The following is a 104955-nucleotide window of genomic DNA, read 5'->3' as shown; positions in this document are numbered from 1 at the left end:
GCTGCACAGCGGTACAGCCTCAGCATCTCCACCTCATTACATTGGCATGCTCCAAGGATGTGGCCTCCAGCAGTGCCGTAGCAAGGCGGGGGCAAGTGGGGCGACCGCCCTGGGTGCCGAAGCAAAGGGGACGCCAAGAGGCACTGCCCAGTTGGGGCGGGCGCAGGACGGAGCCGTGAGGGACTTATCTGGGGAGATGGGGATGGGGAAAGGGTGGCTTCTGCCGCTGCGTACACTCCTGGCAAGCATGGGGGGTGCCCCCCTGACCTGTGCAGGGGGCTAGGGCGGGCTGTCACTGCAGGGCTTGCCCTAGGCATCAAACTTTGGTGCTTCAGCACTGGTCTCTAGGGTGGATCTACCTAAGCCACGTTCTGGCTTCCAGATCTCCGTGAGTCTCCCCAGCCTGGGCAGCCCCTCCACCCAGCCTAGCTCCCCCCCCCCCGCCACCCCCTGGCCACTCAATTTTCCTTCCTTCCTCCTCTTTCTCCCTGCCATGCATTTAATTAGCTCATAGAGCACACTGTTATGTATGCATGTGTCATGGGGTTGTAATTCCTGGGTTCATCCTGTGCCTCAGGGTACCTGCTGGTTGTTGCTGGGGGCTGTAGGGGCCAGAAAGAAATATTTATTCCCCTTAAAGGCAGAACCTGGCATCTGATGCAGTGGTTAGTTCTTGGTTTGGGGCCTTCCTTTGAAGCCTCAGAGAGCAGCTGGCTATTTCCAAGCTGAAACATGAAGGAAAAGGGGGGGGGGGTAGTAGCAAGATGACACCAAGTGATTCCAGGTGGGAAAGACCCAGGTGGACTGCGAGGAACTACAGAAGGATCCTGCATGATTGAGTGACTGGGCAACGAAATGGCAGATAAAAATCCAGCATTGATAAGTGTAAAGTGATGCAAATGGGCAAAAATAACCCATGCTTTACCTATTATGGGCTCTACATGAGCTGGTACCACACAGGAAAGAGATCTGGGAGTAATTGTGGACAGCTGGCTAAAAAATACCAGCTCGATGGCTAAAGAAGAGAATTGTAAATGAAACAAAGTCTCAGGTTTCCCCTTTATAAATCCATGGTGCCCCCACACACTGAAGACTGTGCCCAGGTCTGGTTCCCGCATCTCAAGGAGTGAGGGGCACGGCCTCTGAATCAGGGCTTCCTAGACCTTAGATGCTGGAGGCTGCAAGTGAGAAACCATGGATAGCCCTGGTCAGACATAGTTTACTCTCCCTTCCAGCATGTGCTGTCTGCCATGGTGTGACACAAGAGACTGGGCAAGACAGACCTGTGGTGTGACCCAGTATATAGCACTTCTGTTCTTAATTCAGTGTGGAGGAGATGGCTTGGTGCTGTAAAGGAAGAAGCTGGTTGCTGGGATCCAGGACTCACAGGTTTCATCAATAGATCACTAGTTCCTGGATCTCCTGGAAGTTTCATCCTAGCAGCTTGGCTAAAATGCTAGGGGTCCCCAGCATCAAAAGCCTATGTTTCCTCTCTGCAGCTACATCCCCATGGGTTTGCTCCCCTCAGAGTAGTTTGTGCCATGTGTGCAGCCAGGCAGGGTCTGTTGCCTCCTTATGAGCTCACAAGGACCCTCCCATTCTGACCTCATGATGATGTCACTCCCTGACTACCTCCTAGGGCCCAGGGTCCCTCAGGTGGGCAGTTGCCAAGAAAGAGGTGGAGGAGGGAGGTTGCTATATCTTCTGCTCCACCAACCTGGCAACTTACTAGTATGGATTTTCTCATTGAATTCATCCTGGTTATACTGGGAACTCAAGTAGCCTTTTGGCTTTTGGATTTGCAGGTAGGTGTGGGGGGAGGGACAGAGGGGAGGAGGCTTCTGGGCTTTGCTGGTTGGCTCCTCCTCTCCTTTCTGCTCCATGTGTCAGGATGTTCTTAACCCTCTTTTAGAGGCAGGGGAAACACCCTGGATCTGGGTCAATTAAGGCAGTTTCCTTGAGCGTTCCCTGGGATAACTGTTCCCCTGGCATGGTTTAGTACCTGCCTCGGTGTTGGGGCTTAAAGCCCACTTTATGGAAATGGGAGGCTCCTCCCTAGCTTGTGTCTGTGGCCGTATGACTGAGGGCAGGTGAAACTTGGGGGCATCTTAACACCAAGTCTCTGGACTCGGGCCTCCAGGTAGGATGTCCACCAAAAGACTTTGGAAATATCTGAAGCCCCTGGCGGGGGTGGAGGATGTTTGCCAGTTGTAGGCCACTTATGGTTTGGACTGACTCATGAATTTAGACTTGATTCAGCTGATTTGCCTTGGAACATGAAACATTTCTTTAAAAAAACCCTGAAGTAAACAAAACAAAAACTGTTTTTAGAGGTGTTGGGTGTTGGCTGCAACTGAGGCCGGGGATGGTGACAGGGCTGTGCTAATGCTCCTGCTGGGACGACAGCCACAGGCTTCTGGCTAAAGGGTCTTGTCCCTCTGCTCAGGGTCCCCGTGGGGATGGTGGGACCTGCCAGGCGGGCACCAGTTCTCCGGCTCTGTGGGGTCCAGGGAGGTGCTCTCTAACCCGCTGCTCTCTGTGTGTGTGCAGAGCATTCATCGGAGGCCGAGGCAGATACTGGGAAGAGCCAAGCTGGGAGGTGAGTAGCCTCGGGCCCTGGCCTGGGTCAGCGGCAGGAGAGAGCATGGCCCCCTGCCTCCTCCCAGCCCATGGGAGCCACGGAGGAGCAGCCGGGGCCCCACTCACAGGCTGGGGGTACCGGCTGGGGAGGGGCAGAGTCTCCCCAGGCCCACACCAGCTCCTTCCTCTCTCCCTTACAGCAGCTTGGGGACATGTGGAGGAGACACCGCCACCCCAGTGCACACAGTAAGCACTGCCCCATGCCCCTGCAGCCTCCCGGGGCCTGAGAGACCCCTTTCTGCCAGGGATGGGGCTGGCTCAGGAAAGAGAGGAGGGGAGGGGGCAATGCAGCCATATGAGATGCCCTCCTCTTTGTCCTGCAGCTGCCCCATGCCTGGGCACAGGCTCAACCTCGAGCGCACACTGCAGCTGGTGGAGAGGAGGCTCATGCACGTGACCTGGCACCTGATGAGAGATCTGAACCCGTAAGAGCTGAGTGGGGAAGGTGCAGGGTATTTCTGAGGGGGCCTGGGGCCTGTTCCCAGAGGGGACCTGGAAGCCATGTTTTCTGCAATCTTTGGGAGGACACGGCCCTGCCCCACGTCCCCCAGGGTCTGGACCATGTGGGGTGGGGTGGAGGGGACATGCTTTGCCCCCCATCTCATCTCTGCCCCCATCTCCTCTCTGCCACAGGCCCAGACCTACATGTCCTGCACCATCCTGGATCTCCGAGGAGCCTGAGGAAATGGAGGACCCTGACGCTGCCTTCATGCAACCTCCCAGCCGTGCTGCCATGGGGGATGCCTTCACGGGGCCGTTGCTGTTGCCCTCCCTAAGGGAGACGTTTGTGCTTTTGGAGGAAGATGGCGTGGCTCTCCCCAGCCCAGCCTGGCACCCCCCTAAGTCCCTATCAAGACAGGCAAATGGGTGTCAGAGTCAGCCCATGCCTGTGCCAGTGCTGGAGCCGGTGGTTTCCCAACATCTGGACTTCCACATCTGGTGCCTGGACCTGCAGCGCCAGCTGGGCCTCCCCAACCCGGATGCCAAGTCACTGGCCCACCTGATCCCCCGAGTGCCGCTCCGGTGCCCCCGTCCCACGTACGCCGAGAGACACCAGCTCTGGAAGAGCATCTCCCGTACCCCTCAGGATTCCCGCACAGCCCTGCGGGTCTTTCACCCGCTGCCCACCCTGCCTGAGGAGCCGCCACAGTGGGAGGAGGCAGAGGCCGTGAAGACAGAGGAGCCTGGATCTGACCCACAGGATAAGGCCGCACATCCTCCGGGATTGGACACCCAGGAGCCCTGTGTCTGCCTCCCCAAGCCCTTGCCCTGCCAGGCCCCAAGGCTCATGATCCTCCCTGAGGCTGCCCTGAGCCAGCCCGCGCCCCATGCTGACACCAGTCTGCAGCCTTCTTTCCAGCAGGGGAGCCCAGAGACACAGCCTCCACTGGCCCATGGGTCCCAGGGGATGGATCTGTGTTTGAAAGAGACTCCCTCAGCCACCCAGGCCCATCCTTGGGGGAAGCCTTGCAGCGCGGCTGAGCCAGGGAAGGGCCCAGAGCACCGCCACCACCCCCTGAACTCCTACAGACCACTGGGGTGCACCAGCCTGCAGGGGAAGCTGCACCTCCTGGCCCCAGAGCCTGCGGGCAAGCAGGATCCTGCAGACACCACTGTGTTGCCAGGGGAAGCCAGCACCAAGGTCCCAGACCCATCTGAGGATGTTTGTGCTTCTCAGGAGCTGTTGGAGCGGCACCTCATGGGGAAGCAGCCGCAGGAGGTGACTGAAGAGCCGGGCCCGGCCTCTTGCCGAATGCCCCCAGGGGCAGAGACTGACACAGGAAAGGACTTGTCCCACCCGTGGGGCACCACCAATGAAGGTGCAACAACCAGCATCAGATGCCTCCTTCCCACCCCGGTGAGAGGCCGCCATGGAGGAAGGGAGCGGTGGAGCCTGGAGCAGCCCAGGAAAGGCACCCAGCTGCCCCCTGCCTGGCACCCCAGAGGGCAGAGGGGGGCACCCAGTGCGCAGCCAGTGGCAGCTGGGAGCCGAGAGCTGCATCAGGCTGGTGGGCAGGCACCTGACCTCCACTACATCTGTGGCCTGGAAGGAAAGCCAGCCCGTGCGGTCTGGCCAGGAGACTCTGGGCAGCTTGGTGCCCGCTGCAGCCTGAAGGAGCTTCAGGGGCCGCTGCAGAAGATCACAAAGGTCATGGCAAGAAGCCCCAAGGCCTCAACAAGCTCCATGGATGGTGCAGGAAGGGGCCTCCAGCACAGCAGCCTTGAGACCAGCTGGGAACGGGATCAACTGGTCTCCCAGCTGCCCCCAGGCTCAGAGATATCCCTGGGGACCGATGTCCCATTATCCCAGACCTTCATGCCTGCGTGGAGGCACAGACCAGCCTCAGTGCTGCCCCACAAGCCAATCCACAAGCCTGGTGGGGAAAGCAGGATGGGACCCAGTCAGGGGAGACACCCTGACTCCAGCCAGCCCCAGCACGGAAAAGCAACCCGTGCTAGCAGCTCGAGGGCTGTGGCAAGAAAAAGCCTAGCCGGCACCCCTGGAGACACCAAAAGGCTCCCCAGGGAGAGGGGATGGGGTGCAGGGCCAGGCCCTTGGCCATGGAAGGAGGGAGGGACCAAGAAGTGCCCTGTGGGGGCAGCCAGGCCTGGACCCAGGCCAGACCATGTAGAGCCCCCTGACCTGGCGCAACTCCTGGGCTCCATCCTGACCTCTCCCAGCGCTCATGACCTGCAGCTCCAGTTTGTTGCTGACCCGCTGAAGAAGCAGTGCCCCCAGGGTGCCAGTGCCATTTGCCCCCACCAGGCCCCTGTGCGAGCTGCCTTCTCCACCCAGGTGGATGTCCAGGCTCAAGACCAGGTCAGCGCCCACCAGATGAGCCTGAGCCACAGGCTAGATGCCCCCAGCGGGCCAGCTCAGGAGGGGCCGCCCACAGGGGGCTCCCGGGGGACATGGAAGGGGGTGAAGGGTCAGGCGAAGGCAGGGACATCTGAGCAGGGGGTGGACGATGCCACAAAAGTCTGGCTCCGCACATCCCAAGCCCCGGATGGGGTCTTTCAAATGTGTGGCAAGAAGCAGCAGAGGAAGCCAGGTGGCTCTTTGGGCCCTGGCGACTTCCAGGGACCCCTTGAAGAGCCTCAGCACTCATCTCCAGGGGACCCCTTGCGTCCTTCCAATCTGGACCAGAAGCCCCTGGAGAGAGGGAGCCAGAGGCAGGACAGGAGGCTGAGGAGAGCTTCCTGTGAACGGCCCCAAACTGTCTGTGTCAGCACCAGCACCGTAGACTTCCCCCAGCAGATGGATGGAGCCACTTCTCTCCTGGCCACCAAAGAAAAGAAACCCCAGACCAGGACCCCATCGGTGCCCAGAGAAAAGGTCCCTTTGGGCCACCGCTTCCTGAGGGGCCTCCAGCGCACCTTCTCCAAGCTGTGCCTCACCATGAGGGCCCGGCTGTCCCAGGATCCACGGAACAAGGTCCCCAACATCAGGCTCACAAAGCCTCCCTTGCGCCATCAGGCCTCCAAGGTGGCGCCCCATTGGCACCTCCCAGTCCCCACCTGCCTGCTGGGAGGGACACCCAGGAATCCACCTTCTCCCTGGGCTCGGGCAGGTGCTCACCCTCCTGGTCTACTTCTAGGACACTGTTGTCTCTTCCCATCTGCATTACAAATGGGCACCCACAGACTCCCCACAGTTGGCATTGGGAAACGGTGGTATACTTCCCATCCCACTCTGCAATTCCATCATCTCCAGGTCCTTCCCTTGGGAACAGCACAGAGAGAGAGAGTGCATTTGGCATCTGCCTTTCACCCTTTTCAACATGGGGACTTCCTACAACACCTTCGTGGCTACAAGTTCCAGACCTCCAGCATGACAGGGCTCCAGCACTGTGCCCTGACCTGTTGGCAGTGGATTGATAACAATGTGTCCTTCCATATATTTTGGATGTGATATTTTTCTCTGTCTCTCTTAGTAAAGGTTGTTCTTGATGAATGTGCTCCAGGTGTTTTTCTTGCCCCTGTTTCCCCATGGATGAGGACAGACAGGGGATTCCCTGCTTTCGTGGGTGCTGATTTCTGTGAAATCATGAAGGGTGCAGAGAAAGGGAAGAGGTGCCGAGCCATGAGAGCCTGAAGTCAGTCAGACGGCAGGTTCTAGACGAAATAAGATCGAAAGAGGCTTGTGCTCTGTCTGTCTGTCTGTATATATATTTGGAAAGCTTATGCTCTCTGTGCATATTTGTCTTATTTAATTAGTTTATAAAGGTGCAACTCTACCTTGCTTTATTACTGAAGGAATCAATGGGCCATTGTTCTTCACTTCACAGGTGTGAGGTGCTAACGTTTCTCTCTCCTTAATGCTCCTGACTGATGAAGCTAACCTTTCTTAGGGGGAAATTTGTTCTCTGCAACTTCAATTTCTTCCCCTATTTCACAGCTCTTTAGCCATTTCGAAGATCAGAGGACCTCTTTCTTCAAGAGTGAGTGACCCAGGAAATGCCACACTCTGTGTATCAGAACTGGACTAATGTATCTCTTCTAGATTTATGGAAAGCTTTTTCACCATCTCCTGCCATCGCGGATCTGGGGTGAAAATAACAGTGCTGGGGGGACAGGCGGGGGGCGGGGGGGACAGGGGCGAGTTGTGTGTGTGTGTAGGTCTACTCTAGCAAGAAGGGGCTGATAAGGGCCTGTCCTTCACCTGGTAACATCAATATCCCTGTATTTGAAGTAGCACGGGGGGATTTTCAATGCCCCGATATCTGCTGCTGAAAGTGCTTTAGCTGAAGGGACACAAGGGGGTGCTGGACCACCACATGAAATACTGAGTCAATGGAATAGGCAGATAACTGTTAAGGGGCAGGGATTTCCATGGGGGATATCTTCTGTTGGACTGCCTGCATGGTTGGGATTGATTTAGACCAGCTTTAGGTTCAAGGCATTCATTCTTCAGGAAAGTAATGGGCAAGTATTTGCAGGATTCATTTGTTTGAAGAGGGAGGAGAGAGACTTGAATTGAGAGCACATTTGATACTTATGCTAATTACCGCCAACAAGTAGCTAATTTACTGTGAAACGATGGGAAATTCTAAAATATTGTAATTAACTGAATCTCAGTTGGTGCCAGGTAAGTGTAAATGGGATGATATTTAGGAGAGCAGGGTAGGGAGTGTGAAGAGGATAACAAGGTGATCGCAGGTAGCCAGCATGGATTCACCAAGGGCAAATCATGCTTGACCAATGTGATTCCTTCCATGATAAGGTGACAGGCTCTGGATGTGGGGAGAGTCATAGATGTGATAGACCTTGACTTTAGCAAGGCTTTTGGACCCTGTGGTCCCCTCTATACATTACAGGTACCACACAGTTAACTGTTTAATTACCCATTTATCTTAAAACCTGCAGCATATTTTCATCTCTAGCTAAAAACCTTCACTCATGGGTGTTCAGATGAACTCAGGTGTAGAAATAATTGACAGTGAAGTATTGGAGGCACTGCCAAAACACGCAAGAAGGCTAGCTTTTGTTTTGTGAATCTGAATGAGATGCACATTTAATTACAGTGATTACAAGACTAGTGACACTATATTTTTTGACTCTTGCCTAGCTTGTTGTGTTTTTTAACCTTTATATATAATATAGCAAATAAATATACATCCCACTAGTTTTATGCGTTTTTGCTTTGATCTTAGAGTGAATACTGTAGCGCTGGCCCCTAGCATATTAGTAAAGCTTCTAGTTTCTCTTTAACTGGGGAAAATGTGCACTGTGGTCATGGGGGGAACTAGGATTTAGGAAAAGTGGGGAGCACAGCCACACAGAGCATAGTCATACAGAGCACAACACATTTTTTTCCATTTAAAGAGAAACTAGATGCTGCACTAATATGCTAAGGAGCCTGCGCTATAATATTTCATTTAAGATCAAAGTAAAAGGATATAATTCCTGGAATGTGCACTAGATTACATGTGATTTTAGCAATAATAATTTGTTGGATTATATATAAAGTTTAAAAGAAACTGGATGAAAAATAGTCAAAATAGCACAAAGATCTTGCATCGTTAGTTCTGTAGTCATTATCGTTAAATGTACGCAGCTAATTTCAGTTTCATAACACAAAATCTAGCCACCTTAAGCATCTTGATGTGCCTCCAATACTTCACTGTCAGTCATTTCTACACCTGGGTTCATACAAGCACATGTGAAGGAAGGCTTTAAGCTAGAGCTAGAAAAACATTGTGTAGTGCTGCTACAGGTTACCAGCTGGGGCATGTCTCTATTGGGGTTTTGCAGCTCATGCTAAAGCCTGCACTGCTGTGGTTTTGTCCCTGTGAGCCAGTCCAACCTCCACCCATGTTGCAATCGCCTTTCTTGACAAGCCCTGAATTCCTTTACTATCTATAGCTTTCCTGTCATCTCGAACCCTTGCCTGGGTGAGAGGTACCCACACATGGCAGAGAGAATCTGAGATGACGTGAGTGGCAGGGGACAGGGGTCGGGGGTGCTATTATTCGCACAATGACCTTCATGTACAGAGAAACCAGCTTGGAACTTATCATATCTTCTTGCAAACACCATGCCCTGGGATATAACATGCACCTTTATTTTGAAAGGCAGAAGGAAGGGAAAATAACAGCTCTTTCTTTGTAATAATTGGACACATCTACATGTCAAAGCAATACATTCCAGCACAGGTTGAACCAGTCTTTATTGCATCTGGACACACCATTTGAACATGCACTGGGGACTGCAGCACGTTGAGCCAGGCTGAAGCTACCCCTGCTGGCATGGCTTCTCCAAGGGCTGCTCCAATCTAGTCCAGTGTGTTGTGGAGGGGCTGGCTGGGGCACAAGGGTGCTACAGTGTGGGGCTAGCCAGCCATATTGAAACCCCAAACTCATGCCCCAGCTAGCCCTATCGGCATCTACATGTGGGTTGCTGTGGAGTGAAAAACTTCACCGTAAGATAGTATTTGTATTTACAAATGCTATCCTGCTGTGGAGTTAATTAGTTTACTCCTTCCTAATAGCACTGCACTTGTAGACATTGAGAAGTTTAGTGCAGAGCTAATTAGGCAACTGCAATAATGTGTACATTGGCAGAGCCTTGTCACCATCCCCACCTGTGGCTGCAGCCAATACCCAATGCCTTTGAGGGAGGTTTAAGAGCACCCTGACACATGGAGCAGGACAAAGGAGATGGAGGAAACCAGCAAACCACAGGAATCTATGGTAGAAAGAATCATAATTCTCTAGACCTTTTGCAAATGCAGGCATTCGTATGTGTGTATTTAATACTAGTGGATCCAGCCCTTTGAACCCCTAAGTACAACAGGGGACGTGGAGGAAGGAGATGGAGAGAGTCTAGAAGCTACAACAACGAGACATGCAGCAGTACACTGCAGGTAAGTACCAAGGGGCCCTTTGGGCATCAGAAGGGGGTGGGGGCACCAAAGGCACCATTCGGAGGGCTCAAGTGCCTTTGTACTAAAGCCTGGAGCATGGGGACCAAGCAGGAAGTCCTCGCACTACCGCTTGCAGATAATAACTTCGATTAAGTGGGGCTAATGGAAACCTGGTGGGACCCTACCCATGGCTGGGCGGTACACATTGAGGGCTACAGGTTGTACAGAAGGGACAGAGGAGGGAGGAAAGGGGGAGGGGTTGCTCTCTATGTAAAGGAGCATTATACATCTACCCTAATCAAAATGGGATCAGAGGAGGAGAAAGTTGATTCATAGATTCATAGATTCATAGATGTTAGGGTCGGAAGGGACCTCAATAGATCATCCTGCATAGGCAGGAAAGAGTGCTGGGTCTAGATGACCCCAGCTAGATGCCTATCTAACCTCCTCTTGAAGACCCCCAGGGTAGGGGAGAGCACCACATCCCTTGGGAGCCCGTTCCAGACCTTGGCCACTCGAACTGTGAAGAAGTTCTTCCTAATGTCCAGGCATTATGGGTTAGGATACATGGAGATACATGGAGATTGTGGGGAAAGGGACTTGGTGGGAGGTGGGGGCCTACTACAGACCACCACATCAAGAGGAAAAAGATAGACTTGCAATTCCTGAGGCATCTTTCAGAAACCGTACGGTCTAGGGACATGGTGTCATGGGGGACCTAAACTACCCCGACATGCTGGGAGGAGCAGTCAGCCAAATCCAACCGTTCGCATAGGTTGTTAACCTGCATGCAGGACCTTCACCTAATGCAGGAGGTATACAGTCCCACTAGCAGAAATGCCTTACTGGACTTCGTGTTGGCTACAGGGGATGACCTGGTAGGGGAACTGCAGATTCGTGGTCACCTTGGGGACAGTGACCACCAATCAAACGAATTCACCATCTGGCACAGGGTGGGTAAGATAACTAGTAGGGTGGAAGTGCTTGATTTTAGGAAGGCTAACTTCAGTGTGCTCAGGAGTGTAGTCAATGATGCACTGCAGGATAGGAGCACTGGAAGATGGGAGTCCAGGAAGGGTGGTCGTTCCTAAATAAAGGAGGCGATCCTTCAAGCGCAGAGGGAGATGATCCCAGTATGAGGGAAAAGGGGGAAAGGAGCCAAAAAACTTCCTTGGCACAACAGGGAAATCCAGGGGAGCCTGAAGGCAAAAAAGAAGGCATATAGGTGGTAGAAACAGGGGGAAGCTACCAAGGAGGAGTATACCTACTTGGCCCGCACTTGCAGGGAAGCAGTTAGAAAAGCTAAAGCAACTACAAAGCTGAGGCTGGCAACACAAAATAAATACAACAAAAAGTCTTTTTTTTAGGTATGTAGGGAGTAAAAGGAAGATGCAGGGCAGTATAGGACCCCTTCTGAGCAAAAAGGAGCAATTAGTGACAGGGAGCGGGGACAAGGCTGAGCTATTCAATGAGTTTTTTGCTTCGGTGTTCCTGAACAGGGGTCAAGATAAGTCTCCTAATGGGCTCTTAGACGGACATCAGAGGGACACCAGCCCAACAACTATCGATGCTGACTTATAGTTTCACAGTTTCATAGTTGGCAGGGTCGGAAGGGACCTGAGCAGATCATCAAGTCCGACCCCCTGCCGTGGCAGGAAAGAGCGCTGGGGTCAGACGACCCCGGCAAGGTGTTCATCCAGCCTTCTCTTGAAGACCCGCAGGGTAGGAGTCAGCACCGCTTCTCTTGGAAGTTGGTTCCAGATCCTAGCCGCCCTGACAGTGAAGCAGCGCCTCCTGATGTCTAGTCCGAATCTACCCTCTGCCAGCTTGTGACCGCTATTTCTAGTCATGCCCGGTAGTGCTTGGGGAACAGCGACTCCCCCAGCACCTGCTGGTCCCCTCTGACTAGTTTGTAAACGGCCACTAGATCCCCCTCAGCCTTCTCTTGTGGCGGCTGAACAGGTTCAGGTCCTGTAGCTTCTCCTCGTAGGGCCTGCCCTGCTGCCCGCTGATCATGCGGGTGGCTTCCTCTGGACCCTCTCCATGCTGTCCACATCCCTCCTGAAGTGAGGCGCCCAGGACTGGACGCAGTACTCCAGCTGGGGCCTGACCAGTGCCGCATAGAGGGGGAGGATCACCTCCTTGGACCTGCTCAAGATGCATCTGTGGATGCATGACAAGGTGTGGTTGGCCTTCCTGACTGTGTCCCCACACTGTCGGCCCATGTTCATTTTGGCATCAATAATGACTCCCAGATCCTTTTCTGCCTCTGCACTGATGAGGAGGGAGTTCCCCAGCCTGTAGGTATGCTGCTGGTTCTTCGTTCCCAGGTGCAGCACCTTGCACTTGTCAGTGTTGAAACCCATCCTGTTCTCAGCCGCCCACCCCTATAACCTGTCTAGGTCCAATTGCAGTCTATTCCCCCCTTCTAGCGTGCCCACTTCTTAGTGTCATCGGCAAATTTGAACAGGGTGCTTTTTACCCCCTCATCCAAGTTGCTGATGAAGATGTTGAACAGTGCGGGCCCAAGGACCGAGCCCTGGGGGACCCCACTGCCCACATCTCACCAGGTTGAATAGGACCCGTCCACCACCTCTCTGGGTGTGGCCCCCCAGCCAGTTAGTGACCCATCTGACTGTGTAGGTGTCAATGCCACAGTCCCCTAATTTTTTAACGGGCCCTGCAGGACAGGAAGGTGGGCCCTGCACAGCCCCACGCAGCCTGTTATGTCCCCTGGCCGTGGGGGCTCAGCAGCGCAGGCTGCTTTTCTCCGAGCCATGGGGGCTTGGAGAAACCGGAAGTGCCACAGTGGGCACTTCCGGTTTCACTTCATCTTACAAGCCGGCATGCCGGTTAGTGGAGCATGCCAGATTGTAAGATGCCGGTTAACAGAGCTTTTACTGTAGATGGGTCGGTATCGACCTGGAAGGATGTGGGCAGTGGGTCCCCCAGGGCTTGGTCCTTGGACATGTACTCTTCAATATCTTCATCAGTGACTTGGATGTGGGTGTGAAGTGTACTCTGTCCAAGTTTGTGGTTGATGCTAAATTGTGGGGTGAAGTTCACACCCCGGAGGGTAGGGAACGATTGCAGGCAGACCTGGACAAGTTAGAAAAGTGAGCGGTACACAACAGGATGCAGTACAACAAGGACAAGTGCAGAGCGCAGCACCTAGGCCATAAAAATATCCAGCACACCTCCTGGCTGGGAAGTGACCCTCTCAGCAGCACAGAAGCAGGAAGGGATCTCGGAGTCCTAGTGCAGTCCAAGATGAACATGAGTTGTCAGTGTGACGAAATCACCAGCAAAGCTAACTGCACTTTATCATGCATCAGCAGATACATGACAAATAGATCCAAGGAGGTGATACTCCCCCTCTATGCGGCATTGGTCAGACCACAATACTGAGTATTGCATCCAGTTCTGGGTGCTGTGCTTTAAGAAGGATGTGGATAACCTCGAGAGGGTCCAGAGGAGGGCCACTTGCATGGTTAGGGGCTTACAGGACAAGCCCTACGAGGAGAGACTGAGGGACCTGGACCCCTTCAGCCTCTGCAAGAGAAGGCTGAGGGGTGATCTTGTGGCCGCCTACAAATTCATTAGTGGGACACAGCAAGGGATGGGAGGTGCTCTTTTTATCAGGGCGCCTCTTGGGGTAATAAGAAACAACGATCACAAACTGACAGAGCAGATTTAGGCTAGATATCAGGAAACACTTCTTCACAGTAAGGGTGGCCAGAATCTGGAATGAGCTCCTAAAGGAGGTGGTGCTGTCCCCGACCTTGGGGGTCTTTAGGAGAAGGCTAGATAGGCATCTGGCCCCAGCACTCGCTCCTGTCTATGCAGGCGGTCGGACTCGATGATCTGTTGAGGTCCCTTCCAACCCCAGCATCTATGAATCTATGAACCTTTCTTGGTTCTTCGAAGCCATCTGTGAATCAGCCAAATGCAGCAGGGCAACAGGTATTCCCATGGTGTGTGTATTTCATCTGGGTGGATCCGGTCCTTCAAACCTTTCTTGGTTCTCCCAAGCCATCTGTGGGGCAGTGAAATGCAGCAGGGCAACAGGAGGGACAGGTGTGGGGGGGCAGGGGGAGGGGATGCTGGCATGAAATGACCAGGAGCTGGGGGCCAAGATGGGGCTGGAGCAGCTGCCAGTGGGGCCCCAGCGCCAAAAGGGACATGAATCACCCAGAGCCATCCAGCTATTTCAGTGTCTTCACATAAGCCCCCTCTGCTCGCTTTCCTTCCAGACTCCCTCCTGACTACATGTGGCTCGGACAGAGTCCTTTCAGAGGGGCTGAGTGCGGGGGTCCCAGCTCCCCGGAGTGGGCCTGAGATTTGCCGTGGGCCTCGGGACAGAGGGGAACTTTCCCAGTACGGTAAGACTCTCCCATTCTGATTATTCGCCCCTGCAGACACAGTGAGACAGCAGGCAGCCCAGGGGAACGAAACACACAGGGAGAAGTTAGGATATCCCCTCCCCCAGCCCTATATACAGCTTAAGCTTGATCCCCGTGTGAAGGCCTTTAATTCAAAGCGCTGTTGCTTCTTTTTTCAGTCTAAGGCTCTGGGAGCATTGCCAGTGAAAGGTTTCATGGCTTTTATCCATGGGCAGTGGATGGGTGTTTGAGGCTGGCATGAGCTATGGGAACAGTGGGACACTGGTACTTCTGTTGGGCGGTTTCTGTCCTTCTCTTACAGCTCTACAAAGCTCCTTATTTGATGAAGAAATTGCTTGCTTGGAAACCCCCCCCACCACCCTGCACATTAACAAAGCACTTTGGCAATGTGATTGCAGGCTGTGGACAGAAGCATAGCCTCTGGGGGGCCGTGAGATCCCTTTTAAAGGTGCTGCAGGGTGCTATGCCTTGTTAGGGGGTGGATCCTCCATAGCATTCAGCAGAGAAACCCAGAGATTTGTCATAGGAATCCATGGCGTCTGGTGGTAGGGAATGGCCCAGATTCCAGGACTGGAGTCTCCTGTGCCTGGCACTGTCTAGAGACCCTCTGCCGCAGTGAGTTTAAGATTAAAGCAAAAATAAATATAACCATTGGAATGTGCATTCATTTCCTAGCTTTACACACACACACACACACACACACACACACACACACACACACACGTGTGTGTGTGTGCACGCATATGTATGTATGTATGTATGTATGTTAAAAACAACAAGAAGCTAGGCAAAAATAGTCAGAAGCTATTGCGTCCCTTACACACACACCATACAGGCATAAACCAGGCGCACACATACTCAGGCAGGCATTAAGTAAATACTCACTCACTCACTCACTCACTCACTCACTCACTCACTCACATACACATCTACACACACATCACAGTATAAAGTAGATACAAACACACACATATGCACACTTACACACACAGAGGCAGGCAGAAATAAACCCAGGGTGCTTATGCACATGTATACCCCTCCACCCCCAGGAATCTGGGTCACAGACTCTCACACTCCCACACACAGAGGCAAAAACCAGGTACGCACACACTCAGGTGGACATAAACTAGGCGCACATGTGCACACATGCATGCACATTCACAGGCATTCATGAACCGCACACAAACATACAGGCATAGAGGCATAAACCAGGCATACACACACATACATATTCAGGCAGGCATCAACCAGACACAAACACATGCACACACACACACACATGAGAACACACACACACATGCACACATACACACACAAGCATAAACTAGACAAACACACACAGACATACACAGAGGCAGGCAGAAATAAAGCCCAGGCACATGTACGCATGCACACACACACACACACACACACACACACACACACACACACACACACCCTGGGGACAGGCATCCTACATCAGGTGTCAGCTCCTACAACAAGGTTGCCATGATTGGACTAAGTTTGGGCTAACAGACACCATGAGTAAAACCAGATTAGCTTTATTCCCTTGCAGCCAGGTGATTGGAGTGGCCAAAAGGCAGCTGCAAGGTTACACAAATCCAGTCTCCCTCCAGTTTGTGTATCTTCATACATACACAATCCAATCAGAAGATAATGCACCGTTAGTTATATCAGTGCATTCCCTAAACCCTTCCACTCAGCATTATGAATGGACCTCGCAAGTCATCTTGTCCAGCCCCCTGCTCAAGACAAAGTCCTCCCTGATGAAAGCCATCCCAACCAAGGGGTTGGCCAACCTCCTTGTGACACTTCCAGGGATGGAGACTCTACAACTTCTCTAGGCAGCCTGTGCCGGTGCACGACCAGCCTCATAGTCAGAAAGACCCTCCTCATCTCCGACATAAATTTCCCCTGTTGAAGCTTGAGGCTGTTTCTCTTAGTCCTGTCCTGTCCAGCCACAGAGAAAAGCCCATCTCCATCCTCTCCATAATCACCTTTCAGGAAGTTGAGGATGCTACCAAAAATCTCCTCAGTCTTCTCTTCTCCAGACAAAATGACCCCAGTTCTTTGAGCCTTTCCTTAATCGAAGTCATACTTCCCAGGCTTCTGATCATTTGTGATGCTCTCCACTGGACTCTTTCCAATCTGTTCTTGAAGTATGGGGCCCAAAGCTGGACACAGGACTCTGTAGAAAGAAAAAAAACAGGCTTATTATAGCTATTTGACATGAGTAGCATACTCCCAGAATCCTCTGGATGAACCCTAGATTGGCTCAGATAGCTGCTGTGCAGTTTTGCACTTAGACCTGGAAATTTAGCAGAACAAAAAGATAGTAAAAACACTGTTGTTTCTGTTTCAATTGTTCAGCCTTGTTTTGAACCCAGAGGGCAAGACAATATGTGCAAAACAAAGGAAGAGGAGTGTGAAGAAGAGAGAAATATATGAAAGGTTTACAAAATTGGGCAAAAGATGAAAGTAGAAAAGAATGAGTAAAAAATGTACAGTGAGAAAATGAGAAATGTGCTTTGAGAAGTGTCAAAAAAGCTATTGCTTATAGACCCGTATATGAGATTAGCTGACCCACTTCTCATTCATTTCCTGAAGCATTTTGAAAAAGGGCACACGTTTTAGCAATGTGAACAGAGAAAGTAAAGAGCTGAGGGGGTTGCAGGATCTCGGTCTTGTCAGGGACCATTTCCATTCTGCAAGAAGGTTTGCCTTAAACTCTCCTTGTGTAAAGACAGTAGAAAATGAATAACGGTGCAAGACCTTCCATCAAATCAGTTTTTCTAGCGCATACAGGAAAAGACATTTAAGTAAACCAGGGTGATGATTTGGGTTAACATACAGCTGTGTTGTTCCAGTGTCCTCTGTCCACCATCTTTACTCTCGTTGCTTCTGATAGGAATGGCAAATGAGGAAGGGTTTATACTCTAATAACAGGTAGTTGCACTGGTTAAAAGAAAACATGATCCAGCAGTCTGTCACATTAAATAATAAGGGAATTGATTAAAATAGGAAATTGCATATCAAGTGCAAAATATTTCTCCCCTGCCCCTCTTGTGGTTTAATAATTGAGAAAAGTATTTATTTTCTAAATGACCTTGTTAGGGACAGTTGCATGTGAATTTCTCCTAAATTTCTTTCGTGTTAATATGGTGTGTCAGTCTTTTTGAATTGAGAGAAACTCAATTTTTAACAATTTTAAAAGCAGGAAAAATGCATTTAAATGATACTGTGGAGGAGGAGGAAATGTCAGACCTTCCTGTGGGGTGAGATGCATCTCATCTTTATTTTAATGTGTACTTAGAATTCTAGCAGATGTTATTTCTGTAATGCTACGAAGTTTGTTAACCAAGGCAATGATGGGAAGATCATGTAAAACCTGATCTAGAAGGGATATGAAAAGAAGCGACAACATGGAAGGAGATTGCACAAGACAGAAAGGGATGGACTCCTAGGGCATTTATACACGTGCTTCAGGAGTGTGTAGTGAGGGAGCGCTTTAATTAGAGCAGCTCCAAGAGCTACTCTAATTAAAGTGCCTGGAGTGTGATGTGTATCACCATCCCCACACTGAAAAATGGTGGCGGGGGGCTTTAACTAAAGCTCATTGAACAAGCTTTAGTTAAAGCACCTCTGCTGCCATTTTTCAGCATGGGGACAGTGATACACATGACACTGGAGTCTGCTGGTGCACAGTAATTACTGTACTTCAGCAGACCCAATTAATTGAGTTTGCTCCGATGCACTGTAATTACCGCACTTTGGAGCAGCCTCCCTGCAAGTGTGTAGGATGGGACCTCCAGAGATCATCTTGGCCAGCCACCTGCCGGGCACAAGATCACCTCTGTCCAAACCACCCTAAGCAAATCCTTGTCTGAGTTCTTAGCCAAACTACACAGTCAAACATAACACAACCACAAGCCATAATACTCTATCCTGCCACAGCTAAAGCAGGGGGAATAGCAGCCAATGTCCTGCTGCTGTAAAGGTTGTTAATATAAGCTCAAGAGATCTGAGGAGGAGGGCCATGTCCTCCACTACCGAGGAAGGCAAAAAACCCACACAGTACATACCATAGATTCATAGATTGCAGAGTCGGAAGGGACCACAATGGATCATCGTGTCCGATCCCCTGCCCCTGGCAGGAAAGAGGGCCGAGGTCAGATGACCCAGGGCAGGTGACTATCTAGCCTCCTCTTGAAGACCTCCAAGCTAGGTGATAGCACCACCTCTCTTGGGAGCCCACTCCAGATCCTGGCCACCATTACTGTGAAAAATTTCTTCCTAATATCTAACCTAAATCCACTCTCAACTAGTTTACACCTGTTATTCCTAGACACTCCCTGGGGCGCCCTAGTAAACAGCGCTTCCCCTCTTCCCCATTGACCTCCCCTAATAAATTTATAGGTGGCCACAAGATCTCCCCTCAGCTGTCTCTTGTGAAGGCTGAAGAGATTCAGCTCTCTCAACCTCTGCCTGTAGGGTCTATCATGAAGGCCACTAATCATGCGAGTGGCCCTCCTCTAGACCCTCTTGATATTCCCCACGTCCCTCTTGAAGTGCGGCACCCAAAACTGGACACAGTACTCCTACTGCGACCTGACCAGTGCCGCATGGAGGGGGAGCATCACCTCCTTTGGTCTATTAGTCATGCACCTGCTAATGCATGGCAAGGTGCGATTGGCCTTGTTGATGGCCTCGTTACACTGCCGGCTCATGTTCATCTTGGAGTCAATTATGATTTCAAGATCCCTCTTTGCCTCTGAGCTGCTGAGAAGGACACTCCCTAACCTATAGGTGTGCTGAGGGTTCCTCCTTCCCAGGAACCTTAATTTATCTTTATTAAATTGCATCCTATTTCTCTCTGCCCATTGATCCAACCTGTCCAGGTCGGCCTGAATCTGCTCCCTGCCCTCCGGTGTACTAACTTTGCCCCATAACTTGGTATCATCAGCGAACTTGGAGAGGGTGCTCTCCATGCCCTCGTCCAAATCGCTGATGAAGATATTAAATAATATCGGTCCAAGGACCGAACCCTGCGGGACCCACTGCCCACCTCCATCCAGGCCAAGAAGGAGCCATCCACCACCACTCTCTGGGTGCGGTCCCTAAGCTAATTGGCCACCCACCTGACTGTGTAGGCATCCACTCCACAGTCTGCTAGCTTCTCAATGAGGATAGGGTGCAACGCTGTGTCAAAGGCCTTCCTAAAGTCCAGGAAGATGACATCAGCCTCTGCTCCCGCGTCCAGGCAGTGTGTGACCTGGTCATAGAAGGCTACAAGGTTTGCCAGACAGGATCTACCTGTGACATACCCGTGCTGGTTTCCCCTCAGCATCATTTCCCCTGCTGGGCCTGCACAAATGTGTTCTTTGATTATTTTCTCTAGCATTTTCCCAGGAATAGAGGTAAGACTGACTGGTCTAAAGCTATCCAGCTCATCCCTTCTCCCTTTCTTGAAAACGGGCACCACGTTGGCCCTTCTCCAGTCCTCAGGGACCTGGCCGGAGCACCACGAGTGCTCGAACAGCTGTGCCAGCGGCTCAGCTATTACACTGGCCAGTTATTTCTGCAGCCAAACTGACCATGGGGTAAAATTATTTCCTGGCCTCAAATATGGTGATCAATGTGACCATGAGTGGAGGGGCAAGACCCTCTAGCCAGGAACATCCAAGCTTAATTCCCAGCAAGAGCATTGACACACCCCAGTCAAAATCCTTAGGCTTGGCTGCAGCCAACACCCAGTGCCACTGAGGAAGGCTTTAAAAAACCTTGTAAAACATGTAGCAGTGGCTGCAGGATTGTTTCCCTTCTCTGTGTGACAAGTAGCAAAGCCCAGAAGCATGGGAAATACCCACAGTAGAACATAGGCATACCTGTGTCCAGCTCATCCCACACCAATGGCTTTCCAACCTCTTTTTGGAAACTTTTAATGATGGAGGGCAGCCACTTGGTCCCAGGCCAGAAGCCCCTGCTAGGGCTTCCCACTGGGGGGACAGGGCTGGGTGGGCCCTGCTGTTACAGGAGTCCACCAGGGCTTCTCATGAGTCCTACTGCCCCTGGCTCCTGTCATTTTTGATGGGAACCAAGGGCAGATAAATATAAAGTTTCTAAATTTTTTTATGGGCCCCGTGGGCCGGCTAGAATGGCCTCATGGGCCAGATTCGGCCCACGGCCATATTTTGCCTACCCCATATTAAGTGAAAGTAGCTAAAAGTATCCAAGGGTACTGAAAGAGTTGGCTGATGTGATTGCAGAGCCACTAGCCATTATCTTTGAATACTCATGGTGATTGAGGGAGGTCCTGGACAATTGGAAAATGGCAAATATAGTTCCCATCTTATAAGAAAGGGATCCTCACCAGAAGGGCCAGTCAGCTTCACCTCAGTCCCTGGAAAAATCATGGAGTAGGTCCTCAAAGAATCCATTTCTAAGCATTTAGAGGAGAAGGTGATTAGGAATAGTCAGCATGGATTCACCAAGGACAAGTCATGCCTGACCAACCTGATTTGACTTCTGTGATGAGATAACTGGCTGTATGGATGCAGGGAAAGTAGTGGACATACTATACCTTGACTTTAGCAAGGCTTTTGATACCGTCTCCCACAGTATTCTTGCAAGCAACCTGAGGAATTATAGGTTTGATGAATGGACTGTAAGGTAAATGGAAAGCTGGCTGGATTGTCAAGCTAGTAGTAGTTAGCAGTCAATGGCTCAATGTCTAGCTGGCATCTGGTATCAAGTGGAGTGCTGCAGGTGTTGGTCCTGGGTCTGGTTTTGTTCAATATTTTTATTAATGATCTGGAAGATGGGATGGAGTGCATACTCAGCAAGTTTGCAGATGACACTAAGCTTGGGGGTGTAGTCGGTACAGTGGAGGTAGGGCTAGGATTGGACCTGTGTCACCAGAATGACCTAGACAAATGGGAAGATTGGACCGAAAGAAATCTCATGAGTTTCAACAAGGACAAGTGCAAAGTCTTGCACTTGGGACAGAAGAATCCCATGCACTGCTACAGCCTGGGGAGTGACTGATTAAGCAGCAGCTCTGCAGAGAAGGTCTTGGGGGTGACTGTGGACAGTAAACTGGATATGAGTCAGCAGTGTGGCCTTGTTGCCAATAAGGCTAACAATATACTGGGCTGCATTGGTAGGAGTGGTGCTAGCAGACCGAGGGAAGTAATTATTCCTTTCTGTTTTGCACTGATGAGGCCACACCTGGTGTAGTGCATCCAGTTTTGAGCTGCCCCACTGCAGAAAGGATGTGGACAAGTTGGAGAGAGTCCAGTGGAGGGCAATGAAAACGTTTCAGGGCCTGGGACAAATGACTTCTGGGGAGAGGCTGAGGGAACTGGACTTATTTAATTGGGAGAAGAGAAGACAGGGGGGATTTAATAGCAGCCTTGAACTGCCTGAAGGGGGTTTCCAAAGAGGATGGAGCTAGACTCTTCTCAGTGGTGGCAGATGACGGAACAAGGAGCAATGGTCTCAAGTTGGAGCAAGGGAGGTTTAAGTTGGATATTGGGAAAAACTTTCTCACTAGGAGGGTGGTGAAGCACTACAGCAAGTTACCTAGAGTTGTGGTGGAGTCTCCATCCTTGGAGATTTTTAAGGCCCAGCTCGACAAAGCCCTGGTTGGGATGATCTAGCTGAGGCTGGTCCTGCTTTGAGCTGGGGGTTGGACTAGATGTGACCTCCTGAGGTCCCTTCCAACCCTAATTTTCTGTGATTCTATGATTGTAAATCTCAGCAGTTACACCAATATTTAAGACCCTTTCTTAACTCGAGTCCTGAGTGAGGGGGTGTTTGCTAGAGAATTTGCCTGGAAACTCCCTCACCTTCCTTCAGTGTGCGCTTGGTGAAAGGAAGCAAAGAAAAGGAAACCTTTTGGGACCAAGGTTCCAAACAGACCAGCTTACAGAGGAGTTTGCTAGCGAAGGTCTTCTTGGAAAGGGGCAGGAAGATGTAGGTGGTGGATTACGAGAAAATCCTAGTTTTCTATGATTTTGTGCTTTGTGCAGCTCTGACAGTGGCTGTATTCCTTTTTCTCTTTGGCATTTGGAGAAAATGGAGTGCAAGGGGCATGTTTTCATGGCAGTGCTGTCAAGTATAGTTGGACAAAGTGTAGACATGCCCTTAGTATAAAATAGTCCACCAGTTGTATCATTAGGAAATGGCTTAATTGGCAACATCTTAATTTTATTGTATATTTAGTGTGTGCTATTCACAGAATGCAAAACTGAGACGCTATACAGAATACATTTGTTTTCCCTAAAGGTACTTTGAAACAGTGATCCACTTGCTTTGTAGGCTGAACCAAGTTCTTGTGTAAGTGCTTGCAGCTTCATTGGCCTATCATTGTATGTCTTAAATTTGAAAAGTGTCACAGTTCAACTGTGGTGTATACTTACTTTACACACAGACAGACAGTATTAGAAAAATAAAGGAATTTCAGCTAAATATTACAATAAGATAGTGGGTTTTTCTTGCACAAAATCAGCAATGCACTATTAAATATGTTGAAACAGAAACCATATAATCTCTTTGATAGTCTCTACATATTATTCCATATCCAGATTATGGGCTTTACTTTACTGTCAAAAGATAGCATTGTTGTTTGTTATTATACTATAGTGATATGCAAAACAGTTCTAGGGAACTTCCTAGGTGCAACAGATGCATAGTTCCTACCTTCAAGACCAAGGAGTGAATTATATTTGTGTACCACATGTGAACACATGTGGACCATCACCATGCTACTCATCAGGCTGCAAGACCAAAAGATTGAGGACTACTGATGTAGACCTCAAGGCAGTCTTGCTTCAGGAAGTCTAATTGTTATTGTAGGTTTATTATAATGTGCTATGATCTTGCCACCTTCCAAAGACTAGGAAAACGAAGGCCACCTTATTGCTAAGAAGAGACCCCACAGTAGGATATCTCAGAAGTACAGGTGATGCTCAGCACATATATTGTCCCTGTTCAGAGATGTTTTGGGACGTGGGCAAAAAAAGATTGGGAGGCCCCTGGTGGGGATCCTCTAACTTCTTTTTTTCTTTTTTTTCTTTTTTTTTATTGACAATTAATTTGTGTTTCAAGCCAAATTAGCCAAATCAATTCCAAATACTTGACAATGAGTCCGTCAAGAAGCGTAAATGGCTCTACTATCAGCAAACATCCTCCACGCCCACCTGGAGCTTCAGATGTTTCCAAATCATTTGGCAGGCATCCTACATGCAGGCCCAAGCCCAGAGATTTGAGGTTCAAATGCCCCCAAGTTTCACCTGCCCTAAGGCCACAGGAGGAAGCCAGGGAGGAGTCCCTCATTTCCATAAAGTGGGCATAAAGTCAAGATCTTACCACTCGAGCAGCAAGTGGGAGGTTTACCTTACCTCCGTGGATACTACCCCATGCCAGAAAAGTGGTTACCCCAGGTGCAACTAGGAAAACCACCCTGATGGTCATGGGGTTTTTTTGTTTTTTGGGTTGTTTTTTTTTGGGGGGGGGGGGAATAATTATATATGTATGTGTATATATGTACATGTGTATATATATGTGTGTGTATATAAGAGAAAAAACCATAACCCATTACAATATCTGAACCCATACAAAGGACCACTGGCCACCTGAAATGGTTACAGTATCTGTGCTCACATGCCACACACACACACAAATGCTGAACCAGGCAACCCATTCCCTTCATTCCCACCCTGCTTGCGGGGTCACAGACTCAGTTCACCTGTTGTCCCTGTCACTGTTGCTCCAGGTCCCACTGGAGGACTCGCTGCTGCTGTCACTATCCTCAGTTCCGTTTGTCTCTTCCTCTTCCTCGCTATCACAGCCCACTTCCCTGCTAGGGGGGAGTTGGAGGATCCTGTGCCAAGTGTCTGTGTGCCAGATGGCTTTGGCCATGTCCTCTCCATCCTCTACTACTGATTTCTGGTAGTAGGTCTGGAGTTTTCTCGGAGCCATTTTCTCACAGTCTACCACCTTTACATCCATGTGACTGTACATCAGGGGCTTCCTGCTTTCCACAGGGGATCCTGATGCAGGATGCCAACTGGTTGAAATGGCTGACAGGCTTTCCTGGTGCTTGCCGAGGTGCCCCTACAGCGCTGCTTCTCTGGTCAGCTGGCTGACACCAGATACTGCTTTGCAGAGCTATTTCACCCTGTTCCATACCTCCTTAGCACAGGTGCAGAGCCAGAGGAGGCTGGTTAGCTAGATGACTCCAGTCACCGCTTTGCAGAGCTGCTTCACTCTTTTCCATACCTCCTTGGCACAGGTGCAAAGCCAGAGGAGGTGGTCAATTGTGTCGGTGGCCCCATGGCAGCTGGGTCTCCCCAAGTGTGCCCCTTCTGTCTCTGGGCCCTTACCAGGAGAGCTTGGTGAGCTATGAGCCAGTTCAGGTCCTTGGGATTTTTGCACAAACCCTTGTGGTCGATGCGCTCCCACACGGCCTGGTACGTGTCACTGGGGAGCAGGTCCATGGGTGATGTAGTGTCCCTTAGTCTCACCATCTCCTGGATCTTTTTGTGGTTTCTTATGGTCACTAGGCCTGCGTTCTGCAGGCCGTACAAGCTGCGGCACTGGTTCAGGGTCTCGTAGAACCACGGTGTGCCCATGATCCACGGTCTACGGTTGGTCGGGGTGAGTACCCCCCGGGGTCTCAGGATGTGCCCTGCAAAGTAACTCATGAGGCAAGCGGTTTTGGATTCTGCGTCCATCACCAGCTTGCAGATCAGGATCGTATACTTGGCCCATAAGAACAGGAGGATATCTGGCATGCCCCTGCCCTCGGCCCTCTTATCACCTGGAAGACCTTGTACAAGGACCTTTTCCCATCTGGAGCTGTAGAAGATGCATACGGCCCTCTGGATTCTGTAGGCGACACGCTTGGAAGGGGGGAAGACCAGTGCGGTGTACAGAAGCACTGATAACAACACCACCTTCGCAAGCGCGATGTGCCCCCCATGGAGAGGGAGCACATGTGCCACAGCCCCAGTCTCTGCTTTACCTTTGCCTCTGTCTTCTCCCACACTGTCCTGCTGCTCAGCTCTGGGTCAAAATCTATCCTGAGGATCCCTTGCAGGGAACAGAGACCCCCAGGGACTCCAGGTCTCTGAGCTCACCCACGGCCAGGCAGGTGCTCTTGCTCGCATTGAGCTTGGCCCCTGCCACCACCTCATATACCTGGGTGTGTGCCAGGGCTCTCTCTACTGACCCCCTGTTTCAGCACAGGATGTTCAAATCGTCCATGCAGACCAGGATCTTTGTCGCTCGGTTGCTGCTGCCTGGGGTGTGGACTTCGTGGATCCCTGGGTCCTGCCTCAGACACTGGGCCAGGGGCTCGATGGCGCAGATCAACAGGATCAGGGAGAGTAGACAGCCCTGCCAGACTCCCAGCTCCACCGTGATCCAGGCGCTCGGAAACCATTGATCTGCACTTCATGTCTCACTTCCATGTAGAGGGTCCTAATCCATCTGACGAAAGTCGAGGGGACTCCCTCCGCTCCAGCATCTGGAACAGGAACTGATGGGACACTCTGCCGTGGGCCTTCTCCAGGTCCAGGTTTAGGACGGCGATGCTCTGCCTTCTCTCCCTCTCTAGTTGGAGCGTGTCTCTCAGTTGTACCAGGGCTCCGTGGATCTGTCTCCCAGGGGCCCCGCACAACTGGTCCTTGTGTATGACTGCACCTAGGATGTATTTAAATTGCTTGGCCAAGACTTTGGCCAGCAGCTTATAGTCAAAGTTCAGGAGGGTGATTGGCCTCCAGTTCTTCAACTCCTCCCTCAGTCCCTTTTTGTACAGGAGGGTCATAAGGCCCTGCTGGATCCCCACTTCCAGCTGGTCCTCCTGCAGGCACTCTTGAAAGAGCTCCAGCAGGTCTGGGCCCACCAGGTCCCAGAAGGTCAGGTAAAAACCCTTGGGCAGGCCGTCCGACCCAGAGTCTTACCATACTTGAAACTCCAGAGGCTCCTCTCGAGCTTCTCCGGTGTCCAGTCCTCCTCTAGCTGCCACTGCTCATCCTCCCTGAGGGTCCAGGTGAGACTTTGCAGGCACAGCTGCACGGCCTCTGGGTCTACCGGCTTCTCAGCATAGAGCTCCCGGTAGAAGGCAGCCACTGTAGCCAGTATGCCATCCTTCGACTGGTGCTCCACCCCCCCTCAGTCTTTCAGGCATGTCATGATCTCCTCCTTGGTCTTCTTCAGCCTGGAGAAGTAAGTAGACCACTCCTCCCCCTCCTCCACCCAGGGTGCCCTGGCCTGGAAGATCTTTTTCCTGGCCTCCTCCTGGTACTAGGCACTGAGTTGGGCCTTCACCTCCCGAATGGCCTCCCTTACATCCCATCCCACCTCTGCCTGCCTGTGCAAGTCCTGTAACTTATGGATCAGGTGCTTGTGCCACTTCCGGTGCCTGCCACTTGCCTGCTCGCTGGAAAAAGCCCCAGGTCCTTTCATGCTGGCCCACCATTAGGTCTGGTTCTGGTATAGGTCCCGAACAGTCCTCCAGCCTGTTTAGTGCTCTCTGTAGCTGAGCCTGGTCCGCTCGACTTCCAGGAGGCTGGTGTTCAGCTTCCACATTTGTCTGCCTCTTTCCAGCTGCCCCCCCCCGCCCCCCGGTCGGCCCAGAGGGTGAGGAGGGAGTAGTCTGAGAAACATCTGGGTGTACAGTGGGCCTGCTCTGTCTTCCACCCCATGGGCAGGAAGACAAAGTCAATTCTGGATTTGGTGCTGCCTGAGGGGGTCCACTCGGGTGAGTGTCCCCTGGGGACCTGGGCCTCTTTGGCTGTGTCCACCAGGATGTGATCGCAGACAAGTTGCTTTATCTGCCTCGAGGATCTGTGCATGCTCATCCCGCTGCCCGTGCTTACCCTGTCCTCCTTGCTGATGGTGATGCAGTTGAAATCTCCCCGAAGCATCACTGGGCAGCCAGTGGGCATTGTGATGGTCACTTTTTCCAGAAACGGGCCCCGGGCTTCTCTATCGGCCAGCTCATACACTGCCAGCAGCTCAGAACAGTTCCTCGTGTCTCCAGGGTGGCTTGTAGCAGCCTGCCTGCAACAGTCTCTTTGTGCTGCAGGGGGCACGTGGTGTCTCCTTTCAGGAGGATTGCAACACCAGCAGCTTTGTTATGGCCTGATCCAGAGCATGTGGCCAGCGTTTAGCATTTAGCTAGTAAAGCCCTACTTCTTTGGCTGGACAGTCCACGTCCAGTCCATGTTTTCCTTGCACCATGAGCACCTCCTGGTGGGAAATGCACTGAGACAACAAGCCTCCTTGACACAAGCCTGCAAGTGCAAATGTGAACCGGGCAGGTTCCTGGGTATGGCCACAGGGCCAGGCTAGTCTGGCAGAGCCCAGGAGCCTCGGGCAGGGTTGTGAGCAGCACAGACGGCAGTGGGGGCATGTCCCTTAGTGGCCTCACTGCCCCGCCATGTGACTCTTTTCCCTGCGCTGGTTCCCTGCTCCCCTCCTTGCCCAGGAGGGATGTGCAGTCACAGGGACTCCAGGCTCTTTCCTCAGGTGTGAGGAGCAGAGTCCCCATGTCTCGGGGGAGGGAGGCTGGATCCCACACCAGGCACTATGCTCACGTCCTCCAAGATGCATGGATGTGCCAGTTGTCGCCCGCGACCTGCTGCTCTGTGCTGCTCCCTGCTCTCGCACGCAGGTGCCAGGGGTAGAAAGACTTTGCCAGGCGAGAGCCTGCCCTGCCCCGGCGCCTCAAGTATGGAGCCCACACAGCCGAGGCGCCACACTTTCCCCAGGAGGAGGCCAATAGCGATGGTCTTGGTGGCACAGCCAGCTTGGTTCTGTGCAGGAGCTGGAACAGGAGGAGCCTGAGGGGCAGAGGCACCAGTCTCATAGTTTGAACCCCAACTGAACTGACCGGGGTCACAATTAGTATGGTTTGGTTAGTGCTCATTCATGAGACTACCTATATCCTGGGCAAAGCTGGGCAGAGGTGTGTCTTGGGAGAAAACTCCCTGGATTCTGTTGTCTAGCCGCATAGGAACCAGGCAACACGGGTAAAGGATTTACTGCAGTTTATTTGCTCAAGCAAATGACCATAAGCCAGCAAAGAGGCAAAATGGCCCCGACTAAAGGGTGGGGTGTTCTTCTATACTTTTACAACAAGACAAGACTACAGGGTTAACAAATAAGCAATACTTGTGGCGGTGCTTCACAAATTTTCATAGCGGCATATTTCTGTTAAGCTGAACTGGCACTTTTTTAAAAGCAAAAGTTAAGCAGCAGTTACATTATGATACGTTAGCAAAAACTGCACAGCAACAGACATTTCTTGAGGATCGCTGTACTTTAGAACAATGGCTTCTTTGTCTTTTGTGAACTATTTTGTTTCAGGGTAATAGCTTCTTTGCTCATCACAGTCCCTCCTTTGTTCCAAACTTCCAGAGGGAGTTTTGGAACACATTTTTAAGTATTCAAATTCCCGTGGGGTTAGGTTTTGATGATTGTTGCTGGATATTTGTACAAACTGACCATACATTTTTACTTGTCTTTGCATAAACTGTTGTCCTAAAGAGCATAAACACTGAAAACAGCACAACAGGCAGACTACAGTTACAACAATTCCAATTATATTTAATACAAAGGGTCTAAGCCATCCCGTAAGGGAAGGGAACCAATCAGTAAGCCAGCTAAGAGACATATCTTTGGGGATTTTAGCTATATCTTCGGCTTTTTGGATATGGACAGCTGCATCATTGAGGTGTGTTTGAACTATGGTAAAAGAGCTGTTAATCCATACACAACATTCTGGTCCGATGACTGCACATGCACCTCCTTGGGTGGTGTGGAGGAAATCAAGGGCTATGCGATTTTGGATTACCATTTGTCGGAGTTCTTCTTGGGTGTCAGCCAAGGCCATGACGGCCTTCGAGAGTTCCTTGTGACCTTCACTGAATTCGTGAGCCATGACCTCTATTACTGCTTGGAGGTGTAAAGTATATCTTCCAAGACACACAGTGCCTACTCCTGGGAGCATACCTGCAAGGGAACACCCAAGTAATACTCCTTTGGTAAGTGGAGTTGTTTGATATTTGTTTACATTATCACAGCTTTCTTGCAAATCCCTCTTGTTTCGCCACCTGCCCCGTGAAAGGTGCGTGGCGAAGGTCATAGAGGGTTTTAGCATCGCCAGATAGCAGATACCTTTTCCTTTGGCAGGGATTTTATGGTAGGCGTGGGAGCCACAGACCCAGTGTTGTCCCTTTAAAGCAGCGAGGTTTGAATACTTAGGAGGTATTCGGCCACCGTTTCCCAGTCCTAGCACTCCTCGCTCAGCTTTTGATTTAAAGGAAGGATTTGCAGTTCCATTGAAGAAGCATTGTCCCCGGGAGGTATCAGTGTACAAACAATACCACAAGGTATTATTTAAAGAGGAGATGGGGGTGCAGATAGGATTAGTGCCCTTGGTTAAATTTTTTCCACTGTAGAAATCATTGTAAGAGCTGCAATAGGTAGGGGTTGCTGTATTATTATTACGCCAGTCTCCTCCAATTGAACTAGTAAAATAGTGGTGACATATGCTGGTGCCTAAGTTGTTGCAGTTTGATACCGAGCAGTTTACATAAAAACACCAATCTCCAATGACAGGCTTTACTAAAAGGAACTCCTGCTGACTTTGGTCCCAAGCCCAGTTATTAGAGGGGTTTAAAAGTAACTTGATGGGGCCCAAAGGGATGGGAGTCATGGGAATTCCTCCTTGGGTATGGAGAGGAAAATAACTGCACACCCAACAGTTACTTTGGTTTTCTGTTTTAGCGGCTCTCTCAATGTACTGGAGGTACATATTGTTATCAGAGATATGGGCAACAGTAGGTTTAAGAGTAGCCTTAGCCTGAGGAGACTCTGCAAATTGTTTGAAAACTGGGTGGCTAGGCTTTACACAATATTCTACTCCATAAGTAAATACTCGGACTTTTGCTGAACTACAGCAATGTGAGGGAGGATACCAGTGGGCAATGTTGACTTTTCTGTCTGTTTCAGAGAGTTCGATTGAATCGCTTATCCAGACAGGAAAACCTTGGGTGCCAGGATTAGCACATCTGCAGCAACTGGCAGCCATAGCCGACCCCTGTAAAGGACTCATTTCCCCAGCAAAGAGAAAGATTAGAAAGAACATAGTTATAAAAGCCATATCATAACAAAAAAATCAGCACAAACAGTATAAACAACCCTGCAGCTCCAGTAACTGGTCTTCCGGGGCATGTTACAGTCCCAAAGTGCTCCGTTTCGGCTGGTCCGAAAGAGTCTAAAGGATGCTGTACTTGGAGTTCGGTGTTCTTTGGGCTGGACAGGACCCCAAAAGGGTGACAGTTCATTAGTAGATTTTGGTTAGTTTGAGTTTTATATTATCTAATGGGCTGCAGGTCCAGGAGGTGTTTGTTTTTATTTTTTTGTCTGCTTCTGGCCTACCCTTGTCGCGGTCAGGTGGGCGTGTGGTGCTCCTGCGAAGTCCGCAGTAGTCTTCTTCTGACTTCCCCTTTTCCAGGTTGGGGAAGCTTGCATTGGAGCCGATCCTGAGCTCTGGTGAAACTTCTCTCTTCTTCGTATGAGAATCCAGTTGTCTTTTTCTGCTACCTTTACGGCAGTGTGGGAGGCGAGGAGGACTTGATACGGTCCTTGCCACCTTGGTTCAAGGGGAGACCGTTTCCAAGTTTTTACGTACACCCAGTCTCCAGGCTGGATGCGATGTGCAGGAACATCGGCAGTTAAGGGTTGGCTTAAAGCAGCATACCTATGGAGAAATTTTAACTGAGACTGTAGAGATAAAATATAAGAGGTGAGTTCTTCATTGCCTAAAAGAGAGGAGGTGTGAGCTGGTAGTAAGGGGGAATGTTGGGGAACAGGGTGTCCAAACAGCAGCTCATAAGGGCTGAGCTTTAGTTTTCCCCTGGGGGTGGTTCTGATGGACATAAGAGCTAGTGGGAGAGCCTTAGTCCATTTTAACCCGCTCTCAGCACATAGCTTTCCAATCTTTTGTTTCAGGGTCTGATTCATTCTCTCTACTTGTCCAGAGCTTTCTGGGTGCCAAGGGTTATGGAATTTCCATTCTATTCCTAGGCAGCTGGCCAGTGTTTTATTTATGTCAGCAGCAAAATGTGATCCTTGATCACTTTCAATGGTACGTGGTGGACCAAACCTGGGTACAATTTTGTTAAGGAGTATTTTTACTACTTGTTGCACTGTGGCTCTTCTGGTGGGGAAGGCTTCTACCCACCCCGTGAGTTGATCCACGATTACTAGGAGGTTTTTGTACCCATTGTCTTTAGGCATATCAGCAAAATCTATTTGTACTTTCAAAGGGAGTATAAGCCTAAGGGTGGGCTCCAGGGGTCCTGATTTTTTCCCTTTGATATTAAACTTTTGCATATACTGCAGTGTTCTAAAAGCCGTTTTGCTTCCTGGTAGACTCCTGGTGCATAGTACAGCCTATTAGTGGTAGCAGCAAGTTTTTCACAACCCAAATGTTTGCTTTGATTGAGTTGTTGTAGATAAGGTCTAAGGGCTACTTTAGGCAGCACTATCCTTCCGTTTGGCAATCGCCATATTCCATCTTCTTCACAGGTGGCTCCTGCCGCTTTCCATCTTTGTTGTTCTAAAGGCAGTGCAGACTCGTACATTTTGGGCTCTAGCAATATTCCCAAATATGCCTTTGACTGAGGAATTTGAGTTTGGAAGGCTAGGGCAGATAGCGGCTGTAGGGCTGCTTCCTGGGCTGCTGCATCAGCAAAGGCTTTGCCTTTTGAGACTTGATCTCCCTTTTTGGTGTGGGCTGGACAATGCATTACAGCTATGGCCTTTGGTGACATTATAGCATGTAGGAGATCATGGACTTGTTTGGCATTTGCTATTTTAGTTCCAGAGGCTATCATAAATCCTCTTTGTTTCCACAATTGTCCAGTGGCATGACAGATTCCGAAGGCATACTTAGAATCAGTCCAAATATTTACAGAGCGGCCTGATGCTAATTGACAAGCTCGTGTAAGGGCAGTAAGTTCGGCCACCTGTGCGCTCAACTGCCCAGGCAGTGGTTCAGCTTCAAGTACTTCAAACAGAGTTACCACCACATAACCTGTTTTTCTAACCCCATTAACTATTTTTGAAGAGCCATCTACATAAAAAATTAAGTCAGGGTTGTCTAAGGGTAAGTCACTGAGAACTGCCCTGGGTTTGTCTGAAAATGCTGCAACTTGAAGGCAATCATGGGAGTCTGGCTCACCGTCGTTGGGTAGAGGTAATAGGGTAGCCAGATTCAGGGTATTGCATGTTTCTATGACCAGGTTTGTGGCCATTAAGAGTGTGGTTTCATATTTGTTCATTCTTTGATGAGAAAAATGTTGAGTATTTTTCTGGAGGAGGAGGAGGGCCACCGCATGTGGGGCCTTTAGGATAAGGGGGTATCCGAGGACTAATTCCTGGGCTTTCTCAACTATTGTTGCAGCTGCTGCCACTGCGCGAAGGCATCCCACTCCCCCCTTTGCCACTGGATCCAATTGTGCAGAGAAGTAAGCTACTGGGCGTTGGGTGGTGCCTAAGGGTTGGGTAAGTACCCCAGAGGCTACTCCTAGTCGCTCATGGACAAAAAGCGTGAAAGGTTTTCGATAATCTGGTAGCCCTAGGGCAGGAGCAGAGGCTAGAGCTGTTCTTATATTGCTGAAGCTGCAGGCGGCTTCATGATCCCAAAAGACTGGCTCTTCTGCATTTTTTGTGGTAAGCTGCACAAGTGGCTTAGTTAACTCTCCGAAGGCTGGGATCCAATAGCGACAGAACCCTACCATTCCCAGCAGACCTCTAACCTGACACTTTGTTATAGGTTTAGGGATATTTAGAATGGCTTGGATTCTGTCATCACTAAGGCGTCATTGGCCTGGCTCTAAGACGTGTCCTAAGTATTTAACAGTGGATTTACAGAACTGAAGCTTGCTTGGTGACACCTTGTGACCCTTGGCGGCTAGCGCAGTAAGCAAGACGATGGTGTCCTGGTAGATGCCTCTGATGAGGTAGAGCATAAGAGAAAATCATCCACGTATATTAAGAGGGATGAGGAGTTAGGAAAGGTAACATCTTGCAAATCTTTGTGAAGAATCTGAGAAAAAATGCTGGGAGATTCTACATATCCCTGGGGCAACCTTGTCCAGGTCAGTTGAGAAGAACCCCAGGTGAAGGCAAAAAGATATTGGGATTCAGGGTGGATGGGGATGCTGAAGAAAGCTGAACAGAGGTCTACTACTGTATAAACAGCAGTGTCAGGGGGTATTGCAGTTAAGATAGTATTGGGGTTAGAAACAACAGGATGTCAAGGAATGACATACTTATTAATTTGTCTGAGGTCTTGAACAAAACGCTAAATGGGCTTCCCGTCTGGACCAGGCTTAGGCTTTTTTACTGGAAGTATGGGAGTGTTACAAGGGGACTGACAGGGAATTAAAATTCCTTGTTTAAAAAAATCTTCAATTAAAGGCTTAAGTCCCTCAATTGCCTCTGTTCTTAAAGGGTATTGGGGTACTCTAGGTGGTTCGACATTGGTACGAATTAGAATTTTGACAGGATCTGCAGATTTTAACACTCCCACGGAGCTGGAGGTGAGGCCCCAAAGTTCTGGGGTACCTTTTCTTTTAGAACAAGGGGAAGAGACTGCAAGCTCGAGTTCTCCGTAACTGCAAGCGCTGTAGCTAGCATAGGGATCTGGGAGGACGGAAACATTAGGGTAATTCCGTTGGGTGAGCAGTGTATGGTGGCTTGTAGCTTGCAAAGAAGATCCCGTCCAAGAAGGTTTACAGGACCAGTTGCTAGAAGAAAAGAGTGTTCTGCTGAAAGGGGGCAAACTTTGATGTTTGTGGGTTGAGAAAGTGAGCAACGGAAGGGTCTACCTTCGATTCCCATAACTGTGACTTGTCTTCCACTTGGTGAAAGATGTCCTTTGGAAATACTGGAAAAAGTTGCCCCTGTGTCTAGCAGGCACTTGTAGACGTGTCCTCCTATTTCTAGGGGTATCAGAGGGTTTTGAGCGCTGCAGTTTAGGGTGACTTCTTTGGGTTGGACAGAGCATAGTTGCAAAAGGTGGCATGTAGAATCTCCCTCATCACGTCAGACGTCAAATTGGTTTTGAGCAAAATCTGGGGTAACAGTAGCGAACGGAGGGTTCTTAAACTTTCTGTTTTCAGGGTTATCACTTGGGGACCTTTTTGGTCTTAGTTTACACTCTCTCTTCCAGTGTCCTTCCTGTTTACAGTAATGGCATACATTGGGCCCATATGGTTGGTGGGTGCAGCCCGGTGGTCTAGGCGCAAAGGGCCTCGGGGCATATTGTTTCCATAGGGATTTGACGGCTGAATTACTGCTGCCAACATGAGAATGTTGGATTGGTCTTCCCTTTGTTTTTCTTTTTTCTTCTCTTCCATTAAAGGTTTTAGTAGCAATGGCCAAGATTTCGGCCATGGATTTGCCCTCAACACCCTCGGTGTTATGTTGGAATTTCTTTCTAATATCTTCACTAGCCTGACTTATGAATACAAGTCTTAACACAGGCAAAGTGGCAGGTGACTCGGGGTCCATGTTTCCATGTTGGCACATAGTTTTACAGAGTCTTTCAAAGTAGTCTGAAGGGTGTTCTTCTGGACCCTGAACAACACCTGTCACCTTGGACCAATTTGCAGTTTTATCTCCTGCCTTTTTTAGTCCTTCTAAGATACTTTCCTTTAGCATTTGTATTGCATTTTTCCCTTCTTCCTTGTTGTAATTCCAATTTGGATCTTGCCTAAGTACACCATTAAGCAAGGGGTGGTTTTGATCGGCTAGAAATTGGTCAGCATGGCGCAACACTTGGGTTCTCTCATCTGAGGTTAAGAGGCTTTCGAGAAGTTGCATGTTGTCTGACCACGAGGGAGGATGGGTCATGAAGATAGTTTTAAAATGCCTTAGGACTATTTCTGGATCGTCTCTAAGTCTGGGAGTATTTTCTTGCCAATTTAAGAGGTCAGTGGTGGTGAACGGAGTATGTGTCCAGTGACTGATAACTTGGCCATTATCACCAGGTACTGGGTACTCTCAGGGGAGCCAGAAGGCTAGAGTTAGGTACTCATTGTCGGGTATTATTACCTATGGGAGTTAAATCAGTGGTCGGGGAGGTTGAGTCTGGAGAGGGATGCCTTGATCCATCTACAGGCTCAGGACTTGGGCGGTCGCCGGGAGGCAGTCAGGGTGACACCTCCCCATGATTTCCCGAGTTCCCTGCTGGCACAGGAATGAACAGATCAGGTGGGATTAATGGTGGGGGAGGGCCGGGAGGTTGGGACATAGGCCTATAGTCATCTTCTGAATAAGAGGGCGGAGTGGAGGGTTTGGAACATTGTAGAGGAGCTAAAAGCGGGGAGGTAATAAGGGACATTCTTTTAAATCGTTTGGTAGCGGCATTGTCCCACAGAAACCAATAGTCCATCTGACCGGGCCGGAGGTTCGCCAAGATTTTTCGCAAGGCAGTTAAATGAGTCGGGTCAAATGATCCGTTTTCTTGCCATCGTCTTCCTGAATCCAGCTGGGACGTATACGATGTCCAGTTAGTTAAACAAAGGTAAAGGCTTCCTGCAGTTTATTTGCTCGAGCAAAGACAATAAGCCAACAAGGAGGCAAAATGGCCCCGACTAAAAGGCGGGGTGTTCTTTTATGCCTTTTTGTAAAGAGTAAGGCATCAGCGGTAAACAACATTTCCATATAAGGTAACACCAAACCCACATCTGCGCATTTTCCACTAAACCTGGTACTTTTCCACAAGCGGCGGTTACAAAAGTAGGTCAGCAAAAACTGCAATGCAATAAGCTGTCCTTGAACTCTTGAACCTTTGAACTCCCCGAGTACGTGACTGCTCCACTTTAGGGTGATGGCTTCCTTGCCCATCACAGGGAGATGCTTAATGATCTGGGAGCTCTGAATGTGCTTGTTTGCCTTTCTCTGAGGTGTCAGCCTTTGGAAGTGTTTGCCTGGCACATGCTCATGCTCCTTAGGTGCCAGAAAACCCCACGGTTTCCAGCTGGAGGGCCTTGCTCTTCCTCTCAGGGTCAAACCAATCATGACACCTGAGGTCAAGCAGGGGCTCTCTCCCCAGGTCTGACTGCCCTGGTGCAGGGGCCGTTCCAGGGATCCTGAGTGTCTGTGGAACAGCTGCTTGGCTGTGGCAGCAGGGGTAGGGCAGTGACAGGGCTCTTGTCTCTCCTCCTTCCACCTCTGGCACATTGCATAGCAGGGGTGTTGCTTAATTGTAAATAAGCCCAGTTGGGTACACAAGCAGTAAGCAAAGCGCTCTTAAGTATTTAAAAGCAAATATTGTTCAAAGCACTGTAGAAGAGAGGATGACAAACAAACAACTAAGCATCCCTGTGTGATATCTAGAAGCTGACGTTAGTTGTTGAACATTGACCTTTGTGACCCTTCTTTTGGTCTCAGAATCAGGACTGAAAATATTACAACATCAAGACACTTTACAGGCTAAAAATCAAAAATAAAAATAAAGAGAGCAAATGACAATTCTATAGCAGAAAAAAGAGCTGCACAATTACCTCTGACAAAGTCAGTGGCTGCAACGTACCAAGATATGCATACAATGAACAAATACAACTCCTATAAATACAAGGCTGATGGGTCCAATCTGTATGGAGAGAGAAGGCAGGTCATAGGTTGTAAATATATAAAGTACTTAAGAGAACTAGTTGTCATAGACAAGTCTCTCTATAAGCAATTTCACATTTTATTAAATAAGAGCTACTATGAGCAGGTCCATCATGTTTATTTTGAACAGAGAAACAGTTTAAACACTAAGAGTCCCTATTCTTCCTGCAGAACTGAGTGTCAGTTCTAAAGGCAACAACTGGGCAAACTTTATGGAAATGGGAGACTCGTCCCCAGCTTGTTCCTGAGCCCATATGACTGAGGGGAAGCAAACCTCGGGGGACTCCAAACCTCAAGCCTCTAGGCTTGGGCCTGCACATAGGATGTCTGCCAAAAGATTTGGAAGTATTTGAAGCCCCAGGCTGGGGTGGAGGATACTTGCCGGTAGCTGGGCCACATATGGTTCTTGGGCGATTCAACGGATTTGGACCCGATCTGGCTAATTTGACCCGAGACATGAACAATTTTCCTTAAAAAAAAAAAAAAAAAAAAAAAACCAACCAAAAAATGACAACAACAAAAACACCAAAGAGTGTATACTTACCTGTCAAGGGAAATACTCTGACCAAGGTAACACAATTAATATGGCACTATGTAGTGGAGGGGGCACCCTTGTCTGCTTGAGGACAGGACTCCCTACAAGAGCCTCATAGTTAGCTTCCCACTGGCCAGCTTCCAGTAGGAGAATCTCAACTACATGCCAACTTCATGGAAATGGGAGATTCCTCCCTAGCTTGCTCCTGTGGCCATGTGGCTGAAGGCAGGCAAAACCTGAGGGCATCTGAACCCCAAGCCTCCAGGTTTGGGCCTGCATGCAAGGTGTCTGCCAAAAGATGTGGAAATATCTGAAGCCCCAGGCTGAAAAATCTTGGGTGGAGAATACTTGCCAGTAGTAGGGCCACATCTGGATCTTTAACAAATTCAAAGGATTTGGAATCAACTTGGCTGATCTGACTAATTTGACCTGGGACATGAAAAATTTCCTTAAAAACCCCCCCAAACAAAACAGAAAAAGGAAAATACACTAGAGAGGTGTGGCAGAAAGTCTGTGCATTCCTTTTGGTGGTGACAGGTGTCAGGACCCTGACCAGAGAAGCAGTCCTCTATGGGCACTGGACCAAATAACAAAGGGCCCTAATAGCTCACTTTGACCAGTTCATTTCCTGCTTCAGGCATGCCCTGTGGAAAGCCAGGAACCTGCTCAGGAAATTCTGTGACCACGTAGGTGGCTTAAAAATGGCTTCGTGTGGTGAAGGAGGCACCCTTGTCTGCTTGCAGGCAGGACTTCCTCATAGTTAGCTTCCCACTGGCCAGCTTCCACTGGGAGGATCTCAGCTACATACCAACTTTATGGAAATGGGAGACTCCTCCCTCACTTTCCCCTGTGGCTGTATGGCTGAGGACATGCAAAACTTGGGGGCATCTGAACTCCAAACCTCTGGGCTTGGGCCTGCATATAGGATGCCTGCCAAAGGATTTGGAAGTATCTGAAGCCCCAAGCTGAAAATCTGGGTTGGAGGATACCTGCCGGTAGTAGGGCCACATGAAGCTTTTGAATGCTTGAAAGGATTCCAAACTGATCTGGCTAATTTGACCGGGGACATGAACAATTTTCCTTATTTAAAAAAAAGTTGTATTAAAGTGGGGCCCGAGTGAAATATACTGGTGCTACAAAGAGACAGAAGAGGATGATAGGAAACAAACAGCAGACCTTATGTGGTGGAGAGAGGACTGGCATAGACTTTTTAGAGGCAAGCCCTCTGAAAAGACAGTGGGTGAAAGCACTGGAGTGGTGATGGGTGTGCGGGTGTGAACCGTGTAACAGGACTAAAATAGTTTAACTGCCAAAGTATGCTTTGGTTTGCCAAGCGAACCACAGTGGTCACTTGACAGTTTGTTAGAGGTGTAAGTGTATGCAAAAAAACTCCCCCCCCCAAAAATAAAAACCTAGCTATCAAAGGAAAAGAGAAAGGAAAAAGAAAAGCTAGGCATCCAGAGGCCCCCAATTAGCCCAGGCCCCGCTGGCCCATGCATTAATCCACCTATGTAGAATGGAGCCTTTTGAGCGCACACAGAAAAAAAAAAAAAAAAAGTATATGGCAAGCATAACTATGCAAGATCTAACAGAAACCACCTCTGCATGAATAGCAAAAACTGTGCTTACAAATCTACATAAGCTCTGATTAGGTGTATAAAACATTAACAGGATGTATAGCCCATGGTCTGGCAAGGGACCCCAGCCCATAAAGGAGGAGGAGGAGGAAAAAATTCACCCAAACAACAACTCCCATGATTCAGTAACAATTTCTGAATCAAAAGTTTTCATACACACACACAGAAATTAAAGCTTTACACTGAACCAGTGACAAAAAGAAAAGAAGCCAAGAATTCCAATTCTCAATCTTTCATCCTAACAACCGAACTCCAGAAAGGAAAAATAAGATGTCACCCTGCTTAAGTCATTATTGACAAGATAAGTAAGTGTCAGCCCGAATTCCTGCACCATCAGAAACTTTTACAAGCACCTCTTTTCCCACCTAAAGAAAAAAAAAGATTCTTACCACAACACCTGCATTTTTTATTGCAAGTGGAAGTCCTAGAAGGCCAGTTCCAATGTTTCCTTTGAGGAGATGTGCAAGTGTTTGTACAAATCTGAAATTTAAAAAAAGGGTAAAAGTCAGAGTGTAGGCACTGAACAACAGCAGACTGTTGAAAAAAATTTAGCTTAACAAAACGTGAAGATAACTTCATGCTTTAACAATTTCAAGATAAGTCTTGGAAAAATAAAGGCCTGACAGAGGAACAACTACGTTTTGAAACTATACTGTTTTTTGCCTATTCTGTTTTAGAATCAATGCCTCCCTAAGTAGTTGTCGAGCAACCATGAATGTACAAAGAGATACTTGAGAAAAAAAAATTTAGAATTTTTTTTTTTCAGGATTCATGTTAATTGAATATTATTTTTCAGGTCTACTGTGTTGTCCAGTATAACCGACATTGTCTTCCAAGAACTTTGATTTGTCCTTAAAAAAAGACTTACCATATTTCAGAGTGTATGAGCTGAGGTTTGGAGCCAAAATATTTACTGGGGTGCACCGATAGAGATTTTGGGGGCTGATACCAATAGTCAATATTTATGGAGGTGTATCGACTGATACCGATCCGATTTCTGATACAGCTGCCTTCAGCTGGTAAGTCTGTTGTGGTAGAAGGGGAGGGAAGGGGCATGGGGGGGGTGCAGATCAACGCCCCCCCCACCCCCCCAGGTGAGGGAGGGAGGAGGCAGGGGCAGGCACTGCCCAGGCTGAGTGGGGGCATTGGACAGAGACACAGCTTGGGGGGAGAGGGCGGTTTCCACCGCTGCTTGCACCCTGGGAGTGTGGGGGAGTGTGTGCCCCCAGATCTGCGTCGTGTGGGCGGGTTGGAGCCAGCGTTGCATGGCTCTTCTTGGCCAGGCTCAGGGTAGGCACAAGCGGCGTTGGAGGAGCAGCAGCCACCCCAAATTTCACTGCAGCTCTGCTCCAAGTGCCATCACTGCCCCTAGCCGCCTGGCACAATCTCGACTCTTCCAAGCGCATGGGTGGAGGTGGGACATGAAGTCAGGCTGCGCCTGGCAGTGTGGGGCTGGGAGCGGAGCTGCAGTGAAATTTGTGGTGGCTGCCGCCCCATCCAGCACCACCGGCCCCTGCTCCAAGCCCAGACCCCACTGAGAAGAGCTGCTCAGCGCTGACTCCAGCCTGCCCCCTGTTCCATGTAGAGCCAGGGGACACTGCCCCTGCCCCCCCGCCATCCCAGGGTGCAAGCAGTGGTGGGAGCTGCCCCCCCACCCCCCCAGGCCAGGCCAGGCCAGGCCACCATCCCGTGCCCACCCCAGCTGCCCCTCCCTCCCTCGCCCCAGGGGCATTGATCTGCCCCATCACTCCCCTTCCCTCCCCCCTCCCCTGCCGACTGACCAGCTGGAGGCAGCTCTCCATGATGCCGGCGTTGCACTGTGATGCACACAACATGGGTATTTAATCAGCCACGTTATCAACCCCATTAGGCCGATATCCTATACAGCAAATTTTCTTTATATCGGTACTGATCTGATATTGGACTGATGTATCGGTGCACCTCTAATATTTACCTTTACATTTCCACCTCATCTTAAACACTGTATCAATACTTTTGACTCCCACCCCAGTGCTGCCCCAGCCTGGAGCCAACCCGATCCAACCTTCTTCACCTACCGACAGCGTCCCTGTTGCTGGAGGCCATGGGGCCCAGGCCCAGCCCGAGCACAGCCTGCAGGCCTTGCCGCCACCATGGAGACACTGCTCAGCTGGGCGTCAAGCCCAGCCCTGTCCCCTGCGAGCAGCGCTGTTGGGGCCATGCCAGCCGAGCCCTGAGCCTGGGCCAGTCCCCTGGGAGTGGTGCCAGGCTCGGTGCTCGGCTGGCGCAGCCATATCCCCGGTGAACGGCACTGTGCTTAGCACTTGTCTGGTACAGCCCAGGTAGCACCACTTGCAGGGGATGGGGCTGCACTAGCCGAGCAGCAAGCCCAACCCTGTCCCCTGAGAATGGCACTACAGCATGTGTTCACTCCCCGGGTGCCCGGCCCACAGTGAGGGCACACAGGGTCCACCACATATTTCTGATCCAAAAAGTTAGGTAGACATATACACCAGATCTATGAAACTCCCAACTTTTTGGATCAGAAAAATGGGGTCAACTTATACACCGTGTCAACCAGTACATTATGAAATATGGTGCTTGTTTTCTGAACAACTCAAAACAGTTTATGCATAGTGAAATAATTCCAGATATCTATTTCATCACTACTGCACTGTCACATTCTGAAAAAAAGGAGGGCCTGCTGAAATCAGGCCTGTATCGGGGGCTGGTCTCCAAAAACACCTGTAATGAGAAGCACTATAAAATATACGCACAACTGTTTTTTGTGCTCTCCAGTATGCACTATTATATATAGTGTCTATAAGAGTATAGCGTGTATATATTTAAAATAGTATTGTATGCATAAATATACACACACACACACACATTATAAATACATATAACATCATAATAAGTATGTAGTATACATAAAGTGTGTGTATACATATATAAACAAACACTATAATGTGGTATAATATACATATATTATAGATTATTACATATATAAATTACAGTTCACAGGAAGAGAAAAAAAAAGGATTAAAAGTAAGGGATTACATTTCCAAAAAACAACTTAGAAGTATTGTGTTTTAAGGAGATGAAATTTAGAACAGTACATACGTAATGCCCTCTTGATTATCAAGTTGGTAATGCTTCTCAACCGGCAACAATTCATTTTCATGCTCTTCCTCCGAGATGCTGTCTGAATTCTGTTCTTCAATTAATGTCTTCATTACTTCCATGTCTGTGTAACACATTAATAAAACAGTTTGGTTTTATAAACAAGTTTAGGAATATTATGTAAATCAACATGTTTAAAAAAACAAAAAACAAAAAACTGGGTTTGACCTATTTGAAATGTCATGAACTTTACCTGCAAAGTCACTAAGAGCAATTTGCTATAGTATTCACATATATACTTACACCGTATACTTTAAAAAAAAAAATAAAATAAAAAAAATATTGTTCATCCTCCTCACATTCAGCCTGTTTTGTGATCAGAGGTACAGAACTGGTTTTGTTCATTACCTTTAATAAGATTAAATTCATCAACACCATTTTCATTGTGGTTTACATCTTAATGATGCAAACATCCTCAAGACTACTTATTTTACATGCTAATACAGCATATTGGAACGTGATCTGACATACTATAGTTACACAATGGCTTGTTCATCTACATCAGATTCACCCTAATGGCATCGTAAGTAATCATGTAATAAGAGTAATTTAGAGCTCTTACCCATGGCCTTCTGCAGCCCCCATAGCCAACCCATGCTTAGGGTGCTTTCAAAATGGAAAGGTGGGACACATGCCCACCTATTCCCACTTCCCCACTTGCCAGTGGCACGGCCAGACCAGAGACAAACAGAGCCCACAGGAGGTGAGGGACACTGCAGGCTGCCTGCTGTGGGGTCGGGACTCCCTGCCCTGCTGCCCTCTCCCTGGGACCCCACACACCGCCATGGCAAGACCCGCCCGCCTGCCCAACAGTATAGGGAGGGGGTGGGGGGGCACAACTGTGAGCCACCACTGCCCCCGCTACTGCCATTCCCCCAAACAGCCCCTTGCAAACTGAAACTCTGCCAGTCCGCAAGGGGGAACTTGCTGTTTCCTGCATTTTCCCCACAGTAAATGGAAACCCGGATCCCTGCACGATACTGGAGTCTGGGACAAATGCCATCCCGGAGTCATTTAGCCTGGGACTGGGAATTAATAGTCACATTTCAGGACTGTCCTGAAGGCTGAGGCCAACCAGGTCGGAGCCAGAGCTGGAGCCCCAAGGGGGCAACATAGGTGACCTGAGGCTGAGAGGGCCAAAGACTGCACCCAGAGGGACAACAGGGACAGACAGACACTGAGAGGGCTGGAGTATGCACCCAGAGGGGGCAACAGGGGCAGGATGAGGCTGAGGGGGCTGAAGCCTGATCCCAGAGGGGACAACAAAACCTCATGGGCCCCTTGAGTACCCCCATGACCTCCTTTCCTCCCCTATCAGCCACATCCAGTCTTACAGTCTAAAACTAGAATAAAAAAAAACAAGCAACAGCTTTAACTCAAAGTCCCCTCACTAGATCATCATACCAGTACCGGACCATCTTCCCACTTTCCAGCTCTCCCAGCCCTGGGAGTACGTGCCATGGCCTGCAGCTCCCTCTCCCCACCAGTCTAAGCAGGCAGAAGCTCCTATTCCTGCAAGGTTCAGAAACCCAGGCTTATAGCCCCTGGGCTTCTCTCGCTCCCAACAAGCTGCAGGTGTGTCCTCTCATCTTAATGGGCAGCTTACTGCACCTAGGTTGCAATTGCTCCTTTTCCCCCCTGGAGCTAACTCCAGTTCAACTGTCTGGGGCTCTTTCTGCTGCAGTCTCTCTCTCAAAGTAGCAGGAACTCTAGGCTCCCTGTTATTCCTCTCTAGCAGGCAGCTTCACCTGAGGTTCATCATATCAGCCCAGGGGAAGGGCCTTCTGAGCCTGGTGTTCAAATACTTCCAGCATCTCCTTCAAGGGACTCTACACCCAGCCTAAAGGAAGCCTGTCTGAGCTGTTATAACTAGATCAATTAAAGTATCTTCCTGCTTTGTGAAGGCCTCCCCTTCCCTGTTAGAAATGCCAGAGCAACTACCTCTGGCAAGCAAAAACTCATTTCAATCCTGTGTGCCTGCCATGCTGTGATAAAGGGATCCCCTATGAATAAGGCAGAAGATTGTGGAAATACTCTTTAATCCCTAGTATTAGAAAAAAGTCTTCAAATCTCTTTTTGCAACTGGGAACATTTCAATTTGCACTAAATATAGCTGCACTTTCTATCCCTGCCCATAAAGTGTATGATATGCTAATTAAGCTGAATCTTCTCAGTAATATTCTCTCACCTACATGTTGCTGCTGCTTGGCCTCTGCAGACATTTCCTAACATCTGTCCTAGAGCTGGCATGAGCATTTCTACCCTTAACCTTCCAACGGTCAGCTCAGCCTCTTGGGACCAATTGTAAAATTGCTGGTCTCGTCATCTTGGACAATCTTCTACTGCCACTAGTGCATATCAGAGAGTATAGTCTCATGGGGTAGAAGTGGAAAAAAGAACTTTTCTTTAACCCACACCCAGTGCTAAAAGTTTGTGTAGTACCTGAACTATAGGTTCCAGTGTAAGGTTTAACATTTTAACTCATTCAGCACTGGGTCATCAGCAACCGAGTTAAAAGGCTCAGGCTATAAAAACATTGACATTTTACCCGTGACTAAACTTGCCTGTCCTTCAGTCACAGGGACTAGCCAAGGGGATGAGAGCCTCCAGTCCCCCTGGATGTGATTGATCTGGCCCCAGTCCTGTGTCTAACCCCCTCCCCATGTTCCTGCTTCCCCAGAGCTGGTCGAGAGTGGGCCGGAGACAAGCCTGCGTGGCCTCGCGCTGCCTCCTGACCTTGCAACTCCTGGCACTGCAGCCACTGCCAGCCCCAGCAAGCTGCTGCATCAAGGGCTTCCTTCCTCTTAAGGACCAGGGGGCAGGAAACCTTCCTCAAGCCAAGAGCCTCTGGAAACCACAGCTAGGGCTGCACGGGAGGCTCTTAGGGAGGGAGGCAGGCTGCTGCTATGCCACAGAGCTTGCCCGTGTCTGTACCAGCCCTGCCACTGGTTCAGTGATAGACTCCAGCCACAAGCATCCTTGCTTCTCCCATAGCTCCCGGCCTTTCACAGCCACAACCACCAGTATGGCCACAACCGCAACTTCCTCTCGACCCAAGACAAATGGCAGTATATACTGTTGCAAAAGCCCTCTGGGCATACAGGTCCCTTCCCTCTGTTCTTTTCAGATGTCCCAGCTCAGCATGCTCAACCCCTGGCCCATGGGTCGCATCTGGCCAACGGAGCCATGTTATAAGCCAGAGGCCCAAAAATTTGGCAGCAGGGAAGTGATGGCCATTGACATAGACACCACTCCCCTGCTGCCAAAAGCAGAACATGCTCAGTAAAGAAAACCACCGATGACATTGTTAAAACACAACCAACATGGAACACGAATATAAAACACGTCACTGACATGGGGTAAGCATACTGATAGGAACCTACCCCTTCTTTTTTTGTTATTCTTTTTCTAATCTTTATCAAGGCCAAAACCGTTCCGAATTTTATCAGGTAACACCCAACAGTCAAGTGCCAAAATCTGTCTGAGCAGAGCTCAATTGTCAAGACTGTGGCCCTGCCACCAGGGAAGCATCTTCCCTCCTACACCCAGGGATCTGGGGCTTTAGAGACACCTTGTCATGACTTCTCGTTAAGAGTCCTGGGATCTTCCAAAAATGTATATGCAGATGAGACACAAGACAACTTGGTCTGACTCCATCTCATGAAGGGCAGGGCCACACTTGTCATATGCAACAGCCTAAGAGAGGGCAAAAGATAGATTCTGGGTGAACTGTTTGGGGCTCTGTTTGCCAGGCATTTAAGGCTGGGGAAGAAACAAGAATCAGTACAATGGAAAGAAAGGTGCAGCTCAGCTGTGGGAATGAAGAGGAAGTCAAAATGTATACTCACCTTGCCTTCAAAGAGAGTCAGCACTGGGGGGGGAGGGGGCTGAGTACAACGAAGAGTAAGCACAGGACAGCTATCACGTGTTTTGTGACTATGTATAGATGTGTGATAGCTGTTCTGTGATTATTGTCTGTTTTGTGTGGCACTTGCATTCCCTCTCCATGGGTGGCATGTTGTGTTTGTGACAGTAGTGTTGTTATTGGTGCTTCTGTATGCTGTATTAGTCTTCACCACTTCTGCGTGTGTTGACTGCAGGATCCAGAGATCTATGCACACCTTCTTCTGGGGCTCCAGATGGGAAAAGTTTGCCTGGAAGATGCTGTACAAGGACAAAAGGGCCAGGGGCGTGGGCATGTCAGAGATCCTCCTGTTCCTATGGGCCACGTACATGAGCACAATCTGTAAGCTGGCGACGGAGGTAGACAATAAAACCACGTGTCTCATGAGGTATTTTGCAGGGCACATCCTGAGACACTGGGGGGATCTTCACCCCGACTAACCATAGGCCATGGATCACGGACCCGCCCTGGTTCTACAAGACTTTGAACCAGCGCTGCAACATGTACGGTGTGCAGAACACGGGCCCATCGACCATGAAAAGCCACAGGAAGATCCAAGAGACGGAGAGACAAAGGGACATCACATTGCCCGTGGACCTGCTCCCGGACGACTCATGCCAAGCTGTGTGGGAGCGCATCCACCGCAAGGAGCTGCGCAAAGATCACAGGGACCTAAATTGGCTCACAGCTCACCGAGCTCTCCCAGTGAGGGCCCGGAGACAGAAAGGGACAGTTGGGGAGACCCAGCTGTCGATGGCCCAACTACCATGGGGCCACCAAGCACCTCCTGTGGCTCTACCTGCGCCAAGGAAGTATGGAAGAGGGTACAGCAGTTATGTGAAGCAGTGACCGGCGTCAGCTGGCTAAGCAGCGAGGCCACGCTGTATGGACACCATACACCAGGGGAGCCTATCGCTCTGGTTCGACCAGTTTGCATCCTGTGTCAGGAGCGCCTTGTGGAAGGCCAGGAACCTGCTTCTGTATGGACAAACGGAAGCAGAAGTAGTGGGCTGCGTGAAGATGGCGCTAAGTGACATCCAGACCTACTACCAGAAATTGGTAGCAGAGGACAGAGAGGACGCAGCAAATGCCATCTGGCACAGGGACACATGGCACAGGACCATACAACCCCCACCAAGTGAAGAAGGGAGCGAAAGCAGCGGAGAAGAGGAATAGACAAGTGGAACGGAGGACAGTGACAATGGCGGCAGCAGCAGCAGCAGGTCCTCCAGCAGAAGCTGGAGCGACAACAAGAGAGAGACCCTTTGAGCTGAGTACCTGACCCTGGAAGCGGTGTGAGGATGGATACGAAGGGAGGGCTGGTAGGAGGGACCAGAAAGGACTGAGTTTGTAGCTTGTGTGTGTTGCACGCATTTGCAGATATTGTAACAGGTACGGGTGGCTAGCGGGCCTTTGTACGGGTGCGCAGGTGCAGTTTTCTGTAATGGGATCGGTTTAACCTTTTTGGCATGTAATAGGTTAGAGAGTAGATATATATAACCATATATAGAGAGATAAATATATTTTTACAAAAAAAAAAAAAATCTCCTGTGATTATTACCCATGGTGTTCAGTCTTCCATAGCGCTAGCTCTTTTTGAAATCTGCAGTTAGGCTTTGCCTTTTTTTCCCTAGCAGGTAGAAGGCAGAAAATGCTCCTTCCACCTCTGTCTCTTTGTCAGACCACTGCTTCCAAACCATCCAGTGCTAGCATGGGAGAACAGGTACAGAAAGGCAGGGGACTGTAGAAGCTGAGTGCAAGCTTCTTGGAAAACAAGACCCAATGCAGTTACAAGGAGCATTATGTGGTTTGGAAAACCCTGAGACTTGTACCCACACCTATACATGTACACAGCACCCTGGACAGCCCCTAGAGGCCCACAACAGCCCATGTTCCTGCCTCTCCAGCATCAATTGAGAATGGGCCAGAGCTGAGCTCATGGGACACTGCACTGCCGCCGGAAGCCACCAAGAAAAAGAAGCAGCAGGTGCTTTTCTCCAAGGTGCAGATGCTGGAGCAGCGCTTCTGGCAGCAATGGTACTTGTTGTTGTGCCAACAAGTCTGTCTCCTTTGAGGGGAGCAAAGGGTGGTGGGAACAGGGTGGAAGGATGGGAATTCAGCCAGTGGAGCTGGGGCAGGCAGGCTGAGGCACTCGCAGGGACATGGCTTCAGCAAAGTTATTCATCTTCTAATTTGCCCTTGGGTTTTCTCAGCCTGGCTTTCGCATTGTCAGCTCCATCACTGCAGTCATTGTGAAGGTATCCTGTCGGAGCTGTCAGTGTCCCGAGTCAGTCGGCACGCCGACAAGTACCGCTGCTGCCAGAACTGCTGCTCCAGCTCCAGTGTCTGTGCCTTGGAAAATAGCACACCCTGCTTCTTCTTCTTGGTGGCACCCAGGCTTGCTCAGTCGACATACTCAGCATCAAGGTGCCTTAAGGTATCTATACATCCCTTAAGGTGCCTCAACTATTCACACCTAAATTTGATATCTGCTTTATGCAGGTATCAAATTTAGGTGTGATTGGCCTAAAATTTGCCATTTTAAAGACATATTAAGGGAAATGTGTAGACCCGAACCCTTAACGCGCCTTAAAAAATGGTGATTTTAGGCTAATCATGCCTAAAAGGGGCACGTGTAGACGTGCCCCCAGAATCATAGAAAAGTGGAGCTGAAATGGACCTCTGAAGGTGATCAGATGCTTGTAAACATGTAAGAGGTATAGATTTCCCTAAATTGAAACAGTGGGTTTTTAATTGGTGGGTTTTTAATTGTGTCATTAAAAAACCCACCATTTCAATTTAGGGACTTCTATGACATCAAGTGATGTCACAATACATCACAGCTCCCCATCAGCTCTTCTGCCTCCCCTGCCTGCTCCCACCCCCTGCCACAGGCTCCATCAGAAAAAAAAACAGTGAGGGGCCTGATCTTTTTTTTCCCCCAGAGCCTACCTGCTTCTCCCAGGCTGGGTGCTAGCAGATGGGTGCTGCCTCAGGGGCACCACTGCCATGGAGGGAAGGTCAGGGGGTCCCCCACAGCTCAAGGGCTACTTGGCCCACTGGGAGCTAGCCCCCTGGCCGCTGGAGAGGCAGGTAGGCTCCAGCACCTTGTGCACCACCCCAGCCACCTGGGACTTTCCAGGAATGGACTGGCTTGTCCCGGGGGCAGTGCGGCAAGGCAGTAGGAGGGGAGCTGGGTGTGCTGGTGTAGCATGAACTGAGCTAATGTAGCTAATGTTAACAGAAAGTGTAATAATAGTAAAATATAACCATGTTAGTCTTGTCCTGTAAGCAACTTGAAAACTCCGTTTTGTATCCTTCTGCTTGACATAAGTGAATGAACTCTGCATAGCCTTTATGTATGACTGTGTGTAAAAGGGTGAATGGTGAGAGAATGGCACAGAGATGGGAGAAGAAGATTTACCTGTTAATGTAAACAACAAGGCACCAAATGCAAGTTACCAGTCAGTAAACTAATTAATGAATGGCTGAAGAATCCCTTTGAAGCTCAAGGGCACAAAGAAAATAACAGAAGAAGAAATTCTGCCAGATGGGCAACAAGAATACTCCAAGGCTAAGATAAGCTGAAGACATAAGAAGAACAACCACAAAAAGAGAAGCTGGGTATGGAAAAACCCCAAAGTACTGAAACAAAGGATGCCAATCCCCATAAAAGAACACTTTGAAAATGCCAAGTTGGGTGAGTCTCTTTGTCTACTGCTGTTCCATCAGAGCACAGATGCATCTGTTCACCCCGCTCCAGCTGTTATCTTTAAATCTGCTATCTTCAAATCAACATCATCTACTCAATAATCCTAGGTTGGCCACCCTGGGCTGATATTGAGCAACTATTGCTGGTAATTATATCTAGTTTATGTGTAGATGAAATGGTTGTTTTGTGTATGTGTATGTCTGTGTGTAATGATGTATATGATGATTTGTGTGTGTTTGTACGAATAGTGTGCCTGAACCTCTATGTCTAACTCATGTTATCAATAAATGTGGCACCTTGCCTTATCCCCTTTATAAAGTCTCACTTGTGATTTAAACAATTAGCAATTTGTGTAACACTGGCAGTGGGAGAAGGTAGCAGGGACAATGCATGGGCCACTAGAAGCCCGCCAAGCCCGAGCTTCCTGCACCCCATTGCACTTTATTATGTAGCAAACTAAAATACCTCCAGTGGGTTTTACCTTGCTACGTAACAAAGTAATTTAAAGCGAAATACACTGGCAAAGGTGTACATCATCATGAAATTAAAGAGGAAGACCTTGCCAAATGTGTAAACAACAACGCCATTAAAGCGATGCAAAAGGGCAATTAAGCCACTTTAAACACCAGTTTTGTCACATGTACAAGCACCCATCTAGTCCAACTCCCTGCCTGAAGCAGGATCTGCCCTATCCAAAGCATCCCAAGCAAATCCTTGTCTAACCGATTAATAAAATTACACAGGCCACCCTGTCACACAACCACAAGGCAATCTAATCTGCCACAAGTAAAGTAAGTGGACAACAGTAGTCAATGTCCTGCTGCTGCATGTGTTGTTAAAATACATTCAAGAGATCCAAGGAAGAAAAGGGCACGGCTGAGAAGGTTGAAGGAATCTGACAGTTCATGGAGTGTGACGGCTGAGTACTAGTTCTAAGGATTTGGATAAGAAAAACTCAGAAGAGATTTTGGCAAGAGGTATTTCAGTGGAGTACAAAGAGACTTAACATGACAAAAGCAATGATTTCAAAATAATCCACCCAAATAATCCCAAATTATAGTGACCACAAAAGAAAAAACCCAGCAGGAAGCCAAGCAATTTAAAGCCACTCTTACAGCTTCTAGCATTGCAAAGTACATTCAAAGTGAGAAGTCCCCCACAGTGCTCCCATTAAGAATAAATTCAGAACACTTCTATCCTCCTTGTCATTTACATGAGTCTGTTTCCCTTGCAACCAACAGCACTGCATACGAGCACATAATTCCTGATGCTACTAGGTACTTATGCAAATGCAAGGAAAAGATAAAGGAAGGGAATCAAGGATGATGACTCAAAAAAGTAAGTCCACTGCCTGCACTGCTGCTCTGTCTGCACACTTTAGATTGAGACAGACTGTGGGTACATACTGTCCTCAGGCACAGACCATTAGTAAAAGACAGCAGAAGCATGTAGTTTTTCAGAGGGAGGAAAGGGGCATTTCTGATGGAGGAAGTGTGAAATAATGCTGCTTCATGGCCAACAGGAATATCACATTCCCCTAAAGAATAAACTCTTGGACTAGACAACAGGCTGAATGATGATCTAGGGAGAACAAGGCCTGTGTGGTACACCCCTCTCCTCCCTCCCATTCCACAACTTTTATATCAAAGCAATACAGGTTTGAATAGATTTTGATGGAAGTACAATCAAAGTTTCCATTTCCCCCGGTCATCAATGCTTCATCATCCACATGCAAAGAAACTGCAACTGATCCTTTGTCCCTGTAGCAGGTCAATGACATTTTCTTAGCAAAAAAAGGTTAAAAAAAAAAAAGGTTTGCCCTGGCTCAGGAAACCATGTGTGATCTATTTAATCATCCAAATTAAACATACATCAGTAACAGTTCCACTTCTACAGCTTCACAGTCACCAACAAACAGCTCAACCTTAGGTGTTGATGGAGCCCCTTGCCTGTAGAGGTACTGAGCTTATGCATATATCAGCTTGTATTGCAGGAATGTCCAGAAGCTCTAATCTGTGATCAGGACCCCATCGTGCTAATCACCAAACACATCAGATAAAGAGACAGCTCCTGCTCCAAACAGCTAACAATTTAATTAGAGAATGAGACACATTTGGGCACAAATAAAGCACCAGGTAAGAGATGGTTATGAATAACATAGTAAGCAGGACACACAATACAGCAGCTGCCTTGTCTTTGACAAATGTGGATGAAGACAGGTGAGTTTTAAGGAGCAAGCTGGATAAGCAAAATGTAGCTGCTCCAAGGACTTTTCTTTAAGGAAGCTTTGATGTCATTTTTTTTTCTGAGGGACACAAGGAAAGTGCTAGTAGAGAAAAAAATGACTGAAGGACAATCATCTTTTTTCTGCTGTTCCCCCATCAGGACAACTGAGTGACATAACAGCTCAATCAAAGTCGGGGGACAGACTAACATCTCAAAGCAACATCTTAAGCTCATCTGCTTAGTTGTCTGTCATTCCATTTTGCAATTACCTTTCAGTATTATTCTATCTAACAAGCTATGATAATACAGGTACAACTGCCACAGCTTCAGAATATTCCTCAGGCTGTTCTACCCTTAATCTATACACAAGTCCAGTTCACCCAAAAGAAAAAAGGCAAAAAGTAGCACCACCAATATTCCCAGAGGTAATTTTACCTTCCCAACTCCAGAGCTACTATCACAAGCTTGTCTGATCCTGTGACCTCCTTCTACCTTTCTGTCACATACTACCCAGCCTCAAGACACAGTATCCTCAGTCTCTTTTCGTTCAGAATACTGTGCCCCATTTGGTTCACATGAACTTGGGCACAAGCTCTTTGGCTACACAGTGGCAAAAATCAGAGCTGGACCTGTAATTTTTACCACTGTATCTCTACTGATGGCAGCACTGGTAGAAGCAAGATGTAAGTAGAACATGGTATGTGACTTAATGGTTTTCTATCAACTGTGTTTTCTGGTCCTACTTTGCCAAAGCATTTATGTTACTCTAGTTATTATAAATGTATATATAATATACATGACCTGAGCACATGACTAGTAACATATCAACTTATCAGTTTCCCTTTAAAAAAGCAGGCCAGGTCTACCTAAAGAAGCCTATCCAATTTCCTCTACAGAGTTGGAAGAACCTGACAAGATAGACAGGAAATTTCAGGGGGATGATTTCCTATGAAACAATTTCTGAAAAATCTCATTTTGGGAACAATAACAGTGTTTCCAGAATGACAAATGCTTCCCAGTGCCAGCTACTGAATGAAACCAACATGATTTTTGCCTATTTTGTTTCTGTCTACAGACATAGCCTCGGACACCCTGCTATAATCTCAGAAGTTGAATCCCTACCAAAGGCAGAGTTCTCAACACTTCCAGGCAGCAACTTCATATAACGTAAAAAAAATAAAACAGATATTTTGGAAATTAAGAAGAAATTTGTGTCATGCAAATAAAGATTAGTTGAATGAACTTGAATCAGAACTCAGAATTCCTAATTCAGATTATAAACCCAAAACTCTTATTCAAAGGAAATCGTTTGATTCTTGCATACGTGTCTGCTTTGAATAGACCAGAGGTTCCCAAACATTTTCTTATTGCATACCCACTTCCAGATTTACCAGCTGCCCACATAACCCCACCAGCATACTTTTTATCTCTTATATTAACCCCTTAAATACCAATTATTATAATAAAATTTAAATCTGCCATTATAAAATTTCTCCCACGTAACCCCCAGAGATGTCTTGAATACCCGAGGGGGGTACATGTACCACAATTTGGGAACCCCTGGAATAGACCGTTGCAAAACTGAAGCCTTGAAAATGAAGAGAGCTAGTTAGTTTTGGGACTACTGAAATCACTGTGTACTTAAGTGCTGCTTATAGTACTGCTGTATTAGCTACCCTAAAACAACTTCCCACAATCATGAATGCTTTCACAATTCTTCTTCTTCACTGTTGCTTCTTCACCCTTTCCGGTGAAGTTAAATGTAGTGCAAATATTAAAGCAGATGGCAATGTTTAGTGTGCACTTAGTTACAATGTAAGCCAGCAGTGCTCACACTTTTAGCTCTGCAGGCCAGGTGAATAGTATGGAGCGCCCCCGCCTGATACTCAGGGGCATCCCATTCAACTGGTTAGCCAAATTAACCAGCAGTACAAGACAGACTTGTCACACCTGCTTATAAAGATTATAAAGGCAAGGTAACCTTGGCTACATACAAGCCAAATCTAGATTTTACCAAAAATACTCCTGAAAACATACAATAGTTACATAATTAAAATATTGTTAATTACTTGACTATTATAGTCAGCTAAGGCAGAGGTTGTCAACCAGGGGTAGGCATACCCCTGGGGATACTTGGACTGGTCTTAGGGGTATGCACAGGCGGGTGGAGATGGAACATAGCTACCTCCCAGAAGCAGGGGCCAGGGCAGGCTGAGGGCAGCAGCACCCCGCTGCAGGGCAGGGAAGCTCAGCTCACATGCAGCAGCCACCGCTGCCACACACCAGCTCGGTGAGCTTCCCTGCCCCGCAGAGGGGCACCACTGCCCTCATCCCAGCCTGGTGAGCTTCCCCACCCTGCCCTGGCCCTACTCCTGGGTGGTGGTGGTGCACCATCCGCACATCCCTGCTTCGTGTCTGGCTGCATGCTATCCCTCCCCCTCAACTCCCCCCGCCCCAACCGCCTGCTCGGTGTTTAGCCATGCACTACCTTGCCCCATCCCACTTACTGCCTGGGCTTGGCATCTGGCTGCCAGAGGTACTTATACTAAAAAAGGTTGAAAATCCCTGATCTAAGGAATCTAACTTTCTTCTGCTCTTCTCTGTAAAGGTTTACTGGAGAAACCCTTATCCAGCTGGCTACAATTAAACACAGTAGAACCTGTTCTTCCACATCACATGAACTGCATGAAATTCATCTGAACTTTTGCCTTTAGAAGGAAAAGGCTTATTGACAATGGAAGCAATGCAGTAGAATTTCAGCTTAACTGTGCCAAGTTACTGACAATTTTTACACAGAAAGATTGCATGTAAAAGCATAGACACAAATATGTATGTAATCCTTTAAACCCACATAGGAAGATGCAATTTAGCCTGACACATCACAAATTATGACATATTCTGCAACGTATCTAGCATATGGTAACTTGGACATTTAATGAAATCCCCACTGCACATCTAAGTAAAGTGGAAACAGTGTCCTACTATATGCACATAAGGCTTCTTAAATGCTTCAAATGATAATACACTTATGACACAAAAGAAATAAGCGTTAATAGAGGGAAACTATCAATAATGCTTAAACTGCCTCATATCTAAAAAGTGAGATCTGGAGACCGACTGTAATGAACTTTGAGATAAAGTTCCCTGATCTAAAGCCCATGACAGGGAAGACCTTCTTCACAGTTAGAGTGACCAAGGTCTGGAATGGGCTCCCAAGGGAGGTGGTGCTCTCCCCTACCCTGGGCATCTTCAAGAGGAGGTTAGATAGGCATCTAGCTGGGGTCATCTAGACCCAGCACTCTTTCCTGGCTATGCAGGGGGTCGGACTCGATGATCTGTTGAGGTCCCTTCCGACCCTAATATCTATGAGTCTATGAATCTATGACAGTCAGCTCAAATTTCCAGTCTGAAGTTAGAAAATACTTAGACAGTGCAGAATTCCTATTGCAAAAGGGCCTGGAAGAGAATGAAATGGAGATTTGAAGAACTGGGAAAGCAGAAGATTGATTCAAATAGTGTACTACAACAGCAAAGAAGAGGAAGGATAGGTTTTAGGTTTCTGACTAAAGAGTCTTGCTCCACTGCTCAGGGTCAGACAGATGCCATAGCCAGTCAGGTAGGAATTTCACTCCATGGTCAGATTGGTATGGACTGTGGGGGGTTTGCCTTCCTCTGTACAGGGGATGTGGCCGTTTACCCGGGATCTCTTCAGCATATATTGACAACATTTCACAGAAGCAGGACACTGGCTGCTGTGGTTCCCCTGCTTTGCCTATGGCAGGTAGGGCATTAGGTCTGTGCTGTGTTAGGGCTGACAGTCATCTTATGTAGAGTTTAGATTAGGGGTTGTGTGGGATGGTCCTGTCTCAGGTAAGGGGCTGAACCAGATAACCTCAGGAGATCTCTTCTTGCCCTACTCCTCTATGAAAAAAAAGAAACCATCTGAAAAGAGATGTTCTCCTTCTGGCTAAGCTGCTAAATTGAAGCTCAGGGAAGAACATTACATTTTCCAATATAATGCCAAGCCACCATCAGTCTCTCTGGGTAGGGCAGGATATAAATCTAGAGAATAAATAGAGAGGTCAGTCAACCTGGGGACGTTTGAGGAGCGACTGCGTGGTAGCTGCAGGGCGTGGGCTCAGGCTTCATGCAGACATGGTAGACTGAATCGTACAACCCCGCTGTAGGGAAGCACTTGGCCAGCGCTGGGGTGCAGGGCAGCCTTTTATTCTGGGAATACAGAGAGTCCGCGTTATCCCCCATTCTCCCCAAAACAGCTCTGGCTCGTGGGTTGTGCGGCTGCGCCGAGCTGCCCCCCACCTCCTGTTGTTTTTGGAGATTTTTTTCTATTCCAGGTTAAGTTAGCCCGATCAAATCCAAATCTGTTTGAATCGTTCAAGAACCATATGCGGCCCTGCGACCGGCAACCATCCCCCACCCCGGCCTGGGGTTTCACATACTTCCAAGTCCTTTGGCAGGCATCCTACGTGCAGGCCCAAGCCCAGAGACCTGGGGGTCCGATGCCCCCAAATTTCGCTCGCCTCAGCTATATGGCCGCAGGAACGAGCGAGGGAGGGGGTCTCCCATTTCCATCAAGTCAGCGTGTGGCCAAGACCCTCCCGCTGGAAGCCGGCCACAATGCCCAAAGTCTCTGGGGATGAGCAGCTCATCCTGGGGACGGACCCGGGGGTGCAGCTGTCTTGGGGCATCCTGCGGAGCAAGGGGGCCTTCATGAAGGAGGCTGGAAGGAGCACAGCCCCTGCCACAGCTGCCCCCTCCAGGCATCCACGCACCTGTCCCTGCCGCACCAAACCCCACTGCTGCCACGGGAATGCCACTGCACATGTGCAGCCCCTCGCCGGGCACCAGAGCTGCACCAGCCGCCTCTCTGCGCGTGCGCCATCAGCAGAGGGGCGGGGAAAAGGGAGTAGGGCATGGCAAGGCGTTCGGCGGCAGGAATTATTCCGGCTGGCCGGGATAGGGTAAGGGTAGGGAAAGAAAAGAAGAAGAGAGAGAGAGGAGGGAAAGAAAAAGCGTCGGGAAGTAGGGAAAGAAAATGCGTCAGGAATCAGGGAATAGGGAAAGGTGAAAACGGAAAGTGGGGAAAACAGTAATACTGAAACAAAAGTGATTTGTGTACGCTATAAATAAAGAGGTGTGGAAAATGCGTTAAAGGCAAATAAAAAGAAGGAAAATACCAGACCACAGGGAAAGATTGTGTAAAATATGAGGATGTATTATAAATGTTGAAAGTGTCCCAAGAACCTGCATGAGAAAAAGCAAAATGTATTGTCATGGATTGAATTGATGATTATGTATAAAGAGGATCTGGTGAGCCAATTGTGAAGAAATTGTGATGGAGAAAGAAAATGGGAAGTTCCCACGATTGTGTCATGTATTATTGATTCACGTATGATATTGTTTATTGTGAGATATTAACAAAAGGAGGCGGTGTGGAGAGAGAACTAGCTACTTTATATTTTCTTAACAAAAACCAAAAATCAGTAGAGGGGCGGGGAAGCCTCCGGGAAGGACTCACTGCGCATGTGCGAATTGGCGGGGCGGGGCCAGAGGCAGGACAGTCGGAGCGCGGGTGGCGCCGGGGAAAGGTCGGGGTCTCGGCGGGGGGGGGGCACCGCGGGGAGTGGCCCGGGGGCTCCTGGACCAACCCCGGTCCCGCCTGTGCGGAGAGCGGGTCGGGGTCGGGGCTGGGCAGACCCCGGGGCAGGGACGGGGTCGGGGGGGGCCGAGCAGAGCGGGGAGGTGGGACCCGCACCAGCAGCGGCCCCGCCCGTGGGGGGTCGGCCGGGAGCAGGGGCGGGGCCGGTGTCGGTGCCCCGGTGCGAGCCGCGCCGCCTCCTCCCCTGCAGCCCCGGCGGCGCCGTGCGCGGGGCGGGGCGGGGCGGGGCGGGGCCCCCGGCGGGGCTGAGTGTGTCCCGGCGGAGGACACGCGGCGGCGCCGGAGCCCCGGGCACCCGCGGGCCTTCCCTGCGGCCGGGAGCAGCCCGGGGCGATGGCGGAGCAGCGCCGGGGCCGTGTGCCGGCAGGAGCGCGCGGGGCGGGACGAGTCCGTGGCGCGGCCCAGACCCGTGTCCTGGAGACGCGGGTGCCGTAGGAGCAGCCGGCCCAGCGCGGCGGGGCGCGGGGGCAGGAGGTGAGGCAGCCCGTGCTGCCCCGTCTGTGCGCCCGCGGCCCCGCACACCCAGCGCCGGCACCGGCACGAGCTCCCCGCGCCAGAGCCCTGGCGCTGCACGTCCAGGGCTGCGCTGCCGGGCGGTCGGCACCCGCCTGCGGGAGCTGTGCCCAGGCCGCAGCCGGTGGAGCTGGACTAGGTCCTGGCCGTCCTGCCCCAGGAGATGAGTGGGGACGTGGCGTGGAGACCTGCACCGAGGCGGTGGCCCTGTCAGACGGGCCTCGGCTGGGGCAGCTGCGGGCAGGGAAGCTTCTTGTCCGACAATGTCGTTCTCTTCCCTACCCGCAGGTGCAGAGACCATGAGCAGAGCTCATCAGCCGCCTCCCGAAGAAAGGCCTGCAAACCTGGAGCTGCCCAGGACTCCCCCAGGGAGGCTGGGGGAGAGCATGGAGGTGAGCAGGGCACCGGCTCCAGCGGGGCTGGGAGTGCAGCAGAGGCCACACCCAGGAGGAGCCAGGGTCACTGTCAAGAGTTTGGGGAACAACCCACCCAGCCAGCCTTCTCCAGAGCTCGCTCCCCAGTGGCGATAGGGGTGCCGGCGGGGGAGTCTAGGCCACAGTTGTGGAGCAAGGCGCCGTGGCTGTAAAGGTGTTGCCCAAAAGGATGGAGCACAGTGGCACCATATAGGGGATGCACATGTACCTCCTGAGAGTGCTGGTGCACCCCCTGTCAGGCCGTGCTCCTGTTGAGGTGATGGGCAGGAGGGTAGGCGGGAGCACCAGTGCTTTCCCCCTGCAATGTGATGGGCCGTGGGGGGAGCCTCTCCCCCAGTCGCTCACTGGTGTCGGGGAGGGGGGTGGGGGGGGCACTTGCCCCACCTCTTTACTCAAGAGGCACCAGTCGCCCATGGTGGAGCGCATAAAATATGGTGAGCCAGGCCAGAGCTAGCACGTGGACTCCTACGTCAATGGCTGCACCCACATCCCATGTCAGTGAAGATTGCGGGATTTTGCATCCCGGCGTGTCATCCTGTCCCATCCTGCACGTAGCTGATACCCAGAAGGATTCTGGAGAAGGTGGTGGGGGCTGAAGGCAGCCGGAGCAGGAGATGCTGATGGGGTAATGCTTGTGTTTGCAGCTCCGGGAGGCCTTTGAGGACGTGGCTGTGTATTTCGCGTGGGAGGAGTGGGAGCTGTTGGAAGATGCAGACAAGGGGCTTTACTGTGACCAGATGCTGAGGAACTTTCAAGCCCTCGTTTCCCTGGGTAAAACTTCATCCTGCTTCTCCCTATTGCCATGTCAGCTATGTCACTTACTGTCTTATCTGATCAGAACTGATCTGGCTAATTTGATATGGAAGATGAAAAAATATTTAAAAAAAGATGTGCAGGGCTGAGGGACTTGGCTTCTATGAGGTCACGTTGCTTTTCTAGCACTTTCTTTTCCCTCCATTTCCCCCAAAGGACATCTTAGGGAAAGGCTCCAAGGCTATATGTAGTTCAGCAAGGACCATGTCAACCATTCCTACATTATGGGCTTTCACGTACTGAAAAGGCGTCTCCTTCTGCCTTGTGCTGTCCATATCTCGGACACCCAGGACGTTTGTTTGAAAACCTGCAGGATTTGCCCACCTGCATGCTCGTCTGCGCTGTTGGCAGTATCCTTCCACCGCATGTGATGATTCCTTTCATTGCCACTGCAGTTCATATAAAATCTTCCCTTCCTCTGCCCTGTTGGTGAATGATCCTCTCTCCTACAAAGAGTGTCATGGTCGGCCATCTGTCCTGGATTCTGTTCGCTGCCACCTGGCCTCGCATTATACCTTCCCACTAAAGAAACTCACTCCTGTTCCTTTCCCTGCAATGGTACTAATAACACAGATGCTACCCAACTGTGTGTGTCCAGTGTCCTTTCATTTCTGTGCCTTGTCAATAGTGAAAGCTTCATCTTTGTGGTGGCTAGCACATCACTGCATCTCCACCCCCGTCCCTGGGAACTCTTGTTGGTCTTGCACTCTTTTTATCACTTAGAGTTGTTAGTGCTTGGTTTCCTGTGATCATCCCCCCACCACCTAGGTGACAAAAGCAATCGCCTATCACATGCTTTTAACCGTAGAGCCTTCTTATTCATCCTAAAGGTCCACCCTTGTCTCTGTTATGAGGCCCCAGTAGTATGCATGAGTTCGTTGGATCCATTCCCCGTATCCCAGTTGGTTATTCTGCAACCAGGACCGAACCACAAACTCTCTTTAACTGCTGCCCCAAACAGGATATCAAGGCCCCACACCCGACTTAATCAGCTGCATCCAGCGAGGACAGGAGGAGCTCTGGGTCTGTGGTGATGAGGAACATGGGAAAATTTCAAGCTCTGCGGACCTGTGGCTAGGTGAGTTGTGGCTGTCCCATCCCCTGAATCCCCTTTCAGAAATGCTCCATGTCCACAGTGACAGGGCCTGAAACCTGCAGACCTGTCCTGCTCTGCCCTTCCAGGGTGCTGACCTCAAATAGTTTATGCTGTAGTGTGTGCAGGCAGGTGGCTTTCCCTTGCCCTGAAATTCCAGACTGTGAAGACGAGCAGTCATTCACTTCTACCCCCCTCTAACTACAGAATGGCTTTATGGGGGAGTGCGATTCACGAGCTTTCGTGTTGCAGGGGGAAGTGAATCCCCCAATGCTTGTGCCATTGTGTTTCATCTCTGGACCGTGAGTGTCACAGAACCTGGGATTCAGCACAAAGTCCACATGAAGGTTAATGCCAAAGCCTTTGTCCCAGTGCAGATTCTGGTGATGTGCAAGCCTCCTGTGCTTCATCAGCAGAGGAAAGCCCCATGGGCTCTGTCACGGCGGGGTCCTTCAGGAGGGCTGTGATCTCCCTGAGGTCCCTCTCACCGTGTCAAGTCCGGCCCAAGGGCACCCTCTTATTCTCGCCTGCCACGTCTTTGATGTTCAGTAAGTTCGGGAGGCTGCCTTACACCTCCTTGGGCACAGCTGATTAGGACCTCTGTCCCTGTGTGTTCCTGGACCCCCTGGGGGTCTCCCGGTATGATGGGTGCTCCCCAGGCACCCTAGCCTTATGGGCTATGCGTGGCTCCTACCAACCCCTAATACCACGCCCCAAGCCTCGCTGATGGGATAGACGTTGTCCTGTCACAAATCAGCTTGCCCACTCTCCCGGGCCTCCTCTGTAATCTAGCCCACTCCTGGGCCTCCCCTGTAGTCTAGCCCACTCTGGGCTCTCTAATACACAGCCCCTCACTGGGACTCTTGTCGAGCCCACTCTGGGCCTTCTCTAAAAGTGTTGTCCCGCTCAGGGACCCTCTAGCGGGTCTCCGGTCCTTTAGGCCAACCGCACGGCTACCCTCTCTGATCCCGGCTCACCGCACTGCTAGCCCCCTTTGCTGGGGACCACTGTAGCACCTTGCCTATCTGAGGGCTGTTGCCGCACTAGCCTACAGCCGGGCTCGTTACGCCCATCTTGGGCTTCTCAATAGTCCCCCTTTGGGACCTTACATGCCCGCGCCGGGCTTCTCAATAATATTGTCCCCTCTCTGGGGCTCGCTGTGCCCCTGCTGAGCTTCCTAATAATATGGCCCCCTCTCTCTGGGGCTTGCTGTGCCCCTACTGGGCTTCCTAATAATGTGGCCCCCTCTCTGGGGTTTGTTGTGCCCACGCTGGGGCGTCTCAAAGCTGCTCCTCTCTGGGGCTGGGGTCTGCGTACCCCGCACACAACCCGGGGTCTATGTTCCCCGCCCGCAACCCACTGGTTGCGCTTCTCACTGCAAGCTGCGCCTTCACTGGCACCGGGGTTCCCATACCACTGGGGTTCCCCCTGAGAAACCTGCGCCCTCACTGGCGCTAGGGTCCCACCCTCTGTAGGTCCCTATGAGAGCACTGCACTCCCGTGGGGCCCCTTTATGAGGCCCTTTATGAGGCCTCCTCCAACCCCTATAGCCTCACCCAAACCACCGGTGTAATAGCAAAGCAAAACATACTGCAAGCCTCCTGGCTACAACTCAACACACGCCCTATGGCTATAACAACATTGCTCCATGTCACAGCGGTACTTGCTGTTAGGCTTCTCTCCGCATCCTAACTGCAGGAGCTCCTGCCCCTCTGGCTGCTGGCAGGGAACTGCCAGCCTGTCCTCAGCCCTGGGCTTTATGAGGGCCAGGCCCTGCCTCCTACAGGCAGCTGACTCACATTAGTTGCCCTGGCAACCCACAGCTGTGGTTATGTTCTGCCAGGGCTCTCTCTCCCTGGCAGTTTCTACTCCCTAGGAGCAGGCACTGAGGTGCCCTGCGACAGGCTCGTTCCCTGCCCCAGAACTTTCCCTGGAAGCAGATAGTGTTGCACTTACAAACCGGATTTTTAACCTAGTGCTTTAAAAATTGACACAACACTTCGTTAATGAATACCAGAAAGATTTGCTTTACTAGCTACTAACAGGTTACAAAACCAAATGACAAAGGTTCTTTCCCAATATCAAATAAATGAGCTGTATTACCACACAGTCTTCGTATTAGAGCCAGTGATGCTACTCATGCAGGCCTAAAGCTAGTTCAAGTCTTCAGCCTTCTCAAAGCATGGATCCATTGCCTTAGTCCAGCTGGGAGCAGGTTACAGTTTCCCTTTTCCCCCTGGAGAAGATGCCCACCATCTGCCGGCACTTTGCCCTTGTTATACTTGTTCAGTTGTATAGCTTCAAAGCATTTTTTCTAGATAGTTGTTTAATCAAAGTTTGAACAAAGCAGGCAAGGACAGAATTAACATATTACAATTATATCGTGTGTGTGTGTGTGTGTGTGTGTGTGTGTGTGTGTGAAATTTGCAAGATTTGATCAGTTTTGGAATGGGATGGGTATTGATTGAATGAGATGCCTTCAGGGAGTTGATTACAGAATACTATCTTTCGATAGTTATTTTAACAGTGGAGCTGCATCAAATGATTTATGAGAGATGCTTGACAGCCATTAAATGCCTGTTTTGAGAGAGGTGTTTTGATTTACAAGCTTCCTTGGCTGTATGGGATACCTCTTACTGGACCAAAGCAGGTTTATTAAAATGTAAATGGAGATAAGAAGAAGAATAAATAGGTTTGAATTTCAGGAAAGTGCCCTGGTTTAGCATGATAAACATTTAGAAACTGACTGCCTGTTTAGAGAAATATACCCTAATTAATAAATGCATATGCAATGCAGTGAGGATCAAAGGCCCCTAGGGACAATAAGCATGAGTTAATTTGGGGTTAGATACAGTCAGTGAGTAGCCTGACTTAGCATAATAAACATTGGGTACATTAGGAATGTAACACAGGAGATGTGATCAATTTGGGATTGTTTTTTTTTTTTTTTTTTTTTTTCACATGGTCCCAGCCATGATATTGCATTTTTATACAAAAGGTATTGTTTTAGCAGTTTAATAATTTAAATGGCCAAGCTTTTACAGTTATCAGGTAGGACACACAACCCTGCTCCTTCCAAAAGTGAGAGCCACAGCTCTTAAATCCTCCCCTCCCAAAGCAGGCTTTGAAAGTAGGAGGGATGAACCATATGGGCTTTTTCTACCAAGTAGTAGCAGCTCGCGTAATGTAAGGCCATATTCCCCACACATCTTTGACTGCTGTTGAGCCCCCAAAATCCATTGTGAGACTGTTCATCCTACTACCAGATGAGAAGGTGGCTTTGACCTCCACTGAGCAGGGAACATTAGCCTGCCACAGGGGCTCATCCCTCCCTCAAGCCCAGCACTTGGGGTTGGGCAGGAAGACCTTGTTCTTCTAAGGAAAGCAGGTGCCCAGGTCCAGTCATGCTTAGAAGCCTGTTGCAGCAGATGGAATAGCAGTGGCAGGAACTAACTTGGCGTTCCTCTTCCCCACGCAGGAGGTGCCTGGCTGCTGAGCAGAGCAGAGGAAGGGCCTGCAACTCTGGAGTCACCCGGGATTACCCCAGGGAGTTTGGGCAAGACGGAGTCCGTGAGACTCGAGGAGAAACGATGGCTCCAGAGCCAGGGGAAGTCCCAAAAGCAGGAGGAGAATGTAGCAGTGACCCAGATGCGATCTCTCCTTGGGGGTGAGAGTGAAGAAGGAACAGAAGCCAGACGGAGCCCTGGGCGCAGGGAAGGATTTGTGGAGCTGAAGAGCCATGAAGCCAAGTTCCTCTGGAGAGAGACCCCGAATCTAAGGCGAGCCAGCAGGAAGGGCCTCAGAGGGCAGCAGGAGCTTCCCACCACGCCCAGGGGCAGAGGCCGCCCCTGCCCTGAGTTCTGGAAAAGCTTTAGGTTCCTCTCACTCCTGGCTCTGCACAAGATAAGCTACACTGGGGCAAAGCGCCACCTATGCGTCAGGTGTGGGAAGGGCTTCACGTGTGGCTTCGCCCAAGCTGCTCATTGCCAGATCAATTCTGGAGAGCTCCCGCACCACTTAACCAGATTTGGGAGGAGCTTTGTGTGCCTCTCAGAAGTAAGAAAGCACCAAGATGTGCACAGGGGAAACTGTCAGTACCGTTGTGTCACGTGTGGCAAGACCTTCACTCATTTCTTCTCCCTAGCTCAGCACTGGCACATTCACGCGAGGGATAAACAGCATCGGTATCCTGAGTGTGGGAGGCGTTTCATACGTTCCACCAACCGAGCCAAACACCAGCGCATCCGCACAGGGCAGAAGACACATCACTGCTGTGTGTGTGGGAAGAGCTTCACCCAGTCTTCCCACTTGTCCAAACACCAGTGCCTCCTTGCAGGGAAGAAACCACACCAGTGCTCTGTGTGTGGAAAGAGTGTCTGTGAATTCTCCCACCTGACCAAACACCAGCACATCCACACAGGGGAGAAGCCACATCAATGCTCTCAGTGTGGGAAGAGCTTTACCCGCTCCTCCAGCCTAGCTTACCATCAGCGCATCCACACAGGGGAGAAGCCACATCAATGCTCTCAGTGTGGGAAGAGCTTTACCCACTCCTCCAGCCTAGCCTACCATCGGCGCATCCACACAGGGGAGAAGCCACATCAGTGCTGTCAGTGTGGGAAGAGCTTTACCCGCTCCTCCAACCTAGACTACCATCAGCGCATCCACACAGGGGAGAAGCCACATCAATGCTCTCAGTGTGGGAAGAGCTTTACCCACTCCTACAGCCTAGCCTCCCATCAGCGCATCCACACAGGGGAGAAGCCATATCAGTGCTCTGTGTGTGAGAAGAGCTTTACCCGCTCCTCCGGCTTGGCCGTGCACCGGCGCATACACACAGGGGAGAAGCCACATCAGTGCCTTGACTGTGGGAAGAGATTCAGTGAATCCTCCAGGCTGACCAAACACCAGCGCATCCACACAGGGGAAAAGCCACATCAGTGCTCTCAGTGTGGGAAGAGCTTTACCCACTCCTCCAGCCTGGCTAACCACCAGCGCATCCACACAGGGGAGAAGCCATATCAGTGCTTTGACTGTGGAAAGAGATTCAGTGAGTCCTCCAGGCTGATCAAACACCAGCGCATCCACACAGGGGAAAAGCCACATCAGTGCTCTGAGTGTGGGAAGAGATTCCGTGAATTATTCAATCTGACTATACACCAGCGCATCCACACAGGGGAGAAGCCACATCTATGCTCTGTGTGTGGGAAGAGCTTTACCCACTCCTCCAGCCTGGTCATGCACCAGCGCATCCACACAGGGGAGAAGCCACATCAGTGCTCTGTGTGTGGGAAGAGCTTTACCCACTCCTCTAGCCTGGCTAACCACCAGCGCATCCACACAGGGGAGAAGCCATATCAGTGCTTTGACTGTGGGAAGAGATTCAGTGAGTCCTCCAGCCTGACCAAACACAAGCGTATCCACACAGGGGAAAAGCCACATCAGTGCTCTGAATGCGGGAAGAGCTTTGCCACTTCCAACAACCTGACCATACACCGGCGCGTCCACACAGGAGAAAAGCCATATCACTGCTCTGACTGTGGGAAGAGCTTCCCCTGTTCCTCCAACCTAGCCACACACCGGCGCATCCACACAGGGGAGAAGCCACATCACTGCTCTGACTGTGGGAAGAGCTTCACCTGTTCCTCCAACCTAGCCACACACCAACGCATCCACACGGGAGAAGCCACAAAAGTGCTCCGGGTGTGGGAAGAGTTTCCGTGAATTCTCCCACTTGACCAAACACCAGCGCATCCACACGGGGGAGAAGCCGCATAAATGCTCTGAATGTGGGAAGAGCTTCACCCAGTCCTCACACCTGGCTGTACACCAGTGCATCCACAAACAAGAGAAGCCATGTTAATGTTCTGAATGTGGAAAAAGATTCAGCAATTCCTTTAGCCTGACCAAACAGGACTGCATCCCCACAGGGGAGAAGCCACATAAGTGCTCTAAGTGTGGCAAGAGCTTCACCCAGTCTTACCACCTTGCCATACATCAACTCATCCACACAGGGGAGAAGCCACATAAGTGCGCTGAATGTGGGAAGAGCTTCACCCAGTCCTCCCACCTGGCCTTACACCAGCGCATCCACACAGGGGCGAAGCCACATCATTGCTCTGAGCGTGGGAAAAAATTCAGTGATTTCTCCAGACTGAGCAAACAAGTGCATCTACATACGGGAGAAGCCAAATCAGTGGTCTGAATGTGGGAAGAGGTTTACCTGTTCCTCCAACCTGGCCATACTCTGGCGCATCCACAGAGAGGAGAAGCCACATCAGTGATCTGTGTGGGGGAAGAGCTTCATCCACACCTTCAGCCTGGCATTCCACCAGCGCATCCTCACAGGCTAAAAGCTACATTATTGCTTTGTGTGTGGGAAGAGCTTTGCCATATTCTCCCACCAATCTGTCAGGTTTTGCTTCTCAGCCTCCCTCCAGAGTTATGCATGCCTTGGTACATGTCACTCCCCTGCCCTCCTGCCCTTAGCTGCACTCTCTCTAATCCAGTCTCTGATCAGAAAGCTGTCGTACTGAACATGGTATCCCTGTGGCTGGGCTCTGTGTCCTCTCCTCAACTGAGATGTGAATTGAGAAGAGCCCAGAAGCCTTTCCAGGGCAGATCTCTCTGAGTTCCCAGCCTTTTCCCTTTGCCAAGGGTTCACCACTGTCCAGGGCTTGTTGCAACACCTCAATAAAAAGAGTTGGTTACACTGAAGGCCTCACTCCTATGTACTGCTGTGCAGCAAGGGCACTGCTCTTTTGAAGGAGCCTGTGGCCAGGGGGTAATAGAGTGCCTTTTCTTGGGGAAATGGGGGCAGGGGGAAGGAGGTGCAGGCTGTGGCAGTTCCTGTGTCCTGTGCAAGGTCACAGTAAGTGTTAGACCCTGACTCCATGCGGCGCCCAACGACTAGGGAGACGACGGTCCAGTTACGTGTGGATCCTGTTACTCATTAGCCAGAGCAGGCAGGGAGCAAACACCAGCACACATTGCTTGCAGCTGCTTTATTCAGAATGGAGACCGCTTCGGACAGGGGCCTTATGCCATTAGAGACAGGGTCCTGCTCCAAACAAAAGGTTTTTCTTAGTTATAGACTGGTTTATACTCATTAACATTCACTCCTCCTTTGTTCCGCCTCCTGTTCCTCAGAAAATGGTTGACACAGTAAAAATGGTTACTTAGCATAAGTAAATGGCTGGTCTAACTTGCATCCTGCCTTGTAGTCAGGAGCTCTGCTAGGCCACAGGTCATGCCTTGTATTCAGCTGCAAATCCAGTGCTCTCTAATAATCCAAATTATTGTCACCCTAACAGTAAGTATGAGGACATTGTCTTGGTGAAATGCAGCATGTTATCATGTCTGGGGAATATTCCCTGGTTGGTAGAATCACAATAGACCATGTCTCATGCATAGGAACTTGCTTTGGCTTCACTTGTTCTTCTCCAGACAAAATCCAAGGACCCAGAGACACCCTGGGTGTAACACCCTGGGATGCTAGTCCAGCTGTGGCACCACTGCTGTCCTGCTGTCCCTGCCAAATAGCCTTATGTTAGAGCAGAGAGACAGGTCCTGCTGGCATGCTGGGTCAGCTGGAAAAGCTAACTGGGATATCTGCTTGGTTTGAAGGCACACCCCTCAGCTCCTACTCATCTGATGAGCCACCCAGAGCTCAAACTGCCTCTGTCTCCTCCCTAGAGAGAGAGACAGGGTAGGGTAGACACAATGTAGGTGAGAGAGTGGAGGAGCAGGGCCGGACCCATAACCAGGGGAGTGTTGTATGGAGGACAGAGATGAACTATTTTCCGAGGCCGCAGGGGACAGGCTAAGGTGTGCTGATTGGAATCAGGGCATCACTTGTCTGTGTGGGAAACCTTGAGGGCTTGAACAAATGGGTTCCTTGAATACACAGGTGGTCACACCATCCCACCACCACTGTCCTGCATGGCCTGATGATGTATGAATGAAGTTGCAACTGTTTTTGGCCAGGATCTGAGTGTTCTCAAAGTCCCGGGCTGAAGAAAAGGGTGGGGATTCTCACCTGCTCGCAGGAGTACCATATTATCTTGCATGCAACATACCCCACCCCTTTTTTTATTTTTGGCAAGCAAGAATATAAAAGAAAAAGATTTCTCCAGGGTCACAGCTAACTGTGGTAAAGAATAAGTCCTCCTGGGAATGTAGAATTGGGGTCCACACTTGCCACATGCTCTCTCTGCCTCACTCTGACTGTCTGCTAGGATGTCACACTCTGGACTTTCCAGGACGACTCATCACACCAGGCTAATCACACCACCTGGCAAGAGCTGTAGCAAGACTGTTAGCTCTTGGCTGAAGCAGTCCTCTCCAGGAGCAGTGCTTTCCCCAGTCTTGGTGTCTCTAAGGGAGGCTTAAAGCTCCTTGACATGGCACAGAAAGCAGGGGGCTGGTGGGGTAGAATATCCTTTCCTTCAGATTTCAGGACAATTCCCATATTTTTGACCGATACCAGGAATAAACTTTCCTGGAATCCCCTTCTAACAGCTTCCTTCTTTGCTTGCTTCTACCAGGCCTTTATGCTGTGCCCAGAGCGGTGGGGCAGGAGGATGGGTGGATGCAGGGGTGGACCTGCAGACTGACTGTTACGTTATGGAGGGGATAAATGGAACAACCAAATGATCCTGCCTTGCTTCACCTCCTCTGCGCTGGCAGGGGGGTCAGGATCCTGGGACGGGGAGTGAGTGGCTGGTAGACCGGTGCGAATAGGCAGCTATTCAATTCAGCTTTAGATCTGGCCACTTCAGATGCCAGGGATCTGATCCGGAGCTCTGGATTGGTTTGCGGCTTTGATTCAGCCGAAGAGGCTCTGAAGCTTTGGAGCTGATTTGGAGATCTGTCCATAGGGTATAACGGGAATTCAATGAAATATCTATAACTTTGTTGGGTTTTGTCTGATTTGGATGAAACTTGCAGGGATGTTAGTCTTTGCTGAGAGCATGAAGCCTGCCAAGTTTCAAGAAGATGGGTACCTGGGTTTGGGGGGAACTGCATCCCAAATTCTTGAAAGCAAAACATATGTCACGTGTATGTATTACACCACAGGGGGGTGAAAACTGCAGGGATGGTGGCCCCTGGTGAGGCCATGAAGCCTGTCAAGTCTCAAAGAGATAGGTGTAGGGACTTGGGGGGAACTGCGCCTCCAGCTGCTGACAGGCAAAACTCGTGACATAGATGACCCTGTGTGTGTTGAGGCACAGCGGGCTGAAAGCTGCGGGATGAGAACAGAGACAATCTGCATGTGCATGTGCGTGGCTCTGTCCTGGCTCTTCCCGGCCTTCCCTGAGTGAATGGTCACGCTGCCAGGGAGGAGCCACAGCTCCTAGCATGTCCAAGCTCCCAGTTGCAGCCAAACAGCAGCATAGGGAGGGGGTCCAGGGTGTGACTGAAGACAAGAGTAGGTGCCTTCTTAGTGCAGCTGGCAGTGCATCAGTTTCATAATCTGAAGGTCCTCAGTTTGAGCCTCAGAGAAGGCAGCTCTTTTGCCCTGCTCCCAAAGATCCCTCCCAGGCACCATTTCCGACTGCTCACATCCTCACCCCCAGGACGGACAGCCCTTGGACTGTGCTCCAAAAATCAGGCGCTGCCCCATCCTGTGCCATTCTCTCCCCTCGACGTGCCCTGCAGCGCTCCCCAGCCACTGTCCCGCCCTACCCACGGGTGGTTTGTTCTCTGCTGCAGCCTTTGATCTCATACATGAAAGCCATATACTGTGAGTAGTATATCGATTCATAGATGTTAGGGTTGGAAGGGACCTCCATAGTTCGAGTCCAACCCCCTGCATTGGCAAGAAAGCGTGCTGGGTTCAGATGACCCCAGCCAGATGCCTATCTAACCTCCTCTTGAAGACCCCCAGGGTAGGGGAGAGTACCACCTCCCTTGGGAGCCCATTCCAGACCTTGGCCACTCTAACTGTGAAGAAGTTCTTCCTAATGTCCAGTCTAAATCTGCTCTCTGCAGCTTATGGCCATTATTTCTTGTAACCCCCAGGGACACCTTGGTGAGTAGAGCCTCACCAATTCCCTTCTGTGCCCCCCATGATGAACTTCTAGGCAGCCACAAGGTCGCCTCTCAACCTTCTCTTGTGGAGGCTGAAGAAGTCCAGGTGCCCTAATCTCTCCTCGTAGGGCTTGGCTTGCAAGCCATTAAGGGCCAGTCATATGGTTCTCTGGACTCTCTCCAGGTTATCCACATCCCTCTTGAAGTACAGCACCCAAAACTGCATGCAGTACTTCAACTGTGGTCTGACCAGTGCCCAATAGAGGGGAAGTATCACCTCCTTGGTTCTGTTTGTCATGCATCTGCAAATGCATGATAAAGTGTAGTTAGCTTTGCTGATGACTGCCGACTCATGTTCATCTTGGAGTCCACTAGGACTCCAAGATCCCTTTCCGCTTCCGTGCTGCCGAGCAGGTAATTTCCTAGGCAGTAGGTATGCTGGACATTTTTCTCCTTGAACATTTCTCCTTGTTGAATTGCATTCTGTTGTTTTCTGCCCATTTGTCCAACCTGTCCAGGTCTGCCTGTAGCTGTTCCCTGCCCTCCGGTGTGTGCACTTCTCCCCACAGTTTTGTATCATCCGCAGAGTTGGACAGAGTACACTTCACTCCCTCGTCCAAGTCACTGATGAAAACATTGAAGAGTATCGGTCCTAGGACCGAGCCCTGCGGGACCACACTGCTGTTACCAGATTTGCCCATTACTTTGGGGTGTGCTCATTTATTAGTGATATGTTTCTAGGGTCTTGGTAATTCTGTCAATGTGCTGCTTGTGTTACTATATGGAGGTGTATCTCTCCCTTATGCAAGCCCTCACCCCCAATGGAGCTATCTTGCAGGACGCAGTCTCAATGGGGCTGGGTTCCTCCAGTCACCAAATCAGTCATACACACAAACACACACAAATTAACGTGACACGTCCGACCTGGCCGGGTTGATCAGCATGGACAGGCTGACACTCTCATATGCCAAGAATCAGTTCATCACAGCAGCAATAAACTGCAGTCAGACACAAGCACACAGGTAAACAGAACCCCTCTGAATCCGGCTGGGTGTCCAGCTGACACCCTCATGGGCCAGCATTCAGTTCATAAGGGCACATCTGAGTCAAACTGGGTCAATCAGCCTGTACAAGCTGATCCCCTTATGTGTTTCAAACTCAGCACGTCCCAATCTTTGGCCTCTTGATGAGCAGACCCCACAGTACTTTTGGGCTTCACAGGGATCTTTAGCTTAGGTAAAAGAAGCTTTGCTGCAGAGCACGTGAGGAAGGAGAAGTAGAGAAGGAAAAATGTACCCAGTTACTACCAGTTTGACTATAAAAGTTATTTATTGCTAAGCATATGAAATATATAATGGTACTAGTAGTAATAGACATGCAAAAGAAAAACAAACACAAACAATTACAGTCCTACCCTGGTTTCACTAAGTATTTGGGGAAACTTAGCTCAAGCTTAACTAATACCGTTCAGGTTCAGAAGTTTATGCCTAGAGAGAAAAGAGAGAGAGAGAGAGCACTGGGATCTCACCAGTCCGAGGTACTTGGGCTGCAAAGCTGACAGGCACAGTCCTTGAAGGGAGATGATCTGTTCTTCCAGCGTCCTGAGAACAACAGGGGATGATGTCAGCACAGGAGTTTTTTTTCTTTTTTTCCTTTTCCTTTTCTTTTCTTCTGAAGCACCCACACTTTTTACAGATTTTTATACCCTCAGTTCATCTGCTTCAAAGCATCCTCAATTGTGTAAATCATTGTCTTTTCTCTTGACAAGGGGTTATCTGGTTTGGAACATCTCAAGAAACTGATTGATAATCAGGAAACACTTAAGATTGGGAAGTAACCAAATACTTGGGAGCCAGCTTGAAATTCCTATGGATAGCAGATATACTGATGGGATCTCTCATGGTTTTTTCAGAAACAATAGACAGCATGCGGCATCAGGATTTTGGATTTTTACTGTTGTGAACAAGCCTCAGCTTAGCATGACTTTTCCAGATCTTACTATAGACTTTTAACAGACTTAAAGCAATTATTGGGGTGTTCATAACCTTTTGTGGAGAGGACTCCCACCAGTCATCTCGGGAAAAGTATGACAACACCTGTGATTAGGGCTCCAACGGGCTGGACGCTGTGATGAACCCTTTACCATTGTTGAACTGTTGCCCATACACCCTCTGACTCGGTCTCTTGCCTCAGCATTCCCTAACCCGGCAATCCAAAAATCCAGTTGGTGTAATATAAGGTATCATTTTGGAACCAAGAGTTCTAGTTTTTTGTATGTCTTTTTGTTCTCAGACCAACACAGCTACCAAGTACACCCTTGACTCTGTAAACACATATATGTAGGGGTTTTTGTAAAGATAAAACCAAAGAGATTTAATGGTCACTAGAAATGTTAAAAAAAACAAACCCTTTCAGGAGAAGGGGTAACAAAATAAGCTTGTAAATATTGTAAAAGTGTTTGATGGAAATAAAGACTGAATTTAAAAATATATATTCTCACAGCTTTTGTATGGGGTGGGGGTGGTGGAGATGTTATAAAGATAAACCAGACCACAAAAAAAAAGATGACCAAAAGATGACCAGTATGTTGAGAGCTCTGCATATTTTAAGACTAAAGGAGTTCTCTTTTACCAAAAGGCCTGTTGTGAAGATAAAGCCAATAAGGGTTAATGGTCCCTAGAAATTATTAAAATCCCTTTTTAGGAGAAGGTTTAACATAATAAACCAGTAAATATTGTAAAGGTTTTTGCTGGAAATAAAAGCAGATTAAAATATATATTCTTACAGGGGCTTTTATGCTATAGGAGGGGCTATGCATTTTCCAAGAACCGGGGGTGTGTTGTAAAGATAAACCAGACCACAAAAAAGCTAACCTGTGTGTCCAGATCTCTACATATTTTAAGACTAAAAGGGTGGAGTTATCTTTTAATTGTGACTGTTTTAGCACAGTTATAATGTAGAGCACTTTGAAACATCATGATTACTACCGGAGCAAAAGGGTAAATTTTACTCAGAGAGGAGGTAGTCTGTGTAACTCGGACAGCAGTCATGGCCTGTATCGTAAGGGGGAGTCCTGGTAAACGCAGAGGTAAGGATGGGTGGCGAACCAGCAAGTGGATCACAGGGCAAAAAGTAAGGGCCTGGTTAAAGAGGAGCATGGGGAAGACTAAACACTGGTTGAGAAAAAATAAGAGATCCCCTAGTAATGGCACTTTAGAAGGCCCCTCAAGCGCTTCCCCTCTTCCCAGGCCTGACCCTTCACCAGGACCCATGGAGCCAGAGAGAGGAGATGGTGGCTATGATTTAGGAAGCCCTTTAGAGGGCCCCTCAAATGTTCCCAGGCCTCCTAGGCCTGCCTCACAACCAAGATCTGAAGGGTCAGAGAGTTGGGATAATGAATCTGGTGTAGAAGACCATTTAGGGGACCCCTCAAGCACCCCCTTGTCTCCTGAGTCAGCAGAGGATGTTTTACCAGTCGTACATATGGTGCGGGTGAGAAGGCAAGAGTGGTCTGTAACCAGGTTTGGGGGGACGAGGTACACTGAGGAGTTCCGTTTTGTGACTCTGGAGCGTGTGCCATTACACGTGCCACATGAAGCCATAAGCTGAGGGGTGGAAGAAATTGTAGCAGAACTCCGCCAGAGATTCACAGGCAATGACTATGCCCAGTTACGTATTCCGGCAGATAACATGGCAAACTGTTTATACTCTTGATCTATTAATTTAAACCAGATGACCCCAGAGCTGTTTTTAGAGTGGTTCAGTAACCTGTTTGTCCCAGGGATGCAGGATTGGGCAAGGGGGAAGCCTCGTCCAGAGGCAGACCTCAGATGAAAGTGAAAGAAGAAAAAAACCTACCTATTGCAGGGGTCCAGAGAAGCGAGGAGGTATGCCAGGGAAAACCGCCTGAGTGGCTTATCAGCCGTGCCCATCTCCAGCTGGAGCCGGGTGACATCACAGAGAGATGTCACCTGGTGAAGATAAAAATTGGCCCCGAGAGCACGGGAAGGAGGACGCCGAGTGCTGGTGGAGCAGCAGGGAATTGCCGGGTGGAGCACATCCAGCCACTGTGGCCAGCAGCGGCGACAGTAGGAGCTGTGGGAGATCCCTGCACTGGGGAAGGCCAGCAGGGATCAAGGGCCTATTGTGAGGCTGGCAGCAGCGGTGGCAGCAGGAACTGCAGGAGATCCCCGTGCTGGGGAAGACCGGCAGGAATCAGGAGGAGCCAGCAGGGAGGCTGGCAGTGGTGATGGCAAGAGCCGGCGAGGGAGCTCCTGCCGGAGGCGGCAGGTGCAGTGACCCCAGGGAGGAGGCGGATCCCAGAGGGAATTTGAGAAGCCCCAGCTGGGGTGAAGGCACAAGTCCTGACCCAGGAGACACATTAGTTTAGGGACATTAGGGGTGAAGGGAGCACGGGACTCTCCCTGCAGTCACTCCTCTTCTCTTTTTTTCTCCTTTTTGTCTCATTCCTCTTGTAGTCTTGTCTTTAATTCCTTTTTCTTTCACGCTGGGTTGTTCCAGAAAACCACACAGCATGTGGTTTTCTGGTGGCGAGTGTTCTGTTCATGTTTTTCTTTCTTAGTCAGATCTATTTTAGTTCCCTGCCTAGAGCAGTTTAGCCTAGCACACCACACCAGGCTCGAGGAATTAGAGACCCCATTTGGAGACAAAAGACCACGTGAGAATGCGGTGACAACCGATAGCATCCGTCGTAGATCACTCAGGGCATTGAGAGGGACAACCCTGGAGACAGCATCACCAGACCCTCTGGGTCTGGTCAGAGCCCAAGGCGTCCATCCGTGAGAAAGGACACATGGGAACTGAGGAAGACCTCAACAGGGGCTAGCCACAAAAGATCCTGAAGCTTGTGTCATAGGTTGGCATATGGCCAGAGTGTAGAGGAGGTTGGAGCCCTGTGAACATCTGCCAGGACACGTTACAACTCAGTCAGGCTACAACTGTCGAGCTTCAGATAAGGAAATGGAGGCGCTGCTGGCTGCGCTAAGACAGTGATGTAAAACAGAGCCCCCAGACCCTGCGAGCCCCAGGCACAAGGAGGGGACACAGCGCAGGAAGGGAGCGGTGGGAGCTCGTGGCACGGGGATCCAGGCGCCGGGATCCAGGTGTCAATGCCGCTGCACTGCTCCCGCTGCCTCTGTCTGGCCCAGCTGGGGTTGCCTCATGCCAGGAGAGATTTCCCTCCTGGTCCATGAGGCTGTTGTGCCAGGATCCGACACTTTTGCCCCCACCCGTGTCCAGCTGCTGCTCAGAGACAGAAGTTGCCTGGTTGCATGCTCCACATGGGCCTCCTGGGGACAGAAACTTCTGTGGGCGCCCCATTCACTCCTGGGTCTGGCAGGCAACTCATGGCTTGAGGCAAGACAGCCCTGACGTGGGCACATCCACTGCGTGTCCCTTCCTCTTCTGCCCTCCCACCTTCTCTACACCTCCTCAAACAGTGCTGCTAGGGCCTGTTTGTCTTTGCACCCCACTCTGCACCGCACTGCTGCAGCCCCTCCATCCCCACCCACACCTCCACCCCACCAGGAAACCCTTCTGTCCCCTCTCTGCTCCAGCACCGCAGGGGGCCGAGGGACAGAGACTGCCCCGGCTGTGAGAGCCTGCCAGGGGGAGGGGGACTGGGACACTTCCCAGCATGTCCCAGCCTGATGGCAGCACAGCACAGGGCCACTGAGTTGTGAATGAAGGCAGAGCAAGTCCAAGCCTGAGAGAAAGTAGCTCTTTTGCACCTTCCCAGGCACCACCTCTGGCTGCAGAGTTCCTCTGCCCTCTTGGCCAGGGCCCGCACACCCCCCTGGCACCTCTGCTCCCAACATGGGGTGCTGCCCTGTCCTTTGCCGACCTCTGCCCTCCACATGCCCAGCCCTGTCCCACCCTGCCCATGGGCTGTCACATGCCTGCTGCACCATGTGACCTTGTACATGCCCAGATACCTTACTCGGTAGAGCATACAACTTTTAGTCTCACAGTTGTTGGTTTGAGCCCCATGTTGGGTGTGTTTGGTTTTCTTTTCCTATTCACCATGCTTTTGTTACTGTACCTATTTGCGGCAGTGGTCTAGCAGAGAGATCCCTTCCCTGGGCTGCCCCGCTCTGCAGCAAGATATGTCTGAGCCCCAGGACATCTCTTTCTTGCTGTTCATGTGGCTCAGGCCGGGCTGTGCAGCTGCAGGCGTGGGTTGAGACACTTCGGGACCCATGGGGAGCAGCAGCAGGGCTCAGGACTTGCCTCCAGGCGCTGGTATCAGCGGGCCTTGTGGGTGAGGGCTGAGGGCCCATGGAGCAGGAGGTGGTGCCCAGGGCAGGGCTTTAGGAGCAGGCAAAAGAGCTGCTCTCTATGAGACTTGAAATCAGGACCTTCACATTAGGAGACTGAGACACTGCTAAGCAGATGACGGCAAGCAGCTCCCCCCCCACTCCCCGAGGCCGGGCACAAGGCAGGAAGCGCTGGCGGCGGGGGCACAGGCAGGGAATGGTGGGGGGTCTTGCCAGGACACTCTGGGCACCGGGATCCATGTCTCATTGCCACTGCGAGCCTTCCCCAAACCCTCACCTCTGTCCTTCCGGGCTGGAGTTGCCTAATGCCAGGAAAGATTTCCCTTGAAATCCCTGGGGCTCCTGTGGCGGGATCAGAAATTTTTGTCCCCGCTGGGGCCCAGCTGCTGCTCACAGACAGAAGTCGCTTGGCCCCGCGCTCCATAGGGCCCTCCTGGAGACAGAGACCGGGCCAGAAACCTGGGGACAGAAACTTCTGTGCGGGCCGCCTTCACTCCTGGGTCTCCGCAGGCAGCCCATGGCTTGGGGCGAGACAGCCCCGACCCGGGCACTTCCACTGCGTCTCCCTTCCTCTCCTGCTCTTGCCCCTTCTCCGCTCCTCCCAAACAGTGCTGCTAGGGCCCATTTGTCTTTGTGAAGGAGGACATTTTTTAAAGGACTTCCATGACTGTTTTCCCCTGTATTTGTTCCAAATCCACTTGTTCAACTGAGGTTTGAATTTAGACTGTGGGATTCAAAGCCCATAGTGTAAACCATGACCTGATACAACCAAACCGGGGAAGAGAAGAAAGAGCTGTAGGCATTTACGGAGGAGCAGAAGATGTGCTGCTGGGACAGAAATGGGCCCGGGAGAGGAGGGGAAAAGAAAACTGTTCTCTCCTGTTGTGTGCCTGGAACTGGTGGCCTTCCTGCAGCTCCAGCCCTTGCCTCCCCAGCGGGCACACACCGGCAGTGCCCCTCGTCCCCACCTCTGTATTGTAAGGCCCTGCATGGGCCGGGCGGGGGATGGAGGCCTGCACTTCCCATGTCCGTGCCTCTTCCCTCCTCCACCTGGTTCCCAATGCACTGCAGGGCCTGGGGGATCCTGGTCTCCCCTGTGCTGGAGGAGCTGGGTCCCCCGGGTGAAGCTGGGACCCCGAGCGCTCCACTGCCTTTTTCCTCAAGCTCCAGGACCCTTGTGGGAGCTCATCTGCAAAGATTTTCCTGTGCCGGGCCAGGGCTGTTTTCTGTTCCCTGGAACTGGTTCTTTTTACCCTGAAGAACTACAAAAATTGAACCCCAAACAGGACAGAGTTTACAGGGTTGAAAAAGTTCTAGCAACGAAAGGAAAGGGGAGAAAGAAGCAGTTGCTGGTGAAATGGTTGGGGTGGCTGGCCAAATTTAACAGCTGGGTGGAAGCCTCCCAAGTTTGTGACATATAGGGGTACCTCAGTCAGAAGGCCGAGATGTATGACGGTGGCTTTTACATTGCTTTGCCCAACAGCGCTTGCGCCAGGATTTTTCTGAAGAACACCAGCTCAAACTTTACCATACAGCTGGTTAAACCTCTGGATCTGCTGGGCAACTGGGAGATAGGCTTAGCAGAAATACAATACCCGCACAGCTGGAACAGCATCAGCAAAGACACCCCTTTCAAAATCAGTTCTGGGACTAAAAAATGGGAGTACCTCCTGTCTCTGGGGTATTATACAACCATCAAAGAGTTCCTGGATCGTATGAACAATACAATTACCATCCACCCTACTCCACCTGAATTAGTTATGCTCTATGATCAGGTGAGCAGAAATATTAGACTGAAAGCCAGTGATAACTCCTATGCTTTTTCTACCAGTGGTGAACTAGCGTATATTATGGGGTTGCTACCAGGGTGCACTGCTAAAAAAAAACCCTTTACAGCTGATATTACTGGTGGGTTCAGTTCTCTGTATGTCTGCATGGACATTGTGGAACATCATCTTGTCGAGGAGTTTTTGGTTTCTTTGCTATGCTGCGTCCCTTTCTGTGGGAACAAGTTTGTCACCATCACATGTGACAACCTGCATTATGTCCCCATTAGTCAGCACCACATCAACACAATCAGCATTGAAATAAGGACAGATCTGAACAAACACGTCTCATTTCACTTTGGGACGTGATCGTTAAGCTTCACCTACGCCCCCGGAAGACTTTGAGATTTTAAAATAAGTAAAAGCACGACGGTGATGCTAAAAAACTACGGGGACCCTAACTTGTACAGAAATTATTATAAAGCCCAGGCCGGGTATGGTCTTTCAGGATATCAGGGGGTACCCATGATGTACAGGGCTGGTGTGGGAGGCATAGTTCACAGCCTCTTTAGAAAAGCTGTTCCACTTTTGAGAAGGGGTCTGGAAATTGCTAAGCCCCACACTAAAAATGCAGTGGAAAACAGAGCCAAAGATGTGATCAGTCACATCTCCTGAGCTGTCCTGGATAAGGTGGTCAACCCAGCAAAGCAGGAGGGGTCCAGCCTCATGTATATTCAAAGAAAGAGCCTTAAAAGAGAGAGACACACCAGACTTCGGACATGCAGGACCTCCTGAACCCCTTAAAAAGAAGACGGTAAGTTGACGGGGCTGCCAGACATGAAAAACCAAGAAGCAGCCTGGGAGAAAGAAGGGGCACTCTCCTGTAGGAAAGAAAAAAAATATATTTTAACCGCCATGGCCTTTGTTCACTGTGGGTCTGAAGAATGTGCCAAATCTGAACTCGATGTGTTTCAAATAGCCCCTACGCAGACCTGCATTGAGAAAAGCCTATATGTTGAGATCCCCCCACTTTCAGCTATTACTGAGTCCAGTCCCCTTGACTTTTTCATAGCTGGGAATGGCGAAGATTACATGGATTTGAACAACTCGCTGCTGTACTTTTGCTGCAAGATTGTAAAAGGCAATGGAACTGATCTTGATGCCGGGGCAGTGGTGGGTCTGGTGAATTATCCGCTAGCCTCTGTCTTCAGTCAGCTGGATGTCACTCTGGGAGATCGTCTCATAAGCCAGAGCAACAACTGTTACCCCTACCGAGCCTTCATCGAATCGGTTCTCAACTACAGCAATGACACCCTCGCCACCCAATTTTCTGCCGGGCTGTTTTACAAAGATACACCTAGGCATCATGAAACGGTCATGCGGGATGGCGATAATCATGGGTTTCAGAGGTGGGAAAACCTGACAGACCGGAGACAAAGAGACAGAGCTGCTTGGTCATCTCCATAGCAATTTGTTTTTTCAAGAAAAACTGTTGCTGAATGGCGTGGATGTGAAAATTAAACTGACATGCAGCAAAGATGCTTTCTGCTTGATGGGCATTGCAGCGGATGGCCCATGTAAACTAAAAATCACATCTGCCTCACTTTTTGTGAAAAAAGTGAAGGTAGCCTTGGGTGTCTGACTGGCCCACGCAGAGGCCTTGCTTAAGGCCAATGTTAAATACCGCAATTGCCCAAACCCATCGTCATCGGGTTTGTGGATAACGATTCCTTTAGCAGGAATTATGCTAAGAACCCCTTTAACTTTAAACATTACAATATTAATTTTGTGCCCCCTCTACGTCAATGAAGAACAAACCCTGACAAAGCCCCTACAACCAGATTTTGCAAACGGTAACTGCGTGAAAGAATACATGCAGCTGGTACAGACAGCCGGTAAACATACAAAAGACCGGACCCTGATAATCAACCATAAGAAGTTTGCTCTGGGGTACACCTTATTTGCCTTTCATCTGTCTCCTGACCAGGAATGTGCTGATCATTGTTGTGGAAACACACGCAGCATACTTTTGGGTCGGGTCAGCAGAAGCTTTTACTCAAATGAAACTACAGCTGTAGGGGGGACCCCAAAGTGACATGGATTTCCCAAGCACTTGGAAGGGGTTCCCCCCAAGTGCAAAATCAGGAGGCTTATATACTTTTTAACAGTCGCTACAACTCACGTGATCATATAGTGGAGTTTGCTAGAAAAAGCAGCTACAAACACTAGCATATTACTGCTTTGCTGTTATCAGGATGGGAATTATGGGGGAGACAAGGTTAGTTCACAACACGAGAACTAACACTTCTTTCTTGCACTTGGAAATCAGAGTTGTACATACTTTTTTTCTGCTATCTTCAAGGCCACGGTGAGCGAAGCAGCTGCAGAGGAGTTATCATCTTATAACTCGTATGATCAAAGTTTAAGGCATTTCTTTTTTTTCTGATTCCACATCATTATTTGCTGATTAAAACCGGGAACCTGAGAGCAGAAATACGCTTTGCTGCAGCTTTGCCCATGATAACATGATCATGTATGGGGTCTTTGACAACGTCATAGAAATAAATCAGAGGAGAAAGGTTCTGTTTGACTACATGTGAACATGGACATCAAACAGCTCGCCAGGGTATTATCCTCAGATCCTTGTGCCAAAGGAACTTTCTTAGATGTTTTCTCCTGCGATTGGCTTCCTAAGACTCGACTGTCTAGAAGGCCCCTGAGCTTGGTGGTCAACACGCACTCACATCATCAACCTGGAGAGCACTGGTTGGCTGTTTACCTGGAGGATCGGAACCACGGGGAATTTTTAGACTTGTACGGGCACCCCCCAAACAGTGCTCTCTTTCCTCAAAGCATTAAGTGGTTTCTAAACAAGAAGGCTACCAACACTGCTTTTCAGACAAGACCCCCAGTCTGTCGCCTGCGGATACCATTGTGTGTTTTTCCTACACCACCATAGCAAGGGGCTATCGTTTGAACAGATTTTAAAATTGTATTATTCCAACAATTTAGCACAAAATGATAGGGTGGTGGGTGATGCATTTTGTAAAAAGTAAATATAACAATTTCCATGTAGCTGGGCCTGTTCAAAACATGTTTCAACATGCCCAGACATGTATTTCTTGCTGACTTTCACGAATGCTTTGTCTAAATAAAACACTCAGCTGATACTGTGTAAATAAATCTGTTGTTGTTTAAATGTGTAAGCGTGTTTTCAATGAAAAAATCCTCTGTAGACAAAAACTTTATATCAGTATAGAATAGTTTAATTCAAAGCATAAAACTTTACAGGGAGAGCCAATGGCTTTTAGAGACAGTTTTTCGCTTCTTAGGCAGTGCTGTTCGTGTTTCTTGGTCTGTTCCAGATGACCACGATTCACGGCATTGCCCATAACAGAAGATGGTATGTTCAGCTCGGTCATGGCTTTCATAAAGATGTCCCAGCCTTTAGGCAGATGTTTAGTAGTCCCAGCATGAATCTGAAGGGTTCCCCAGACCAAGTCAAGCATATTAGAAACCTTGACGAGCATCCCTTTGTAGACGAAACCCCCTTGATCACCCCAAGAAGAAATATCCTTGTGCTGGCTCCACTTACTGAGCAATACTTTAGCATTTTTCCTGTATCGGGCATGCACATTATCCAATACTTCTTGAACGATGGTGTTGGGGTTCGTGGGGGTTTCTAAGGGGTTTCCAGCTTCTAGAGGGGTCTGTTCTGGCAGAAACATGGTAATTTCCCTGGGTCCAGATCACCCTGCTTTATGTAGGTCAGGTATTTCTCAAGCACAGCGGCATACAGCTTAGCCTTATCATATTCTGCTAAGCCCGGCCTTTGGAGAATATCCCTCATTTCTGCATCCAATAAGCAGGTTGCCTCGATTCTGATATTTTCCTGAGGCGGTTGGAGAGCCCTTAATTATTCCAGCTCATGTTTGGGCACCAGGTACATTTTTTCTTCGTGCTCCATCACCAGCTAGCCAAAAGCCCCGTAGAGGGAGCAAAACTTAACAGAGGTCTGATAAATCCCCCAGACTGTTTCACCAGCTGTTTCTTTTTTTTAAGAGGCAATCTTTTGTTACTTAGGTTTTTTATGATCCCGCATCTCTTTTTCAGCATGGGAATTTGATGCAGTGTCAAAGGGATGTTTCTTTTTAAGGTGTTCAGAGCAATTTCTGAAATGGCTGCTACTAAATCATCAGAGGCCGAGCAGAGTATAGCTTTTCTCTGCTGTGGGGAGGATTGAAGAAGCAGTTTTAAGAGAGGCAAATTTCTTTTTACGCGGTTAGACACATTCCCTTTCCACCGTCTCGAGAGCTAAGAAGAGGCTGCCACTACATCATCTCTTTTTATTCCCACCTGCTGTTTTTATAAAAGTGTAAGCAGCCGGTTGGTTGGGAAAAGCCCTGGTTCTTAATCTAAAAGCATCCGGGGTAGAAGCATTTAAGTCAACCACCACGTACCTGTAAGGTGTTTTAGTGGCATCCTCAAAAGCTTCTAGAAAGAACTGGGCCTTACCTGGGTACATCTGCCACGCCAGAGACACTATCTGCAGCTTATCCTTGGGGTTTTTAAACAAAATCATGAATTTTGTGTTAAGGGCAACGGTGTAGCTCCTTTTCCCTTGACAGAAAACGTTTTGAACTATATACATAATGCTACGATTCTGATGGTGCACGTACTTGGTAAAGGTTTTCTCCATTTCGCCACTGTTACAGGCAGAGTCCATCAAATCATCTACCACAACCATATTTATGTTATTAGGAGGAAACAAACAGTCATCATGAGACTGTCTGGTAGACCCTCCACAAACTTGATAAAAGGGTATTTACAAAGCAGTTCTTTATACAAAGGCTGCCAACAGCTATGGCAGCACACCATATCCTCAGGCACAACAGACAACATTCGATCAGCATGATCCAAAAGGTTTTTTATAAAGTAACTTTTACCACAGTTGCTAGGGCCTGATGAAATCACAGAAAAGGGGTGCTTCCCTTGCATATCCATCTTTAACAACCATAGGGGAGGCTGTTAAAGTTTTCTGTGAGGACCCTTTTGTCATAAACGACTTTCTGCATTTTTCTCAAGTTTTTGGCTTCTATCATCCACTTGCTTTTGTTCCTGACGATAGAGCGCTGTTGTATCACGATTGTTTTACGGGTGTCCCCAGTGGGGTTTGCCCCATAATCTAGAACAAGATCTCTCAAGGTTTCAAAGTTGACTTTTTCACTGTTGGCCACATTCAGGGTAATCCCTTTCACCTTCAAGCAAACCTTTCCCCCGGACATCTTGTACCCATAGGTTTTCGGATCGGCCGACACAAGCTCTGTGATGTGTTCATCTGCTGGGATTTCACTGGTGAGCTCACCTAAATAATCGCCGAGTGGGGGGTTCCAGTCTCCCTCGCAGCCCAGCAATATCACAGAATCTGTGCCGTGGTACAGACACCGGTCTTGCAAGCTGTCTAACAGCTCGTACAACTCTAAGCATGCATAAGCGCTGGTGAAACAGGCTGTAAAGATGTTTGTGTTACCAGAGACCGTGTAACACTCTTTGGCGTGTTTCTAAGACACGCAGGCTGCCTCATCATCAATAAAGTTGTAAGATGAAATGTCATAGGTGGGAGAAAAGAGGTAGCTAAAGAGTCCTTCGGGGTCTCTCGTGATGCTGGTGTTGGGCAAGTTGGTTCTCTGACCGAATTTACCCCACAAAGAATTTAGAAACAATTTTGCTATTTGGCGCTTTGCAGGGCTGGGTTTGATATGCCCTGGGCATAAGGTCACGCCTTCTTTTTGCAAGAAATTCTTGTTTTCTTGGTCGGTACACCAGGCGGGGTAGCCCGAGGCTTCCTGCTTCTGTCGGAGGTGTATTTTTATGTACCGTGAAAAAAGGGTGCTAGACTTCTCAGCAAAATGCCAGACTGCATAGATTTGAGCTACTCTGTCCCCCTTGGTGATAGCTTTTTTCAATTCTGGTGTGCAGCACGTGCCCAGGAGGGCCCTCTCTTCAGCAGTGTGGTCACACTTTTGCTGTCTTGTTTCCGTGCAGAGGCCACACAGTGTGAACATAAGTTTCCCGTTCACCCTAGTGGGTAGCATGGAATAAAAAGGCTCCATGGTGGGTACAGTTTCACCCTGGCTCTTCCAAAATAGCTTGACAGGGGTTAAAAATTGTCATGAATGATTTCAGGGTGTACTGTTGGGTACTTCTTCATTTTGTTTATAAAGGGGTAAAGACTGGTAAAATCGTAATAGTGTATTTGTGTCTTGCTACATAGTGGGGCAGCCAGGGAAAGGGATTGTGGGGAAGAACTTGATTTGGCTTCTCTTGGTCTTCTCCCGATAAAATACAAGGCCCCAGAGACATCCTGGGTGTGACACCCTGGGATCCTACTCCAGCTCTGGCAGCACCACCTCTCCCTGCCCCTGCCAAATAGCCTGTGTGAGAGCAGAGAGGCAGGTCCCTCTGGGCCACTGAGCTAGCTGGAAAGGCAGACTGGGAGAGCTGCTGGGTTTGAGGGCACAACTGTCAGCCCCTGCCCATCTGCCCAGGAGCCCCCCAGAGCTCAAGCTGCCTCTGTCTTCTCACTAGGGAGAGCAACATGACCCAGGACAGGGTAGACACAGGTGGGTGTGAGGACACATTAGATTCTCATGTCCGCTTTCTACTTCTGGTTCAGGGAAGATTCCTGCCTCTCTTTTCCAGTGCCAAATGCCCTCCATGGACCTCAGCATCCCTCTGCAGCGGGTTCGGAGGCTGGATCCCCTGTGGGGAGTGACACTTCTAAAGGTTTCCTAAAAGAGACACCTGACTGGGGGGCGCGTGGCTCCAACATGAGTTTATACAGCCACTAGTTGTGGGGGATTTGGGCAGAGCTCTGCCTGTCTTCTGCTCAGGTTCTTTCCTAGCGCTCCTGGTTTTAGTGCTTGGTGCACGGAGCCGGGTGGGAATCCCACCTCCGGCTCCCTTCTGCTACATGAGTCAGGGGGTTTCATGTTTTTAAGCCTTCCTCTGAGACGTTGGGTATGTGGGTATTGAGCTGTGCTGAGCCTTTCTGGAAAGGCTGTGAGAGGCCTCTACATAAGGATAGTAGTAGTCATTATGACTGTTGCTAGAACTGCTACTTACTATGCTACTTATTATTATGATTGGTAGTATTAGTATTTATCACAATACAATAGAAATAATCCTCTTGCTATAATAATTGTTCTAATGAAAATAGCAATGCTAGCTGTAATGTTATGACTATTACTATTATTGCTATTCATATATAATAATATAATAAAAGGCTCAGTCAGTCTGTGTTTCTCTCTGTCCATAATGCTCTAGGCCAACTACACATGAAGCATGGAGAGTGCGGGTGGTGAGCCCACCCTCCATCAAGCATGGAGAGCCTGCTCTGCCCAGGCTGCACGGGCCCAAGTATGCCCCGCTGCCTGCAATGTTTGTCGGTGGGAAACATGCCCTGGCAAAGTGGCGGGGCATGGTGGCAGTGGCCCTCTGCCAGCCAGCCCAGATGCCTCACAGAATGGCTGGCAGGAAGGGAAGCAGGGACAGAGAGGAAAGGTGAGGTGAGGCAGGCAGCCCTGGGCTAGGCCACCCCTTCCCCTGTGCCCAGGGTCATTGCCTGGCACTGGTGTCTGCCACGGGTCTGCTGACCCCCAGCCTCACACCAGCCCTGGCCTCACACTGCCCAGTGGGCACCGGGGCTGGAAGCCAGAGTGGGGCCAGCTGCAGCTACACCATGGGCAGAGGGGATGAAGCGCCTGGGACCCCAACCTCGCCCTGCTCAAGGTCATCCCTGGGAAGCTCCTGGCACAGCCAGGCTGCTCCTCCAGGGGCACGGTGCAAGGTCACCAAGGATGGGAGAAGCAGGGTGGTACCCAGCATGGTGGAGAGAGGGGTTGGGGTCAGCAGGGTAGGAGGGGGGTCAGACCTGCCAGGGGTTGGGAGTGGGTCAGACCCAACATAGCAGGGGTAGCAGGGAGTGCAGTCGGCCCAGCTGCAGCCTGGGGCAGGGACTCTGTCCTGGCCTGTCATTCTTGATGAGAAATTTGCAAGCATAATGATAGCAATAGCATTGCTAATAGAAATACTAATATTGCTAGTACTCTGGGTATTATTTTTGCTACTATTACGTCAATTAGTTTAGGTCCCAGCATGTCCCTACTCCCAGTTGCAGCCAAACAGCAGCACAGCACGGGAGCTCCACAGTGTGAGTGTAAAGACAGGGAGGTACCTTCTTAGCACAGCTGGCAGTGCATCAGTCTCATAATCTGAAGGTCCTGAGTTCAAGCCTCAGAGAGAGCAGCTGTTTTGCCCTTCTCCCAAAGCCCTGTCCCAGGCATCACCTCTGGCAGCTCACAGCCACAGACAACACACCTGGGAACTGGGCTGCAAACACTGGGCGCTGCACTGACGTGTACCCTCAACATACCCCACAGTGCTGCCCAGCTGCAGTCCCACCCTGGCCACAGGTTGCTTGCTCTCTGATGCAGCCTTTGACCTCATACATGGAAACCCTGAGCAGTGTCCAGCTAGCTCAGGTGGTAAAGCATGAGACTCTTAATCTCAGGGATGTGCCTCAAGTTGGGCATGTGACTTCGCCTTTTTCTACTGACTGTGCTGCTGTTACTGTACCTCCTTCAGGCAGTGGTCTGGCAGAGAGATCCCTTCCCCAGGCTGCTGCACTCTGCAGCCCTGGGCATGAGGCAGAGACTGGTCCCAGCTGGGAAAGCACCTCCCACCCACTGCCCCGCCCCAGGGAAAAGCCATGGGGGAACTGAAGCAATGGAGGGGGTTGTTAGAGCGAGCTCCCGGGACAGTTTTTTTCCAGGGATCTGTCCAAAACACAGGGGTTGGGAGGATTTCCTTCCCTGCTCAGGATCAGACCCTGTAGTCCAAGGGGGAGCATGGACACCACCACAGACGAAAAACACAGCCAGGGACAGGGAGCCTCCCTCTTCGCAATGGAGCAGAGAAGCCTGGTGCCCAGCACACCTCCAGCTCTCCACGTAGTGCTCTTTCCCAAAATGTTGCAACCTGCCTATGATGCAGCTTGCAGTGAAGGATGACTTTACCACTTGAGAAGTAGCACTGCCCCCCTCTCTTCCCCTCCCCTCCAGTCTCCTGCCCCATCTCCAGGGCACGGACAGGCTCCAGGGAGGTGGGGAGGGGGCAACCAGACAGTCAAGAGACTCAACTCCCTGGCCTGCATGGTTTGTGCTCTGGCTATGAATAAAACAGGAAATATTATTCCTTAGTGGAAAAAAAAAAACAGGTGAAGGCCTGTTAAGGAATTGCAGTGGCCCCGGTGACATGGTTTGGTGCCTTTGTCAAGGAGTAGGCTGTATTTCTAGGAAATGCGCGATGGCCCAGACACAGGAGTCTTGACACAGGAAAGCTGCTTCCTGCTCTGGTGGAAATGGAAGCGCTGGACTTTCTCCAAGACCGCAGCACTTGGTTCCCAGGGAAAGTCTTGTTCTCCCCTCTCCATGATTGCACCTTTCTCTTCCAGCTTGTGCTTGAATAAAGCATGGAGTTGGAAACGCTGGTGCCAGGACCCAGGGGGAAGGCAGGGGAGGGGAGGAGCGAGGCCCTGCACTTCTCAGCTCGGCTTTTCCACCCACTCACCCCAGGCCCGGGGAGCTGTGCGGAGGGGCTGCGGGAACTGGTGCATGGGGCTGCACTTCTCTGTGGGATGCTGTGGTGGGCACAGGGTGGTGGGTGTGCAGGGGAGCTGCTGAATTCCCTCCTCACATTGGGCCAGGAGCAGCAGCATCTATCAACAACTATTGCGGCTTCCCATGGGCCTCCTGCTGCTGGTTGTGAATCAGTGTCCCAGGACAAGCCACGTTCCCCTGGGTGCGTGGCCTGTGGGAGCAGCAGGCAGCCAGGATGGGGAGAGGCGCATTGGAGAAGCTGCGATCTAAGAAGTATTCCCCTTGCCTGGGGGTCCCCGAGACGGAGACCAGGACGTGCAGGCACCTGTCCCGTGGTGTGGGGCAGCCTTAGGGCCTGCCTTGCCCTCCTTCTCAGGGGCTGCGGCACTGTCTCCGGCTGCAGAGGCTCTGGCAGGGGGCCAGGCCTTGCACAAGGTAGTAAGGCTGTCTGGTGAGTAGTTGGTGGGTTCCTGTTCCTGAGCACGCCCAGGCTGGGGATTTGGTTTGTGGATGAGCAGGGGCAGAAGCGCTGCCCTCCGTGAGGCTGATTTAGGACTGTCAGATGAGGGGACTGATGCCCTGTTTCACATGATAAGAAACATCTCTCTTTGTGACTGTCCTCAGGACCCCCTTAGACAGGATGACCTGCTCGTGATATGACACATGGGAGACAAGGGTGTGCCTGGGGCTGCGCAGAGCTGTGGCCGGGCATCTGAATGTGCATACTTCCAGCCTCAGAGAGGGAAGGAAGCCCTTTAGTCCTGCTCCTAAAGCCCACCCGGGCACCACCTCCGGCTGCGGAGTTCCTCAGCCCTCCTGGCCCAGGCCCCAGCCCACCCCCGCACCTCTGCTCCCCACACTGGAGATGTCCAGTCCTTTGCTGACCTCTGCCCTTCGCATGCCAAGCCCTGTTCTTCCCTGCCAAGGGCTGTGACCTGCCTGCTGCACGCTTTGACCTCACACATGCAGATCAAGTGTTGTCCCTGGCTAGCTCTGTCAGTAGAGCATCAGATTTTCCATCCTAGGATTATGGGTTTGAGTGACGTGTTGGCTTTTGGTTTCCTATTGACTTTCATTTTTTACTGTACCTTCTTGCGGCAGTGCCCTGGCCCGCCCCAGCGCCGCTGTCGGTCGGGTCAGGGCGGGCGCTGCGCCTAAGGAGCCTCGCACATCAGCACAGGCAGCAACCGCCCCACTGCGCATGCGCTGGCGGCAGAGCGGGGCGGGGAAGCCTCGGGAAAGGACTCTCTGCGCATGCCCAGGCCGGGAGCGGCGCGGGGAGCAGAGGCGGAGCAGTCACTACGCAGGCGCCGCCGGGCCGGTGGGAATCCTTGCGGGGCTCCGGAGTGAGGTGCACGGGGCTGCGCTGGGGCTGGGGCAGGGGCACGGTGTCCGTGCCCCGGTCCGAACCGCGCCGCCTCCTCCCCTGCCGGGCGGGAGCAACCCCGGGGACGATGGTGGAGCAGCGCGGGGGCCGTGTGCCGGCAGGAGCGCGCGGGGCAGGGCGAGTGTCTGGCGCGGCCCAGGCCGGGGTCGGGGGCGCGGCAGCCCTGCGGGAAGCGGCGCAGGGGCGCGAGGAGGGGCCGGGGCAGCGGCGCGGGCAGGAGGGGAACCAGCCGACCGTGCCCCCGCCGCCCCCACAGACCCCAACGCTGGCACCGGGGCGCGAGCTCCCCACGCAAAGGACCTGGCGCTGGCACTGCGGGGAGCGCCGCCGGGAGGCCGCGGGCCCGGCGAGGTCGGTGTCCGCGGGTGGGAGCTGCGCGGGCGCCGCAGGCAGGGGCAGCGGGCGGAGCGGGCGGTGCTGCAGGCCCCGGCTGTGCTGCCCACGGAGGCGCGGAGCAGGGCGCGCGGACGCGGCGTGGAGACCTGCACCGAGGCGCTGACCCTGTCACACGGGCTTTGGCTGGGGCAGGTGCCGGCTTCGAAGCTGCACGTGCAAGTATTTCACTCTGCGTGTCAGTGAATCTCCGTGTCCCTGCGGGGTGGTCCCTGCCGCCCCGTCTCTCCCAGCCCAGCTCCCCCATGACAGGTTGGTCTTGTCCCCAGGTCGCGGTCAGTGTGCCGGCCAGGGAGGTGACCGTGGGCAGGGTGCAGCCCGCTGGGGCGCTACAGCAGCCTGGCGATTTCTGGCTGGAGCAGGCGCGAGCCCAGCCTGCAGATACTTCTCCGGAGGAGGCAGCACCAAGGGAAATCGCAAGGCCTTGGGACCAGGCCCCTTGTTGCCCCAGAGAGGAGCCGCTGCCAGACGCGGGATCTGGTGAGGGGCCACGTGCAGGCCTCGGCCTGGTTCTTGGGGTCTCGGGGGCTGTCCTGCGTGTGGGGAAGAGGTTCAAGCGTCTCCCCTTGCCGGGGACAGCGCTCTGATGTCTGTAGGTGGGCAGCCGTGGGTGGGACGCCGGGCCTGTCTCGATGTATGTGCAGCACCCAGGGGAGAGAGGCTTTATCTTGGTTGTGCCTTGTCCTGCCACCATGGGAACAGTCAATGACCCGATTCACGGTCCACCAATCCGTGCTCCCTTCTTCGACTGTTTCTCCTCTGGCATGAGCCCTCCATGCCCTGGTCGCCCCAGGACGAGGTCCTTCCTCAGCAGCCAGTGAGGCACTGTGGCTCTGCCTTTCCCAGCAGCAGCAGCCGCAGCCCCCCAATGGGAAGGTCTCTGTGCCAGGACATGCAGCTGGGGGAAGTGGCTTTCTTTGTCCCCCCACCCCCTGAACAGGCCACGCCTCCTGGGGAACACTAACCTGGCATTTCCCCACCACTTCCTTAAAACAAGGGGATAACATGCCCCCCTCCCCATCCCTCCAGCTTCTTTCCCTGGGAGCAAGGTCCCTGCGGGCCCTGACACAGTGCTGTGATCGCTGCCCTGGGACAGAGCTACTGGGGTCCTCTCCAGCTTCTGCTAGCAAGAGCAGTGGGAAATTGAGTCCTGTCTCCCCACTCTTCCACACAGTAAAGCCTCCAGCTGCTGCAGTCGGAGACTAGTACCGGACAACAGGGCTTTCATGTGCTAGGAGCAGCAGGGCTGACCTGTGCATTTTCTTCCCTACGCACAGGTGCAGAGACCATGAGCAGAGTTCATCAGCAGCTTCCTGAAGAAGGGCCTGCAAACCTGGAGCTGCTGAGGACTTCCCCGGGAAGGCTGGGGGAGAGGGCGCCACAGAGCCCTGAGCTGGGCCAGCTGCAGAAGGGACAGGGCAGGCTGGCAAAGCAGGGGGAAAGCATGGAGGTGAGCAGGGCATGAGCTCCAACAGGCTGTACCCACATCCCATGTCAGCCAAAAATGGAGGATTTTGCAGATCTGTGTGTCATGGCCCATCCTGCACACAGCTGTCACACAGAGGGATTGCGGAGAAGGTGGTGGGGGCTGAAGGCAGCTGGAGCAAGAGACACTGATGGGCTAATGCTTGTGGCTACAGCTCCAGGAGGTGTTTGAGGACGTGGCTGTGTATTTCACGCGGGCAGAGTGGGAGCTCCTGGAAGATGCAGACAAGGTGCTTTACCGGGACCAGATGCTGAGGAACTGTGAAGCCCTCATTTCCCTGGGTAAAGCTGTTTCCTGCTTCTCCCTGTTGCCATGTCAGCTGTGTCACTTATTGTCTTCTCCCTGCTTCTGAGCACTCATCCCTGTGAACCTTTCCCTGATGCTTGAAATCCATATCCTCCCCCATGGCTCCATGGGTGACCAGGCCTCTGGCATTTCGTATCAACATGTGCTCCTTTTGAGCTGGCTGCCTTCATCTGAGTCGTTCCTGTTCTTGTAGCCCCCGGTGCTTCCATATGCAGTCATTTTTTGGCAAGGGGGTCTACCGATTCAATGTGGTTGTGTCATCTCCAGTTAATTGGGCAAAAGAATTCACTGCCAGCTCTTCCTTGGGAAATGCTTCTGATTTCCTCCTTTTCCTGCCTAGCCTGGCCTGTCCCACACGTGTAACACTCCAAGCATGCTCAGTCAGTGATGTCTAAATCCTCTTTCTCCTCATTTGGTTGCAACCCAGCAGAAGGTAATGGAAGTCTTAGTGTCTGCTACTGTCACCCCTGGGATTTGAATTTCCTCCACTCGGTCTCTAGTGACATGTGGACACGTGTTGGACCTGGGGTACTTCTATCACCAGGTCCCTGGAAGCATCTACTCACATTGCTTCCTAATGTCTTCATCTGAACAGGCTGCAGGCTCTTGCTTGGCTGTGTTTACTTGGAGACTTGCTCTGAAGCTCGCTCTGCTGTTTCCAGAAGTTGCATAGATTCCAGGAGCAGGATAAGACCTGTCAAATGCCCGTTGTTTCTCGGCCTCTTGTGGGCTAAGATCAAGTTGCATTGATCTGATATGGGCTAGGATTGAGTGTAATCACTGCAATGGTCTTGGTACCTGAGCCAGAATAGATTTAAATGGCAGTGTGTAGTTGAGTGTGCACTCCTGTCCAAATGTGGAAAGAACTCCCTGTGAGAGACTTGAAAATAGCTTCCTGATGGCCAGTGTCCAGTGGGAGGATCTCGGCTACACCCCTCCATTATGGAAGTGTGGAAGTCCTCCTAGCTTCATCCTGTGGCCTCGTGCTGCTCTGAGGGCAGGTGAGACTTGGGGGCGTCTGAACCCATGTCCTTCCGGTTTGGGCCTGCATATGGGATGTCTGCCAATCAATTTGGGAGCATCCAAAGTTGCGGGCTGAAATGTCTGGGGTGGAGGATACTTGCCAGTTCTAGTGCCATATACGGTTTTTGAAAGACTGAATTTTGCTCAGTCAAAAAGGATTTGTAACTGATCTGGCTAATTTGACCTGGAACATGAAAAAAATTCCAAAATAAAAACAAAAATGTGCAGAGCTCAAGTATTTAGCTTCACATTGCTTTTCTAGCACTTCCTTTTCCTTCCGGTTCCCCCAAAGGACTTCCTTAGGGAACGGCTCCCAGACTATTTGTAAAACAGCGAAGACCATGTCAACCATTCCTATGTTATGGGCGTTCACATGCTGAAAAGATGTCTTCTGCCTTGTGTTGTCCATGTCCAGGACACGTGGGACCTTTTGTTTGTTTGTTTGTTTGAAGCCCTGCAGGATTTTCCCGCCTGCGTGCTCATCTCCCCTTTTTGGGAATATCCTCCCACTGCATGCAGTGATTCTTTTTGTTGCCGCTGCAGTTCGTATAAAATGTTCCCTTCTTCTGCCTTGTTGGTGAGTGATCCTCTCTCCTACAAAGAAGTGTGCTGGTTAGCCATCTGCCCTGGATTCTGACCACTGCCACCTGGCCTCGCATTAAACCTTTGCGGAAAAGAAACTCACCTCTGTTCCTTTCCCTTGAATGACACTGATAACACAGGTGTTGTCCAGCTGCCCAAATGTCCAGTGTGTTTTTATTTTTGTGTCTCATGAAAAATGAAAGCTTAATCTTTTTGCTGTCTAGCACATCACATGGCACTGCATCTCCACCCCCTGTTGGGCTGAAACTCCAGTCCTTCTTCTCTGTGGGCAAGGAGAACTATGTGATTAACTCACAGGACTCGTCTGAAAATCAGTCAGATTTTTCCTTCCCCCACCGCCTGTTCAGTTGTGATGCCCCCCCCCCCCCCTTCCCCCTCTCTCCTCCCTGGCATTGGTTCGGGCCTCACCCTGTTCCACCCCCACTTCCCACTGGTTCGGGACCGACCCCCTTCCCCACTGCCGCCAGTTGGGGGTGACCCCATTCCCCGCCACTGCCAATTCAGGTCCCACCGCATTGTTCCCTCCTCCCCACTGGTTTGGGTCTGACCCCACTCCACCATCCTCCCCTCCGTGTCTGTCTGGCGCATTTCCACCTGCCTGCCTCCCCTCCCCTGTATCCCTGCCAGCCCCCTCCCTTCAAGGCACCCCGCTGTGTGGCAGGCCTGACCCCAGCCAGTCCCTGCCTGCTGCCTCCCACTCCCTGCTGGCTCTTGTGGGGGATGGGCTGAGTATGTTCAGCCAGTCAGTGCCTTCTCTCTTGGCAGTGCATGCATAGTTGGCCTGGAGCATTAGGGACAGACGGACAGACTTCTGGGAGATCTGTCAACTTGACGACAAAACCAGATTCAATTTTCCTTCCATCACCTCCGTCTCTGGGAAATCTGTTGGTCTTGCAGCCTTTTTATAAATCCTCAGGGTTGTTGGTGATCTGTTTCCTATTACTGTCCCCGCAGCACCTGGGTGACAAAGGCCATCATCTATCAAATGCTTTTCCCTGCAGTGCCTTCTCTGGACTGAATCACAAACTCTCTTTAACCACTGCCCCAAACAGGATATCAAGGCCCCACACCTAACTTAATCCACTGCATCCAGCAAGGACAGGAGGAGCTCTGGGTCTGTGGTGATGAGGACCATGGGGAAATCTCAAGCTCTGAGGACCTGTGGCTAGGTGAGTCGTGGCTGTCCCCTTCCCCAAATCTCCTTTCAGAAATGCTCTATGTCCGCAGGGACAGGGCCTGAAACCTGCAGACCTGCCCTGCACTGCCCTTCCAGGGTGCAGACCTCAACTAGTTTATGCTGTAGCGTGTGCAGGCAGGTGGCTTTCCCGTGCCCTGAAATTCCAGACTGTGGAGACGAGCAGTTGTTCACTTCTACCCACCTCTAACTGCAGCTGCGGGGGGACAACTGAGTTTGCTGCGTTAATCTTTAGGCACAGGCCTGGTTTCCAGAAAGATACCATGATCTTAGTTTTCCATCTTCATTCAGCAGTGTGCGAGTTGAGTCCTCATTCCAAAGTAGCCAGACCTCTTAGCACCCTGTCCCACGGCATGATGGGATTTGTAGCTCCCCTTGGAAATCAGCAGGATTGTGTGAAGTTGTGTGTAGTCATTATTGTAGGACACAAGAGAGGCTGGAGCTGTGCCTGTTATCTCCTTGTCAAGTTGACCTGGAACCCAGAAAGTGTTGATTCCTGGTCTCAGCCTGTATTGAACGGCTCTATGGGGGGAGTGCGATTCACAAGCTTTCATGTTGCAGGGGGAAGTGAATCCCCCAAGGCTTGTGCCATTGTGTTTTGTCTCTGTACCGTGAGTGTCACAGAACCTGGGATTCAGCACAAAGTCCACAAGCAGGTTAATGCCAAAGCCTTTGTCCCAGTGCAGATTCTGGTGATGTGCAGGCCTCCTGTGGCTTCATCAGCAGAGGAAAGCCCCATGGGCTTGTTCCCTGCCCCAGAACTTTCCCTGGAAGCAGATAGTGTTGCACTTACAAACTGGATTTTTAACCTGGTGCTTTAAGAATTGACACAACACTTCGCTGATGAATACCAGAAATACTTTCTTTACTAACTACTAACAGGTTACAAAACCAAATGACAAAGATTCTTTCCCAATATCAAATAAATGAGCTGTATTACCACACAGTCTTCGTATTAGAGCCAGTGATGCTACTCATGTAGGCCTAAAGCTAGTTCAAGTCTTCAGCCTTCTCAAAGCGTGGATCCGTTGCCTTAGTCCAGCTGGGAGCAGGTTACAGTTTCCCTTTTCCCCCTGGAGAAGATGCCCACCATCTGCTGGCACTTTGCCCTTGTTATACTTGTTCAGTTGTATAGCTTCAAAGCATTTTTTCTAGATAGTTGGTTAATCAAAGTTTGAACAAAGCAGGCAAGGACAGAATTAACATATTGCAATTACATCCCGTTTGTGTGTTTGTTTGTGAAGTTTGAAAGCTTTTGACCAGTTTTGGAGTGGGATGGGTATTGACTGAATGAGATGCCTTCAGGGAGTTGATTACAGAATACTAACTTTCAATAGTTATTTTAACAGTGGAGCTGCATCAAATGATTTATGACAGACACTTGACAGCCATTAAATGCCTGTTTTGAGAGAGGTGTTTTGATTTACAAGCTTCCTTGGCTGTATGGGATACCTCTTATTGGACCAAAGCAGGTTTGATAAAATATAAATGGAGATAAGAAGAAGAATAAGTAGGTTTGAATTTCAGGGAAGTACCCTGGTTTAGCATAATAAACATTTAGAGACTGACTGCCTGTTTTGAGAAACATACCCTAATTGATAAATGCAAATACAGGGTAGTGAGGATCGAAGGCCCCTAGGGCAATAAGCATGAGTTAATTTGTGGTTAGATACAGTCAGTGAGTAGCCTGACTTAGCATAATAGACACTGGGTACATTAGGAATGTAACACAGGAGATGTGATCAATTTGGGATTGTTTTTTTTTCACATGGTCCCAGCCACGATATTGCATTTTTATAATATAAGCTATTATTTTAGCAGTTCAATAATTTAAATGGCCAAACTTTTACAGTTATCAGGTAGGACACACAACCCTGCTTCTTCCAAAAGGGAGAGCCACAGCTCTTAAATCCTCCCCTCCCAAAGCAGGCTTTGAAAGTAGGAGGGATGAACCATATGGGCTTTTTCTACCAAGTAGTAGCAGTTGTAGTAATGTAAGGCCATATTCCCCACACATCTTTGACTGCTGTTGAGCCCCCAAAATCCATTGTGAGGCTGTTCATCCTGCTACCAGCTGAGAAGGTGGCTCTGACCTCCACTGAGCAGGGAACATTAGCCTGCCACAGGGGCTCGTCCCTCCCTCAAGCCCAGCACTTGGGGTTGGGCAGAAAGACCTTGTTCTTTTAAGGAAAGGCAGGTGCCCAGGTCCAGTCATGCTTGGAAGCCTGTTGCAGCAGAGGGAATAGCAGTGGCAGGGACTAACTTGGAGTTCCTCTTCCCCATGCAGGAGGTACCTGGCTGCTGAGCAGAGCAGAGGAAGGGCCTGCAAATCTGGAGTCACCTGGGATTACCCCAGGGAGTCTGGGTAAGACGGAGTCTGTGAGACTTGAGGACAAACGATGGCTCAAAAGCCAGGGGAAGCCCCAAAAGCAGAAGGAGAATGTTGCAGTGACTCAGATGCGATCTCTCCTTGGGGGTGAGAGTGAAGAAGGAACAGAAGCCAGACGAAGCCCTGGGCGCAGGGAAGGATTTGTGGAGCTGAAGAGCCATGAAGCCAAGTTCCTCTGGAGAGAGACCCTGAATCTGAGGCGAGCCAGCAGGAAGGGCCTCAGAGGGAAGCAAGAGCTCCCCACGATGCCCAGGGGCAGAGGCCGCCCCTGCCCTGAGTTCTGGAAAAGCTTTAGCTTCCCCTCACTCCTGGCTCTGCACAAGATAAGCTACATTGGAGCAAAACCCCACCTAGGTGCCAAGTGTGCAAAGGGCTTCACGTGTGGCTTCGCCCAAGCTTCTCATTGCAAGATGCGTTCTGGAGAGCTCCCGTACCACTTAACCAGATTTGGGAGGAGCTTTGTGTGCCTCTCAGAAGTAAGAAAGCACCAAGATGTGCACAGGGGAAACTGTCAGTACCGTTGTGTCACGTGTGGCAAGACCTTCACTCATTTCTTTTCCCTAGCTCAGCACTGGCACATTCACGCGAGGGATAAACAGCATCAGTATCCTGAGTGTGGGAGGCGTTTCATACGTTCCACCAACCGAGCCAAACACCAGCGCATCCGCACAGGGCAGGAGACACATCACTGCTGTGTGTGTGGGAAGAGCTTCACCCAGTCTTCCCACTTGTCCAACCACCGTTGCCTCCTTGCAGGGAAGAAACCACACCAGTGCTCTGTGTGTGGGAAGACCTTTATCCGCTCCTCCAGCCTGGCTAACCACAAGTGCATCCACCCAGGGGAGAAGCCACATCAGTGCTCTCAGTGTGGGAAAAGCTTTAACCACTCCTCCAGCCTAGCCTACCATCAGTGCATCCACACAGGGGAGAAGCCACATCAGTGCTCTCAGTGTGGGAAAAGCTTTACCCACTCCTCCAGCCTAGCCTGCCATCAGCGCATCCACACAGGGGAGAAGCCACATCAATGCTCTCAGTGTGGGAAAAGCTTTACCTACTCCTCCAGCCTAGCCTACCATCAGCGCATCCACACAGGGGAGAAGCTGCATCGGTGTTCTGAGTGTGGGAAGAGATTTCGTGCATTCTCCCACCTGACCAGACACCAGCGCATCCACACAGGGGAGAAGCCATATCAGTGCTCTGTGTGTGAGAAGAGCTTTACCCGCTCCTCCAGCTTGGCCAACCACCAGCGCATACACACAGGGGAGAAGCCACATCAGTGCCTTGATTGTGGGAAGAGATTCAGTGTATCCTTCAGGCTGACCGAACACAAGCGCATCCACACAGGGGAGAAGCTGCATTACTGCTCTCAGTGTGGGAAGAGCTTTACCCAGTTCTCCAATCTGGCCATGCACCAGCGCATCCACACAGGGGAGAAGCCACATCAGTGCTCTCAGTGTGGGAAGAGGTTTACCCAGTCCTCCAGCCTAGCCATGCACTGGAGCATGCACACAGGGGAGAAGCCACATCAGTGCTCTCAGTGTGGGAAGAGCTTTGCCCGCTCCTCCTACCTTGCTAATCACCAGCGCATCCACACAGGGGAAAAGCCACATCAGTGCTGTGTTTGTGGGAAGAGATTCAGTGAGTCCTCCAGCCTGACCAAACACAAGCGTATCCACACAGGGGAAAAGCCACATCAGTGCTCTAAATGTGGGAAGAGCTTTGCCAGATCCTACCATCTGACCATGCACCAGCGCATCCACACAGGAGAAAAGCCACATCAGTGCTCTGACTGTGGGAAGAGCTTCGCCTGTTCCTCCAACCTAGCCACACACCAGCGCATCCACACAGGAGAGAAGCCACATCACTGCTCCGAGTGTGGGAAGAGTTTCCATGAATTCTCCCACTTGACCAGACATCAGCGCATCCACACAGGGGAGAAAGCACATCAGTGCTCTGAGTGTGGGAAGAGTTTCCGTGAATTCTCCCACTTGACCAGACACCAGCGCATCCACACAGGGGAGAAGCCACATAAGTGCTCTGAATGTGGGAAGAGCTTCACCCAGTCCTCAAACCTGGCTGTACACCAGCGCATCCACAAAGGAGAGAAGCCACATTAATGTTTTGAATGTGGAAAGAGAATCAGCAGTTCCTTCAGCCTGACCAAACACGACTGCATCCACAGAGGGGAGAAGCCACATCACCGCTCTGAGCGTGGGAAAAGAGTCAGTGATTTCTCCAGCCTGAGAAAACAAGTGCATCTACATACGGGAGAAGCCAAATCAGTGGTCTGAATGTGGGAAGAGGTTTACCTGTTCCTCCAACCTGGCCATACTCTGGCGCATCCACAGAGAGGAGAAGCCACATCAGTGATCTGTGTGGGGGAAGAGCTTCATCCACACCTTCAGCCTGGCATTCCACCAGCGCATCCTCACAGGCTAAAAGCTACATTATTGCTTTGTGTGTGGGAAGAGCTTTGCCATATTCTCCCACCAATCTGTCAGGTTTTGCTTCTCAGCCTCCCTCCAGAGTTATGCATGCCTTGGTACATGTCACTCCCCTGCCCTCCTGCCCTTAGCTGCACTCTCTCTAATCCAGTCTCTGATCAGAAAGCTGTCGTACTGAACATGGTATCCCTGTGGCTGGGCTCTGTGCCCTCTCCTCAACTGAGATGTGAATTGAAAGAGCCCAGAAACCTTTCCAGGGCAGATCTCTCTGAGTTCCCAGCCTCTTCCCTTTGCCAAGGGTTCACCACTGTCCAGGGCTTGTTGCAACAACTCAGTAAAAAATGTTGGTTGCCTTCAAGGCCTCACTTCTATGTACTGCTGTGCAGCAAGGGCACTGCCCTTTTGAAGGAGCCTGTGGCCAGGGGGCAATAGAGTGCCTTTTCCTGGGGAAATGGGGGCAGGGGGAAGGAAATGCAGGCTATGGCAGTTCCTGCGTCCTGTGCAAGGTCGCAGCAAGTGTTAGACCCTGACTCCATGCTGCACCCAACGACTAGGGAGACGACGGTCCAGTTACGTGTGGATCCTGTTACTCATTAGCCAGAGCAGGCAGGGAGCAAACACCAGCACACATTGCTTGCAGCTGCTTTATTCAGAATGGAGACCACTTCGGACAGGGGCCTCATGCCATTAGAGACGGGGTCCTGCTCCAAACAATAGGTTTTTCTTACAGTTATACACTTTGGTTCATACTCATTAACGTTTACTCGTCCTTTGTCTTGCTTTGTATTCCTCAGAAAATGGTTGACACAGTAAAAATGGTTACTTAGCATAAGTAAATGGTTGGTCTAACTTGCATCCTGCCTTGTGGTCAGGAGCTCTGCTAGGCCACAGGTCATGCCTTGTATTCAGCTGCAAATCCAGTGCTCTCTAATAATCCAAATTATTGTCACCCTAACAGTAAGTATGAGGACATTGTCTTGGTGAAATGCAGCATGTTATCATGTCTGGGGAATATTCCCTGGTTGGTAGAATCACAATAGACCATGTCTCATGCATAGGAACTTGCTTTGGCTTCACTTGTTCTTCTCCAGACAAATCCAAGGACCCAGAGACACCCTTAGTGTAACATCCTGGGATGCTAGTCCAGCTGTGGCACCACTGCCGTCCTGCTGTCCCTGCCAAATAACCTTATGTTAGAGCAGAGGGATGGGTCCTGCTGGCATGCTGGGCCAGCTGGAAAAGCTAACTGGGATATCTGCTTGGTTTGAGGGCACACCACTCAGCTCCTGCTCATCTGACGAGCCACCCAGAGCTCAAGCTGCCTCTGTCTCCTCACTAGAGAGGGAAATGGGACCCAGGGTAGGGTAGACACAATGTAGGTGTGAGAGTGGAGGAGGAGGGCTGGACCTGGAACCGGAGGTGTTGGGTCTTGTCCTGGAGCGGTAAGGGTAGGGGGAAGTGTATGGAGGACAGAGAGAAACTATTCTCTGGGGTCGCAGGGGATGGGATAAGGTGTGCTGATTGGAATCAGGCCATCACTTGGCTGTGTGGGAAACCCTGAGGGCTTGAAGGAATGATGGGTTCCTTGAATACACAGGTGGTCACACCATCCCACTGCTACTGTCCTGCATGGCCTGATGATGTACGAGTGAAGTTGCAACTGTTTTTGGCCAGGATCCGAGTGTTCTCAAAGTCCCGAGCTGAAGAAAAAGGTGGGGATTCTCACCTGCTCGCAGGAGTACCCTATTATCTTGCATACAACATACCCCATCCCTTTTTTATTTTTGGCAAGCAAGAATATAAAAGAAAAAGATTTCTCAAGGGTCACAGCCAACTGTTGTAGAGAATAAGTCCTCCTGGGAATATAGAATTGGGGTCCACACTTGCCACATGCTTTATATCTGGCCAGTTTAGATACCAGGCATCCGATCCGGAGCTCCCAATCGGTTTCCTGCTTCAATTCGGCCGAAGCGGCTCTGAAGCTTTGGAGCCCATTCGGAGATCCGGCCTTAGAGTATAATGGGAAGTCAATGAAATGTCTATAACTTTGTTGTTGTTTTTGTCTCGTTTGGATGAAACTTGCAGGGATGTTCGTCTCTGCTGAGAGCATGAAGCCTGCCAAGTTTCAAGAAGATGGGTACAGGGGTTTGGAGGGGAACTACATTCCAGATTTTTGAAAGCAAAACTCATATGTCACGTGTATGTGTTACACCACTTGGGGGTGAAAACTGCAGGGGTGGTGGCCCCTGGTGAGGCCATGAAGCCTGTCTAGTCTTAGATAGGTGTAGGGGCTAGGGGCTTGGGGGGAATTGTGCTTCCAGCTGCTGACAGGCAAAACTCGTGGCATAGATGACCCTGTGTGTGTTAAGGCACAGCGGGCTGACAGTTGCAGGATGAGAACAGACAATCTGCATGTGCATGTGCACAGCTCTGTCCTGGCCCTTCCCCGCCTTCCCATGCCCCATCCTGGCTGCCTGCTGCTCCCACATGACAGACACGCAGGGGAACGTGGCATCTCCCAGGACACTGAGTCACAACCAGCAGCAGGAGGACTGCGGGAAGCCGCAATAGTCTTTAATAGATGCTGCTGCTTCTGGGCCAAGGTGAGGAGGGGATGCATTAGCTCCGCTGCACACAGTACCATGTAGCAGAAAGCCCCCTTTTCCTCTTGCCTGCATTTGCTCTCCCCTCTTTGGATATGTTTCTCTTTTTCTACCTTTTCTTCCTTCCTCTCTCTTTCACTTTAAGATAAGGAATTGTGTTTTAAAATTTGTATGTGTGCATTTTGTATCTCCCCTTGTAGTTTGGTGTTTTTATCTATTTGTGTGCCATGGCATTTGTAGCTTATATTTTATACTCCTCACCTTTCAACTTTCAACTAAATGTGTTTAGTTTCATAAGTAAGTTATACATTGAAACAATGTTAACAAGGGCAGGAATCAAACTGCTGCTTCCCTGTATCAGGCTGGCCCCTGAAAGAGTGAGTGAATAAGTGATTGAATGTGTAACACTGTAGCGGCAGACAGCAATTAGCACCTGGGAAGCGGCATATCAACCAATGGAAGAACTCGATAGAAGACAATGTAAAAACCGGGACATCTCTAAATGTCACTGATCAAGGGCTAGAAGCCCTGGCCTGAGTTAATCAACGCCGGGAACCAACTTTTGGGCTGAATATCTCCAGATCAACCACTCCCAGAGCCCTATTCAAAATTCAACAACGGACTCCCAAAGCTGCACATACATGCGGACGACCCCTGGGGCTGACAGATGCCATCCAGTAGCCACTGAGGGGGAAGTCCCACGAGGGTCAATGACCCCTGGATTGGGCAAACCTGAAAACTGGGGAGTCACCAAAGTCTGCCAAGGACAGATAAAAGGCAGTGAAAAGTGACCCTCAGTGGCACCCTCTTGATCTCCAACGTGACCAGACCTGACCAGCCAGAAGGACCAGCCGGCGACCCCCTTTTGGAAGATAACACCACACTGAAAGAAGCCTCAACGACAGACTCCAGCGCTTGTAGGATAGGTATACCTGACTCTGTAGCCTGCTACTGTGTGTGTGTATGTGTGTGCATGTGTGTGTGTGTGTGTGGGGACCAGCCCCAAGGTTTATGATTACAGTATTTCATTCCACCTAATAAACTAGAATTTTAAGGATCCCCAGTTGGACATTTGTAGCCAACATCAGCATGCCACGGAGAAGCAGTGCCCCGTGCACCAGTCCCCACAGCCCCTCTGCACAGCTCCCTGGGCCTGGGAGGAGCGGAAGGAGAAGCCGAGCTGAGAAGTGCGGTGCCCTGCTCCTCTCCTCTCTTCCCCCTGGGTCCCAGCACCAGTGTCTCCAACTTTGCACTTTACCCAAGCACAGGCTGGAAGAGAAAGGTGCAATTGTGGAGAGGGGAGACCAAGACTTCCCCTGGGAACCAAGTGCCACGGACAGTCTTCACTGCTTCCATTTCCACCGGAGCGGGGAGCAGCTTTCCTGTCTCAGGTAGGGCAACCCAGATCCTGAAAGCTGGAAATCTGAGACCTCCCTCCTGTCACGACCCAGTGATTTTGGTGCCTCGGCACTATGGAATTTTCTTGTCACATGAGAGCCTCTTGCACAGCGAGGGTTTTTGCTGCATAAAGAACCCGTGTGCAGGAGAGAGTTCCCGCCAATTTGCAGCTGTCTTTGCAGGATGCATTTTCCCTTTGCAGCACAGAAATGCACGGTGCAAAGAGTTCCCGCTATTTGAATGCAAATTTGTGTCCTGCTGTTGGCTAGTTCTAAATTATTCACACGTGGCGGCCGGTAATTGGCTTGCTGGCCGTTTAAAAATTAGCGTGACTTCCGTCCAAGTCGAAGAACTTTGAGCACGCTGCAGAGTGCCTCTGAAGAGATCCGACTTGCGGCTAGCTGGTCGATAGACTGATCACCTATCGATCCTTCTTCCTGTCGCCGAGCGCAATCCCAGACGTACCCTTTTCCAGCCGGCTTAAGTTATGGATGGATTTGCTGGCTTTGGCCTCGCCAGCTGGAGCAACTCACATTGTTGTTCAGACGACCGGACCGTTTCCGTCGCAACCACCCGCGACGTAAGTAAAGTTTTTACAACCATTAAACCTTGTCAGCCTCTCCATCCACCAGCCCGCCCTGACGAACGAGCAATTTCTAAATCACCTCAGGTCGGCTCAGCTCGGCCAAGACATGGCGACGAGGATGGGATTAAAGGGCATGGTGATGGAGAAGAACTTAATTGGGTGCTGCCCCTGGCGCACCGGGAACCGCCACGTAGAGAATGCTAACCATCTATGGGTGCATATTGCTTACCACCAGGTGATAGAAGGGGAGGAAAGAAGTATTGATGGTTACTTCTCCGTAAAAAGAAAAGAGGCCGTAGTGAAAGAATGGAGAACAAAGTTATCCCTTGGGGAGTTCGGATGCATAATGGGGAGCGACCGGGTTTATTATCGGCCCCCGGAGGAAACATCAACCATATCCCTAGCCGGGGTGAAAGCGCGGAAAGCAGAAAAGCTGGCCCCCGCTCAGGAGTTCGCCCAATGCACCCGATACTTAAAGGAGGGGGGGGGGAACCCACCCCCGTGGACTGGTTCAACTGTCCAGATTTGGTGCCTGAGTCGCGGGGCCATGAGCTCCTTGTTCAGCTACGG

The 104955-nt window shown here is 50.4% G+C and overlaps 3 protein-coding genes and 1 long non-coding RNA gene across 6 annotated transcripts; 3 read left to right on the top strand and 1 right to left on the bottom strand.

Annotated features, from left to right (window-relative positions):
- The first annotated feature begins 301 nt into the window (after positions 1 to 301).
- Positions 302 to 6595, top strand: LOC132244131 (uncharacterized). 2 transcript variants are annotated; one of them, XM_059715136.1, is made up of 4 exons: positions 302 to 2599; positions 2781 to 2826; positions 2964 to 3065; positions 3274 to 6595. In XM_059715136.1, exons 3-4 carry the CDS (start codon positions 2971 to 2973, stop codon positions 6551 to 6553), a joined length of 3375 nt encoding a protein of 1124 aa, XP_059571119.1. In that variant the 5' UTR covers positions 302 to 2599; positions 2781 to 2826; positions 2964 to 2970; the 3' UTR covers positions 6554 to 6595. The 2 variants fall into 2 exon arrangements, with proteins under 2 accessions (XP_059571119.1, XP_059571118.1); XM_059715135.1 differs by having other exon boundaries at positions 2781 to 3065.
- Positions 6596 to 33290: 26695 nt separating this feature from the next.
- Positions 33291 to 43977, bottom strand: LOC132244136 (uncharacterized). 2 transcript variants are annotated; one of them, XR_009455734.1, is made up of 4 exons: positions 43849 to 43977; positions 42385 to 42508; positions 39672 to 39762; positions 33291 to 37090 (listed from the first exon to the last, which is right to left on the bottom strand). It is a non-coding gene; the product is annotated as an uncharacterized LOC132244136 (long non-coding RNA). The 2 variants fall into 2 exon arrangements; XR_009455735.1 differs by lacking the exon at positions 33291 to 37090 and adding an exon at positions 37110 to 37579.
- A 14469-nt stretch (positions 43978 to 58446) lies between these two features.
- LOC102575388 (zinc finger protein 271-like) lies at positions 58447 to 67536 on the top strand. The gene is given in 5 exon segments (XM_059715138.1): positions 58447 to 58871; positions 59558 to 59684; positions 60688 to 60804; positions 64298 to 66497; positions 66499 to 67536. Coding segments are annotated over 5 exon segments (3099 nt in total). The 5' UTR covers positions 58447 to 58742; the 3' UTR covers positions 67025 to 67536.
- A 22208-nt stretch (positions 67537 to 89744) lies between these two features.
- Positions 89745 to 103458, top strand: LOC132244132 (zinc finger protein 493-like). Its single transcript, XM_059715137.1, has 6 exons — positions 89745 to 90310; positions 90622 to 90832; positions 91630 to 91802; positions 91993 to 92119; positions 94823 to 94939; positions 97253 to 103458. Exons 1-6 carry the CDS (start codon positions 89774 to 89776, stop codon positions 99469 to 99471), a joined length of 3384 nt encoding a protein of 1127 aa, XP_059571120.1. The 5' UTR covers positions 89745 to 89773; the 3' UTR covers positions 99472 to 103458.
- Positions 103459 to 104955: the final 1497 nt, after the last annotated feature.

This window comes from Alligator mississippiensis, chromosome 11 (genome assembly GCF_030867095.1).
Source record: "Alligator mississippiensis isolate rAllMis1 chromosome 11, rAllMis1, whole genome shotgun sequence".
NCBI lineage: Eukaryota > Metazoa > Chordata > Crocodylia > Alligatoridae > Alligator > Alligator mississippiensis.
Note: the sequence above shows the minus strand (reverse complement) of the source record. Positions and strands in the feature narration are given on the sequence as shown.

Bases quoted from the DNA above. Each gene is read 5' to 3' on its own strand.
- LOC132244132 (XM_059715137.1), top strand. From the start codon at position 89,774: ATGCGCTGGCGGCAGAGCGGGGCGGGGAAGCCTCGGGAAAGGACTCTC. The intron at 90,833-91,629 runs GTGAGGGGCCAC...CCCTACGCACAG, and splicing joins GCTGCCAGACGCGGGATCTG to GTGCAGAGACCATGAGCAGA. The intron at 91,803-91,992 runs GTGAGCAGGGCA...TTGTGGCTACAG, and splicing joins AGCAGGGGGAAAGCATGGAG to CTCCAGGAGGTGTTTGAGGA.
- LOC132244131 (XM_059715135.1), top strand. From the start codon at position 2,926: ATGCAGCCATATGAGATGCCCTCCTCTTTGTCCTGCAGCTGCCCCATG. The intron at 3,066-3,273 runs GTAAGAGCTGAG...TCTCTGCCACAG, and splicing joins CTGATGAGAGATCTGAACCC to GCCCAGACCTACATGTCCTG.